At 34.0% G+C, this 144179-nt stretch overlaps 5 protein-coding genes across 12 annotated transcripts; 3 read left to right on the top strand and 2 right to left on the bottom strand.

The window, feature by feature from the left end:
- The first annotated feature begins 39645 nt into the window (after positions 1 to 39645).
- Positions 39646 to 54261, top strand: LOC111064248 (zinc finger protein OZF). Its single transcript, XM_039439921.1, has 9 exons — positions 39646 to 39871; positions 40259 to 40456; positions 40968 to 41070; positions 43275 to 43507; positions 45451 to 45658; positions 46336 to 46536; positions 47795 to 47962; positions 49791 to 49983; positions 52936 to 54261. Exons 4-9 carry the CDS (start codon positions 43423 to 43425, stop codon positions 53737 to 53739), a joined length of 1659 nt encoding a protein of 552 aa, XP_039295855.1. The 5' UTR covers positions 39646 to 39871; positions 40259 to 40456; positions 40968 to 41070; positions 43275 to 43422; the 3' UTR covers positions 53740 to 54261.
- Positions 54262 to 56329: 2068 nt separating this feature from the next.
- Positions 56330 to 66138, bottom strand: LOC111064263 (tRNA-uridine aminocarboxypropyltransferase 1). 3 transcript variants are annotated; one of them, XM_039439918.1, is made up of 6 exons: positions 66056 to 66138; positions 65430 to 65636; positions 60109 to 60249; positions 59585 to 59646; positions 58886 to 59034; positions 56330 to 56720 (listed from the first exon to the last, which is right to left on the bottom strand). In XM_039439918.1, the coding sequence occupies exons 2-6, from the start codon at positions 65634 to 65636 to the stop codon at positions 56332 to 56334; spliced, it is 948 nt and encodes a 315-aa protein (XP_039295852.1). In that variant the 5' UTR covers positions 66056 to 66138; the 3' UTR covers positions 56330 to 56331. The 3 variants fall into 3 exon arrangements, with proteins under 3 accessions (XP_039295852.1, XP_039295854.1, XP_039295853.1); XM_039439920.1 differs by lacking the exon at positions 66056 to 66138 and adding an exon at positions 65931 to 66043; XM_039439919.1 differs by lacking the exon at positions 66056 to 66138 and adding an exon at positions 65761 to 65949.
- A 365-nt stretch (positions 66139 to 66503) lies between these two features.
- On the top strand, positions 66504 to 123578 carry LOC111064256 (protein ECT2). 6 transcript variants are annotated; one of them, XR_005572785.1, is made up of 19 exons: positions 66504 to 66834; positions 72781 to 72857; positions 77593 to 77723; positions 78215 to 78350; positions 81460 to 81669; positions 83529 to 83672; positions 91310 to 92644; positions 99371 to 99505; positions 101066 to 101312; positions 102903 to 103213; positions 104632 to 104839; positions 106454 to 106734; positions 108332 to 108488; positions 108613 to 108767; positions 111241 to 111326; positions 112431 to 112602; positions 114937 to 115023; positions 117872 to 118027; positions 120536 to 123578. XR_005572785.1 is itself a non-coding variant. In XM_039439911.1 (18 exons), the coding sequence occupies exons 1-17, from the start codon at positions 66741 to 66743 to the stop codon at positions 117998 to 118000; spliced, it is 4008 nt and encodes a 1335-aa protein (XP_039295845.1). In that variant the 5' UTR covers positions 66505 to 66740; the 3' UTR covers positions 118001 to 118027; positions 120536 to 123578. The 6 variants fall into 6 exon arrangements, 5 of the variants coding, with proteins under 5 accessions (XP_039295845.1, XP_039295847.1, XP_039295846.1 ...); XM_039439911.1 differs by lacking the exon at positions 114937 to 115023 and having other exon boundaries at positions 66505 to 66834; XM_039439913.1 differs by lacking the exons at positions 111241 to 111326; positions 114937 to 115023 and adding an exon at positions 110504 to 110589 and having other exon boundaries at positions 66505 to 66834.
- On the bottom strand, positions 121686 to 126045 carry LOC120354034 (putative uncharacterized protein DDB_G0277255). Its single transcript, XM_039439916.1, has 2 exons — positions 125824 to 126045; positions 121686 to 125265 (listed from the first exon to the last, which is right to left on the bottom strand). The coding sequence occupies exons 1-2, from the start codon at positions 125882 to 125884 to the stop codon at positions 124037 to 124039; spliced, it is 1290 nt and encodes a 429-aa protein (XP_039295850.1). The 5' UTR covers positions 125885 to 126045; the 3' UTR covers positions 121686 to 124036.
- Positions 126046 to 126387: 342 nt separating this feature from the next.
- LOC111051444 (ADP-ribosylation factor-like protein 8B-A) lies at positions 126388 to 141669 on the top strand. The gene is made up of 4 exons (XM_039439910.1): positions 126388 to 126655; positions 129500 to 129654; positions 132837 to 132998; positions 135983 to 141669. The coding sequence occupies exons 1-4, from the start codon at positions 126533 to 126535 to the stop codon at positions 136101 to 136103; spliced, it is 561 nt and encodes a 186-aa protein (XP_039295844.1). The 5' UTR covers positions 126388 to 126532; the 3' UTR covers positions 136104 to 141669.
- Positions 141670 to 144179: the final 2510 nt, after the last annotated feature.

The following is a 144179-nucleotide window of genomic DNA, read 5'->3' as shown; positions in this document are numbered from 1 at the left end:
ATTCTTGTTTAAAATTATCAATTTTATTCTATTGGTTAAGTGAATATGTTTTCTAATGATTAAATTGATGAATTTCCATAGTTGAGATTAAATATATTCTGTTAATTGATTATATTTCTACATTGTCAAAACACGATCTATCAATATTCCGGAGCTAGAAAAGGATAGCGCTACCTGCTCTGTCTAATGATAGACTCGATAAGGGAAGCGACATATTCCCTTCTACCTGAGCTGAACCCATTATTCCAAAAGACCAACAAAAATCACCAGGTATAAACCGTGTTCTAAATTCATTCACATTCTATGAAACAGGGGTGTAAAAATGAATATACAATTGAACAATTGGGATGGGGAAATCCTCAACAACAATTATATTATTTATTTAATGACGTCATTTACATCCGGTTTAGTTCCGGTGATTGAAAAATTACACAAACGTAGCCTACAAACCAAAACTATTTTCACAGAATATGGTTAGCTTCTAGCTTCCACGTACTGTAGGTTATGACGCATCAAGTTAATGACTTTTGGAGGCACTTGACTTCAGATATTCATTTAACATGAATTTTATATTTGGAGTAGTTTGATGAAATAGGTGGGATTGAATAAAGATGGATAGGATAGGTAATTGTTGCAGTAATACAATTGTCTATGATATACCTATTGAGATAAAAATGTCCTTTATAGAAAATTAATTCTTAACAAAAATTCTATTATTTCCAGTTACAATTTAAGAGAGGTGAAACTTCTAGTGTTCGGGTATTATTTCTTCTTGATAATGTATAGTATTCAGTACTTCAGTATGCGGTCATAAAGCTTGCATATATGTAATTTTACTTATTATAAGAATATAATGAACTAGCCGTCAGGCTCGCTTCGCTCGCCATATCCGTCTAGCCAGGGGCGGAGCCCCCTGGCTAGATTGATTGATTGATTGAGTACTTTATTTATGTAGATTACAGTATATATTGTAATCTACATAAATAAAGTACTCAATCAATCAATCAATCTAGCCAGGGGGTTCCGCCCCCTGGACCCCCGACTGGATCGTCCAAGAATGAGATCAGCAGGCGAGCGAAGCGAGCATTTTTATCATATGTTAGGACGATCCAGTCGGGGGTCCAGACTAAACGTCTGGCTAAACGGATATGGCGAGCGAAGCGAGCCTGACGGCTAGTAATATAATATTCCTCTGATTGAAGTAGCAGTGCCCAATGAATTTTTCTGCGATAAATGCATTTCAATCTTCAACTTGGTGCCAACCTAACAAAGTCAACTCAACTTAATGCCAACCTGACAAAATTATTAATTAAGTTGCCAGTTAACAACTGTTTCGAAGAGGTACTCTATCTAGATTATAGTTCTATATTAACATATGGTATGGACATTTTTCAATTATAATTAAGAGAATAAGAAGAATATACATGCTAAAAGACGAACTTTAAACCCTTAAAAACCACCCTTAAAGTTAAAATATATCCAAAAGATTTCTTAGTGCGCCTCTAAAGGGCCAACTGAACATACCTACCAAATTTGAACGTTTTTGGTCCGGTAGATTTTTAGTGCTGCGAGTGAGTGAGTCAGTCAGTCAGTCAGTCAGTCAGTGAGTGAGTGAGTGCCATTTCGCTTTTATATATATATATATATAGATCAATAAATGACGATGAAGTATCTAGTGATAGAGAGAACTATGGAAGATAATAAATTTAGATAATGAGACAAAACTAGTGATTATTTAGAGACAATATTGTCATGTATGTGACCTTGTAGTCTGAATAAATGAATAATCAGCAATCTAGTAGTAAATAAGGCAAAGAAGAGAGAGAATAAAGTAGGAGAGATAGATGGAAAAGAAGAAGAAGGGTAGAGAATGAGAAACAAAAGAGTTGAGTGGAAAAACATGATATCAATAGGAGAGCTACGAGAATGCAAGATAACTTGAAGACGGTAGGTGGAGGATGACGACGTTAGGGAAGAAGAAGAAGAAGAAGAAGAAGAAGAAGAAGAAGAAGAAGAAGAAGAAGAAGAAGAAGAAGAAGAAGAAGAAGAAGAAGAAAAGTAGGCTAAGAAATAGACGAACTAGAAGAATCATTCATCATAATATTTAGTGGAATTAACTGTATATTCCATTCATTGAACAGCACATCCACCCATTATGTGTTCAATACGTATTATTGAGGATGCGATTTTCTAGATTTCTTGGAAATGAAGTGACATTTACGTAAATGAGGGAGTCTCCCGTGGTAATTAGTCATGTTTCAACCTCAAACAACTTTCAGGTGATGGGAATATTCTCAGGACTAGGATGACACATAAATTTATACATGACGTCAGTTCTATTTTTGTCTACAGGATCACCTGAAAACAATCAAAGGATTGAACAAAATTAGATTGGACTGAATTAAATTTAATCCAAATAAGTAGTAAGTAAATTCGTATGACTTTTGTTTGTGGGGAGGCCCTTGAGAGAAGGTGCCACCTCACCTGAATTTATAAATTAAGCCGTCAAAGGACCTTACGACTGTCATACATCAGCCGGGACCGACATTAAACGTGCTCATCCGTTAACACGGGACACGGAGTGACCTGGTCAAAAAATGTTAACTAAATGATTGATTGGGAATAATTTCATTTTCAAAGAAATATGATGCTATGTAACCATTTCCTTTATAAGGCTACTACAATAATAATATAATTGAAATGAAAAAATCTTCAAGTATTATTCCTAAAAATTAACTTTATGTTTTTTATTCCATTTTTTATAATCTGTGTATGTATTTTTTCGAACAAAATAGTTTGTTTCCGATCTTGAGTAGAATTAAACAAATAGAAAACTCTCAAAAAAGCATAATTTGTACATTTTCCAAAATGTATTTACAAAAGCTTTAACAATAATTCTAACAAACCCAGGTTACAACCAAATTAACCTCATTAATATTGTCAGATTTTTTAGTGTCATCTTTTAGCCTTTATAAGGCTACTGTCTGTCTGTAGTTTTCTGCTCGTAAGCAGGTCCTTCTATAAGGCTACTACAATAATAATATTTTAAAATGAAAAAATCTCCAAGTATTCTTTCTAAAACGTTATTTGATGATTCCAATCACATTTCTGGAATTCTGTGTTTGTATCATTTCGCACCCAATAGTCTGCTTCCGAACTTTAATATAAATAGAAGACTCTCAAAAAAAGCAAAATTTGTACATTTTCCAAGATGTATTTACAAGAGCCTTAACAATAATTCCAACAAACCCAGCTTACAACCGAATTTACCTCATCAATCATGTCAGATTTTTTAGTGCAATCTTTTTGGAAAAACCAGGAAGAAGGTGGAAGAGTACACTGAGTAGATGGAGAAAAAATAAGGATAGTGTGGGAGGACACTTCTAATGAAAAAAAGATGAATTACTACACAATTCTTACAAAGTGGCCTGAGTTTTTTGACTTTTGAACTTTGGAGGTGTGTTTTTTGTCAGGAATGCTGTAGCGAAATTCATTTAAAACTGTCAGCATTGGTTGAATGGGTGGCATTGATATGATTCCTTAACTCATGCTGACAGTTTAAATTCAATCTCACTTTAGCTAACCTTTTGTAATTCCCTTTTTTACGACTTCAGGGTCGATAAAAAACGGGGCTACCGGGTTTTTCTCGAAATTTCGTGCCGGTCCCTTCTGGTATTCTGTTGAAAAGGAATAAGCCATCAGTCCTCGAATGATAGCTAGGGATGTATTTTTTCACTTTCTATCATTTTTTACACATATCTCTTCCAAAGAGTGTCTACTAATTTTTTGCTCAAAACGCACTAGTAAAGGAATCAGTATGGAACTTTGAGAGAATGTAGCTTCAAAGAAAATGACCGACACTATCTTTCAGATAAAAAACATGGAGTAACAAATGAAGTAACATGGATACACAATTTTTTTAGGGCATGAGTTTGTAATAAAATGGAAAACTCAGAAAAGAGTTTTGTAAAGGAGCAGGTCGGGTATAGAAACTCAGTGAACATTTTCAAAAATTACTTCAAGGTGACTTCAGGATCATGTAAGTATTCTTTGATTTATGATTTATTAGCTGCACTTCATTTGAAAAGAAGGGAAAATTTCGCAAAAAACATACTCCAATTCAACACCTTCTAGTTGACGGTGTTGAAGCTAAATTTGAATTCGAATTGAACACTATTACGTGAGATTTTGTAGAATAGTACAATTATTGTTCCATAATCTAATTAAAATACAATATAATACAAAGATATAACAATATATATTTCATTTATTTGAGTTGAAGTTATTCAATCACATAGAATAGAAGACTGCCTCTATTTTTGAACTAGGAGGGCGAAGTTAGGGCGCAGTCGGCCCTATCTTACACTTAACCCTCCAATAGGAACTGAACTATAATTTAACAACGATACTTACTAAAAGAAATACAAAACAGTATTTTAAATGAAAAAGTTACATAGAGATAACGAGCTACAAGAAAATATGAAATAATATTACATTAAAAATTCTACTAAAATAAATATCTCCATTGTTTTCAGCTTTCGCATAACCAGACTTAATATCAATCCTGAAAACAAATTATTTTGTTGACTGTGATGCCCACATTAGCTCCTGGCTTGTGTGTGAGCATTGTTCTACACTTTTGAACGTTGTATTAGAATTAATTTGCTTCTCTTACTTGTAAACAATTTAGTGTAGACTGTTGAAACTCATAGTTGGGAATACATCGTAATTGTTACTTTCTTATTAAATATGAAGCTTTAGGCCCAACCATTGTTGCAAAAATTGCTAGTTTGCAGTTGCCTAGTTGCAAAAAAGCCGGTTAAATTTTAACTGTGACTAATTTCACGAGAACTAATCAGAAAAGGCCTTTTTGATAAGACGGCTTATCTGATTGGTTCTCAAGGAATTAATCACGGTTAAAATTTAACCGGCTTTTGTACAACCGGCAATCAGTGTTCATGGCTTCAATTCTATGTGATGTTGATATGATACAATTATTAAACATATCTGAATACAGTTTGGAATAGCACCAACCGCTCTTAGTATTTACAGAAGCTTGAAAAGCTTTCAACAGCTTCCAAAATGAAGCTGGCTGTGGATCAAAACTAATCTCATAAAAGCCGAACAAATTTATCGTCAGAGTTGAAACTTCCCTACATTTTTAATACTCACAATACTTTTTATATTGACCGGTGTAACACCAATGGTTTTGATTTTTGCCGGACTCCAGATACATTTCTCTCACTCTCTCAGTCATCCCCTCTCTTTCCACCTCTATCCCTCACTCTTTCTCTCTTCCACACACGATTTTCTCCCCTTTTTTCCAACAGAACTGGGAAGAGTTATTACAGAACGGGACAGATGTGCACTACTTATGTCCGAATACGAATGCAGGACACTATAGATATAAAGCATGTATTATTTGCAGAGTGTCTACAGATATAGACCAGACTGATGTACTTCTATCCTTTGTGCTCGGATTTTGAGGGCAGATGCTTTTTCAAGGGCGGAGAGGTCCTGATGATCAATGTCCTGTTCCAATAGTCTGTGCAGAATTGTAAACGGTTTTGTTGTAAAAAATCGAAAATTGTCACTTCCATGCCAACGATCTATATTCACAAACCAGGAGGAATTTGTTGAAGAAGGATATGCTGCTGAACTTGAAGATAGAAGAGTGGAGTTGTAGTGAGTTATTGAAGTAAAGAGTAGAAGTTTTGAGGCTGGTTGATTGTTGAAGTTTCGAGTTGTTCGGTTGATTCTTGTAGTGGTAAGAATGGTTGGTAGAGTCAAATCTGATTATTGCAAATGAGCTACAAATATTCGGTTGTAGAATTGTCACTTTCATGACAACGATTTATTTCCTCAAATAAGAAGAAATTTATTGGAGAAGGAAAAGTTGAATCTGAAGTTTCATTGATAAAGTTATTGGGAAAATAATTATGAGTTGAATTTCAAAAACTGAAGAAGTAATAAGATACAGTAAATACTGTATAAAGCACATAGGCTACAAATCAATGTAGCTCTAAGAACGTCCAAAAAATCACATCAATCTCAATTAAACATAGAATAAACTATTCAATTCAATAGACTTACTGATCAGTTGCGACCTGAAAACTCTGACACCAGAGAGACCTAAGCTAGACCTAAGCTAGAAAAGTCACTCGATATTATTATTAATAGACTTACTAAACTATCCCTAGACAAAGATGAATAGTCTTGTAGAGAGATACAAAAATATAAATTTCATTGTGTATTTTATAATAGAAAGAAAGAAAGAAACTTTATTTCGCCAAAATACAAAATAGCGTAATGATGTTTTTAAAAAATAAAATTAAATTTGAAAACAATAACAGAAATCACAATAGTTATATTATACAGTAACTATATAGTTTTAACATAAGTTTGAAACGCTAAATTCAAGCTTAGTGAATTCATAAAAGTTGCACAATAAGTTGATTCTAGCCCAGAATTTCCAGAGCTGGAACCATTTCTGGTCAGCTGCCTGACCATTTTTTACACAACAAAAATAGCTGTCGATTTTTCAATCTGCTCTCCAGAAAGATGGGAAGAAAAAACGTTTTCGGAATTTTTGCTTCTCGAAAAAAATCACGCTTGACTGAGCTCGGTGTTGAAGCCAAAGAAACCAATCGCCCGCTTCCAAGAAATGGAAGAAAGAAACTGCGAAAGAGGAGAGAAAGAAAGAAGAGGAGGGGGATGTAAATAATGGTCAGAAGCGATTTTTTACTGAAAAGGAAATGACCATCACTGCGGTAGAGAAAGGTAAAAGGGGAGAGAAAAAATAAATAACCTATATATTTGGAGAAAAGAAATCCTGAAGCTATTATATACATAGACTACCGTTTCTAATATATCGGTAGCATAGCTAAGTTTCTTTCGAAAAAGACTGAGTTCTTTCAAAAAATAGATCCCACAATGGGTGTAAAGAAGTTTGATTTTCAGGGATATAAATTGGAGTGACATTAATGAGTATTTCTAGAAGATGATCGTAGGTTTCAATGTATTTTTTATATTTTAGGATCGATAAGGCAAGTGAGGTGATTTTTTTTTTCAGTGAAGCCACCCCTATCTACCTATCTATATTTATATATAAAAGCGAAATGTCTTGCAGAACTAAAAATCTACCGGACCAGAAACGTTCAAATTTTGTAGGTATGTTCAGTTGGCCCTATACAGGTGCACTAAGAACGGATTTGAAAAAATTTCCAAAGATATCAGAAATCGCAGAAAATCTGCGTTATTCCAGCGTTTTTTAGCGTTTTCTCAGCTTTATCGAGAACAAATGAACAGAAAATGTTCAAATTTAGTACAGAAGCTCAGCTAGGGTGTAATAATGTTGTGTTAGAAGGAATTTGCAATAACGCCAAAGATACGACCAAAATTAGCGGTTTTTTGCGTTTTCTCAGTTCTTTCATCAAGTAGACTAATAGACAAAAAATGTTCAAATTTGGTACAGAGGTTAAGCTAGGGTCTAAAAATTTTGTGATGTGGTGACTTTAATATTTTATCAAAGTACTTTGACTTCTGATTGAATGAAGCATGCTCAAATGCAGACGAGCGAAGCGAGCCCTTGATCTCATTTTTGGACGATCCAGTCGGGGGTCCAGGGGGCAGAGCCCCCTTGCTAGACGGATATAGCGAGCGAAGCGAGCCTGACGGCTAGTATTTTATAATTTTGCAATAATATTAATGTATAGAATATTAACTAGCATGCAAAGAGCATAAATAAAAAACCAATAAAAATAATTTAATGTATTCAGGAAATAAGAGTTACCAGGCGCATGAATACCGAATAAAATTTGCATGCACCAATAGTAAAACGGCAGTTAATAGGCGGCAACTGTAGGCCAGTTCAAAAATATTTCTATATATTTATATAAATGTACTAGATTTTGTGTTAAAATTTGTGTAATCTATGTTATCGATATGGCTCGAATGCAAAGAAATTATTAATCATATAATCTAAGCAATATTTTGGTATTTTTTGTAAGATCTATTTGAACCTAAATGGCGGAGGACTAAGATATTTAAATTTTATGCTAATTTGAAAGTCGGAAAGAGGATCTGTAAAACTTGAGAAGGAAGAACCAGCACTCGCCAGCCAATGCCACCATAAGAGGACCCCAAATATTTTAGAGCGAAGTACCTTACTAATGATTTTGTAAAAGTTAAAGTTAAAGTAAATTATTAAATTTCTTAAAAGACTTCGTGATGCTATTGTGAAGCAGAAGTCATTTTCATTTTTTATTAAATTTATAACCCCTTGGAGGAGACGATTCCGGCTACCATATTCCCGGACCACATGGAGTTGGATCGACATCGGCGGCTTACAAGAAGATTTTCGACACGTGAGTGATTAAATTTGAATTAGTGATGGGCGCCCTAGTGCTTCGAATTAATCTGATGATCAAAGCTAGCTCGCCGAAAGGGTTTTATTATAAATTGAGAAATTAATAAGAGTAATACTTGCGCAAGTAAAATTAGTATTAAAGGTATTTATTTGAAAGCAAAATATAGATCAATATTTTAGAAATTCTATTAAATCAAAGAAGTACGAAATCTAGGCTATTAAAACATATGCATATAATATTAATTTTTTGCAATACAATTTGCGATAATTTATTATAGTTCTAATTCACTAGATGAATGGCTCTACCTATTCCGTCAGGTGCCGAATCTTGCACCCTGAGATAAAAATATATATTCGATACAAGAAATCTACTAAATACTAGAGATTTTAATATATATTATATTTGGATTATTAGTGGCTAATTTATCAAGCTGATCTTAGAGCACATATTTTTTGATTGAATTATCCAAGTCGACAAGTATTAGCAAGCGCATATCGCAACTACGTGCAAAAGAATGCATATGATTTTAAGATAAAGGCACATGGTAATGATTCGTGCCATAAATCTAGAATATAAGTTAGCCTGTGATATTTTTACTGATTTCAATTATTGTTCTATTTTTATATTATATTTCTTATCGCTCTATATATATATTTTTTTTGCCTCGATTGATCTTTGCATTATTTGTGTAATATATGTATGAAACTTTCATGGTGTGCAATTTATTTTTTATTCCTCAACACTATAGTATAAGTATCATTTATATATATATTTATTATTTATTGAATTACAAGAGTTATTGGAGAAGCCATATCTAGGCCTATCAAGATTTTTTAAGACTGAATACTATTAGAAAACCACGACCTAATTATATTAAATCTCATGCTTTACCGACTGATGCCAAGCAGGAGGCTAATCGTTATTTAAATATAAAGAATAACGTGACACAAAGACATGGCGCCCAACGTGGGGCCACGGATACGGCATAAAGACATGTCGTACCAACGTGGGACTGATGATGAGAGCCAAGCTCATTGAATAATTATTTGAAATTAAGTCAATAACCATATTGAAAATATAGATAACTTATACGAGTTGTGAGGAAAACTGGCGAAGGGAAATTTGTATTACTTTTTGGGGAAACAAGAGCTTTAAATAGAGAGAAATTATATTTTTAAGAAAATTTTATATTATTAGTACTGTGAAAAATTACATGTTTATAAGAGAGATTATATTTTATAAGCCTAAACTGCTATTACTTTCTAGTCAAAATATATTAGGTGTTTAAGCCGGTTGGAAAATAAGTCGCAGCCTGTAAACTAGCCAAGAATAAACCAACAAAACATTGGGGCGCTAGAGCATTGTAAAAAACTTAAGTATAAATACCTTGTTGTAAGAGTATCCAAACACTTTACACATCACTGTTCACTGTAAGTCCCGGTTTGTGTCTCTTTTTTAAGCATCTTCGCTTATCATTTTTGTCACTGTTTAATTAGCATTTATCATATTTGACATAATGAATCACACTCCCGCAAACTCTGAAGTTTCATATATGTACGGCGGTTGCACAGATCCCACTTTGTCGACTCCAAGCACATCAAACCCCACCACGGTAGATGCCAATACGCCACGAGAAAGGGAACCAGGAAGCGTCGGGTCGATAGTCTTCGATCCACCAGGTCTGCAACCTCTATCATCCACTCGAATCGACGCCGCTGACACACCATTGAATCAACGGATAGTAGAGATCAACTTTGAAGGGGGCGAGGAGCAGCCTGCCGAACCCGCATCTCCAGAGGCCGAGTCACATCTGAGCAAACAAAGTCTATTTTCAGTCACAGAGCTAGATCCTTTTCAAAAGGTAATGATGGAACAAACTAGCAGTATGTTCAATATTATGCTACAAAACACAATGGACAAATGATGCAGGAGATTAAAAAAGAGAATGTGGAAATGAAAGAGGCAAATAAGCAAACAATGGAACAGGGCATGAAAGAGACAGCGGCGCTATAAATCAGTAGAACGACGGTTGGATACTATTGAGGCTAAAGTAGAGAATCATAGGGAAGAATTAAAAGCAATGATAAATCTACAGAAAGAAAGTCAGGATAAAGTTACGGCAGGATTATCGGAAAGGTTGGATACGGTTACATGTGAGCTCAACGAAAGGATAGATAACCTAACCATACAAATCACTACACCCATTCAGGATATAACAATAACATTAAGGCCGATTGCCACCAAGAAATCCACAAACAAATTACCGTTGCCAATCAAACATTAACAACTACAGTTGACAAAAATATTAACAGTATTAAGAAATACAAAATAAACAGATTAATATGTCCACAAAAATGAACCAACTGCAAGGTAGCATCAATCAAAATACTGAAACCTGTAAAGCTTTAAACGGAACTCTACTAATTCAAAAATCCACTCTGACTCAATTAATCAAGAAGTAAACGCAAATAAAATTACACATAATAGTCAATGGCAGATAACACAGGAAAAAATAACAGCATTAGAAAATCATATTCAACAACGACCTCAAGGGATTCAAACAGACAACCTCAACGTACATAGTATATTACAAGGACTAGGAAATTTGATAATACTGATCGCCATTTGCAACCTCAACCATTCATTGATCAGATAAAATTAGTACAAACTCTTGCACCTACCTCTTGGAATTTTTGGCGTCTTCGTTTGACTAATTTATTGATTGGCGAACCCCTGATGTTCTTTCGGAGTAGAGCCCATGAATTTACATCATTGGATGAGTTTGTAGCTGTCTTCCTGGAACAGTATTGGAGCAGAAGTAAACAGTTGGACGTGCTAGCGGACATTATATCATGCGAGTTCAACCCTAACTTAGACGGTGCATGTACCACTTTCGTCACTGCCCTACAGTTTAAAAATTCTCAATTGAGCGAGCCCATTAATGAATCGGCATTAGCAAGTATTATTTTAAAGAAGCTACCGTATCAAGTTAGAATGGCACTCGCCACACAACCCATTACTGATTGCAAGCAGCTGATAAATCATTTATATAGCATACAGTCTGTGATGGCAATATCAAACCACCGCTCCGACCAGAGATACGCACCAAATCAACATAATTCAAAATTTAATCAGCATAACAGCCAAAATTATGAACCGGTATCATATGATCGCTACCGATCTGCTCCTCAATTTGAACGCTATGAGCACAGGCAAAATGGTAAATGGAATAATGAAAAATTTCAAAATCGCACAACCAACCACTATGCCCAGCAGAGCAATCGTAAGAATCACTATGATGGCCGTGATCGATTAAACTCAAATAGTAATCACACACAAAACAGTTACAACAGAAATTATAAACCGCCACCTCAACAAGTAAGTACAAATTATACACTAGCACATGCAATAGGATTGAATCAACAAAAAACCCGGAACCCAGCACCCAACGACCCGCCACCAGATACACAGAAAGCTACAGCTAATAAACCAGGACTATATGATACCCCCGATATAACACCTACAAGCTCCAATGAAACAAACAAAGAAAATCCAGATATTTTAACATCATACACCACCTTTAGAAATGATCCACCGAAAATAGTATTAGAAGAACAAAAGCCAATACCAGATAAACCACCACCAAAAACTGCCGCCCACCATGCAATTAAAACAACCCGCAAACATCAACCCATATTAAGTATTCTGTTCCCCACCGAAGAGCAACCCGCCGCCGAAGAGTCACTAATAAATAATATAAAAAGTTACCAGGAGGAGACCGCCACCATGTACCTGCACGTCATACCCGCGCATCAAGAGACCGCCACCATACTACCTGTTTTGACCGCCACCATGCATCCGCACGCAGAGCCTACACCCGCGCATCATTCCACCACACGGCAAACCAAGGACCCCATGGAAGAACGAGAGGACGGCATCCAGGATAAGAGGAGCGACCACCGTAAGGCCCGGAGACGAAAGCGCCCGAGGACACCCGACCGGCATCAGGACGAGGAGAACGGACTACATGACAAAGGGAACATGCATCACAAGGCCCGGAGGCGAAGGAAACGGAGGAACCGCGCGCGCCGATGGAGGCCGCATGCACGGTTCAAACGCCCGAAGAGGACACCGGACCGGCACCGAGGAGGACAGGAGCGGACCGACGGCGTGCATCCGCGGCACATACGTTTTAAGAGAGCCAATCAGCGATGTGACCGGAAAAATAGGCCAAAGGAATATGACAGAAACGGAACTGATAGGAATACTATGATTGATTCATGCGCGGATAATAATGGAATGAAGTACTCATGGAGATTGACGAAGGATAAACGGTGTCTAGGAAGAGTGAAAGAAATAAGAAATAATGTGAATAAAATTGAAGTACCGGGCTATTATATATGGAAAGATTATATTATTAAAGAGTTAATTAGTGTTTTGATTTATTGTATTGTGTGGATAACCATGGCTGTGATAATATTGAAAAGTGATGCTATAATTAAGACCATGTTATTGTTGAAAGAATTTATTAGTGTTGATTGGAAGTGTTATATTATTGAATTGTTTATTATGATAATGAAGCCTAATAATGAATTTAAGTGGAAAGTATCGGATGAAGATGATTGGAAGCTTTATATTATAAAGTCGTTTATTGGTGTAACTAGAATTATAAACAATGCCACTAAAATGAAAATATCGAGACTCAATGGAATAAATAGACATAATAAGGAAGAAAACAGAACCAGATCAAGGAATTGTTTTAAAAGATACACCAGATACAAGAGCTTTAAATTTGAGAAGGATAAATTAATAATAGGACAGCCTCAACAATCAACAGCAGATAACCGAACGGCCTACAGCAACATCTACAAACAGAATGCAAGAAGATGCAAGTAAATCACAACATTTCTACATGCAATATCGTCAAATTTGAAGTAAATATGATAAGAAATCAAGGAAAACATTATTATCAAACCGATTACTAACCTTCCTTAATAAATTTAATCTTGGTATAGGACCGCGTGGCAACAATCCAGTGTTTTAATTCCTTCCAGCCGTTAGAAGCCTGCAATAAGAAAAAGAATAATTTTTAAATATGTAATTAAATTATATACATCAGATAAAAAAGGACACAAGCGGGGATAGTAAAATTAAAATTTGTTAATTACCTTTTTAAGAGAAAAAATTGAGCAGTTAGGTTAGTTATGAAAGTCGACAGCAAATTCTGATGTAACATGTAGCACTATGAAATGTAGAACAGCGACCAGCTGAGCAAAGCCACCTAAATCAAATATGCGACGTCTGTTGAACATATGTTTATAAAAAGAAGTACTGTACCCAAAAAGTTATTTATTATTGTTATTTATTATATTTATTAATGTCGGTATATTTATTTATATGTTTTATATTTATTACTTTTAATTATGCCACGTTTGTTACCTGAAAAGACTTAAAGTGAATACAAGCTACCAAAAAACCAAAGAGCCATTAGCAAAAGAAAAGTATTGTACCTGATGTATAGAAAATTATTTATATTAAGACCTAAGAAATACTATAAGATATAAGCCCAGAAGTTTTGTGAATCGAAATTATTGTCTAAAAGGAATCATTATGAGAATTATGAAATGTGTGTAGTTAGGTTGGCGGCCCTGCAAGCGGCGAATTTAAAAATTACTATGTTTTAAGTGTTGTCAGGAGGAGTACGTTTAGAAGTTTATATTTATGATATTTTATGTGTGTTGAGGAGGAGAATTTGTTATTGTATTTGATAAAGGTATAAAGGAGATGCAGCAAATATGTCTGCGAACTGTGATAGAAGTATGAGAGTATAATTTATAAATAAAGTATAGTGTATATCGATGTATTGAAGGGTGGGTTTTCATTAAAAACATTGTGATTCTCAAATATTTTGAATTCAAACCCAGGGGCGCGTGTAACATATTAAATCTGGGTAGACAAAAAGCCCTAACAGAAACAGTAATAGGTCTGAAATAAGTAACTGGCTAATATCGCCAAATAGATAATAACTAAGATTAGATAGCATCAGCTTATTCTGGCTAAATGGTACAAGAACCTAAAAAGGATTTGAAGGAAGTTTATTGCTCATAAATAGATTATTATATAAAATATTTGAAGATTGAGGTTATGTACATGTATTCACGGATCGGTGACCTAGAGATCGATCAAACCGAGGAACGTAGAATCTGACCAAAACCCCTTGGCAGAGCTTTATTGCAATCAGATGGTGTGCAATATGAAAAAACACCCGTCCACGTGGCTAATTATTAGGTAGCATGGAATTAATATTAATGTATAGAATATTAACTAGCATGCAAAGAGCATAAATAAAAAACCAAATAAAAATAATTTAATGTACTCAGGAAATAAGAGTTACCAGGCGCATGAATACCGAATAAAATTTGCATGCACCAATAGTAAAACGGCAGTTAATAGGCGGCAACTGTAGGCCAGTTCAAAAATATTTCTATATATTTATATAAATGTACTAGATTTTGTGTTAAAATTTGTGTAATCTATGTTATCGATATGGCTCGAATGCAAAGAAATTATTAATCATATAATCTAAGCAATATTTTGGTATTTTTTGTAAGATCTATTTGAACCTAAATGGCGGAGGACTAAGATATTTAAATTTTATGCTAATTTGAAAGTCGGAAAGAGGATCTGTAAAACTTGAGAAGGAAGAACCAGCACTCGCCAGCCAAATGCCACCATAAGAGGACCCCAAATATTTTAGAGCGAAGTACCTTACTAATGATTTTGTAAAAGTTAAAGTTAAAGTAAATTATTAAATTTCTTAAAAGACTTTGTAATGCTATTGTGAAGCAGAAGTCATTTTTCATTTTTAATTAAATTTATAACCCTTGGAGGAGACGATTCCGGCTACCATATTCCGGACCACATGGAGTTGGATCGACATCGGCGGCTTACAAGAAGATTTTCGACACGTGAGTGATTAAATTTGAATTAGTGATGGGCGCCCTAGTGCTTCGAATTAATCTGATGATCAAAGCTAGCTCGCCGAAAGGGTTTTATTATAAATTGAGAAATTAATAAGAGTAATACTTGCGCAAGTAAAATTAGTATTAAAGGTATTTATTTGAAAGCAAAATATAGATCAATATTTTAGAAATTCTATTAAATCAAAGAAGTACGAAATCTAGGCTATTAAAACATATGCATATAATATTTAATTTTTTGCAATACAATTTGCGATAATTTATTATAGTTCTAATTCACTAGATGAATGGCTCTACCTATTCCGTCAGGTGCCGAATCTTGCACCCTGAGATAAAAATATATATTCGATACAAGAAATCTACTAAGTACTAGAGATTTTAATATATATATATATTTGGATTATTAGTGGCTAATTTATCAAGCTGATCTTAGAGCACATATTTTTTGATTGAATTATTCAAGTCGACAAGTATTAGCAAGCGCATATCGCAGCTACATGCAACAGAATGCATATGATTTTAAGATAAGGCACATGGTAATGATTCGTGCCATAAATCTAGAATATAAAGTTAGCCTGTGATATTTTTATTGATTTCAATTATTGTTCTATTTTTATATTATATTTTTTTATCGCTCTATATATATTTTTTGCCTCGATTGATCTTTGCATTATTTGTGTAATATATGTATGAAACTTTCATGGTGTGCAATTTATTTTTTATTCCTCAACACTATAGTATAAGTATCATTTATATATATATTTATTATTTATTGAATTACAAGAGTTATTGGAGAAGCCCATATCTAGGCCTATCAAGATTTTTTAAGACTGAATACTATTAGAAAACCACGACCTAATTATATCAAATCTCATGCTTTACCGACTGATGCCAAGCAGGAGGCTAATCGTTATTTAAATATAAAGAATAACGTGACACTATATATTTGGAGAAAAGAAATCCTGAAGCTATTATATACATAGACTACCGTTTCTAATATATCGGTAGCATAGCTAAGTTTCTTACGAAAAATACTGAGTTCTTTCAAAAAATAGATCCCACAATGGGTGTAAAGAAGTTTGATTTTCCGGGATATAAATTGGAGTGACATTAATGAGTATTTCTAGAAAATGATCGTAGGTTTCAATGTATTTTTTATATTTTAGGATCGATAAGGCAAGTGAGGTGATTTATTTTTTTCAGTGAAGCCACCCCTATCTACCTATCTATAAAAGCGAAATGTCACTCACTCACTCGCAGAACTAAAAATCTACCGGACCAGAAACGTTCAAATTTTGTAGGTATGTTCAGTTGGCCCTATACAGGTGCACTAAGAACGGATTTGAAAAAATTTCCAAAGATATCAGAAATCGCAGAAAATCTGCGTTATTCCAGCGTTTTTTAGCGTTTTCTCAGCTTTATCGAGAACAAATGAACAGAAAATGTTCAAATTTAGTACAGAAGCTCAGCTAGGGTGTAATAATGTTGTGTTAGAAGGAATTTGAAATAACGCCAAAGATACGACCAAAATTAGCGGTTCTTTGTGTTTTCTCAGTTATTTCATCAAGTAATAGACAGAAAATGTTCAAATTTGGTACAGAGATTTAAAAATTTTGTGATGTGGTGACATTAATATTTCATCAAAGTACTTTGACTTCTGATTGAATGAAGCATGCTCAAATGAAAAATGCAGGCGAGCGAAGCGAGCCCGTTGATCTTATTCTTGGACGATCCAGTCGGGGGTCCAGGGGGCAGAGCCCCCTTGCTAGACGGATATGGCGAGCGAAGCGAGCCTGACGGCTAGTATTTTATAATTTTGCAATAATTTCATTGTCTTTCATCGTTTTTTACAAGTTTAATATTTTTGGGAAGGTAAGAAGGCTCTTCCAATAAACTTTAATTGAGGATATTTGATTTCCTAACGTTAGAGCGTTATTTAAGTGGAAATGATGGCCTAATATTTATTATAGGTGTGGTACTAATCAAGGGAATCGTGTAATTAATACTATAACTGGTCTACTACTCACTACTAATATTACTATTAATAATTCTAATTAATATTGCTCATTCTAGTCTTGAGTGAATTTTATTTTAAATTAAAATTTAGGAGTAAAACCGTGAGCCATCTACAGTATATTATATTTGTACTATACTTGATAATATAAGTTATATTCTATACAGTATTTCATGAAGTAGAATTCTGTATACTTCGGTATACTTATTAAACTTGAATGTCACCCAGGATATAAGTCAATAAATTAGTCAGTGAGTCACATTGAAGTCTTTCAAATAGATTGTACTATGGCACATGTTTATACTAAAATTCATTAGATCATTATAAAAATAAAACCATATCATCGCAAACAGAATTTTCCATAATACCTCTAGTTTAGTCATATTTACTTGTTACTATTGTTAATGATGAAATAATTATTTTCTCTGAAGATAACTACACACATCAAAACACATTGAGTAGATTGCGAGTAAACAGGCAAATAGACCCACGAGAGACAAAGTCCAATGTAGGACCTTTATCTTTTCAATAGGGGTGGTCTGAGGGTAGAAATAATAAGAAATATGAAGAATGACAAACATCCGTCGAAAATAATAGTTATATCTATGACTCATCCATCTTTGTACTAATATGATGGGTGAAAGAGGTTCTAGAAATATTACGAATTCTCTATAAATAACCCTTGCTTTAAGTATGTATGAGTTCATGGTTCTAAAACAGATTTTTGCAGATTTATAGTTACTAGTAGTTCTGTGAATAGTAGACCTCACGCAGTTTTCTCACCCACAAGTATCTGGTGTCACCTGTTCACCGTCTTCTCCAGACATTTGTGTAATGCATGCAATGAATAATCCACTTGTCAGCTGATTGATTATGAATAATTCTATGGTCTGATTAATCCTATCTTAAGAGTAGATGATATGTGATATCGGAGTATGGAGGAAATTCCTTTTCCTTTTATATCATTCTTAAAATGCAAAATTTAAAAAAACCTTGTGTGTATACGTCGACGCGCAGTTAAAAAAGAAATATTCCTGCCAAATCTCATAGAATTCTATCAACGCGTTTGGCCGTAAATACATTACATTAATACAGCCAGAAGAAAGGGAATCCTAGTTAAAAGACCTCACTACGTTTGGTCAATGATTCTTTTGATAAGTAGGTCTAAATAATAACTCATATTATTGTTTTATAATTGTTGTGTGATTGCGTGTTTTATTTAAAGAGTTAGACACAGTTGCACAAAATTCTGTTAACTTTTAATCCCGGTTACCAAGAGAACCAATCAGAAAAACCTTCTTCTCAGAAAAAACCTTGGTTTTCGTGAAATATAATCATGATTGGAATTTAACAGGTTTTTGTACAACTGGGCCTTGGTATATTAATTGAGAGTTACATATTAGTATATTCATTAGGGTTAGTATACAAGAGGTGTTCCAGATTCAGATCAGAATATGCAGATCATGCGTATAAAACATAAAATCAGTCATTAAAATTGATATAAAAGAGTTCTTGTACATATATAGGCATTTCTTCATCAATAAAACTTAAAATACTTCTCAAAACAGTGAAACAATGAAAAATGATTTAATTGAACTGAGTTATCTTGGATTGTTTGATCACAAGTCTAAAATTAACCACCGTAACATGACGTCATTGGCATTGTGATCCGATTCAATCATTGGATTTAGAAATAAATTTGCAGATTTTACAAACTGAGAGATGAATCTGTTTTAAATGAATGAAAGGACTTAATTTTATGCTGTTGAAATCACATTCAATAGGAGTGAAACTATAGTCTAGAAGTGAACAATTATTTCATAACCGAGCGAGAAGTCCAGGTTGTTACAAGATTATTATCAAATTAATAGCAGATATCCTGTTGCTCTTAACATAGATTAATTAAACAGTCTACTAAAATAATAATAATCCACTTGAATATTCACTTACTGTATGCTCTAATCCGATCTGAACTGTCATCATATTAACCATGGAATAAATAGATAGAATCCATTAAATATGACTACAAGGAGATGTACAGCCTGTTGTTCTAACCCATTAATATTTATATGATATGTAATTTAATCAACCAGTAAATAAATAAAAAGACTCCATTAAATGATTACAAGAAGATGAACGGATCAAGCTGGGATCACTTTAATAGAAATTAATACAAAACGTATATGGAAATAATAGAAACTATAAAAACTACAGTTTCACTCCGACTGAAATCCATGAAGAAAAAGAAGAAGAGAAGAAGAAGAAGAAGAAGAAGAAAAGAAGAAGAAGAAGAAAGAAGAAGAAGAAGAAGAAGAAGAAGAAGAAGAGAAGAAGAGAAGAAGAAGAAGAGAAGAAGAAGAAGAAGAAGAGAAGAAGAGAAGAAGAAGAAGAAGAAGAAGAAGAAGAAGAAGAAGAAGAAGGAAGAAGAAGAAGAATAAGAAGAAGAAGAAGAGAAAAAAAAGAAGAAGAAGAAGGAGAAGAAGAAGAAGAAGGAAGAAGAAGAAGAAGAAGAAGAAGAAGAAGAAGAAGAAGAAGAGTAAGAAGAAGAAGAAGAAGAAGAAGAAGAAGAAGAAGAAGAAGAAGAAGAGGGAAAAAGAAGAGGGAAAAAGGAGCGGAAAGAAGACGCTAAGCTATTTCAATCAGCGTTTCATTGAAACTTCACATCAACATTTAAATGATTTAATATTTACAATTATTGTATTACATCAGCTCATACTAGTAGTTCTGTGAACAGTAGACCTCACGCAGTATTCTCATCCACAAGTACCTGATTGAAACAGAACTATAGACCTTATGGAAACACAGCAATAGACTGCTTCTCTACACACCTGTGTAATCAGTTGTCAGCTGATTTATGATGAATAATTCTATAGTCTGATTTTTACTCTAATATTGGCATATGAAGGAGGCTCCTTTTCCTTTTATATTATCCTTGAAATGCAAAATTTCCAAAAACCTTGTATATACGTCGACGCACAATTAAAAAAGGAACATACCAGTCAAATTTAATGAAAATCTATTACCGCGTTTCGCCATAAATGCGCAACATATAAACATTTAAACATTAAGAGAAATGCCAAACTGTCGACTTGAATCTTAGACCTCACTTCGCTCGGTCAACTAGCTTACATCTGTGAGGTAAAACCAAGAGCCACAGGAAGGATTTGGAGGAAATCTTGAAAGATTGAAGAGTTACCCAATCTTGAAACCTTCCCAACACTTTTGAATGCAAACAATGGAACATCCTGGACGAATTATTTTGTTGGTCAGACGAATGTTCCCATGAGAAGAGTTGCCCGCTACTCTTTGGAAACATTCTCAAAAATCCTATTCTCCCTCTACTTCTTTCTCCTTTTTCCGTCTCTCCATCTCTACTCTTCATCCCTTTTCCTCACGTTATTCTTCATCTTGTTCTTCAACTTCATCCATCTCGTTTCCAAAAATGTACCAGAAAAAAATCGAAAGGATAAAGCGGTTCGTCTTTCCCCTTTTTTGGGACAAAATCCGCAAATCCATTGTTGCTTGTCAGGCTCTCTCTCTCACACACTCTCACTCCATCTTTCTCACTCACACTCACTCAGTCTCTTTCTCTCTCTCAAACACACACACACACACACACACACACACACACACACACACACCACACACACACACACACACACACACACACACACACACACACCACACACACACACATGAATAAAGAACTCTTTCACTCTCTTTCCCTCTATCAATCTATCTCTTTTTCTCTCTTTCCATCCATCATTCTCTCTCTTTTATTCCCCACATATTCATCTCACTCCTTTCCATCCTTCACTCTTTCTTCTACCTGTGCCGATAATCTCAAGTTACCAAGAGTGAACAACATATTGGTCCATCTGCTTTTGCTATTGTAAGGTGGTATGATAAGACGAAAAAAACCAGAATGGGTTGCAGTGTGGGTGCGAATCATTTTGGCAAAAATTTTGATTTGTACAGTTTTGGGCATGAACCTGTTGTGCCTTTCCTCATGTTAAGTATTTGTACACAATGTGATAAATGAATAAGTAAATATATAAATCAGTTTAAAAAAAACGTTGGACTTACATTTCGTAAACAACAAATCACATCGAGAAGTTGCTACAGTTTTCGGGTTTGATACAATTTGATGTCATAAATTATTCTTATACCTTATAAAGTAAAACATATTTGGAAAATCTGGTGTGGCGCACTCACACAACTTTCCTTGCTCATTGAACTGTAAGCCCCATTCTTAGAGGAGAATAATTTAGGGGAATAACACAATAGCGATTGGCAGCAACATATTTGAAACTACGATCAGACTACTGTTTATGTGTATAAATAATTGTTTTCAGAGTACTTTTTCTTTTGTGTAAATTATTGTGAAATTCGATGATTTTTTTCAAAAGTCGTCAAAACAGCTGTTCTACAGATGAAATATCTCGACTATGTGCTCTTTTTATGAACTGCTTGAATTTGAAAAAAAATCGGTCAAGTCATTTTTGAGAAAAACGTGAAAAACATGGTTCTTTAGTAATTATCCGCCATTTTTCTCAAGAATATTACGGAGCTCCTGCAATTCCTCCAGAAATGAGACTCATGTCAGTCGATAGGGCTTATGAATAGCTATTCATAAATTATATTCATAAGCCCTATCGACTGACATGAGTCTCATTTCTGGAGGAATTGCAGGAGCTCCGTAATATTCTTGAGAAAAATGGCGGATAATTACTAAAGATGGTATAAATTTGAAGAAAATCGTTAGAGCCGTTTTCGAGAAAACCGTGAAAAACATGGTTTTTTAGTAATTATCCGCCATTTTTCCCACCATCTTGAATTGAATCTTATTGAATTTCTTATTGTCGGATCCTCATGGTATAAGGACCTTAAGTTTAAAATTTCAAGTCAATCGGTTAATTAGGAATGGAGATATCGTGTTCAAAGACATACACACACACAGACCAACACCCAAAAATCATGTTTTTGGGACCTTGAAACGTATAGAAAACTTGAAATTAGGGTACCTTAATTTTTTTTGGAAAGCAATACTTTCCTTACTTACCTTAGGGTAATAGGGCAAGGAAAGTAAAAAAACGTTGGACTTACATTTCGTAAACAACAAGGATCATCGAGAAGTTGCTACAGTTTTAGGGTTTGATAAAATTTGATGTCATAAATTATTCTTATACCATATAAAGTGAAAAATATTTGGAAAAAACTAATAACAGCCACTTTATCCTTAATATAAGGTCAATTCTGACGAAATTCGCACCAAAACAATGGCTAGCGTACAAGCCTAATTTGGTTAAAACAGCATTTCAATTGAGTTGAAAATTAGTCTCATTACTCACGCACAAGCCTGGACCTAATGCATTACCCTTAAGAGAAAAGCAGTAAATCAACATTGGCTGAAGGAGTGTACACACATATGCGCCACGAACACCTACATTTCGCTTTCCGTCAGCTTATTATAATTGTAAGTATTATGTTGTTTCTGTACAAATACAGTTATAAAAAGCATAACATCAGCGAATGAGAAGCGAAATGCGCGTGTTCCTGCCGTAGAAGTCTGTACGTACCTTTAACAGACAAGACAGTGAAAACTTTCATGGTGTTTCTTTAATTGAATTACGTTTTTATTGTTTGAAACTATGAAATCATTGGAGAATCATTATGATATGGTGAAAGTTGGGTAGTTTTTGATTTTCAGAGATAGTGTTACTTTGCAATACACTGTGCTAGTTTCGTGAAAATGGCATAAGTTTTAAGAATAACATGAGTGATGCTCTGTAAAATTTTGTGAAAAGGAATTTTAATTTTTCATGGATGATTACTACCTTTAAAACAACATGAGACAACGCTTCTTTTACCATTTATAGGACTATTCAATAACAACTACTACTTCAATAACAACGCAAGTGTTCCTATGTTTTACTCATTTAATTAATTGTGAAATTTTGAGTCTCGTCGTTTCTCAAATGACCGATTCTATGTCAGTTATCAGGATTAAGCCCAAAACTTGTGGAAGGACTAGTTCAAAACAAATCAAAATGGTGTGTACTAAGTTCACCCTTTATCGACGACTAAATGAATGAGATTAAAGCCGGGAAATATCTCGTCTCTCATTGGTCGAGAGAAGATGAACGAGGGGTGAAAGGAGTGCACAAAGAGAGTTAAAGGGGAGAACTATTTTTTTTTCTGAAGTGGGCATACTATTTTTGAACTAGTCCGTTGCTGAAAGATAGAGAGAGAGAAGTTGGAAGAAGAAAGAACGAGTGATATAGATTGATTGTGAGAGAGGTGCATGTTAACAGAGGGAGAAAGTGAAAGAGAGAACTTGATAGATTGATTGAGTGCTTTATTTATGAGGTTTACAGAGAGAGAGAGAGAGAGAGAGAGAGAGAGAGAGTGAGAGAGAGAAAGGAGTTGGAAGTGAAAAGAACGAGAGAGATTAATTATTGTGAGAGGGAGTGAGTTAGATGCATGTTAAGAGATTGATTGATAGAGAGAGAGAGAGAGAGAGAGAGAGAGAGAGAGAGAGAGAGAGAGAGAGAGAGAGAGAGAGAGAGAGAGAGAAGAGAGAGAGAGATGGATAGAGAACAAGAAAAAGATAGTATGTAACATTGAGAGAATAACTTTTCACATTACATTTTACATTACATTTCATTATTGAATGTGGTATTAGGACTTCAAATACAGTAATTATCATTATTATTATATTCAATCATCCGTAAATGGTTATTTAAATCAATTTAATTGAATATTTAAGAGTGCATTGACATTAGATGTATTGCAAATATAGATAAAATTAACATTCTACATAGAAATCTATTTCGAGAATTCCTAGAAAATTTATCACAACTTTCATCAAGATAGTAATTTACAGTTATTTGTGAGTTTGTAGTCGTCAAGTGTTGTTTGAGTTATCTGTACATTCTCACAGTCTTAAATAATACATAGTTCTTATTAACAATGTAAATTCTCATATCAAGCTTACAAACAATATTCCAAAATAACCCAAATTATAACTCATGAAACGCAACTACTGTTCACACTTTATTGTTGATAAGCTGAAAACTTGACGTACTGAAATCTTGAAGAATTTAAAATAGGCCTATAACCATCCTCGGTAAATTAAAAATCTCTATGCAAAATTACAAGTTAATCAGTCCAGTACTTCAGACGTGATGATGTGTCATTCGTGAAATTCCTATCCCGTACGTGTATAAGCCAATTCTTTCCTTTATTATTATTATAGATTAACAGGTAACCCGTGCTCCGCAAGAGTCTATTTTAAAACTAGAAAAACTGAAAACTTGACGTTACGAAATCGAGAAGAATTGATAATAGGCCTATAACCATCCTCGGTAAATCGTAAATGAAGAAACTATAAATGCAAAATGTCAAGTTAATCAGTCCAGTAGTTCAGACGTGATGATGAATCATCAGTGAAATTCCTATCCCGTACGTGTATAAGCCAGTTCTTTCCTTTATTATGATATAGATAATAATCGAACAGAGCATACATTTATTGAGAATATGAACTGTTTCTTCTCAAGCTTCAAGTTTAAACTCTTTATGAATTAAACTTTAATGAGAATAAAAGGGTTGCTTTCTTCAAAGTTGGTAAAACTATTACACTGGTTTAATCAATGTATGGTCGCATTTATTATAAACTGTTTCAATTTAGTCAGCTGATGGTTTAAACAAGAATTTTATTTTTGGAGGAATCGGCCCTTAGTGTATTCATTCATATTCCATATCCCTAGTATGTCAATTAGCAAATATGTCAATTAGTGGCCAAAATGTATTATATTAAAGATTTAATACCTAATAAAGTGAAGAGAATGATGTATATAGCCTTGGGAGAGTCTGTTATGAGATATGGATTGCAAGGGTGGGGATTTGCTAGCAATGTTTATCTTAGGAGAATATCTTCGGTACAGAGGAAGATTTTACGTTTGGTCAGTAATTCTAAGGGAGATATTTCATATGAGAACCTTTTGAATAGATGCAAGGTTTTGAATATAAAAGGTATATTTCTGTTTACTTTGATTTTAGAAAATTACTTCAGCAAAAAATATTTAGTTATGAAAGTTAATCGATATGATTTAAGGAATGAGAGGTATGTTGTACCATTTACTTCGAATAATTTAGCCAGAAACACCTTAATCTACATTGTACCAAGAACTTTCAATGATTTACCCGATAATTGTGCTGAGTTTGTTAATATGCGCCTGTTGAAAAGGAATTTAAAGATTTGGTTGAATAATTACACTTTAGATGTAACATAATGTAACTCATTATTAATGTATTGTATTGTTTTAATTCATTCTGTTCTATTTTTTGTATGTAAGTTCAGGTTGACTATATATTATAACACTCTTTAGATTTTTGATAGCTGAGCCAACAATTAATTAATTAATATCATGATAATTTTAACTGATAAGTAAATTCTGTGAGTAAATTTGACAGTGTAATAAACTAATAAGTGAATTTAACTGTTAAGTAAAAATAAAGTTCACTGATATATGTATAATTATATTTGAATTTACATGTTTTGTATAATAGTACCTTGTCAAGCAGCCACTTTGAGGTTCGCTTAAGGTAGCTTATTTATTCAGTAAACGTTTTTTCTATTCTATTCTATTATATTCTATGAATGAATAATAAATGAATTCAAGTTACATGATAATAAATCTTTATCTCTTTCTGAAAATGTGACCTCTCATTCAAGAATCTTATTTCCCATCTCATACGACTATCATAGAGTAAAGTCTTCAGAAATGAGTGCATAAATCAAATGTTCATTGTTGAAAATTGCTTTAAAAATCTTCAAAAATAAAGAATATATTATATTTACTCGGATTATTTGTTGAAATTACGAAGAAAAGATGTAAGCTTATAACTGGACTTGTCTCTGTCTCTCTATTCTGCTAATTCATAGATGAATGAATCGAGATAAGTATTCAGAATGAGTGAATGGAAGAATTGTCAAAATTGTTTTAAAAATTTGGGAACATAATGATCTTCATTTGAACTATTTGTCAAAATTCGGAAGAAAAAAGTGTAAGTGTGGACTTGACTGGACTTGTCTCTGCCTGTTAGCTATTCTGCTAATTAATAGATAAATGCAGTAAAATATGAGACCTGTATCAAATCATCATCTTCATATAAAATACCGTATATCAATGATCTAATAATAGTGCTATTCCGATCAAATACCTAAATATGTCGATGATATAGATCACAAAAAACAATGATGTCAAAAATTAGTTTTAAAATGTTCACATAATAATTATCTGAATGGATCTCAGGTTGCACCTAGTTCCTTTGATTCCAATAGCTCCTCAGAGTCAAAATTGGCTTTTCACAGCCAAGACTTATTTTTATCTGCATTTGAATTTAAACTCATACATTTAGCAAAACGATGGTATAAAATACAATAACTAAATAACCATATAGTTATATAGTTACTGTAGTATGAAATAAGTCAGTAAATCATGTATTTTGCTAACTACTTGCATGATATAACTATGATAAAATGATATATACTATAAAACAATAAAAACAACAAATAGTTGCGTCAATCCAAATACAGACCCTTGTGACAATATGGGCGATTAGCAAATAATGTTTTTATACTATAACTATGCGTGTCTTGTTGAATAAATAATTTGGATTTGAAAAAATAATAGTTGTAACAATAATAGCATCTGCATCATCAGTCGGAAATATGATATCGATCAATCAGTCAATATTCTCTTATTTCTCTCTCTCTCTCTTCTTCCTCTCTCTTTTAGCTCGTGGCAACACCCTTGTCTCAACCACCGACAAAAACAGGAAATAAAAATAGTTGGGACCCCAACAAAAGAGCACCTCAAAACCCAGAGTTGATTTTGTAATAAAAAATTGAACCATGCAAGGTAAACGACCTCACCACCCCGGAAATAAAAGCCGTGTCTTTTCAATAGGGTTTTTGATTTTTTCTACATGTTTTTTCTAATTTTTTGTACCCCGAAAACATGTACCTGTTTGAAAACCGAATAATGGGGCAAAAAGTGACGAAATACAAAAGTATGACGCAAAAACTGGGGTTGATTCGAATCCGAAAACGCCCCTCTATAAAACTCTGTTTTTTCTATCATCAACCTTTTAAAATCTTCCTAATTCCTCAATACACTCGGAACCCTTCCAACTAAAAAATCTTCTATTAGTCACGTTACGATCCGTATAACTGTGTTTTTATCATTGTTTTTATCATCGCTCTCTTTCCACTCCCAATTTTTTCTATCAACTCTTTTCTTTGAACACTAGGAATTATTTCCTGGTTCCTCCGTTTTTTCACTTGTTAATGTTTTCGAATTGTTGTAGACTTGATTTTAACACTCAATTTTTTGTATTAACCCTTCTAGTTGTTTTCTGAACATTAAATTATTCCCTGATTCTCTGATCTTCATCACACGTTATTTTTTGTAGATTGTTAAAGGAATGATGTTAAGTTTGAAGTTTTACACCCTTTCTCCCGCCACTTATTGTGTTTGTAACACTGCTATCAATACGAGCTGCTTGGAATGAAAGTGGTCTAAGTCACTATAACAAGCTTTATCAGCTGGCGTTTTATCAGAACAAGAAGCTATTAGAAAATCCAGGTGATAATCTTGACACAGTTTCATTGTATTGAATTACCAATAGTTTCATTGTATTAATTGTCTTAGATCACTGTCACACTGGATAGAGGAGCCAAAAAAGAACCCATTTCAGTAAAGAAGCTAGAATTGTACATTTTTGACTTGAATAACTTTCATTCTAAGCAACTTGCTATTAAAGACTAGCCGAAAACGTAGAGATTGATAATGGTGTAACAAATAGAACTAGTTTTTTGATTTCTCAATACTAGATTGGTAATGAGATATATTGTCAAATTCTACAGTTTTATTTTTTGGGACAGGACATGGTTTCGTGACCACAAGGTCACATTTTCAAGCTGACTTTATTATTTATCATGGAACGGTTCTACAACACTGACAGTGAGTGACTCAGTAGAATGGTTATAAGTACTAGAAGACAGTACATCTAGCACAATATAACCTTCATATTAGAATGAAAGAATAGTTATTTGTGCAACTAGTGCGCAAAGTGACAGTTTGCTGCACCGAAAGAAACGTTTACGCCCGAGCCGTAGGCGAGGGCGGAATGGTTTCTTGAGTGCAGCAGAGGAACTTTGCGCACGTATTTCACATTAAGTTTTTCCTAGTTACCATTGAATATGAAAAGTGGGTAATTATGGGTAAAATTGCCTGAAATCCATCAAATGTTTTTCTGTGTAATTTTATTATTGATAAAAACCTCAATCCTAAAATCCTAAAGTCCTCGTTGTCCTTGGTTATAATATATAATGGATAATAATTAGCGCGTTGTGCTTGGTTGCACCTCTGCTCACTATAGCAGCCACAGCAGTCACTGTTACCAACTTCATTTTGATTTTGCTGCACTGTTGCTCCATATAACCTACTAAGTATTTTGCGTTGCCATGTTGCAAATCTGGAGTGCAGAAAAATTTTTGCCGCACTAGAGCGGAAAAGTGATTCTTTGCGTTCTGTAATCAGTGCAGCAATGGCCACTTTTCAACGTAACTGTAGGAAAAAAGAATTTCTGCTATCCTGCGTTTGATTCTGAGATTCTCTTCAATCTATAAGCATTGACATAGGATAAAACAATCTTGTATAAAATTTGTTAAATGAGAATTGATATTGTGGGATTTTTCCATAGTTATTAAAAAAACACAGCTTTATTTTTGTCAAATCCACATTTATTAGACTTTTAGACCGGACTGCAGTATCGTGTTGAAACCAACACATCTCTAGAAACTGTGTTTTTTTAATCTTGTTTTCTGTGGCATTGGTTGAATCTTGATTGACAAGTATTGATTTTACACAGTATTGCTGACAATTTAGAGTTAATCTTACTATGAATATCTGTTCTGTTGGGTAGAAAGAGAATACCGTTCATTTGTGTGTGAGTTTTCACACATTTGCAGTCTGCTAACGTGTGTGGGAAAAAGAGAATACCGTTGTTTCTTATGGGAGAATTCATACATTAGTAGTCCGCTGGAGTGTGAACTGTCCCATAAGAACTGATGGTATTCTCTTTCTTTCTAGCCACTCATTCGTTGGGGGTCAAGGATCTATTATAGTGAGGTTCACGTTCGATTAGCAATGGTATTGCTATCCTTGTCTTTCATTCAACAAAGCGGATAGCGATATCTCTTTCTCGCTTTCCTCTGTTGCAAAATCGTCTTTTAACAATGTAGAATTAATAATTGATTGACAACATATTTCATCTTCATTATTAAAATTCATTAGGAAATTATTGAAAAATATCATTCTTGCTTAATAAAATATAATTGATTATTTTGAACGAGAATGAACTGTTAATATTATATCAATAAACCTGTATCAGCTACCGTCTATAAAAGGCATTGTCAAGACAGAGGATCGGCAACGTTTTTCTCCTATCTTTCTCCACTGCCATTATAACGTGGATTTCACTATAGCTGATTTGATGAAGAGAGATTCTTTTTATAGGTGCGTACAGATTTACGCGCCGCGAACATGAGCAAATCAAATCAAATCAAATCAAATCAAATTGGCTTTTATTTTGCATATAACAAAAATACAAGAAAAAACTTATAACTCAATAACATAACATAATTTTACAAACAGTGTATACTTTAGGCAGAACAAATTCTAAAAATATTATGCATCACAACCACTTAGGCCAGAGCCTGTGTGTGGTACGTGGAGTCCGTTAAAATAGCCAATACTATTTAAATATAGGCCTAATAGCCTATATTGTTACTTTAAATAAGCATTTTATACTTATAGAGAGAATATACTTATACTAGAGAATATACTAGAGAATATACTTTAAGAGAGAATATACTTTAGAGAATATACTATAAGAGAGAATACTATACTTTAAGAGAGAAGAATATTACAAAAGTATTAGAAACTAGAACAATATAAAACTACAGTACAACACATATCAGTGGAACAAAGAAACCATATATTGTTGCACTACAATAAACAACACAGCATATACTAGGGTAAGCGTAAAATCTATTTATATAAATTATAAAAACTGATCACGACTGACTGATTGACTCTCGCATTCATCAGCAAAAACCATAAAATTACCGTAATACTGTATTACTATAAACATCGTTTGCAATACAGCTTCCTTACAGATCGCAGATGCTCGCTTTTCATTTTTATTTATTTTTTCATTGTTATTAACAAATTTAATATTTTGTTTTATTTTTATTATTATTATTTTTATTATTATCATTACTATATGAGTAATTTTTCTTTTTTATGAAACGGAGCTGTGGGGCATCAGTTAATTAGTTATTGATAAATAGAATGAATTAGTTCTTCAATACCCTCCCTGCCAATCTCCTTCAACCAACCAGTAATAAGTTTTTTATAAATAAAAAGGGAATAATCCTCTACCCTTCTTAAGAAAGCCGGAATGTTTCGGAAAATGATGTGCGAAATGTAATGAGTGTTTGTAGTGGGCAATTCACTTTTAATCAGCTGATGCCAGGCTTTTTATATCTTATCGTTTCTGTAAAAATACAGATATAGTCAGCTGATTAAAAGTGAATTGCTCATGTTCGCGGTGCGTATATCTGTACGCACCTTAAACTGTGAGCAATGTTTATATCATACATGGGAGAAAGCGGTGCTAATCGTCACTCTGTGCTTATAAATAGCTAGTAGAATACTCGTGCTCCGCAAGGGTCTATTTTTAAACTTGACAAACTGAAAACTTGACTTCATTAAATCTTGAAGAATTGATAATAGGCCTATAACCATCCTCGGTAAATGAAGAAACTATAAATGCAAAATTTCAAGTTAATCAGTCCAGTAGTTCAGACGTGATGATGAGTCAAAAATAATTCTCCAACCCCATACGTGAATAAGCCAGTTCTTTACTTTATTATAGTATAGATAACAACAGCAATGCTTGCCATTGAACAAATGCTGACAATCTGAAGTAATAGTAGTTCTGTGAACAATAGACCTCGCGCAGTTAAAAACTACAGCCTCCATCAGAGTGAATTATGTCCTGTCCTGACGTTTCGGCGAGATATCGGTGTGTAAACAACTAATGGCCCCTGTATGAAATGTTGTATCGACAATAATTACTAATATTAATATTATAATTTATTATTATCATTAGAATGCTAATAATTTGTTGTAAACAACTATGCTACTGTCAAAAGCCTACCGAGTTGAAAGCAGAGAAAAGTCAGGAGAAAATAATAAGCTACTTTGACAGCTGATTTTTTACCAAATAATTACTTTGGGATATTAATTGCATGCGTAATTGCATGCAATTAATAATTCACTCGACCGCTGATTTATGATGAATAATTCTATAGTCTGATTTTTAAGGTAATATTGGCGTTCGAAAGAGACTCCTTTTCCTTTTGTATTATCCTTAAAATGCATAATTTCAAAAAAACTTGTATATACGTCGACGCGCAATTTAAAGAGGAACATACCTATTAAATTTCATAAAAATCTATTGTCGTGTTTCACCGTGAATGCAGAACATAAAAACATATGAACATAAAGAGAAATGCAAAAACGTCGACTTGAATCTTAGACCTCACTTCGCTCGGTCAAATATCTCCATAGATGGCTCAATCCGATCATTTTTAAATCGCAGTTTTAATAGGCTTAACAGGCTCAACATTTGAAATAAACACAAACATGTTTCAGAAGTTGTTGAACTGGTTATTTTGTTTACGAAAATCGCGTTTTTCGCAGAACCGCATCGCGCCTAAAATCTTTAAAACTTTCCTGTAACGATTGGAAAAATATATTTCGTAAGGTTTGATAGAAAAATAGCAGGTAAAACGGAAATGTTTGTTAGACAGTCGAAACGCCGCAGGCAATTATTTGATTGTTCTTGAAGAAACAAATTTAGAATTGACGCGGCTTCCCGACTAACCTTGTGATGTTTTGATGCATGTTGCAAGCATATAATACAAAACTGTCATATTACTATGGTTGTAATCCGTTGCTTAGTTGTGAGAAAGGAGGTGGAGGGAAAAGGATATTAGAGAACAAAGAACAGAGAAGAAGTAGAAGAAGAAGGCAATAAGGGGGAAATAATTTCCCCCTTCATCAATTATTGATGAAGAAAAGTTGGGAGAGGAGAGAATAGAATTACTTTACATCTTATTTTTTTTCTCTCTTGTTAGATTTTAATGCACGTTGTAGGAACAATACTAACTTATAGTATTTCTATGGTCATCTCATATAGTCGTTAGGTCATGTCAGAGGCCCTGAAATTGATCAGTTGCGACCTGAAAACTCTGACACCAGACCTGAGCCAGCCAGGTCACACGATATTATTATTATTATTATTATTATTATGTTGTTACAGGTCGTTGCTCAAATGAGTGAGAAGAAAGGAGGTGGAAGAAGAAGGATATTAGATGACAAAGAAGAAGAGAAGAAGGAGGCAATGAGAGGCAAGTTGGAGAAGGGACGTTAGAAGAGGAGAGAATGAGATGGAACGTTGAGGAGGAAAGTTGGGTGTCTGTAGAAATTATGTAAGAGGGAGAAGGAAGAGTGGAAAATGTGAGATGAAAGAAAAGATGGATAGAGGAGGAAATATGGAGTAGAAGAGCAATGAGACAGGAAAATTAGAAAATGGAGGAAGTATAAGAGGAGAAGTCGAAGTGGAGGGATAGGAAGAGGAAGAGGGAACAAAAAAAAGAATGAGGAAGATTAGAAAACCTCTGTAGGATAAGTAGGGAAGCAAAAAGAAAACGAACAAGACAGAGAGACAATAATTATTACATTGCAAAAATAGCATGAAGAAGAAGGTAATGATAAGAAAGACGGTAAAGAAGAATAGAGGTGCAAGGTTAATTACAGAATTTTTGAAGGTAGAAGATGGAAAATAGAAGCAATAATCATGATAACGGAGGATGAAGAAGAGAAAGAAGAAGAAGAAGAAGAAGAAGAAGAAGAAGAAGAAGTGACCAAAATCAAGTAAAAGATTGTGAACAGAAACGAGAGTCAGTTGAATAAGGATATAAATAGAAATTATAAAAAGGAGGAATAGTTTTGCCTGGATGAAAAAACTCGAGAGAATGAGGATCAATAGGCAAAAGAGAAAAGCGAGAAGGAGTAGTGAGAGAAGAAGGATATAAAGAAGAAGGGTAGAGGTAGGAGGATTGAAGATGAGGAATCTAAGATGGAAAAAAATTTAACTTGGAGAAGGACTCTCGATAAATATACGAGAAATAAGAACAGGTAGGTGGGTAGGATGATAGAAGTAGAATGAAGATGAAGGAATATAAATAAGAAGGAGGAGGTAAAGAAGAAGAAAAGGAGACGAAGAAGAAGATGAAGAAAGAAAGAAAAAGTGAGAGAGATTAATGATTGATGGGTGTAGAGAAATCCAATGCCAATTCGACATTGAACTATAAACTATTAGTGGAGTTATGGAGCAATGTCCTACAAAAATATGCGTTTTAATAATAACTCGAATTCTTCAAAAGGTGTTGACATCTTTTCTAGTTATTTTCCTGTTATAAAGCAAGGTGGTGAAAGGTTATTCAGAAATACTGTATTGACAAATAAAATTGAAGCAATCTTCCTTTCTTTAATTTTGTTGTAATAAGTTGATTGCTAATAAGCTGTTCCTGTTATAATAGCTTTATTAACAGATTTTTAATTAATTTCTTACAGTATTACATTAGAATTATATATTTTTTCATATTTATTACATATCTAATATCAGTAATTTATACTCATATTTCACATGCACTTACGCTCTATTTCTCACAAAAATATATAATCTCTCTTTTTTCACAAACTAATTATTTCCCTATTTCTCTCTTATTCGTTTGGTAGACAGTTAGTGGGAGGGATACTTTTAATATTCTTTCCGAAGGATGGACATTGATATGTCCAAAGCTCCGCCACTCATGTAGGTGCATAACAATATAAAATCTATAGTTATTATATTACAAATTGCTTTTTCATATCATATACAGTTCAATAATTATTTTCTCAGTCTATATTATGTAAATTCATCTATAATTTTTCTGTATTGTAAGCTATTGTATATGAGTGTATAAGCCAGTATAATATATTGTAATCTACATAAATAAAGTACTCAATCAATCAATCTTTCTCTCTTTCTCCCACTCTCTCCCTCTCCTTCTCTTTTGTATCTTCAATCAATTGTCTGTACTTCTTCTTCAATCAATTCCTTCATATCCATGTATTGTACTATTTCTCACAAAAACATGGCAAATCTTTATTAATTTTTTTTGTATCACTTATTGTGTTCTCTCTCTCACACACACACACACACATCCACACACTCTCTCTCTTTCTCCGTGAAAAAAACAGAAAGCAGTGGACAAAACAGGGATCAGCCCCTCACTTTTCCTCGAGCTACGGGGGTGTAGGCGTAAGGGTAGCAGCGATAGCTTGTTACATTAAAACCCTACCATTCGATCGATCCTGTCGAAGAAGTAGTAATAAAGGAACGAATGAGGGTGGCAAGAGAAGGAGGGGGAAGGAATGAAGAAGAGTGAGAGGGAGTGAAAGTAAAAATAATTGAAGCCGTCGCCATTTTGAATGACATCATCGTAGAATGGACACTGGTCATTTATTTGGATCAGGAACGCAGGGGAGAGAAAAAGAAAAATAAGTAAGTATTAGGATGAAAAGAGAGGGTAATAGTGAGAATAGTATGGTGAATCATAATTGTGATTTAGAATACTTTCGATGATGATGATGACGATAATGATGATGTAGCAAAGGTGTTGTTGATTTTCAAAATCAAATCTTTTCGATTCGTTAGTGGAACAGTGCGAACTGATTATTTGGTAATAATGATAACAGAACAGAACAAACTAGATTCCTTTATTGCTATTATTCTGAACAATTATTAGTATCTTCAAAATAGGAATGATGTATCAAATTAAACTCCAAGAAGAAGCCCATAAGTCCAGTTTTGTAACTACTATTGAATATTACTTGTTTATGACTGAATAATTCAATTTATTTTACAAAAAAACATAATACACGAATATGAAATAAAATCAGGACCTCCTAAATACTATTTGGGTATTTAGGAGGTCCTCATACAATATACAACATATTTTGGAAAAATATCTTGCCCGGGCTGGGATTCGAACCCGGGCCTTTGGATTACAAAGCCAGCATCTAATCCACTCGACTACGGCCACTCCTCCTGTGTGTAGGGGGTAATTGAATGTAATAACAGCACAAACCAGATTGTTATTACTGTATTTTCAAAAAAGGAATAGATTTAAATAAAACTTTAAGAAGCCAAGAAGCCCAGTTTTGTATCTACCATACCATAATATTGGGGCACTGAGCTTTGCTCGTTATTTTTATTCATTGATAAACAGAACACAATTCTCTAAAATGATCGTGTTTATATTTTACAGCTGGCTATACGTCAGCTTATGAATTTCGGGGATGCGATATTTTGATTTTCCACAGACTCACTTGCTCACTCACTTTTTACTATCCACAGACGACGAAAGTCTCAGCTGTTTTAGCCAAGGATGAATTATCCTTTTAATGTCGTTCAGCGAGTTTTCCCAAGGATGAGTGAGACCTAGTGCAATCGTATTTTTATATCATAGACCTACTATGTTCCAAATTTCGTGAAAATCGTTAGAACCGTTTTCGAGATCCGTTGGACATAAATAACAAAATATAAAAATATAACCAGATATACTGGAATTGTTCGCTTAATATAATAGGATTACTTGTTCATGATTGAATGACTTAATGCAATAACTATAACTGATCATGAATTAGAATAAGTCATCATGTAATAACTACAATTTATTGGTCATAAGAATCAGCTACCATGAAAGAATTCAGTACTTTGAAACTTTAGATGTGTATTTTCATATTCACTGAGATGACCGTTCAGTACAAGCATAGAGAAACTGAATACTATTTTTAGACTATAAAAATAATTATTTATATTATTTACTAGTAGTTCTGTGAACAGTAGACGTCGCGCAGTTATAACGACGTCCCAAACCATAAGCACATCCACACTGATACACTAACTATTTATTTGATCAGATCATGCTTACACAAGATTTAATTATCATATAACGCTTTCCGGAATTTAGCACGAGAAAACCAGAAGACATCTAGGCGCCCAGACGAACTGTTATAAGTTATTTGCATTCTATTCAATAGTGCATAAAAATTGCATTCAATGAGGCATGCAATTTATAGTCTACACAGCTGCTAATTTTTTACCAAGTTACATTGAGATATTGAATTGCATGCGTCATGGCATGCAGTTTATAGTCAACTCGACAGCTGATTTATGATGAATAATTATATAGACTGATATTGACGTATGAAGGAGGCTCCTTTTTCCTTTTATATTATCCTTGAAATGCAAAATTTCCAAAAACCTTCTATATACGTCGACGCGCAATTTAAAAAGAACATACCGGTCAAATTTCATGAAAATCTATTACCGCGTTTCGCCGTAAATGCGCAACATATAAACATTTAAACATTAAGAGAAATGTCAAACCTTCGACTTGAATCTTAGACCTCACTTCGCTCGGTCAATAAACGGGATATTAGTAAAGTTTTTCCCAGTTTGTATCGGTACAAGCCACCGATGCAGTCCAAAAATTCTCAATTTGTTTTTCTCTCCATTCTATATTTTCGGGAACACACACCCGTCCATCTCAATGCCATAAACCCTTTTCAAACTCTTGAAAAAATATCGTATTCACATCCTTTCGAGAAAAATATTCAGCTTTTTTGTTAGCAAGTTTGTGAGTGTGTGAACCCTTCTTCTATGGTGTCCACCTACTTTTTATGCAGCTGCCCTTCTATTGAAAAAGAGTTCACAACAAAAACAAGAATTTACCTGATTCTACCCTCAAAAATCCACCAAGTTACAGCCGGCCACTCTTTTATTCTTCTTCTTTTCTTCTTCTTCTTCTTCTTCTTCTTCTTCTTCACCTCACAAATTCTCTTTCAACTCTTTTTTTTGAATTGTTCAAATTTTCTACACCGCTCAAAAACACACCAATCATCATTTATCATGGAACAGGATCGTATAGAAATAACTATAGAAAGCTAAACAGCTATAGAAAACTTTTAGAACTCACTCGCGTTTTTCATTAATTTTTTACAAACAATGGAAATGAATGCACCTTTTCTTCCCTATTGTAAAGTTTCTGACTTGACTATTTATTGCCTTTGCATGCTGTTTTGTTCATTCCCTACATCGTACAGAAAACTTTGTCAAGATACTTTTGGTGTTTTGGAAGGATTCTTTGAAAGTAGGAGTAGGTTATTCACGGGTACTGCTGCTTCTTTGAACAAATCATGTGTTGGAATTATGATTACGGTAGTTGTAATTCTGATAATATTCAGTTATGAATGATTTTAATAGATGGACTAAATGGACATAATAAGAATGAAGAGAGAGGAAGAAAAATCATAACACAAAACGTGTGAAGTTACCTGACAGATATGAGGTAGGTAGCTTAGAAGAAGTATTTCGGACTATGTGTAACCTTATCTAAATTTGGGAGAGGAATAGCAGAAGGTTACCTTATTTTTTCTCTCCCTGTCATTTTTGATGATGTACTTATTGTATGAATCAATAAAGAATAATTAAGAATGGAATCCCTTATCAAGGCAATATATTATTAAAGTTAGAGTCATTATCAGTGACTTATTAATAAGATGAAATGGTAATTTGTATTACAGCACAAATTACAAATTGATAATCTAGTCTACGGGACATGAATAATCCAGAGAAGTGTGTTTAGTGCCATTTTGATTAAGATGATCCCTACATTTATTTATATTTGATCAATCAAAATCGTTCATATATGTATCATTTCACCATTTCATGTTTCCTATCTAATCATTCAATATTGTTATAGCTCATTTAATTTGGAATGATAAACCTTCAATTTTGCAACAAGTGTCAACTTAGCGGTTAAGCACCTCAGTTTCTATGATTGGAGAAAGGACGTTTGATATGTTTACCTCCTAACTTGTTCTATGAAAGCTGTAAAGTAAAAAAGGGTTTCAGGCACTCTCTTCAAATTCCTTTGTTTAATGAACTGTTGTTGCATAACTGAAGATTTTACATTCAACACTAAAACTGTTACAACAGTCGTGGGGAAATGCGTGAAATAGTGGAGTTACACATAGAATTGAACGAATTTATTGCTCTATAAGCTCATTATCAGCATGAGTATTTTTCATCAAACTTGAAACAGTTATGAGTTCAAAATATCTAAAAATCGGAAGCAAACGTTTTTTTTTTTCAATAATGTCAGACAGCAAAAACGATTGAAGATGAGGTAGAAGTTATCAAATGAATGTTATAGGGAGTTCTGCAAGGTTCAATAATAATGTGTGCAATAGTTATGTCCTTAATTAAGAAGCATGGTTTTCGAGATTTATAATATGTTTGAAACAAAAAAGCGCCAAGGGTAGCCAAGAAGGAAATTAAGGCCTTTCGCTTTCATTGGAAAGCGACCACCAGGTTTTTATAGACCTTGGTCACAGAATATACAGAATGGAAACTTGTAATCAATCGCCTATCTAACCAATGCTTTTTACATCACCCCAATACTAAACACGTCACGTGACCTTGGGAAGTTCCAATCTTGGTCTTCTGATTGGCTCGTGGCAGTGAACAAGATCAATTGATCCGGATCATTGAAGTGATCCGAACCTACCATCAATACTATTACAATGCGGCGCTTTCTAACAAGATGGCGGATTTTGGCGTCAGGGTAAAGCCAAGTTTCCGTACTGTATGTATACTGTGCCTTGGTCACTGCCTTGGTAGTGCTTGGACGACCGCCGAGCCAAGTAGTGATATGTGGTGATATCTTGCGACTGAAAATGTAACTAATATTTCCACTTTTGGACTACTCACGACACCTAGCTGGGAAATAGTGTACCATCTACTGGGAATAATGTGTAATATTCAAAGTGTGTTATATTCTGTATAATATTATTATTCTGGTTGAATTTGATCAATTGATCCCAGAATAGAATTATATGACTGATTTGGCAGGTGAATTTGTTCTATTGTAATTATTTTATTCATGTAATTTTTAATTTCAAAATTTGTTGAGTTGCAATGTTGCCGGCACTGAGCTACAAATAACATAACCAACAAATTTAGATTCTGTTTTGTTTTGTTTTGCAAGCGTCTGATGTCAAAAACTAGAATAAACTCTAGCTAATATTATTAACAATGAAACTAGTTTGAATGGAAATTGAAATGTAAAAATGTCGGAAACAGCTATTTGTCGACTATGTGCACGGCAAAGTATCAATTTTATAAGAGCTTTCGAAAAAGAAGGAAGAAACCTGGATTTAGTCAAAAGAATCTCACAATGTCTACAAATTTTGGTAAATAGCTTATTATTGTTTCTCAATTCATACTTCGGATTATCTTTTTATATATAACCTAGTATTCAATTGAAGTACATCTCTTTTTGGTTTTATTTCTTTGTTATGATATGACACTGCAAGCTCTACAGGTTACCTTAGCTCTACCTATGGTATCTAGTTATTCAGATTTTATTTATTCTTGATGATAGTATCTTTAAATTGCTCCATTATTCTATTAAAAATTAGACGTTCTCTTTCCATGACTTACATATTACAGAGAAAAATTGTTTATTTTTTAGATGTTCAAATTTGTCACAAGAATGCAATACCATTGCATTCAAAAGGTATCGTAACTTTATAATTTCACAGATGATTATTGATTTTCTCTGCATTTTTCTTTTGCAGTTGTCTCCTGATGACGCCCTACCAAAAGAAGTCTGCAATCAGTGTTGTGATAAGTTAGACGAAACGTCTAAATTTCACGAATGTTGTTCCAAAGCTCAACAGTATTTGATATCCTTGTTCAGTTCAAAAGAATCAAACGAGGTTGTTATTTCAAAGCTATCAACAGAAGACTACAGAAATGATTCAAACTCTGCATCGGTATGTCATCTAAAATTATTTATTATTGCATATGAATTACTTCTAAAGTTAGGCTACTACTTCTTCTTTTATAATTTCAATCAGGTGAATTATATGTTGTCTTAAGAGATATACCTCAAACTTTATAGAGTCACAGAAACAAATAGTTCTATATTCTTCTTGATTATGAAACACTTTGATAATAACTCTGTTGCAGTCATACAATTTGTTTCTAATAATATATTTAAAATACCTAACTAATTTTTGCTTGAGAAATGTAGTCTCACTTCTCATGAAGGGTTTCTTCAGCCCATTTGATGCCTTAATCTAATCAAATTGTCCAATGTTATTTAGTTTTACTTGTCTTCACCATTTGTCTATCTATTATAAATTTCCTTAGATTCCTTAAAATACAAGACATGTGTAGGATGTAATTTAATTTCATTTCAGTTTGCTAGTCGATTGAACTTAAATTGTATGTTTGAGAAAAAAAATATTGAATGTACAACATAGTTAATTTGTATTTTTGCAGGATTACATTGATGCTAATCGACTGATATCTCAAACTACAGAACTTGCAAATTTAGAAAATATTAATACATGTCAGCAAATTGTGAATTGTGTAAGAAATAACGGTAAGTTGAAAGAATTAATTCAAATTGAATTCAAAATTTATAAGGTAGTTATTTGGATTATCAAGATTAAATATTTTTAAAAATCTATCAACGGTATGCTATCAAGTATTGTCACCTGGTCATATGGGACATATATATGAATCATATATTTATCTCATATTGATCAGGATTTTAGAGTTTTAATTTAGAAAAGTTTAATGAACAATGTTTTTGTCTTTGAACAGTTTTTGTCATCGACAGAAAGATTGTTTATTTCATTTGTTATCAAAATTATTGTAGCTTCTCTTTTGTTTTTGATAACAAACGTGCTCGCTTGTGCGACTGATATAAATATGTATTTGAAATGGCTTCATGTTTGGCATTGACTGAGTTATATATTAATACCCAGAATTTTACTTGTGTGGTGTGTGAGCTCGTTCGTTAGGACTGTGAGTAAAAGTCCGGCTGTTCTGGTGAAGGGGATAGATTTTGTTCTTGTTTTATAATACAGTTTTCCTGTCACAGTTCGGGCAGTTTAAAGAGAATTGTATTATTGAATAGGAGGGGATCTGAACCCACTTCATTGGATCAGTTTTTTATTTTTCATTAATAATTAACGTCGCGTTCAACCAGTGGATGCCAAATTAGGGGCCATTATCATAAAGGTAGGTGACTACTGAGTCATTGTTTTAAATTTTCCATAACCACAACAAATTTAATCTTCACTAGCAGCCAAGCGAGTAGCCCTTGAAATATTCATCTATTTATTGTTATTTCATAATTTCTAATTATAATTCTAATTTTTGTACTAATAATTTATTGTTTTGTTTTAATTATCAAACCAGTACGATCATTTCTTGTTTTTCATTTTCCCACCCTTACATACTCGGTGAAGGCAGATCTTGCTTACATATTTGGTGGAGGCTCAAGGGTTTTTAATCCAGCTTTTAAAATTTGGACTTTTCCGGTTACCTCATTGAAGATTCAATTTTTGTGGTTGCATATATGTAAGGGTGGGAAAATGAAAAACAAGAAATGATCGTACTGGTTTGATAATTAAAACAAAACAATAAATTATTAGTACAAAAATTAGAATTATAATTAGAAATTATGAAATAACAATAAATAGATGAATATTTCAAGGGCTACTCGCTTGGCTGCTAGTGAAGATTAAATTTGTTGTGGTTATGGAAAATTTAAAACAATGACTCAGTAGTCACCTACCTTTATGATAATGGCCCCTAATTTGGCATCCACTGGTTGAACGCGACGTTAATTATTAATGAAAAATAAAAAACTGATCCAATGAAGTGGGTTCAGATCCCCTCCTATTCAATAATACAATTCTCTTTAAACTGCCCGAACTGTGACAGGAAAACTGTATTATAAAACAAGAACAAAATCTATCCCCTTCACCAGAACAGCCGGACTTTTACTCACAGTCCTAACGAACGAGCTCACACACCACACAAGTAAAATTCTGGGTATTAATATATAACTCAGTCAATGCCAAACATGAAGCCATTTCAAATACATATTTATATCAGTCGCACAAGCGAGCACGTTTGTTATCAAAAACAAAAGAGAAGCTACAATAATTTTGATAACAAATGAAATAAACAATCTTTCTGTCGATGACAAAAACTGTTCAAAGACAAAAACATTGTTCATTAAACTTTTCTAAATTAAAACTCTAAAATCCTGATCAATATGAGATAAATATATGATTCATATATATGTCCCATATGACCAGGTGACAGTATGCATCATATTCAATTTACAACTTTTAGATAATTAAGTTATTTAAAGCAAATAAGTATAATTATGCTATCTCTATGTTAATACTTGCCTTCTATATTTCAATCTTATGGGATTGTTCACCTTACACCTCTTCATTACTATTATTTATTTTTCCCATAAGTAAAGATGCTAATATTCATTTTTTGTTGATTATAAAGCTTTTCCATCAGCATTCAAACTTCAATAATTGGAGTCTATTTCAATTATTAATAATAATATTAATTATTAATAAACAATTCCTTGACATTCTATAATTTTTATTGTATTTTCTTATAATAATTGTTTTATTTTTAGTGCTAATACTGTTAATTTTAATATTAAGTAAATTATTCAATTAGTATTCAGAATATTTGTATTATCGATTAACTTTCTTCCTCTTTTTAATACCTCCGCTCATTTTTCATTCTCATTATCTCTTTTTCTAGATGAAAATAAGCTTTCAAAACCGACTCTAACTGACCTGGACAAGGTAACAAGCAACGCTTCAGAGTTGAATAGCCTATCATCTCAAAAAGTGGTAAAAATACTGCTTGCAATGAAATTGCCACAAACGTTGTTGAAGAATGCATAGATATGATTGAAGTGGATGAAATAGATGATGATGATACTTTGGATCGATTCAGTGATGGTGATTACTCTGATTTTGGAGCAGAAGACAGTGAGTAATGTTTTGTTTCAACATTATGTAAGATAAATATTATTGATCCTTCTTAATGATCATTTCTTGATAGGTCCTTATTGACCATTTCCTGGCGATCTGCCAATTATCTAGATTTCAATGAAAATCATTTTCAAGCATGTTCATTTGTTTTTTGGTAAATTATATTTTCAAACTTTTTCTCCTAACTCAGCCATCTATTCTAGTGACACTGGTACCGTAATGAAGTATTTTTTCTGGTAAACTTCTACATAATCCAAAAACAATTTGGCAACGGTACAGAGTTAAAAAAGGATAGAACTATCTGCTTTGTCTAATTATAGACAAGGATAGCAAACCAATTTCAATCAGATGATGAATCTCACTATAGGATATTTTTTTTGCGGATGATGCCCATATAAGCTATCTGGCTATGTGTGAACGTCTCTATGAATGGATGTTATTCATATTGTCTGGTGTTTCAAATAAGCAAGCATTTCAACTTTTCGTTATTAGTGTTTATATAGAATTATCAAAATCATTTCGAATAATATTAACAAATTGCCATTTAAAAGTCAAAACATAACCTCTGTAACCTTTCCGTTTACTTTAAAAACATAAATAAAAAGAACCCTTCAGGTTATGTTCATCTAATTGTATACACTAGAAAATTTAAGAACTGGATGATCCGAGGAACTCCCCTATGGTTGAGTCACGAAAGAAAGCTCGGTCCCAATAAGCCACTGCAATTTCAAACTTTTTCTCCTGACTCAACCATCTATTCTAGAGATAACTGTGACACTGGTAATGAAGTATTTTTTCTGGCAGATGAAAGTTGAGAATCTAGTAAATTTTTATGCAGGGCCCGGCATAAAAACCTGACGATTTTTGAGGGATAGTAACTAAAGTGTGTTTTGTACAATTAAATCATATAATATATCAAATTTTGCAATTTATAGTGAATTACATAGATATCTCACAAAGTTTTTTATTGGTAGACTATGTCATCCAAATGATTTCCGTTACTTTTCACACACTCACTTAACCTAATTCTTGAATTTGCCATTGCTCGCTCAATCATCAATTTATTGTGGAATTGCTTCAATTTCTCGTTGAATGACTTCCTCTAGTTCTGTGGATTATTGGCTGCGGTAATTCTGTTTATTCACAAATCCCGAAGAATGAAAATGTTTCTCGTCACTTGAAAGAATAACGGCATCCTGGTAGAAATTTTCGAGAATGATCTTGCAAGCGGCTTTGCAATGCGTCCAATAATTTGCATTAAGTTGCTGCACTAACATTGTCTTATACGGATGGAATTTTAGGTCGGAATGAAGAATTCGTCGTACACTTCGATCAAAAATGGCTAGCGCAACAGCATGTTTCACTGCTGAACGTCGTGGAGACCGTGTAACAGCTACTCAGGCGTTTTTCAGGCGCTCACTGTCTGTTTTCGTCCTGTTGATTTCGTTTTTAAAGCGGACAACGTGTTCCTGAAATTCTTTACCCAAAACAAGATCGTATTCCTACTAGGAACAGGCGCGTGTCGATTTAAATTATTGAAATGTCTGCTACATAAACGCTGTGTTAGAATAACTGAGTGATTATTTTTAAAATAAGCTCCAATTACAATCGCTTGATGTTCACTTGACCACGACATACTGGCTACTGAAATGGCAAGAATAGACCTGTCGATGTACAATATTCCCGCCTTTCCAGTGACAGTGGTTCAAACATAACAATTACTACAAAATTGCCAGATTAATATGCCGGTCCCTTACAATCGCTTGATGTTCACTTGACCACGACATACTGGCTACTGAAATGGCAAGAATAGACCTGTCGATGTACAATATTCCCGCCTTTTCAATGACAGTGGTTCAAACATAACAATTACTACAAAATTGTCAGATTAATATGCCGGTCCCTGTATAATCTATATTTTCGGTGTGTGTTTGTTTTAGGATTACAAGTGGCAAAAGGTGAACGGAAGGGATGGAGTTGCTACGAATGCACTTCAATCTTGCCAACTCTGCCGGCTCTCAAGGACCACTATACAAGAGAACACAACCAGCAGCCTGTATTCAAATGCACGTGTTGCACCAAGGTCTACAATAGGTACCGAAGCTATGCCAGGCATATCAAAACGCACGATGCTATTAAGAAATACAGGTAATTAGCCCCTATTATTTAATATACTTTGATTTTTCAAGTATTTATGGATCATCAAGTTCAATCAAAAATGTTGTATTTTTTGAACGTATCTATGCTATATCTTGAGTTGTATTTTACTCTCTGGAATTTGGAACTGTTTTACTAATTATGATTTTTTGTTTCACTAATTCTAATTCTCATTCTATAAGAAAGTCTACAATCTTGGTACAGTTCTAGTACAGAAAGGTGGTACAGTTGACCCCTGGGATAGCATCAAATGATATTCAACCTAAACATGTTATACCAATCCAATCTATAATCCGTGTTTCGGATGGACACGTTATACGTCGGTCCCGGCTGCCTAAAAAGCAGTCGTTAGGTCATGACAGAGGCCCTGAAATTGATCAATTGCGACCTCAAAACTCTGACACCAGACCTGAGTCAGCCAGGTCACTCGATATTATTATTATTATACCAATAATGTAATAACCATGGTTATTCAGTTATTCATCAACATGTTATTCGAGTGCAGCCAGAGCATTCTTGGCAACCCTCCAGGGAGCCTATACAATGGACACGCAGAAACAATGTGGTCCATAAATAGACAAATTAATAACATTTTAGTTTTAAGGATTTTAGATATTTAATAGTTCTAAATTTAATAATTTAATTGAAAAAATTGCCCTGTTTTGCAGCTGTGACGTATGCGGCAAACGATTCACGCAGAGGACAATCCTGAAAGCACACAGCACAGTTCACAGCGGAGAGAAGCCGTTCTCTTGCAAGCAGTGCGGCAAAACGTTCAAACAGTACAGCTCGCTTTTTGTTCACCTCAAGACTCACGCCAGCCCAGCCAATCCACAGAAAAAGTTGCACTGTACCGTTTGTCCTAAACTGTGAGTTACTCTACGATTTTCAAAGATCAATCTATAATTTTAGCTTGATAGCTTCTAATAGACTGGTAATGAAACCTTACTTGATAATAAGATAAGATAAGATAAGATATATACATTTATTCAACACAGTATATCACACATGTAATACAATAAACAGTTGAACATCGTCATAGAGATCAATTGTTAAAAGTATTGAAAAGATTGTTACAAAAATAAATTATAGAACGGCAGGGTCTCAGTTCTTCGACATCTCAGTTCATCAAGTTGACCATTTCTTGAGATACTGAGACAAGTGGGAAGTTGAGCCGTTTAGTTCGTCAAGTCTCGCGGAATCAACTTTTGTTGCAGGCTTATACTCAGAGAACTACACCGTTGTACACTATAGTGAGGTCCACGTTATAATGGCAGTGTTTGATTAACAATGGTATTGCTATCCTTGTCTATCATTCAACAAAGCGGATAGCACTATCTCTTTCTCGCTTTGCTCTGTTGCCAGATCGTCTTTTAACAATGTAGAATTAATAATCAATAATCAAAATATTTCATCTTAATTATGAAAATTCATTATGGAATTATTGAATAATATAATTTTTTGCTTAATAAAAGATAATTTTTTTTTAACGAGAATGAACAGTTAATATTACATCAATAAACCCGTATCAGTTACTCTCCATAGAAGGAATTGACAAGACAGAGGATCGGCAACGTTGTTCTCGTATCTTTCTCCACTGCCATTATAGCGTGGACCTTACTATAGCAAGTTCCACAGTTTATGCAGTTCACAACCCTTGGAATGTCCCAAGCTCATACATGCGATAATATCACGTGGCTGAAACTGGGAGAACTATGAATGCAGATAAACATAGCATTTATGTAGATACCTAACAATATTATCTTGAAGGAATTTCTAAATTGCATTCTTTTTTATCATGTACAGTTCAATAATTATTATTTCAGTATATATGAATAAAGCACTCTCAATCACTCTCTCTCTCCAACATAATGTATAGTCTAACATCTTCGTAGACAGGCTACCGTACGTCATGTTTATGAATGTATTCTGGTGAATAAACAAATCAGTTTTCACATTCTTGTTTAGGAATAAAGAACTTGTATGTACATAACAATTAAAAATCAAAACATCCTTTCAAAATTCAGTTTTAATTTTTACACAAAATGTTACAAGCTTTAATGTTCAATTTGTGTTTGGTAAACAAGAATTCGACACTTTCTGAAATTTTTGCAATTCCTGTTACAGATTCACAACAAAACAGGCGCTCTCACTTCACCTGAAAAGTCACTCTGGTGAGAGGGACTTTGTGTGTGATATCTGTGGCAGAACCTTCTTAGTCAAGAGCAGTTTTGACTATCACTTGACAACGCACGAAGATGTCAGGCCACATGTGTGTCATGTGTGCGGCAAAACGTAAGTTCACAAAACCCTTACATGCAAACTTCATTTAAATTTCAATTTTCTTCAGCATTTCATGTCAAACAGTCAAACTGTATACTTTATGGAAGGAACCGAAAGCATTTCATGTAAAATATATTGTATGGTAGGTACTGAATGCGTATATTGATATAATATAACATTATGACTTAGAATTTATTAATTCAGGGCTACTTTCTTGTATTTATAGAATAGAATAATAGTACCCTTAAAATTCTGTAAAAGATGATGATTTTTTACATAAACTATTTTTTGGTACTCTTTCTATCATAATTTGGGAAAGGGACAGCTTTGACTGAGCTGTTGACCCTTTGCCTTTCTCAATAAATTATCATATGATTTTGTATTTGTTTTCAATGTAAATGAATAAATAGTGTACTGTGTCTTCAAATAATCCAATCGATGGTTAAGTGTGTATTTGAATATCATTACTTTGAACAAGATCAGTCAAGTCTATATCTATTACTTTATATTCAATTTTTCAACAATTTCAAAATGTAAAATGGAGTGATAGACTTAACGATCTTGATCAAAGTGATAGCAGTCAAATATACACTAAACCATCAATAGGATTATTTGAAGACACAAGTAGTGCGAAAATTTGTGAAATACTGCTGTACTAGTGAGCCCCCCGGCTGGAAACTCGCTCAAAATGCCGCTGATACTCTGTCAGCTGTTCTGTTGAAAGCAGTCGACAGTCGAGAGAAATATTTTAAGCTGGATCGAGTCATTGATTATTGCATGCAACACCGCATGCCATAATTGACCGAGCAAAGTAAGACCTAACGGTGCGTACAGATATACGCGCCGCGAACATGAACAATTCAATTTTAATCAGCTGACTATATTATCTGTATTTTTACAGAAACGGTAAGATACAGATATAAAAAGCTTGGCATCAGCTGATTAAAAGTGAATCGCACATGTTCGCGGCGCGTAAATCTATACGCACCTTAAGGCTCAACTCGCACTTACGTGACTCAAGTACAGAAGAGACTCGACTCAAATCGTGAGCATGTGTTTCCAAATGGTGACACTCAGACCAGTCGATTCTAGTCTTCGCGACTGTCACCATTTGAAAACACATGCTCTCGACTAGAGTCGAGTCTCTTCTCGACCTGAGTCGCGTAAGTGTGAGTAGAGCCTTAGATTCAAGTCGAATGCATTTATTCAAGTTAGTCTTAGTTGCATTTCTCTTTATGTATCTATGTTTATATTTATGTTCCGTATTCAGTTGACAAATGATTTGTGATTTATAGTGATTTTCATATCCTCGAAGTAGTGGGCCAGATTCGTTAGCCAACAATCTCGACCTGTATATGATGCGTTGAAAATTGAAAGTTTGATTGATGAAAGCATTCGTAAATATCGTTGAACATATAGACTCATCCACAAACGGGAAATGAATCAAGCCTGAAGTCAGAGGTAGAACTTAGATTGAACTAAGTTCAATCATAGAGAAACAATAGCATAAGTAGATATCCCATGGTATAGGGCGTTTATGTCGCAACTTTTACTGTTATCTCAAGCCGATAGTTCATGTAATTCTTTCCCGTGAAGCTGTGTGACACTGGTGGTCTCTCATTTTGTGCCGTTCATACACTCTCACCCCAACAAAAATACGACAATAAACAACAGTAATCGGCTTGATATAACAGTAAAAGTTGCGACAAAAACACCCCATACCATGGGATATCTACTTACACTATTGTTTCTCTATGGTTCAATCTAATTTCACCTCCCGTTCCCTAAAAAAAACAATTCAATTATAAATGTTTAACAAATAATTTTGTATGTTGCTTAGTTTTCGTTCGATGAAACTGCTGACGAAGCACGGGAGCGTTCACACAGGCGTGAAGCCACACCAATGCGACGTGTGTGGCAAGCAGTTTCGCGAGCGAAGTGCGCTGACTGAGCACAGCCGGGTGCACACTGGAGCAATGCCCTATTCGTGCACGCACTGCACTAAGCGGTTCCGCTTCAAGAGCACTCTCACGGTGAGTACGCCTACTAATTCATTCATCAATGAATTAAAACCGATTTGTGTTTCATCCATTGATATGTGTATCAATCAAATCATCATTGTATGTACAATACGCGTCCCGTAGTTATGCCTCCGTGACTTTGAAACGGCATATAGACAAGGTATGATTCGCGGTGTATCTTTTCGTAAGCAACACGTTGCTTTTGAGAAGATACAAAAGAGCATCTGTTGCTTATGGAAAGATAAATTTTCAAAAATGTTCTATTTTTTTGAAGAACGGGTAGTATTGACGTCTAGTGGCCCTCCGCCGATAAGCATTCTCTACAAAATTGATGACAATACAATTTGCAATAAATTGAATGGTCGTGCAGGATTCTACGAATTCTGGTTTTGGAGCTACAGATTTTCTAAAAATGATAGGCTTTTTGAAAATTCTGAAAACTCATCAATTTTATTCTATACAACCATAGATAAAGGATAAGCATAAGCTATACTATTCTTGTCTCTGATACAACTTATACAACATGGAGTATTATAAAGTAATGTTGGAGGCATATCATGAAGAGTGTTTCAAGTTTATTATCCTAATAATCATATAATAATATCGAGTGAGGTGGCTGGCTAAGATCTGGAGTTTTTAGATCGCACCTGATCAATTCCAGGGCCTCTTACATGAGCATATGCAATGCAAGATTATTTATAGATTATACATGAGGGCCCTTCAAGGATCATTTAATCTAGAGTGGCCCTAGTCGAGTGGATTAGACGCTGGATTAATAATTCAGAGGCACGATTTCAATTCCCGGCTTAGTCAAGATATTTTTTCCGGCCACTCCTGTTTTTCGGGTGGACATGCTAAGCCGTTGTTCCCGACTGCCTGAAAATAGTCGTTTAGACATGTCGCTAAGTCAAGTCAGAGGCCCTGAAATTATCAGATGCAACCTGAAAACTCTGACACTAGACCTAAGCCAGTCAAGCACTTGGTATTATTAGGATAATAAACTGAAAACACTCCTGTAAGTTTTTGAAAAAATAATAGGATATTCTCAACCTTTAGTTTGATCCTAGCTCTAGCAATAAACCCAGTTGACTAAAATAACTCCCAACTTATTATAAATATTGTGAAAAACAGTTGAATTTTATTATACGTCTTAAAGGTTGCTAGGATACACCAAAAAACATTTGACATGAACATAAAAACATTTTTTGTATAAAAGTTTTAATTTCAAAATTAGAAGTTTTTTGCCTGGATGCCATTGATTGTTTGAAACAAATATTTCATAATCAATGAGTGCAGAAGAATTATTATTATGAGGACTGAATCAGGACGGTCAAAGTGGATTTTATGTATTGCAATTCAACCAACCAAATCAATCTGAAATATTCAAGAAAATAATGGAACAAACAATTATATACTTTTTAAAAGATTCAAACTCTTGAATAATGAGACTCCTATCAAGTTAGTGATTACTCAACTAGTCAACTACAAAATTAATTATGTCAAAATTGTTCCGGAAAATTTCTAGAAACATGGTCAATTTTGAAAAGCGAAACTTTTGGGTTCAGCCAATCAAATCATTGAATATATCACCTTCAACAAACTGGGGTTACATACCATGTATCTACAAGTGGTGCGAATTCTGGCATATGACAAACAACAGTCAGGCTAAATACTCAATTTAAAATGAAGATGATACACAAATAGACAAGCAAAAAGCATTCAAACGGAGAATGTTGACTTATAAAACTGAAATTTGTAAAACCTTATCAAATGTATTAAATTTCAAATTGTGTCACTTGAAAATGCTACAATACTGATGCTCCAATTAGTTAGCAAGTAGAAAATTATTATTAAGAAACAAATATGTCTACATTCTTCAATATTCTTCTTTACTTTGTTATGTGGAATAAGTTGGAATTAATAAACACACTTCAACAATACGATCTTCTGTATTTACAACATAACAAAATTCTACAAAGTTCTACAGGCTAATTTGTTATGTTTGTAAATAAAGAAGATCGTATTGTTGAAGTGTGTTTATAATTCCAACTTATTCCACATAACAAAGTAAAGAAGAATATTAAAAAGAAAGAATGAACAGTAGTTGTGTTTGGCTTCATAACTTGGAATGCAAATAAAGTGAAATGTCTTGAAACTGTGTTTAATTGTTTGAGTACTGTTATTTTGGTTCTAAACTTTTCTACACATTTAAAAATACATGAAGATTATTTGTTTCATTTTATGATAGTTTCGATTCAATTATTTAAGATAAGAAATTGTAGATACGATTGTGGAATTTATTCAAAAAATTTCATTTAAATCTATGATTAACGTATTTTTTATGAATCTCTAGACTCAAAAAATTGTTAGTAAGCTTTATTCAATCAATTTGTCTTGGTGTTCAAGTTGTTTTCTATTTTTTAATCAAATTAAATTTCTTTGTACAGATGGAAATAAATTGGAAGTTGCATTTGTTCAAATGCTAATTAATGAATAATTATTATTAAACGAAATTCCAATTAAATGCTGTATATCACCCCGATGACTTCTGCTACTGCGAATATTGACAACAGGGTAAACAGCTAGATGGAAATTCAATGAGCGCTACTATACAAAAATTATTTGTCAGCCCGGGAATCGAACACAGTACCTCCTAATTTCCGGTCAGGAATAATGACAAATAATAATTTTTGTATAGTAGCGCTCATTGAATTTCCATCTAGCTGTTTACCCTGTTGTCAATATTCGCAGTAGCATTTAATTGGAATTTCGTTTAATAATAATTATATATTTCTTTGTATTACTGTTTTCACAAAATTCTTTAATTGGTTTTGTTCAGTAGATTTCTATTTGTTCTTTTAATTTCACGGTATTAGTTGCACTGTTTATCAACTATTTCAATGCCCTGCTAATTGTTCAATTGTCCAAATATTTGTTTTATTAAATATCCAATCATATTTTAAGGTTCATTTGAGACAACACACTGGTGAGCGGCCCTACCACTGCTCAGGATGTACCCGGGTTTTCACCAACTGGGCCAACCTTAATAAACACACAAAACGCAAGCATAAAAACGATTTAAAAACAGAGGAAACTTCTGAAACAACAGGAAACGACATCATAAATGAATCAAACCTTGGAGATAATATGGCTGTAACAACCCAATCACTGATACGAGTTGTCAACGATAAAACATTATTTGGAAAACCTGTTCAAAGTGGCTGTGAAATTACAACTTCGGTTCAAAAAGGATGTGGGATTTCTTCTACAGTTCCAAATGGATGTGGAGGTTTGTCATCAGCCGTTCATAATGGATGTGAAATACCATCTACAGTTCATGAAGGATGTGAAATACCTTCTACAAATCAAAATGGGTTTGGATTTTCGTCATCTACAGTTCAAAAAGGATGTGAAATGTCATCTATAGACCATAAGGGATGTGAAATACAATCTATAGTTCATAAAAGATGTGAAATACCATCTGCAATTCATAAAGGCTATGAAATGCCATCTACAGTTCATAAACGATGTGAAATACCAACTCCGGTCAACAAAGTATGTGAAATTCCTTCTGCATGCGTTAATCTATCAGGTTTTATTGAAAATACTCATAAAATGAGTGAAAGTCGTGCCTTAGTAAATGGTGATTCTGTATATACGACACAAAACAATCAGTATATGCCAGTAACAGGATTGGTAGGTTTTTATACAAACACAAGTCATGAGTTACAATATCCGCCCAATCAAGGTGGTAGTTTGAATAGATAATATTTTTATTCATGTAAAATGCGCTGTACTATTACTTAGGGTTGTGTGGAGAGAGGATGTAGAGTCCTAACTCCGCCCTCAATGAAGGCAATCATTCAATTCAATTACCCGGTGGTTTGGAACCCACCTTGAATAGTGAGTTTATATGCCCCATAACAAGGCGATATGGCAAGGTGGAATACCTGTTCAAGTTTAGCACATTATGCTATAGTGAGGTCCACGTTATAATGACAGTATTTGATCAACATTGGTTTTTCTATCCTTGTCTATCATTCGACAATGGTGGTACTATCCTTTTCTAGGTCTGCAGCGATGCCAATTATGTTTTTGACAGTGTAGAAATATAATTAATTAATGAAGAGAATCGGCATCGCTATTCTTCTATCTTTATCCACTGCCATTATAACATGGACCTCACTATAGTTGCTAGTAATGGATTTGAAATTGCTAGTGGATAATATGACCAGTCTATTTGACTGTATATCTAAACGTGGCATTGCCATCTTCTTCAAGTACAAGACTAAACAAAAATAAGAGTATCATTGAACAATTGGGAGTATCATGTACAATTTAAAATTTTCAACACCCCCAATAAATTGAAATTTAAACAGAAATTGAACTTTAACTTTCCACAGTAAGAACATAACCTATTAAACTTGAATTTTAAAAAACTTTTGAAGTGAAAATGCACTTACTTTTGTAGTGACGATCAGATCTGAGTAAATTCCCACAGTCTGATGATGACCAACAACAGGTCGAAACGATCGTCACTACAAAAGTAAGTGTATTTTCACTTCAAAAGTTTTTTAAAATTCAAGTTTAATTTTAACAGTGAAAAAGTATGGATATACAACAGAGTACATAACCTATTTTTCGGACATGTTATTATTTATCAAAATTCGGGAACAGAATAGTTTTGGGCTATGCCTGTTGTTCTACCCCGATCATATTCATATGATTTGTAATCGTATCAACATATAAATAAATAAAATGCAGTTTTTACTAGTAGGTATAACCATAGAGAAACAATAGTGTAAGCAGATATCTCATGGTATAGGGCGTTTATGTCGCAACTTTTACTGTCATCTCAAGCCGATTACAGTCGATTTTTACTGTATTGACCGGGTAAGAGTGTATGAGCGGCACAATATGAGAGACTACCAGCGTCATAAAGCTTCACAGGAAAGAACTACGTGGACTATCAGCTTGAGATAAAGTAAAAGTAGCGACATAAACGCCCTATACCATGGGATATCTACTTATGCTATTGTTTATCTATGGTATAACTGTAGTGATCCGTGGTCTAGTGGATAGAGTGCTTGCGTAGCAGCATAGAGATCCCGGGCTCAAACCATCTCATTACCAAAAGTTTTTTAACCAGATCACTCCCGTGTTATCGGATGGGCACGTTAAATTGTCGGTCCCGGCTGAATTATGCCAGTCGTAAGGCCCATTGACGGCTTAAATTATATATTCAGGCGGGGGACCTTCCTGCAAGGGACTCCCCATCAACAAAAAAGCCATACGAATTTACTTTTTACTATGGTATAACTATGCTATAAATTGTATTGGTGCAAAATCATTGGTGGTAGTAACTCCATCTGTTGTTTGAGCTCTTTTTATGAAGAATCACAGTCAGTCATGGGAGGCCTTAATTTTACACTAAATTTATTATTTTAAACAACATTTCCTGTATAATAAACATTCAGAACTGTTATAGAATATTTATGTGGAATGCTATTGCATTTTCGAGAAACAGTGCTTTACTAGTAGATTAATTTATTGTAAGTTAGTTTTATTGTAGTTTAGGAAGTCTGATATTATGTGCTACATATGTTAAAATAGTGTCATATTTACTTCTAGTTGCATTAGTAAAATATGTTCAACATTAGCCTCTATAATTTGTTAATCTATTCTCAATAAACAATTTTTATAAACCGTATATTATAAATCACGAATCAGTCGTAAAGTCTATTCAGAAGTCTTAAAATTGATGAGAGCGACCTGAAAGCTCTGATACTATAGTGAGGTCCACGTTATAATGGCAGTGTTTGATTAGCAATGGTATTGCTATCCTTGTCTATCATTCAACAAAGCGGATACCTCTTTCTCGCTTTGCTCTGATGCCAACTCGTCTTTTAACAATGTAGAATTAATGATTAATTAACAAAATATTTCATCTTAATTATGTAAATTCATTATGAAATTATTGAAAAATATAATTCATTGATTAATAAAATATAATTGATTATTTTAAATGAGAATGAACAGTTAATATTACATTAATAAACCTGTATCAGCTACCGTCTATAGAAGGCATTGACAAGACACAGGTTCGGCGACGTTGTTCTCCTATCTTTCTCCACTGTCATTATAACGTGGATCTCACTATAGATCTGAGCCAGCCAGGTTTCTCAATCTATTCTCAAAGATTAGATCTTTTAACTGCAGATTTTTCTAATACAAAAATTATTTACCTCCTAGTTGATTGCATTATTTATATGGAAGCTTCGTAATATACTATGAAAATTACATTCTAATTAGAATTCTTCTGCAATGGTTGAATAAGATATAAAAAACCAACACAAACTTCTAACTTAACGGTCGTTTATATGATAATAGATCATCATGTTCATAAAGAGTGTGAATTTTATGATGCATAAACCTAAAGAAGAACAACAAATTATCGTATTCGCCATTGTATTCAATTATTTCATCTGCGATTTCATTTTCAGTGTCATTTTCATCAATTAGCTCTTCGCTACCTGCTCCCATCTCGTTGCTAGACACTTGTAGACGGTTGTTGTCAGTTGATTTTTCCGTGACAATTGATGTGGTTTTGTCAACTGTCAATCCGGCTTTGTGTAGTTCGATTAGGAATTGATGTACGGCTTCAATAGTTGACAAGAACCATCTTGGGGTGTTTTTGTCACTTCTCCAGAACTGGGTGATCCTAGACTCGAGTACTACGCAGGGTAAATCTGAAAACAATTCATAACAAATAACATAAATTAATGAAAAGATTGTTTCAAATAGTTATAAATTACTGTACGAAACTAATGATAAGTTATTGAAATTAGAATTCAAAGAGTTAAATTGTTATAAAAACAATTGAAATGAAACACTTTCTAAGTGTAAACACTTTCAATGTAAACACTTTCTAAGTTATTGAAATAATTTTTTGAAATTGAAATTTATTCATTTGCAAATAGAAATACCGGGTGTTTCAAGAAGAATGACCCAATTTTTAACAGTTTTATTCATTTTAAAAAATGGTGCACACAAACCAATTTTACATCAAATTACTCCCAGAAGTATCAAGTTTATGATGATGTATTATAAGTGTTCTATGTGCCCTCCTTTTGAGGCTCGGACGACATCTAGACGGTAGCCTCATTCATCCCAGACTGTTCGCAAGATGTCAATACGGCAATTTTTACAGGCAATGATACAACATTTATTGGCTATTTTCTAAACTAATTTTTGACTCGGACAACTTTATCTTTCAACAAGATGGAGCACCACCACACCGGCACAAGGAAGTACGCCATTTCCTTAACACCATCTTGCCTCAACGTTGGATTGGCCGCACAGGACCGCAAGACTTGGTTATGCATTCCTGGCCTCCACGGTCCTCTGACATAACACCGTGTAATTTTTCCTGTAGGGATACGTTAAAGATCGTGTTTATGTTCCTTCCTTAGCACTTGATATTGAGGAGTTAAAAACCAGGATAACAGATGCAGTAGCTACAGTCCGAGAAGACATGTTGCGAACAGTCTGGGATGAATTTGGCTGCCGTCTAGATGTCGCCCGAGCCTCAAAGGTAGGGCTCATAGAACACTTATAATAAATCATCATAAACTTGATACTTTTGTGAGTAATTTGATGTAAAATTGGTTTGTGTGCACCATTTTTAAAAATAAATATCACTGTTTAAAATTGGGTCATTCTTTTTGAAACACCCGGTACGTACAAACAGCATGAATATAACACAAATTGTATAAACAATACATCACACAAACTGTACTGAAAATAAAACCGTCTGCACTGCCAACAAAAGAATACCTTGAGTGTTGGCAGTGAGGCACACTAAAAATATGAATTGAAACAATTCAATGGTTGAAAAATAGAAGATATTACTTCAGTCAACACAGCATACAATACAATGATTGAGTTTTTTTTATACATTTTCCGGTCAGCTCCGAGTTTCAGTGCTCTTAGAAGGATATATGGATATCTATATCTAAACCCTTATACGACCGCTAAAACTCTGAACGCCTGAGCTTTCTCTGTGTGCATACCCCAAGGGTGTAACAGATTGGTCAGGTCGATATGTAGATTTTAGCTCGCTAGCTTTCTTCTATATTTAATATCTGTGCACCGAGCTTCGCTCTTTATTTTTATTTATTGATAAACAGAACACAATTCTCTAAAATGATCGTGTTAATATTTCACAGCTGGTTATACGTCATCTTATGAATTTCGGGGATGCGATATTTTGATTTTTCACATTCTCACTTTTTTACTATCCACAGCTGTTTCAGCCAAGGATGAATTATCCTTTTAATGTCGTTCAGCGAGTTTTCTCAAGGATAAGACCTAGTGCGATCGAATCTTTATAATTATCATAAACCTACTATGTTCCAAATTCCATGAAAATAGTTAGAGCCGTTTTCGAGATCCGTTAAACATAAATAGCCAGATATAAAAATAACCAGATATATAAATACAGAAATTGCTCGCTTAATATAATAGGATAATATTATTCTATCAATGACACCAAATGCTTTTATCATTGCACAGCTGTTTAGTGGCATCGATCTTCACCGCGAGTTACTTGTTCTGTGCGCACCTTTATTCTATTTCTTACTTCCAATTGTAGTAATTTTATAATGAAAAAAACTCTCGAAGCTCTAATAAATACAGAGCTGTTTTTTTCAAGAAATAATAATTATTTGAAGGATTCCATCCAATATTATTGTAACCAATATTCAATTCTTTATTACCAAAATTTAACAACGTGACAAAACAAGGTTAATAAATCAAACACTTATCACAGAAAATAAAATAAACTACCCAGAACTAAAAAATTAAAAATACTATCCAGTATTTCAATTTACAATGATCAATAGCAAATACATACTTTTGAAGCGTGGATCCTTGTAAATCCTTTTGCTTTGCGTCCATGTAGCATCAATAAATACAGCTTTCTTGAAAGAGCCTCTTGAGTTGTCGAATTTTCGCTTACTAGCTGGTTCTGTATCTGTATGGTCTGTGGGTTTTTGATTTTTACTGTGAACAAAATTGAAATACATATGGATGATAATTGACCATGATTTGAGAATGAGTTATAAAACGAAAATACAGGGAAACATACTACGAACCCACTAATGAAGAATCCAAGAGAAACTTGACTACCAATTCTGAAATTATAATGCTTCAATGGTTTATCAATCTATTGCTAGAAATAGGATGTTTGAGTGAATAAATTATAAACGTTATAGTATTTCAATAGATAATTAGAACTTTAAAAAATCTATTCTCATCACATCTTGAATAAATTAAATGTATAACAGCAGCACCGGTTGAATTTTTGCTAGTTGAAGGTGATCTTGAAATCAAAACAATCCATCTTCCTGGCTTCTCAAATAGTTCAATAATTATATAAAATTTATATTTGAATAATTAAATTAATATCACTGTAATTATTTGAATTAGGCCCATATCAATAGAGTAGAATTGAGTCCACTGAATTAACTTAAAAATTGAGTTAATTCACATTGGAAAAAGGCAGATTTTGAAATTGAAATTATAAATAGACAAAAAAGAAAATATTGCCTACCTTAAATTTCGGATAAATTCGCCCACAGAAACAGACGTCTTAGCTGGATATATCAGAATAACCTGAAAAACAAACAATAATATTATAATAACTACTAAATGAGAATTCAATTTTTAAAACAAATTAATTGTTAGGCTACCTATAAGTTTGTTTAGTAATTATGTTGTGGGAATATTGAGGAATATAATCAAGTTATGGTCATTTTCGTCATTAGCTAATTGATATCAATATTTTGTTAATTTTTAAATTATTAAATTGCAATTCAATGAAAGCAGGCATTCTTTCATATCTTTCAAAGCAGGCATAGTTTACATATCCCGAAAAAAAATATAATAAGGTTTTTTATTTTGAATCTATTATTTCCATTTAATGGCAAATATTGTGAAATAACGGCAAGTTGAACTAGAGGGAATATAATTATCCTACAAAATCGCAGTGAGAATTATACCAATGTAAAAATAATACTTTAGTATGAATCTGACAATATCAATAACTACTAAAGTATTTGTTCATTATCAACCTACCTCACCATTTTTTGGATAATCAGGCATACAAGGATATGTGTAGATGGTGATGTGATCGGGAGCCAGAACTGCCCCATGAACAGCTGTACTTTTGCCATCTATTTCTTTCGGGTGTTTGATGATGTCTATGTCTATTGGCAACTGAAAAAATAAATGCAATTTTAGTGTAAAGGACAGTTAATGTTACAGACTGATACAGTAGTGTCTACACGATTTTAATAGATCGTTCATAATAGCCAGAATAGCTTCAGGCCAACCTCCATAATTCCTGTCTTTGGCAAGGTAATTGAGGTAGTGTTCAAGCCTCAGCTGGAGGCTTTCTTTGCGAAGAATGGCATATTCTTCAACATGCAGTTTGGCTTCCGTGTTGGGAGATCAAGAATGTGTGTAATGGATCATGAGCTGAATGATACTGCCTTCGAGGATGTTGAGTCTCTTGCTCTGGCTCTGTGAGATCTGAACAGAGTCTTCGACTGTATGGATGATGGCATTCAATTCAGAAAGCTGAGTTTCTATGGTCTAAGGGACTCAGTCCTTCCCATCTTGGGCTTTTACCTTTCTGGAAAGACTCAGCTTGTCTCCCTCGGTGGTGCAAGCTCCCAGGCTCTTCCGGTGACTTTTGGAGTGCCTCAAGGATCAGTGCTGGGGCCTACACTGTTCCTAGACATAAGTGCCCTTAACCTTGACGATCTCGGTTTTTCTCTGATGTTTACGGATGATAAATCTCTACTGTCGTCCGGTGCTGAGCTTGAGCGGGTTTTGGAGTCGTCTGCGGAGCATCTTCGATCTGCTAATTTATGATTCCTTGCTAATCGATTCCAAGCTGAATGAGGACAAGACTGAAAGGATTATCTGCAGTCTATCACGTGAACTGCGTGACCCTTAGGATCCAGTGAAGCTGCTGGATTTTGTCTTGGACTGTAAACTTAGCTGGAGCAGTCATATAAAGAAGATAACTAGCCGACTCTCCCGCATTTGCTTCCTGCTGCTCAAGATGAGGGGCCTGGTAACTGAGAGGTATCACGTCTCTTTCTTTGCCACGTTACCTATAGATTTATCTAGTAGGGTCCTCGGCAGGGGCTATTGATGTCCTGAGGACTAATTTCTCGCAAAAGAGGTCTGTGAGAATTATAACAGGCAGCAAACATCTTGCCCAATGTAAGCCCATCTTTGTTCGCCTTCATGTAGTGACGGTCAACAGCCATCAAATCATCCTTTGTTTGGTGTATGTCAAGAGGACACAGCATACTCTAGCTGCCTGTGGTGAGATTCACTACAACAAAACCAGAAACCGCGAGCTGTTGGATGACCCCAGGAGACGCCTCCACCGATCGCAGGTCAGTGATAAGATGTCTGCTCTGAAACTCTTCAACAAATTCAGTAATTCAGTATATTCAGTCCATGACCGGCAGTCGCCAGACAGACTTCGTCAAAATATAAAACAATCAAAACACAAATAACGAGAGATGGCCGCAGATAGGTTGTTTCGTGTGGCTCTGTAGATGGACTGCCATAGTAACTCATGAAACAATCTCAAACTGGTCCACAAGTCCACTGGTCTCATCATCTCTCAATGAGTAGAGAGGGTAGTTGATGAGTTTATCTCGAACCAGCCTACAAAACTTCCCATACTCCAGCTCACGAACACAAATTGGCAGTCTGTTAAAAATTTTTAGCATCCGTAAGGGGTAGCATTCGTGTGCTTTCGATAGTCTGGAGTAGGGCAGGTCAATGTTGCCCCGTCTCCTGGTATTGTGGTGGTGCAGCTGGCCCCTCTCCTGGTAGGCATGAACCTCACTCCTTAGAAGCCGTAGGGAGCTATACATGTACTGACTGTACACTGTCAGTATTTTCAGGCGTTTGAAGATTGACCGGCAGTGCTCCAGGTAATGCGATGACGTGATGACACAAAGAACTTTCTTCTGTAGAAGGAGAATCCTTTCACAGCTACCTGCATGGCCCCACAGTACTATTCCATAGCTTATATGACTATGGAACAGCCCATGGTAGGCTGTAATTAAGTAGTTGGCAGGCACATGTTGCTTCAGCTTCCGCATCAAAAACGTCACCCTGGCCAGTCGATTGCACAGCATGCCAATATGTCGATCCCACGATAGAGTGGGGTCCATCACAAAACCCAAGAGTTTGACCTCCGCCTCACCATGAGCCTGACCACGCCTTAAGGTGCACAACAGGTTCTGTGTTTTCCCCTCATTTAGACACAGTTTGTTTGATTTAAACCACTGGCAAGCCTCTTCTACTAGAAGATTAGACTGGGCAACAGCATTTTGGGGGTCCTCATCCTGGGCCAGCAGGGTGGTATCATCGGCAAACAATAAGGCTCTTCCATGCACACTGAAGTCGTTGATGAATACAAGGAACAACAGAGGACCAAGAATCGATCCCTGCGGCACCCCATAGATCACCTCCTTCGACCGTGATTCCGCACCATTCACCGATGTGACCTGCATTCTATTGGAGAGGTAATCCTCCATGGTTTTCAGGGGAACTCCACTTATCCCATACCTCTTCATTTTACCCAATAGTATGTCATGCGAGACACAGTCAAATGCCTTGGTCAAATCACACAAAGCAACGGAGACCGACTGCCTGCCCTCCATTGCCCCAAGAACCGACTTCACTAAATACCGCACAGCTCCCGTGGTTGATCTCCCCTGACGGAATCTATACTGGTGAGGTTGGAAGATGGAATTACTCTCAAAATACTGTGAAAGCTGAACATACATCACCGATTCCATGAGTTTGCCAAATACAGGAATTATCGAGACTGGCCTGAAATTCGACAATTCATCAGGTTCACCCTTCTTGAAGATTGGAATTGTCCTTGATGTCTTCAGCTCCTTGGGAAAAACTCCAGAATCCAAGCAGTCATTGATCAAATCACACAGTGGTACAGCTAAAACATCAACTATTGACTTCAACACCACTGTTGAGATTCCATAGATGTCAGGACTTGTTGAGCTCTTGTATCCCTTGACTATTTTTATCAGGTCTGCAGGGGAAATTCTCTCCCATTTCACAAAACTGCAAGTACTGACAGGAACACGATTCACTGCGTCATCAGGTGAACCGGTGAGAGCCTCCACTATCCCAGCCACCGAGTGAATAAAGAAATTGTTGAAGTCATCAGGACTTGCACCTCCTGACAGTACAACCTTCCTGCTTTTGGAGCTGTTGATAACATTCCAGGCTGCCTTGCATGGGTTTGGAGCATTCCTAATACGACCCTCATTCCAGATGCTCTTTGAGTTGACAATATCCTGTTGATATATCTTCTTCAGTCTGAGGTAAGCTGAATAGAACTTGTTTCTATCCTCTGCAGTTACGGCATTCTTGTACATATTGTTGGCAACAATAACAAGTGTTCTAATACTAGCCAAGTCTGCTGTATACCATGACTTATCAACATGACTGAAGGGTTCATTTCTTATCCCAGTAAACCGTCTCACTCTTTTTGGGAAGAAGTCGTCAAACATACTCATGAACCTCTGGAAGAAATTACTGAAAGAAATTCTCGGATCACAATTAATGCAGAGACTCCAGTTGACTCTCCCAAGCATTCCAACAAAAACAGGTAAGTTGTTTACATCAATTCTCCTATGTGTGAACCTGTATTTACAGAACCATTCAGGATTGACTCTTACTGCTTTGGACAGGCCAACATCTATAAGCAGGGCCTGATGATCTGCCACAACTGGTTCAATCACTTCAACAACATAGTCCCATGAATCCAGCGTTGTTGCAACTGTATCCAAGCAAGCGGTTCCTCTAGTTGGGGCCCTGTTGCCGATGATAAGACTATAGCTCCTGAGAAGAACTGTGAATCGATTTTCTGATTTTGACATTTGCATGACAGATGCATCAACACCGACCTCATTAGTAGGCTTATTTCTACCATTAGTACTGTTATTACTGCACCCACTAGGTTTTGTCAAGCCACTGCTTTCATTTGAAAGCAATACTGCATGCTTATTTTTATCTGATATATTAGTCTCAATGTTGTGCATCTTGAATTTATTTCGCTTTGTGACCACATTCCATTTTTTTACCTTCTGTCACAGAAGGATTCATTGAGTTTCCTTCATGTGCTTGTATTGACTTATCAGAATTTTTAGATTTATTATTACTCCGATTTACAACCAGCGGATTAGAATTAGTAGCATTCTTACTAATGAAACTAGATGACAAAGCACTACACTCTTCAAAAGAATTCACTCTCTTATTCAAGTCAATAATTCCAGTGTTTAGTCGACTTAATTCTTCGAGAATTGTACTAAGAGTTTCAGACTGAATTGTCTTAATGTCTTTAATTTTGTCTTTGAACACTATGAACAAGAGACTGTCTTGAATCAGTTAAAATTCTACGTTGGGAGTTGTCTTCTAAATTCATGCTTAGTAATAATTCAGAGTTGTCGTCACTTACTTGTTTTGAAGATGTGTTAGTTTCTCTAACCTTTTGAACAGTATTGAATGGTACATCAATTACATTCACGTCACTTATAAAACTAATAATTTTATTTGAGCTATTTAGTTCGTCGTCAGAAATCGTGTTAACTTGAGCATCAAACTTATCTTGCATGGATTTGTTACGACATGTATTACTTGAACACGCTTGAGAATTTTTGAACTGTTCTTCCAAAACAATGTCCAATTGATCACGAATTTTTTTATTTTCAAAATCCATTACATTTAGTTTGTTTAGTATTTTGTTAACAATAATAGCAATGTTGAAAACATCTTCTGATTTCAAGTTAGAATCACGACACTGTCCTAACCTAAAGTCACAAGTCGAGCAATACCACCTCGAATGTTCACCCAATTCTTCAATTTTCTTCATGTCTGATGATGATATTTTTACACATGTGGTATGAAACCACTTATCAGCACAAAATGCTTCACACATGATTGCTGGACCGTTTTTACCAATAGATAATTTACAGAGACCACACACTGAAACATCACAACTGGCAGCCATCTTGCTTCCCTCCCTAAGATAATAACTGAATAACAAGTTGCCTCCTGGTGTGGAGGAGTAGTTGGATAAGGCCGCCTTCAAGTGAACCACCAGAAAGCTGCTGTGTGACAAGGCATATAACAGTGTACATGAATTTACGTGTGATGATTCGAATTTTTGCTAAAAGCGGTCACTGAATCGCTTGTTGATCCCACAAGTGAGGGTAATGGATGAAGCTGATAGGATTACATGTATAGAGCAATGATATAAAATATTAGGATAGAGAAATGATCAATATTTATACGATTAATGTACTAATTTTATTTTGGTGAAAACGCCGAATTACCTCTACTTTTGGAACATACTCCTTTATTTCTTCAACTGGAATGTTGCATGTATAGCAGAAGTACTTCCGTGACTTATTGCATTGAACACAGGTAGTTCGATTGTCCAAATTCTCTAACAGTTTCCATTTGTCAGAGATCTTGAGACCCTCAAACGGTTGTGTGTCATCGTGATTGATCACAGGTTTGTCTTCATTTGGACTAATCATCTAGAAAAAACAGAATATCTAAAGATTAATAAGCTGATATTACTGCAAGAGTAAATGAGATACGCTACAGAATAATAGAATGATAAGTATTGTGATATACAAAATATACTGATAGAAACCATACCAATATTATACTTAGTCTTTCAAGCAGAATTCAAATAAATTTAACTTCAACTTTATATCTTTGTCCAAAGAATTTATTTTACGCAGTTCTTAATTTTTTCTCAAAGTAAAGTTTTTTCAGTTATTATTAAACAAAATTCAGCAGAGGATATTATTGAAATGAATCCTAACCTATAAAAAGGCATGTTATGAGTTGTTCAATGAGAGTGATTATTATGGTGGATGTCATAAGTAGATATAACAAAAAATAAAATTGTTATTATAGAAATAAAAATAAAATTGAAAGTTATACATACTTTTCTTCAACAAAAATCACTTAATTTGTTGTAACAAAAATGAGGTTAGGTTCACTGTACAAATTGCAAAACAGCTGTGCTGTGTTGTTCTAAATTTTACAGTGCAGCCAAAACATATAACTTAAAATTAAACTACATTTTTATATAAGATTGGATTAAAATGTGATAAATTCAAGTCAATAATAAACTCTATATTGAAAAATAATAACTTTATGCCAAAAATTCCACAAAAAATAACATTACTTTTGAAGAATTATTTCACAAACTACTTCTGTTAGTTTATAGGTGATATGAAATGAATTAATCAAATTTTTATCTACTAGATTTTCTATTTAAATAGATCATTTTTAGTTTTTTCAACAAAATTTTCTCGTTGATTCAATTGAAAAGAGCAACATTTTCAAATTTTAGGCTGTGACTTGATCAACCAATCACAGCTCGAGTATATTTTTGAAGCTTCATCGTAGTTGTTACTGTACGGTGGTGTTCATCCTGTATTTTTATTCACGTCCTTCATATATTTTTAACCGTTTATGAATAATTTATTGTGCAAAGAATGTGGTTGAACAATTTACTGGTACTGAAATTTTGTGAAACGTCTGTCTTTTGCTGTGGTTATTGTTAATTGAACTTTTGTGGACTGAGTTTACGTCGAAGAGTTGACCTAGGCTAGGTTTGTTCCAAGATGGAGGAGTCTGATAGTATTTCCAGGAATAAATTTTTACCTAACGGAAAATCGGTAGAAGCAAGCGATGTCGATGAAGATATTAACAAAGAATGTAAGTCAACAGTTCCATTATCCAAAGTATGATGCATATTATGTACCACTTTCAAGAATTTCACTTCTAACCTAAGGTTAAAATGTGCACACATTTCTGTTGGGGATTGGTCGTTACTCAAGTGTAGACAAATTTTCATGGTCAGCAATGTGATTGTCCATTTATTAATACACCTATAAACTATATAAGTTTACTCCATATATTTGTCAATAAATGTCATTATTGTCAGGTAAGTAAAGTATTTACGAAGATTTATTACTAATTATCAAATGCTACCGTACTGTTTACCTGAAGCTACTGGCCTTCATTCAAGTTTTATAGTAGCTACTTGATACAACAATAATCACATTCATTTGAAGATATCCTTTGTTCACTCATGTTGAATCAACATCATTATTTGAATTACCTAGGTATTATCTGTCTTCTATTTACTGAGTTAATTTTAACAGAAGTAAAGACTACCCAACCCACCTGTACATTTACAAGGAATGATTAGTGTTAGTGCCGTTTAACGGCGCCCCTACCTGGCGTCAATTTTTTAGTTGCCATCGATTCAGTATGTCATTTTGATCACAGTGACAATTTGTCATTAAATACTAAATGGATTGCAAACAAAATTTAAAACAGGTAAGATAGTCAACAAACTGCACTTCTTCATGATTTAATGTGAATGATTCTATTTACAATAAAATTATGAGTAGCCTCTGGTTCTAAAGTTTCTATTAATCTATTCAGTTTGTTTACCTGTAATTGTGTCTTATTTGATTCAAGTTCAATCTTCATTCTTATATCTAGAAATTTCCATTGACATTCTCTTTAAAGTTTTCTTCTAAGCTTCTAAAGAGACCTATGCAAAGTTACAATATTTTATCTATTGTAACTGTTTGGCCAAGTATGATGCTCTCATACGTCCTGAGCTTATACGTTGGTAAAGATGGCTAGTAAGATTTTATACGTGCATCTGTGAAGGAATTTCCTGCTTATACTTTGCTCTCAGAACCAACCTTGTCAGATTCCAAGAGTAGAAATTCTATTCATAAATACTATCTTGTCTGTTTTTTAATCTTCCTATCTTTATTATCAACTTATTAGGCTAAATTTAGGATTTGATGATATTTTTTAGCACGTGATCCTAAATAATATCCTTATTTATGACGATTTAGAATGTAGGGCTACATATTAAACAAGCATTCATATTCAACCTAACAAGCACACACATTTCCAATGGCCGTTTTCACACTCACATATAATAATATTATATATATTTCTGACTATTGTAGTGTTTGTTCAAATAAATTGTCGACCGACCCTCAAAATTCTCCTCCGACAGGCTGTTTCTACATTTACCGATGTCTGGCCAACATGACAGGACAAGAAGCTCTTTGATTGGCTAATTGATGATACGCCAACCCAATCAGGCAATCAGAGAACATTCTGTTATATCAAGTCATGAAATGGTGAGAAATCGGTAAGTGTGAAAAATTCCATTGGCTAATACTCAATTACAGCCAATGGCCGTTTTCACACTTACCGATTGTCGGCCGACATTCTTATTTTTACGATACCCGGGATGTCCTCCGATTGGCCGAGAATCATCTGTTGGTGAGAATTAGTCAATCGGAAAACATTCTGGGTGCCGTGAAGATAATAATGTTGGCCGACAAGCGGTAAATGTGAAAAGAAAAACCAATAAGAAGAGAATTTTGAGTGTGGACCTACAATTTTTAAGTGTGAAAACGTTAAATTGAAGAAACTATAGCACTTATCTCACTCTGTACCCTACGCCCTAGACAGACTGAACTGATTTTAATGTACTAAATAGCAGACAAATTTTCAGTAAATGTTATTTCTGAATCGATAATCTGATGATAAACTGTAATTTGAATGGTGCCGTAGATTCATTAATTTGACCCTTGTTAATTTGAGCATCATTGAATTTGAATTTTTCAGTGGTCCCTCAAAACTATCTGAGTATTATAAATCAATGTGGTTAATTCTCGATAATTCCTAGTTTTTTATTATGCATATATTTATTATCATCTATCAGCTATATCTATTATCAACTTTATAAATTTACCGTACTCTGTACTACGGCAACTCTGAACTGTACCATTTTCTCCATAATGAGGTCCGCGTTATAGTGTCAATGGAAAAGATAGGTTAACAGAGTTGCCGGTTCTCTGCTTTGCCACTGTCTTCTATAAAAAAGCTTATGACGGTATATCTAATGTAATATCAGGTATCGAATATTCATTTTGTGAAAAATAATCAATTATATTATTCGTCAAGAAAAATAATCAATATAGGCCTATTATTTTATTCGTCAATGATTTTATAAGACATTTTCTGAACTGCAATTAAATATTAATTGTTAATTATATTTCTTCTTCGTTGAAAAACGATCTGGCATGTAACGTTGTGGAGCTATAAAAGGATGGCGCTATCTGCTTTGTCAAATGATAGACAAGGATACAACACCAATGTAAATCAAATGCTGCCATTATAACGAGGATCTCACTGTATAACTGTTTCATAGACCAGTCGCGACTGTCCAGCTTTCAATTGAATTCATAGTAACTTGGTGGTTATCAGATTCATAACGTTTCCAATCATTTCTCTTTTTCCTGTTGGAGTCAATAAGAAGAACGCTGGTCTCAGGATAAAACCTGGGCCACACCTGTCATGCAGCGTTCCGATCCTACTCATGCCCGATATTATGACGGACATGTGTGGCATGCACCATTCTATACCGTTGTCACTCGTAATCGGATCGGAGTGGGATAGGAACATTGCATGCCAAGTATGGCCCCGGCTTAAGGTGCATTTCCGTTTGTGCGTAAATTTCCGCAGTCGACGACGACAAGCATTGTTGACATTCATATTGTCCAAATTTCAAGTGTGCTAAAACTGCTGATCAAATAACTTTTCATATTTGTCTTTATTATTAAATAATTATCTAAATAATTACTAATCTAATATAACTAAATAATTATATAATAATCTAATTATCTAATATTATTTAAAAGTATAAAAAAGTATAAGCTCAACCTGCTCCATTGAAACATAATTGAACATAATCTTTTAGGTTATGTAGACAAATTGAAATCTACCCAATCAGAGATTCTCTCCCTGTCGTGGTCGACGACGGCATTTACGCACAAACGAAAACCCAGCTTAAAGTAATGACTATGGTGTGGAGGTGTGCTTTATAAACTTTTGCGGTATCCGCACATTACGAACCGTATTGGTTTGTTTACTTTTCTACCATTGTGGAGTGGAAGGTTGGAAGGGGTAATCAATATACTCCTCCCCCACGAATTCAACGAAGCGTGGAAGGTTCACCTTGACGACTGGCTGACTGGACGTAGTATTTTTATGGTCTAATCGATAGTTGTATAGTAAATGTTCGAGACAGACCCTAGGGGATGAGCGGAAACTGCTTAATGTACTTCCAGCGGATGAATAGGGTTTAGGGAAGACGCCTCAGTCTTTTAAACGTTGTCTTGAAGTGATCTCGCTTAAGTTTGGTTTGTGATTTGGAAAAGCTGTTGAGGATTCGTAGATGTTTTTTGGGAACTCCAAGAAAAGTTTATGATCGAATTGTTTCTTTCGTCAATTGTTGCATTGTTTTATAATTCGTTATAGAGATGCGTGAAAATTTATAAAATTCTGTTTTCATAAATTGGTTGGTGATGTAAGGTTTTCTTGTGAATTTGTGGTTTACTTCTGCATCACTTTTTCTTTGTTCAACTAAGTACCTAACTTGAAAAAGTCAATTAAGTAGAACTTAATCAATTAAGTAGAATTTTGACATAAGTTAATGATATTTGTTTTTCATCTTATGTGAACAATCTTCGATTCAATAGGAAACTTGTTATTTGAACAGTTTTGTGCAATATATGAAGTGCATTAGTGCAGATGAATAGTTGAATAATCATATAATATGCTTGATTTAAATCTAGTTGGATACCGGCTCTCTTCTTGGCTAGGTCTGCTATTTTCTCTATTTTATACTTGATTTTTTTCAGTTCAGAAACTTTATTTTCCTGTCCTTGTTAGACAGGACTCTCCTTTCAATTCATATGCTAACCTTGAATGAAAGTGATGGCCTTTATATATCTATTCCCGTTCTGACTTGATTGTCGTTTTATTCATTACTTACACATATTGTATGCAGAAATAAGGAGAAATCTTTATTTCGATTTCAAAAAGTAGTATTTTCAAATCAACAAGTAAGAATTCAATTATTTTCAATTAGTAGCCCATTCCAATTGATGAACAAATGAATTAAAATAACTTATTTGTGTGAAATGTAATATTGTGATTAATTACTTATTTGTGTGAATGATAACACTAAAATTATCTTGAAGGGCATTATGCTGCTGTACTGATTTATTTCTTGAAGATTATTCATTATTTGATCCTACAGAAACTTTGAATTGATTTATTACTTTTTAATCGAATTGATAGTAATTTTGCAAGTTTCTAAAACAATTGCCAAATTTAAAGCCTGCACAATACCAATATACATATATTTATTGTATATTTACATACATTTTATTGTGTTTTATTTGTTTCGTAAATCTTTGTAATTTTGTTTTGTCTTGTTTTGTGTGTTTTTAATAAATTGAAATATTGAAATATATATTGAAATTTCATGGTATGTACTTGAGAACTCAATATAATTAGAGTTAGATGAGTTAATGTGATTTCTTTGTACAACGTGTAATTTTATTATCTTTATTTTTATAATTTGCAATATTGTTGTGATGTACTCTACTTTTCATAATTTCTGATTATGTGTAATGTATCAATTGGAAGAAAAATGAATTTATTATATGGTTTGGAACTACATATTCTCGTGCAATGTTGGATTGGAAAATATATTTTAAACGAAAATAGTCGATCTTCTGGAATGGTACGGAAAATTATCTTGAAGTTTTGGAAGAAATTATACAAATATTGAGCAATTAGCTCTAGTTTCCTAATGCAATTTGAAGTGTTTCAAAGTTTATTCAATGTGTGTCAGAAGCGTTAGACAAATGACAGCTTCTCAAAAAATTAAAAGTAAATGTGGTCTCAGTGTCCCACAGAACACTACAAATTTGTATTATCAAATTGTTTTGTAATCAGAAATTCTTCAAGTGGCGCTTTTGTTATCAAACTTTATCTTTATTACTCACGTTAATTAAATTTATGACAACACCCACTCGGCTGTACAAGTAACTGTGTCATTTGTTGAATTCCAATATTGTTTTACTGTATTTGTTTTCCTCTGTTAAAATGGTTTTGTCTCGTTTTTCATTCATGTTTTATTAATCAGCCTTCTGATTCTCATTTCAACTACAGTGTATTTTTAAAGATAAATTTATTCACGTTTCTTGAGCTGTAGTAGAGGTGATATTGTGAAACAGTTGCTATCTGTATCTAATGAAAAACGTCAATTTTTCAATCCCTATCTGATTAACTGGAGTAGTTTTGATTTTTAACCACAATTTGATTGATGGATTGTGGAAAATTCAAAACTTCATTCAATCGAAATTCAAATTCATTTCTACAAAACATAAATAAACAAATAACATTATAAAAAGCACTAATATCAAAAATGATTTAAACTTGAAAATTATAATACGGTAATACGGCGACGCAGAACATTCAAAAGGATCTCTCTGCCAATAAAAGCCATAATTATGAATAAATCAATCATTATTGTATTTGTAAATGGTACTGATGAGAAATCCGATGTTTAGTCTGATAAAATATATCTGAGTTTCAGCTTATCTGTTTTGGTTTGGAGTTTTCCGTGTACTTTGAACTTGATAAATTCACAGTATTCATGGTTTAAACGCCTAGTTTAGAAGCACTAAGTTATTTGTTTGCACTAAAATTGTTAAGTAATTACCAAATTTACCAATGTAATTAAATTGTATTTTTTCTTGTTTTTAGGTCCATCGACGCTGGATGTTAGAATATGCCTTGTCGGAACTTTGGCTAGTGATGAACTAGTATTAAAGGCTGCTCAAGTGAGTAATTATTTATTACGATTTCAACTGCTTTTGCTTGTAAATTACAAGTAATTCGAGCTTTTTCTATTTGTAATTGTCTTCTAAATATGCATCCAAAACCTAGACTACATCAATGCAGTATACTGTACCGTAATTCACAGACAAAATTATGATAAAATATCGGTTGTAAGGTATCAGCTATTGAAAAATGTCCAGTTCTTTCTATTAGATTATATCAGTCTTGGATATTCCTAGATTTTCCTAATCCATAGTAGGATGTTAACTTGTGTACATTTTGAATACTCCCAACCAAAATATATAAAGCTTTCAAATTTGAATATTTCTACTAAAAACTCGCTTCAAATTATTCAGAATATCTAGAAGGAGCACTATAAAATTTCAGCTATACAATTAACCCATTAGTACCCAAATTACTTTTCTTCCAAAATCGTTTATTTCTCATCAATACCTTAATAAGCATCTTTCCTTCAATTTTAATCATTTACGCTGTTCGGTACCCTTTTTTATTATTTAAATAGGATAATCTTTATCAATATGATTGTTAAGATCATTATAAGAGTGAGAAAAAGTGGCAACTGATATTTTCAAGTGCTCTAATAAGCGATTTATGGGTTGTTGAAGAGCTAACTCCGTTGTCTTTCCAGATCATAAACGGTTTCGACTATATTATTAAAACTTCTGTTGGAAATTCAAAAAAATGTATCTTTCCAAACTAAAACATTTTATTTCCCATATCGTTCATAAATAAAAAAGTAACATTTTTTGTTAATTCGATAACTTGTTTATTTTGGCATGAATCGCGAAAAAACGCATATTAGAACAAAGACAATGAATGTCTGAATGTATTAAAAAAACTCCAATGGAAAATTCGAAACCGTTTATGATCTGGAAAGAAAACGGAGTTTAGCACTTCAACAACCCATAACTCGCTTATTAGACCACTTAAAAATTTCAGTTGCCACTTTTTCTCACTCTTATAATGATCTTAACAATTATATTCAAAAAGATTATCCAATTTGAAAATAAAAATGTGTATCTAACAGCCTTAAAAATTTCAGTTGTCACTTTTTCTCACTCTTATAATGATCTTAACAATTATATTCAAAAAGATTATCCGATTTGAAAATAAAATTGTGTATCTAACAGCCTTAAAGCATAAGTCTCAGGCACCTGAAAAATCAATGTTGCCATTTGAGATCAGTTGGCTTGAAAGTGTTAATAAGATAAGATTAAATCTACGATGACACATCAATGAATACTTGTGTTCCCCAGCATTTCTCGGTTCCTGTTTTATTACATCTCTATTATGACAATCCTACGTTTGCATTGACAGTGTAGTCGTTATTAGGTCACAATTATTAACAGGTAACTGTGAAATAGGTATAGAGTAAAGGTAAGGATGCAATTTTTTATTCGAATTTCTGCTTATTCTAGTATCTAGGTAGAAATTAAAATCAATTTGTTGCTGACTATGCATCACCTCATCATGACCCAATTTAGGCAGATTGTATTTGACTAACTACATCACTACCAGTCTTGGTCAGCTCAGTTGTGTTCTTCAGTTTCATAAATCTTCAATAAATTTCATAAGTTGGGTTGTATTTGTTTTGTGTAGTTGTGATTAGTGTTGTGTAATTAATTGGTTGCATTATGATTGTACTGCTATTCAAACTGAGGCTCAAGTGGGAAAGTATTTTACAATTTTAGCAATTATTTTGATTTATTTGTGTGCTCTATATTAAAATAATTGTGTATCATTGAATCAATAAAAGAATAAAATAATGTACAGGCCTCCGCTGATACTGTTCCTCTTTTACAAAAAAGAACCATGGTTAACTATTTTAAATTATAACAATCGATCGATCTTTGTAACTGATATTTCATTAATTATTTTTCTATCAATTATTCAAGTATTATCGGATGGGCACGTTAAACTGTCGGTCCCGGCTGAAGTATGACAGTCGTAAGGCCCATTGACGGCTTAAATTATATATTCAGGCGGTGGGACCTTCCCGCAAGAGACTCCCCACCAACAAAAGTCATACGAATTTACTTTTATTAATTATTTTAATTAAAAGAATTTGTTGTGTCTTGGGATTTGATTTCATACTCAACTCATTTTTACTTACCGTGTACATTCTTTGACAACACATCAAATAATTCACGTGATCAGAAAAGGAGTAACAAGTCATACTTGAAACTATTCGTAGAAAAAATCAGTTTTTCATTATCAATATTTTGATTAATTAATTTGTATTGATGCATTGTGTAAACCATTTATTTATTTATATAGCCTTGCTTGGGTGTAGGCATATCAATATGCAACTATTATATTATCAATATCTTATCTTAGATCAGGAAAAGAAGACAGGCATATTGAATCTTGATAGATGTACAATTTTACTGAAGACGATGTTCTTCATCTGTCTTGTAGATTGTTATTGTAGAGCATTTGAGAAATTTGTGATTATTAATTTAGTTTATATATGTTATTGTACCTGTTGTGAATTGCGTTGCGGCTATTTTGAAACTCATGTTAGATATATTGATCGTAAAAAAAGCATTTCACAATATTCTCACACTGAATTTGCTTGTATGAGATTATCAGATTGGAGTATCAATGCAATATATAGTAACAATGGTTTGTTTAACTATCCTAAACAATTGAAAATATTGAGCAATTTTTGCTGTTTACTTATTAGTTGTATCAATAATTTTTATTATATTTCATCTGTATTGAATCTTTATTTGGAGTGGGGATACTAGAACTCTTTACCTACCAATTTATTTCATTACTTGTTCATGATGGCAAATATGTAAAAAAAATGCAAAGATGCATTATGATAACAAAATAATTCTATTCTACAAGTGATGCTGGACTCCATTTTTGTTGCTATAAATTGCTGTTGGAAAGAATAAAATTTGAAGTAAATATCCGTGTTTGCTTTGTGATTTAATTCATTGAATTGTATCATTTTTTAAAAGCTTCAAAAATTTGTTTTTTATAATCACAAAAAATTCAGTATCATTTTTGAAAAGCTTCAAAAATTTGTTTTTATAATTACAAAAAATTCAGATATCTTTGAATCAAGAATTAAATTCTCTAGCAATTCGAATTTCAACTCCTGGCAATGTTTGGTTGTACAAAAATCGTTGAATAGTACAATGTTTGTACAATGTTTTCATTCAAATCCTTTGATGGTAATCCTCCTTGATTTATTTCGCTACACATTTATTTAATCTATACTTTTTTCACTTCACTAGAACTACACCAACTCGAAGGGCTTTGTTCTCTTCAACCTCCTTGTGAGTTCAGTGCTGTTTCCAAATTCGTCAAATACTATGATGAAAAATTGAATAAGAATACAATTTTAAATAGAATTATATCTGTATGAAAGTTCATATTTCAGCTTATCCCACTTCGACTTACTCCCAGTGAAATATCAGTTTAACTTTTATTTTTTCAAATCTCTGAAGTATTATGTTATCATGAATAATAATAATAATTTCTCTGATTTCCAATGAATTGCAACCAGAGGAGTTTATTGACAAAACATATTCATAATTATTATATTAGGCTATACATACAAAAGTTGCTAATACTAAACTTAGTTCTAATAATGATACCCCACTATAATAATATGTGTCGGGGTGATCATAATATTCTTTTTTTAAATGAATAATGACGAGGAATGAATCCTCGTCCAAAATCATTATTTGAAGCAGTATTACTAGTTCCCAATGAATCCCTTATTAATTAATCATTCACGCGTGGTTGATTAATTTTTCTAATTAATCTATTTTTCTTCCCTATGAACCTCAACCATAGAATCCTTTGATGAACCAGTAATACTAAACTTCATCGTGATGAATTTCACCTATCTATAAGTTATATCATAGAGAAACGATAGCATAAGTAGATATCCCATGGTATAGGGCGTTTATGTCGCAACTTTTACTGTTATCCCAAGCCGATATTTCACGTAGTTCTTTCCTATGCAGCTGTGTGACGTTTGTAGTCTCAAATTGTGCCGTTCATACACTCTCACCTCTACAAAACAGTAAAAATTGACAATAATCGACAGTAATCGGCTTGAGATAACAGTAAAAGTTGCGACATAAATTCCCTATACCATGGGATATCTACTTACGCTATTGTTTCTCTATGGTTATATCTTTCTGAATTAGGCTCTTGATGAAACATAATCCGTAACTTCAACCTAACCTGAATTGTTTTCACTTAGGGCCGGTTTCCGAGCACGGTATTTTGGTAAGTTCTAGACTTTAAACAGCTGGAGTCAGAAAATTGGCTTTCTAAACCCGGGCGTACCGGTAGTCACAGTAAATAGTTGCAGCAAAATAAATCTCCATTTCTATAATTGGAAACCTTTTTCCTTGACGAAATGAAACATTCCTCAATAATTCAAAATAGCTGAAACTTTACACTATTTTCTCGTCATTTTATTTTGTGTTCAATTTTCTAGTTTTTCGTAATTTAATTTAAACGTGACTATGACTACGACTACGCCCCGTATCGGAAAACCAATTTTCTGACTCCAGCTGTTTAAAGTCTAGAACTTTCCTAAATCCCGAGCTCGGAAACCGGCCCTTAGTATGCTATTAGTAGACTTGGTTGAATTCTTCAACTCCAACCTAACCTGAATAGTATTTGCCGGTTTGTGTATTTGTTGTAGATTTAGTTGTTTGAAAGTGTTGTGTTGGCTTGTTGCAGAAGTTCGAAGTGCCTGTGGTGACATCGGTGGATGCCTCGGAATGGGAACTCAGCACGCCGCTCACCACCATTTTTGTGCTCGAGGAATTTTCCGGACCCATTTTCGAAAAACTGCACTCGATGGGACACAGGTAAGATAATACCTCAACAATATCCAATGCTATTGTCATTTGAATGAATGTATGTTTACGCAACCCTGTACAAATGTACTGGATTGAATTGCTGCCTTTATTTTAAACCTAGGAGGGAGAAGTTAACTGTCGTATTCAAAGGAATAAGCGATGCAAAGTCGAGGTACTTCACGTCAATGAAACTTATTTTCCATTTTCCTTATTTATATAAATGTATAGTCAATTCATATGCTACTTGATAGTAATTCGCTACCTCTTATGTCCTGATTTCCAATGAATATCTGCTCTGCTGTCATAAACAAACGATACTTTGCCGGTCAGGATAGCCGGGACGACCAAGGCGTTGCACCCGTCAGTCTGCTAGCGCTACCCGGTCGCGGGTTCGAATCCCGCTGGTAGGCATGGACGTTTGAACATCCCATCAAATCATTCAATAATCCTGAACATCTCTGAAGGACGTTTTGTAATTTGTCGTGTTTTCTGTTTTCCAGGATCCTCGGGCCAACCGCCTTAAGGGAGCTGGCTGAGAAGGGCCAGCCTCTGCCCAACAACATGCGGCCCTTGTACACCCTCTCCATGAAGGGCACTGTCCTATGCTTTACCGGCTTCAGAAAAAAGGAGGAAGTGGTGAGCGATTCTTGTATAATTCTTTGTGTAGTAGTAGTAATAAGAAAAATAATAATAATTTATAACTTTTATAAAACCAATACGATCTCCTGGCTGAATTCTTATGTTTATTTATCCATTATGTACTGTTGTAAACAGTATACATTATTTATTTACAGTTGTAAACAGTGTACATTATTTACAGTTGTAAAACATTCAGAAATGCTCAACAGACTTGAGCTCCTAACATAGCATACTGTCCAAATACATAGCTGGTAGTACTGGAAACGAAGCAGACATATTATCATAATTTATTGTTATTATTATCTCACTTATCTCAGCATATATCATGTTCTAGATTTTGGACAAATGACCTATTAAATCAATGAGAGTGATCGATGCTATGTATAGAATGTTTTATAAATCATAAGAATTCTATTGGCCCATAAAACAACATTACAAAATGTAAGCAATGATAGGCTTCCTCAATAATAGGTAAAATATCACAATAAATATAAAAAATATCGAATAATAGATTTACGTGGCCATCTATCAAGTGAATGTAGGTGTCTGAATGTAGACTATGAAAGTGTTGATAGAGATTGAGAGAAGAGTTTGATCTATTGAACACGGCATTGGACGTACATCTTTAGGATTACTAGTCTAATAAAAATTGGTAGGTTTGAAAAATGTACATTGTAGATCTAGCTCTAGACCATTCATGGAGGACGTGTTTCTGTTTCTCAACTACAGTTTTTCAAAGATATTGTTTGATGTAAGCCTGATGTCCGTCCTGTTGCTCAATTTTGTTTATTTTTTGTGAATAAATTCAATTATCAATTCAATTCTGTATTGATCAAATTTATCAACATAACAAATCAAAGGTTAATAAATCAAACACTTATCATGAGAAAATTAAATAAAATTAACTACTCATGAATATTATAAATTATAATGAATATAAATATTATTTTATTAGCCCAACTTACATGTATTTCTATTTATTTATATTGGGCTATATGATAATTTTTATAGATTACGGGTACCCTTTGTTCTTTTTTCTAAGACAGTTTGAAAAACCACTGTTTGTATGAGAACAAAGAATAAAGAATCCTCGTATAAAAATACACTAAATTTATTTTTGTCATAGTCATTCAATCTCAGCTGTTTTCCATGCATGAAATCACGCCGGTAAACAGCTGTTTGCAGAACAAATAAACATATTATTCAGCATACTCTACTGTAATGAAACCATATGTTTTCCTTACAGTCGAGTATGCTTTCTAGTTCTGAAATAGAAACAGCAAAACTGCTACAAAAAAACACCTGGCGCTCCAGGTGGAAGTTTTGTCAGCTTTCGCAAAATTCCTGATTCGGAATTTGTAAACTAGGTTATGTTTATAGAATGCATCTTAGACCAGTTATAGAATAGACACGCCCCATTTTATTACTCATACTGAAAGTCGATGAAGCCAACATCTACTGCCATATCGCCCCATCGGTGACGTCAGCATCGGATAGAAAACTTTTCTGTAGAGTTTGTTTGCATTGTTTTCCATAGCAGATGGTGTCTATTTCAGCGGGAGCTTACCATTTTCATAAATAATAATTTACTTCCATCTGAAATAGACACAATCTGAAAGTTTTCTATCCGATGCTGACGTCACGATGGGGTGATATGGCAGTAGAGGTTGGCTTCAGGAGCTAGACTTCCCAGCGTGTCTATTCTATAACTGGTCTAAGGAATGCATGTAGTAACTTCAGCACAAGCAGGTAATGTTTTTTATTTCTCAATTATTCATCTTTAGATGATTATGACAATAAATAGTGTACGTTACTTGGACGTGAATGTCTTTTGCAGTGCTCGAATGATATTCTAGTCTCGGCTAACACCTCGACTAGAAACATCATTCTCGCCTGCTAAAGGCCTCTTCCTGTCCATGTGACGTAAGACACTTTTAAATTGACACATTATTTATTTGTGTTTTGTCAGGCGCGACTAGTGACGCTGACCCACCACATGGGCGGTTCGGTGCGGAAGGAGATGTCGGCAACAACGCACCTTGTGGCGAACAAGTGCGGTGGCGAGCGCTACCAGTACGCCATGACGTTTCGAGTGCCCGTCATGGCCGCTTCCTGGATCCACAACGCGTGGGCCATGCGGCCGCAGGTTGGCTTCTCTGCTGTTGAGCCAAAAGTTATTGTGAGTTTCAAAAATTGCTGTAAAACGTAATAGTATGACCTCTGTTGAAATAGAGTTGTTAATAAGTTTTTGTCATAGTCGTTCAATTTTAGCTGTTTTACATCCATGAAATCAAGCCGGTAAACAGCTGATTGTAGAACAAATAAACTTATGATTCTCATTACAGCATACTCTACTGTAATGAAACCATATGTTTTCTTTACAGTCGAGTATGCTTTCTAGTTCTGAAATAGGAACAGCAAAACTGCTACAAAAAAACACCTGGCGCTCCAGGTGGAAGTTTTGTCAGCTTTCGCAAAATTCCTGATTCGGAATTTGTAAACTAGGTTATGTTTATAGAATGCATCTTAGACCAGTTATAGAATAGACACGCCCCATTTTATTACTCATACTGAAAGTCGATGAAGCCAACATCTACTGCCATATCGCCCCATCGTGACGTCAGCATCGGATAGAAAACTTTTCTGTAGAGTTTGTTTGCATTGTTTTCCATAGCAGATTGTGTCTATTTCAGCGGGAGCTTACCATTTTCATAAATAATAATTTACTTCCATCTGAAATAGACACAATCTGAAAGTTTTCTATCCGATGCTGACGTCACGATGGGGCGATATGGCAGTAGAGGTTGGCTTCAGGAGCTAGACTTCCCAGCGTGTCTATTCTATAACTGGTCTAAGGATTGCATGTAGTAACTTCAGCACAAGCAGGTAATGTTTTTTATTTCTCAATTATTCATCTTTAGATTATTATGACAATAAATAGTGTGCGTTACTTGGACGTGAATGTCTTTTGCAGTGCTCGAATGAAATTCTAGTCTCGGCTAACACCTCGACTAGAAACATCATTCTCGCCTGCTAAAGGCCTCTTCCTGTCCATGTGACGTAAGACACTTTTAAATTGACACATTATTTATTTGTGTTTTGTCAGGCGCGACTAGTGACGCTGACCCACCACATGGGCGGCTCGGTGCGGAAGGAGATGTCGGCAACAACGCACCTTGTGGCGAACAAGTGCGGTGGCGAGCGCTACCAGTACGCCATGACGTTTCGAGTGCCCGTCATGGCCGCCTCCTGGATCCACAACGCGTGGGCCATGCGGCCGCAGGTTGGCTTCTCCGCTGTCGAGCCTAAAGTTATTGTGAGTTTCGAAAATTGCTCTAAAACGTTGTAATAGTATGTCCTCTGTTGAAATAGATTTGTTAATAAGTTTGTTCAATCCATTGATTTATGTTATAAATTGCTGTAGAAATATTGTAATAATATTTCCCCTGTTGAAAGGTCAATACGTTTGTTCAAATAGTTGATTGATGTTAGACCCATGTTAAACGAGCGCTAATGCCGCGGCGTCTTATAACGTCGTGTTAACTGGGCAATGGTACTTCCATAGTGCGCGTCAACAACAATGTGTATAACTTGGTTCAGCGTTGCCAACCCCGCGTTCGTATAACATGGGCCTTATACATTGCTACGTCCATATAGCATGTATATTGAAAAGTAAATAATACTCTGAACTATCTATAATAATAATTTCTCTGGATGTTGAACGACACATCCAGAGGAGTTTATTTATAAATTCAGGAACATTACATATTATTTTTTCATACATTTTCAATAATATAATAATATTCAAGGTTTACAAATGATACCTCACTATATAATATATATGTCGAGGTTATCATCAAATTAATACAAATCTATGCTACAACAGATAATACAAAAATTCCAAAAAATCTAAACCGAGGTACTATTTTCTACCTATTAAGGTAGGTAGAAAATGGTACCTCGGTTAGTATCATTGTGCTAGGTGATGCTTAGGGTAAAATATATAGTTTTATCCTGTTAATGTTAAAACTGTGATTTGCTGTTGTTCATTTTTTTTAAATGGATGGAAACAAGGTGGAAGTTGCATTTGTTCAAATACTAATTAGTAAATAATTATTATTGAACGAAAATCTCAATTAAATGCTGTAAATCACCCCGAAGACTTCTACTACTGCTCATCGAATTTCCATCTACCTGTTTACCCTGTTGTCAATATTTGCAGTAGCAGAAGTCTTCGGGGTGATTTACAACATTTAAATTGAGATTTTCATTTAATAATAATTAATTTTTAAAATGTTGTAATCATACACTGTATGAAAAGCAATAATTAAATTCATACATACTGAAAAGTAAATAGAGTATTATTGATGTACTATCAATCGGCATTATCGATATTAACTATTGTACATCGGATTGTAAATGCCAATATTCGATCGATATTATCATAGATACCCCATGGTATAGGACGCTTATGTTCCAAATTTCACTGATATGTTGAGCCGTTTATTGTCGACTTCATTCATTCATTTATTGATTCACATTGGAATGAGTGACGTTTACTACTGTGTTGGCCGGATGAGAGTGTATCAACGGCACACTAAATGAGACTACCAGCTCCATATAGCAACTCAAAAAAGAACTACGTGGACTATCGTCATAAAAGGGAAATTTGGAACGCCCTATACCATGAGACATCGTTTCATGCTACCTTTTCTCTATGATATTATCCAATGCTGATATCATAGCTTTCGAAAGCCCTGTAGTGAGATTCACCTAAGTCAGTGGAAATGATGGGACGGCATAATTGTGATTTCGATCGCATTCTGTAGTAGATAGTTGTGATTCAAGTTATCTTGGTTTATCTGATATAATATTAATCGTTGATTCTTGTTAATAATGACCAATTCTATCTCAAATATATTATTATATTCATTAAGAAAATAGTATGACTTTTTGTGATTTAATTTTTTTTGTAATTGAGATTGAATATTTCAGTATTTCATTACATTTCTTCATAGCTCACAAACGATTTTTCAACGGTGCGGAGCAAGAAAATAATGGTTATACTTTGATAGAAAAAAATGTTAATCAGGTTCAAACATTCTAACATGAATCTCACTATAGTTGAATATCTTTAAAACCCGTTATAATTTCGTCAACTTATTCCAATTTCAGAGCGAAAACAAGTTGAAAATCTTCCAAGGTGCGCGGGTCTGTTTCCTGGGATTTTCTGAGGATGAGCACAGGCATGTGGTCAATGTCCTGTTGGAGAACGGAGGTGTACTCACCGACCAAGAAGACCCGCAGTGTACTCATTTGGTGAGTCAAAATTACATTTTTCAACTCCTTTCGATCGGAGTTCATCTACTAAAACACGTTTTTTTTTGCAAGCCAACTGCATAAAAACTAGACAACGTTTAGGTGAGTAAAGTTCTCGTTAGGGTTCGGATGAAACGTTGCTATTTCTGCAACTATACTTCAATTTAAACTGCTTTAATATTGAGCATCGCTTGACTCAGGTGGTTGCCCACTGTAGGCCTGTCCTAAAGCAGTTTAAATCAATGGATTGTGTGTAAAGATAAACTCTAATCAACTAGAGTTTTGTACGAAGCGTTTCTGAGTAGGTACCTACTATATTTATCGAGATTGAAAAAATATTAAATGTTTCTGGTTACGTTAAACTCGAGTATTACCACTACTCCACTTGAATATTTTTATGAAACAATTTGTAAATGCTACGGGTTATGTCATAGCCACCCCTTATAAGATCTTATTAGGCTGTAGCCTGTAGCTATATAATGAAACCTTCCAATTGAAATTAATTACAGATGAAAACATTTTTCAAAACTGTATAAATAACACAGTATAACAATAAATTGAAATAAAGATTCAAACTGCTTCTTATGTGAGAAGCTAAAACTCGATTTGAGGCTATCGATTGAAGACTATTATATGAAGCTCGATTTGGATTATTGGGAGGATTAAAGTTACAAGCTACAATGTTGGATAGTTGATCGAATTGCTATATTCTATATTAATACCGATATTAGACCCCCGCGCAAGTAAATAAAAGATGAAACAGCTTTCTCTGCAAGCTACTTTCAATTTAGAAATAAGCAGCTTTGCGATTGGGTGGTGGGAACTGTTTATAGCAACAATCAGTCTACAAATGCAAAAATATCCAAATATTTGGTAAGTAAACTCAACATTTCAGGCTTCATGACGAATGAATCTTATTTTTGAGAGCATCATGATACTAAATTAAATTTTGTTAGTGACCTCAAAATTATTGACTATTGATTTTATCATGAATTAATTGAAAATTAGCAGTCTAATGAGTAGTCTTGTTATGCAGTCTTGTAATGCATAAATTAATTAAACGCAATTTGTTAACACCAGTGTTTAATGAAAAATTCATCCAAATACTTGCATTTTGCTGTATAATAATAAATTTAACCAGGATAAAGGCGCATGTATCTACTTGAAAACATAGAGGAATCTAATATTGACATTACAGCGGTCCAGTTAAACATATAATTTTCATTTACCTACTTGCAAAAATGATTATATTGTTTACTTTCATGGAATTCATCATACACACATTGACAAGTTCATTAAATTTATACACATTTTTTGATCATTGGATAATTGTTTTGAATCATAGGATAAATTGTTTCATCATTGGATAATTGTCTAGAAAAAAATATGCATTTTTAATAATGTGTCAATAAAGATTAAAAAAGCAATAAAGTCACAAACTACTCTCATGCTCAGTTTAAATCATGTGTGCAAGATATTTAATAATTGCATTATGTTATTGACATGAAACAAGATACTTGAGAACAGCATTACAAATAGTAGGTAGTTTTTGAAGTTTTATAATTTGCCCTGCGTTTTTTAGTATTTGTGAATTTGATAATTTCTTCACATTTATTTCTAATCCGATCACGTTTGCTGTGTGTTTTTGTTTGAAGTTTCTTTGACCAAACATTTGATTTTCTATGATTTTGAGTTTTTAAAACACTGCAGATTCCCAATTTTGATTTTGTATAATTTTTTAGAATGAGCCTCTTGTTGAACGTGTGGTAAATTGTATGAATAAATAATTCCCAAGATCCCGAAAACTGTGATTGAAATTAAAAAATTGAAGATCTTGACTTGAGTGGTCCAAACTAAAAATCCTCTCACTTGAATAAACAAAGGCATAATTGAGCTTGAATTTAATAGATATTCTTCTTGGGTCACTCCCGTGTTTCGGATGGACAAGTTGAACAGTCGGTCCCAGCTGCCTGAAAAACAGTCGTTAGATCATGTCAGAGGTCCTGAAATTGATCAGTTGCGACCTGAAAACTCTTGACACCAGACCTGCGCCAGCCAAAACACTAGATATTATTATAATATGAACGTGGATTGCAATTTCTCCTTCATTAGTTCCAAAGTAGAAATATGATGATTAGAAAAATGAACAAAGGTACCTATATTGAGAAGAATCTTTTCTTCAAACTATTAAACTGAATCGTGTTTCTATTCTGAAACGTGAGTTAGAGAGCTCTGTTATAGGAATTATACACATTCATTGGATAAAGCAAACAAATACAATAATTATTCAGGAAAAAACAGGCTTCTGCCTGGGATTGGTTAGAATATGTGTAAAAAAGCTCCAGTGTAGCATCATTTTATATTCTGAATTATAAGCTAGTGAGCTCTGTTAAAGGAATTTAATTTTTTTCACTTTTTGTGTAGTTGAGAAGTTGATATTGTGGTAATTATTCATATTAAATAAAAGGACCAATAAATTGTCAAAAACAACAGATTTTTTGATAATTAGAAAGAGATACTAAGGTGAAGTTTTTAATTATCAATAAAATCTGTGGTTTTTGACAATTTCTTAGTCCTTTTATTTAATAGGAATTCAATTGTTGGTTAGAATGTGTAAAAAAGTTTAGTATAAGTGTAGCAGCATTCTAACTACAACGTAATCAAACTTGAAAAAAATCAGTTCGTAAATTACCCCAATGTTATGTCAGCTCTGAGCTCCTACAAGCTATCCTATTACGACCCTACCTCGCTTTCAGTGTTAGTCTGCATACTGTCTGCTTCTTTTGCGCTTCTCAATATCGATATTCTTCTATTTTAAACATGATACAGAAACAGTTTGATGTTACTACAGAGATGCTCCTTATAAACTGCAAACATAATATGAGTAGGTTATTACTCTAGAATTTGTTATACATTATTATAATATGTACTAGCCGTCAGGCTCGCTTCGCTCGCCATATCCGTCTAGCCAGGGGGCTCCGCCCCCTGGTCCCCCGACTGGATCGTCCAAAAATGAGATCAGCGGGCTCGCTTCGCTCGCCTGCATGTAGACCTCAGCGGAACCTCTGTACCGAATTTGAACGTATTGTGTCAATTGATCTCGAAATACTCCTGTTACTATATCGGCGTATCTTTGGCGAACAAAATTCTTCCACTTCAGCTAAACCAGTGTACTGTATCTTTTTTAATATATTTCCATCAATTATTGAAAAAGGTGAGGAAACGCAGAAAAGCTGAGAAAACGCTAATTTTGGCTAACTGGATGAATTGGTATTTAGGAGGTCCTGGATAAATGCATTTCAATCTTCAACTTGGTGCCAACCTAACAAAGTCAATTCAACTTAATGCCAACCTGACAAAATTTTTAATTTAGTTACCAGAAGAACTGTTTCGAAGAGGTACTCTCTCTAGATTATAGTTCTATATTAACATTTGGTATGGACATTTCAATTATAATTTTAAGATATTGGAATAAGAAGAATATACATGCTAAAAGAACTTTGAACCCTTAAAAACCACCCTTAGAGTTGAAATATTGTCAAAAGATTTCTTAGTGCGCCTCTAAAGGGCCAACTTACCCCAATGTTATGTCAGCTCTGAGCTCCTACAAGCTATCCTATTACGACCCTACCTCGCTTTCAGTGTTAGTCTGCATACTGTCTGCTTCTTTTGCGCTTCTCAATATCGATATTCTTCTATTTTAAACATGATACAGAAACAGTTTGATGTTACTACAGAGATGCTCCTTATAAACTGCAAACATAATATGAGTAGGTTATTACTCTAGAATTTGTTATACATTATTATAATATGTACTAGCCGTCAGGCTCGCTTCGCTCGCCATATCCGTCTAGCCAGGGGGCTCCGCCCCCTGGTCCCCCGACTGGATCGTCCAAAAATGAGATCAGCGGGCTCGCTTCGCTCGCCTGCATGTAGACCTCAGCGGAACCTCTGTACCGAATTTGAACGTATTGTGTCAATTTGATCTCGAAATACTCCTGTTACTATATCGGCGTATCTTTGGCGAACAAAATTCTTCCACTTCAGCTAAACCAGTGTACTGTATCTTTTTTAATATATTTCCATCAATTATTGAAAAAGGTGAGGAAACGCAGAAAAGCTGAGAAAACGCTAATTTTGGCTAACTGGATGAATTGGTATTTAGGAGGTCCTGGATAAATGCATTTCAATCTTCAACTTGGTGCCAACCTAACAAAGTCAATTCAACTTAATGCCAACCTGACAAAATTTTTAATTTAGTTACCAGAAGAACTGTTTCGAAGAGGTACTCTCTCTAGATTATAGTTCTATATTAACATTTGGTATGGACATTTCAATTATAATTTTAAGATATTGGAATAAGAAGAATATACATGCTAAAAGAACTTTGAACCCTTAAAAACCACCCTTAGAGTTGAAATATTGTCAAAAGATTTCTTAGTGCGCCTCTAAAGGGCCAACTTACCCCAATGTTATGTCAGCTCTGAGCTCCTACAAGCTATCCTATTACGACCCTACCTCGCTTTCAGTGTTAGTCTGCATACTGTCTGCTTCTTTTGCGCTTCTCAATATCGATATTCTTCTATTTTAAACATGATACAGAAACAGTTTGATGTTACTACAGAGATGCTCCTTATAAACTGCAAACATAATTTGACTAGGTTACTACTCTAGAATATGTTATACATTATTATAATATATACTAGCCGTCAGGTGCACACCTGTCAGGAACATACCTACCAAATTTGAACGTTTTTGGTCCGGTAGATTTTTAGTTCTGCGAGTGAGTGAGTCAGTCAGTGAGTGAGTGCCATTTCGCTTTTGTATATATAGAAGATTAGAACGTCGTGTGTTATAAAGCTTATCTGCTGTAGTGAGATTCATTCCGAACTGACAGTATTGTCTGTAAATAACATCAATACATTACATTCAAACAATGCTGACATTAGAGTAAATTTTACTATAGCTTATTATCTATGTTTGATTTATGATAAGCTGGTAATTATCTAAATATCTATAGTTTGGCAAGGGTTAAGCTGAGGCAAATATTGAAATAATCATCTAATAACTCGGTTATTCCAAATATGATAGCTATTTCTATAACTGTTAGTATAATTCAGTTGTTAATATTGCTGATTAACTGAGTATAATGCTGTGTAATAGGGATGTGAACTTGGGTGATGTAGGACCATATTTGTGTTAGAAAGATGGTTGAAACAATTTTTGCTGTGATTGACGAGTGTGTTGGGGTAGTATAATGCTGTGAAATTTGGATGTAAACTTGGGTGATGTAATACCATATATTTGTGTTAAAAAATGATTGTAACAATGTTTTCGGTGATTGAAGAGTGTGTTGGGGTAGGAGTTATATATGAAGTAGGTAAAATATTGACCTAATAATTATAATCACAGTTACATTTACAGAAAAATCGACGTTCGAAAATTATTTCAATAATGATTCAAATCAAATTTAGGTATCTCTTTTCAAAAATCTATTCTGCTCTACTTCAAAATCATGCACAAATACGGATCATTTATTCTGTCTGCTAGGTGTTTGCTTTCTTTCAAGACGAAGCCTTGATTATTTATTCAATGGTACACAAATCACTAAAATGGGAAGGACCAACAGGCACAGCCCAAAACTGTTCCTTTCCTATTATCCGCCTATTTCTAGAATTCAACCGCTGGAGTAAGATGGAGAATCCCTAACGTGAAACGATTCAAATTCAAATTGAGTATTATTCACAAAATCATTACAAATGCAGTACATGTATAAATAATATAAAACACTTGTGAATTTTCCCCACATAGACAAGTCTGTGTGTGGGGAAAGAGTTCTAATGAAAATAACTTGGAACTAAAACAGAATAATACATATTTACAATGTAACTTGAAAAAATTAAAAGTAAATTAAATTTAGTGAAGAAAGTATAGATGTTTGAATTGAATAAGTACAATATAACTATTAAGGTATACGCAGCTTTAACATGGTTCAAGATAAAATTTAAAACCTGAACAATGATAAATTATGAGCAATATATTGATGATGTTGATATATGTATATAAGATGATGAATATAAGAAAAATATATACATAGAATTAAAATCGGTAAGAGGATTGCTTTTGTGATTAGCATATTATGAATGTAAGGCTCATAAAGATATATTTGTCTATTAAAATATATAAATTACGATTCAATTGTTCATAAGGAACTCTGACTAGAACTAGACTATTGAATAATAGACTGTAATTTAGTAGCTGCATGCTGCTGGGATTGAGGAAGCAGGCTTATAGTGTGACACCTATCTCTTTTTTAAAGCTACTAGTCTTTTTTTAAGTTTATAGTCCTGTTGGTATTTTGAATAAATATCAAATTCAATTGAGTAGGAATTCTATTGACATTATCTAGCTTCAATCCCTCAGGTTTTAATATTTTAGGGACAATTTTGAAACGACAATTTAAGAAGTTATGACTTAGTCCTTCTGTATGGGATTTTTGTCAAACATTCTTGAAAATTCTGTTATCCACTACCTATTGCACATTTGGCTTTGTTTTAGTCACATTCACTGTAGCACTTGAGTACTTGCTTTTTACTGTAATATACAGTACAGCATTTTGCACTGCGTTTGTTGAGCCACTTAAGAAACTACTAAATGGTTTCCTTTATAGATTAAATAAATGAATATATTTTTATTGTCATTAAGCAACATTGGCAATAGACAAAGTCAAAACTAATACTAGACGGAAACAGATTCCGTCGAAACTGCAAGTTTGCAAGTATGTAGCTCTTATAGCAAATCCAACTAGAGTTCACTCCAGTCCATAAAATCTATCCAGTGGCACATCTTTCCAGTATTTCTTGTTAGACTAATTCGATAGCCTTGTTCAGTCAAGTGTTGGAGGAGTTAAATTATAAAATAATAAGCCAAAGTTTTGACAAAGACTCTTTTTTTCAAACGTGAATTTAATTCATCAGCATCAATCTCTTTTTCATTGCAAAAGTTTGAAGGGAATAGTTTATTTTTCTATTTATTTATTTTAGTTACCTTGAATGATTTACAAATCATATGAATGATTGGGAAAGGTTCAAAAGGCTTAGCCCAAAACAGTTTCTTTTCCAAATTTGATATAATAGTGTCAGTATATAGTTAATTAATGAAGCTATTTGGATACCTATCGTGAAATAGTCAATTCTAACTTCCAACTATACAATTGTCAACTAAAATGTATTTTTTTCTCTTTTCATGGCTATTCTTAAATATACATAAAAATTAGAAATCCAAGTATCTAACCTTTTAAAATTGTTCATGTTTCGGCTATATAATAATGATAATAGCATTATAATGGCATTAAAGCCGAAACCTGTCGTGATTGAACAATTTTAAAAGGGTAATCAGATTTATAATTTTTATTCATTATAGTAAACTACATTAAATTATAACTAAACAATCCAACCATATTGGGAGAATTTACCACACATCCAACAAGACGGCTCAAAATTAACACTATATTTTAGCAAACAATTTTTACAAAATTAATCAGTTTCCCATGCTTATTTTGTTTTAAATCCACATTTTGCTTAGCTTGTTTTGTTTGTGTTCTGTTTCTTTTTCCCTGATGACAACAACGAAAATAGGTGTGCGATGATCGAGCAGTATTGTCACGTGACCAAGTTCTCTCCCCCAAAAGTCCTTCCAACTCCAATCCAGCTGGCAACCACCAATCGGCGTCTGTAGCGGGGGGTATGAGGAGGCGAAGTATGGCGGTTGATGAGACGGGGGTGGGGGTTAGGAATTTGGAGAAGACCTATTTGAAACCAGTCGAGGAAGGGGTGAGCTACTCAACGTATTTGAAACCTAAGGATGAAGGTGCGGGTAACTCCAAGACGTACTTGAAGCCCAAACTTGAAGAGTATGGCTGTGGAAGCAGCAATTCTAAGACATACTTGAAACCAAAGGATGATAGAAATGGGTATGGAACGTATTTGAAGTACAAAGAGGGGGATTGTGAGGCTGGGGGTAATTTGAAGACTTATTTGAAGCCTAAAGATGAGGAGAATCTGTATGGGGGTAATTCAAAGATATATTTGAAACCAAAAGATGAGGAAAACTGTTATGGTGGTAGTTCAAAGAGTGAAGATTGTGGCTCGGTTTTGAATTCTTCAAAGACATATCTGAAGCCCAAGGATGAGGATATTGATGACAGTGATTGGCCTGCCTCACCTTTGATCAGGAGAAGCAGCAATGTCAAGTTCTCAACTCCCCTCAATCATGTTAATTCTGTTGCTTCACCGTCTGTGTTACAAAACAAAAGTGGCTTGGAGGATAGTGTTGTGTCTCAGGCTGACAAAACCCTGTGCCAAGACGATGACGATGATGACTCAATGTTGTACAGTATTAGACGCACAACAACTGTTGTCGAGGAGAAGATGTTGTGCAAGAAGGGCAAAGGGAGGCCGAATGTTGTTGACAGAGAGCGTAACGATAGTTTCTTGAGGGAAGAGTTTGATTACTTGACGTCAATTTGTCCCTACCCCAAAGAGTTGTTAGAAAAGAGGTCGCGTCTGAGTATCTGCCTACCAGGCGAACTAAGTTTGCCTCTGGACTCGCGCGATCTCCGCTCGCGTGAGATGACGATCCAGGAAGAATCCGCGTCCCCGTTGCCGAGGAAACGGCGTAAAACGCTGTCGCCGAAAAAGACGCCCAAAAAGAATGCCGCGGCCGCGGAACCGTCGGGTGGTTTTAAAACGCCGGTTCTGTCGTCGATTAGGAGGTCGCTGCGGTTGAAATCTGTGAACCAGCTGGCTAGATGGTTTTCCAACGCTGATATTCCGACGACTGGTGGTTGCAATCCTGTGGCTAGTACCCTACCTCCTATGGCTCCTGGTGGCTCATCGACCCCCAACGCACGTGCTCTGAAGATGGACGATGGTGCTATGCCTATGATGTACACTGAACGGCGCATGCTTTCGGTACTATTTACTTTATTTTGCTTTTACCTTCTTACCACTTATCCTTGTCCATAGCTTTCTAATCACCTTTTTTGTGGCTTTTGTTTTTGTGAGATAACATTCTGCTTTATGTGTAATTTTGATCTAAAATGTGAAAGTCGCCTGGAAATACATGTAACGTGTGTGTAAAGAATAAACTGATTAAGGCTAGGGCCACACGAGCGCAGATAGTGCTTCCGTTGCAACTAACTTTTTTCGACCGTCGTCAATGACACCACACGAGCGTTGAGTGTGGTGCGTCAACGTCAGTTGGCTTTACGCAATTGAATCAGACGAAGCAATTGTCTCGACGTGCGTTGTAGCATTTCTGCGCAGTTCAAAAATCACCGTCCGTTACGACCTCCGTTACTTTGTACGCACTTACCTCGTGTGTTGTCACCAATTCACTTCTATGTATTTCTACAACGGACGTCAAAAAGTACGTTGCAACGGACGCACTTTGTGCGCTCGTGTGGCCCTAGCCTTAGGCTATCTCAAAAAATACTTGTGGAATTTTGAGTCATGTTGAAAATGTGTGTGATATAACGTTTTTGTTTATTGTCATACATCTTCTATCAACCTTAATGATAATTAAGAGTTGATGTAGTCGTTTGTCACCTTACAAGAACGTTATGACTTGTGACACTACAACACTCCAAATTCCACAAATATTTCAGAGGTCATCAGTTTATATCAACTGATAACATCTCAATTTTTGGAGTGAATTCAAAGTTTATATGATTACTTCTAATGTGAATACTTTGAGGGCCGGTTTCCGAGATCGGGATTTAGCTAAGTTCTAGACTTTAAACAGCTGGAGTCAGAAAATTAGCTTTCCAAAAGGGGGCGTAGTCGCAGTTTTCATAACAGTGGTCGCAGTTTTTATTTTCTCATTTCTATAATTGGAAACGTTTTTCCTTGACGAAATTAAACATTTCTAAATAATTCAAAATAGCTTAAACTTTACACTATTTTTTATTTGTTTAATTTTTTAGTTTTTTGAAATTTAATTCAACGTGACTTTGCCAATGACTAAGACTACGCACAGTTTCGGAAAGCCAATTTTCTTACTCCAGCTGTTCAAAGTCTAGAACTTAAGGGCACGCCACACCAAGCTCGCTACCGCGGCGGTAGCGAAGTTTTAAAAATCGCTAGCCATGTATTCAGGTTGATCGCGCCACACCGAGCTCGCTACCGCGGCGGTAGTACGGCGCACTACCACCTACGACCGCCTGCTAGGCGATTCAACAAAAGTTCGCTGAGAAGTAGTACGGCGGACAAAGCGAGCTCAGTGTGGCGCGCTCAACCTGAATACATGGCAGGCGATTCGAAGAGGTAGCGCATGCGCACCTCTCCTCCTTGCAACACAACGCAACTAGTACGTCTCACCCCCCACTACTAGACTCACTACTCGGAGACTACCGCTAGCGGACGTTTTTCGGTGTGGCGTGCTCAGCCGAGAAAACTACCACCAGCGGTAGTACCTCGGCGGTACTGGCGAGCTTGGTGTGGCGAGTCCTTTAGCCAAATCCCGAGCTCGGAAACCGGCCCTTAGAGTTATTTAGTTATATGTTGTATTTTCATAATGAAATTAAGTATAAAATCTTCTATTCCATGAAATCGTATTGACTCAGAGTTCAAAATAAAATGTGGAATCATACAATTTTATGGTTTTTTCATTCGGCAAAGTTCGTGAAAGCTATATTTCAAATTTTGAATCTTTGCTCCGTTGAAATCAATCTTGATTCTTTATACTGTAGTTGACTAATTCATTCAGTTTCTAAATACTTTCAGAATGTTATCTCTCAAGAACATGTCATGGATTTTATTGTTGCTTAATTCAATGGAATATAACTTGGTTCCCTGTTCATAAATTACAACGCAATTAACTGAATATGGGACCTTTGAATGGGAATAAATAATCCCAACTTTTTTAATGCAATGGGCTCTGCAATACAAACTTTTGCAATTGGACTCAGTGATTTGGAGACTAAATAAACGTCGATTATTGTAACAAACTGGGAAGAAACTTCAACTGGTGTTTGGAGACTAAATAAACTTTGATTATTGCAACAAACTGGGAATAAACTTCAACTGCCGTTACCAATATCAGTATAAAATTGACCAATTATTGAATGTCAGTTTATTTCTTTATTTAATATTTAAAAGATATCTCAGTATGCATTCATTACATATTTTCATCCACCAACTGGGATTAAAACAACACATTTTAACCAAGGTTAAAATAAAATGATTATTTTCAAATAGTATATAAAAACTTATTCTGTTAGATAAAAATAAACCCACTTTCGAATTCATCAACATCATCGTCATCATAATATCATGGGTTTTCATGGCTTTTATTCATTTTCACAAATTTCATTTCAGCATCAACTGCATGAATGCACTTGAAACTTGCATGATGGACTCAAATCATTGTCCTTTTATTGCCCATTATTTTTCTGTAACTTTGTAAATATGTCCTGGGTGAATATGGGGTGGATACTACTGAACTGTAGTCAAATAACATCAACATTGTATTGTAGTCGAACAACGTCTTGTATGGTAGTCTCAAAGACCTTAAAGATGCATAGACTCACATGCAGCGCTAGTGTCGTACTTGAAATTGAAATCTAATTTATAATTGATTACATAACCTTAACTTTTGGACAACATTGAAATGTTATCAAAATTTTTGGAGAGAAATAGTACAGGCTTAGCCTAGTTTTTCCTCCAATGTCATGATTGTATTATGATTATACTGTTTCATACAATAAATGAATAAATAAAAAATGAATCGGCCATTGAGGGGGCAACCTATAAGATTATTACATACCTTTGTAATCTATAATATTACAAATATATAGATATAATATCTCGTGCTAAAATACCCCAATGACGGATTTCAATTTCAAGTAAGAGCTATCATTGGGAAGGCATAGGAATTGTGGCTCTATATCTCTAAGATCTTTGGGTAGTCTTAAATGCAAGTTAATGTAGATACTTGGAGCCGGTTTTTTGGGACACTCATCAACTCTAATGGGCCATTGAACCTATATATTTAATGGTTCATTAGATGTAATTACTGTCTTAGAAACCGGACCTTGGCCTGATAAATGCATCTCTTGCATGGCTCATTCACTATTAATGCATGAGTGTTAGAAACTTACTGGACAAAATAGCTGTCATGTTATAATATGGTTTGTTATTTACTCTTTTTTTGGATCTAGAGCTTTGCATAGCTTATTAATAACTGAAAACACCTACTTACTTCTAATGCCTGGAGTGATCCATGGTCTAGTGGATAGAGTGCTTGCGTGGCAGCATAGAGATCCTGTGCTCAAACCCTCGAATTACCAAAAGTTTTTTAACCAGATCACTCCCGTGTTAACGGATGGGCACGTTAAACTGTCGGTCCCGGCTGAAATATGTCAGTCGTAAGGCCCATTGACGGCTTAAATTATATATTCAGGCGGTGGGACCTTCCCGCAAGGGACTCCCCACCAACAAAAGCCATACGGATTTATTTTTACTTCCAATGCCATTACAATAACATTGTAAATTATGTACCTGCCTCGAAGTAAGTCCTTAAAACTCCTTGTAAATACATCCTTTTCTAATCAACTGTAAATATCAGGATAGACTGTAATAGTATGATGCTTGTAACCCCAATATTTTCGATTTCCATTGACTCAGTAATAACCTGTAATAGCCTTTTTTAAAACGGATTTTCTGAGAAACTCTTGGCGTAAGAGGAAGTATAATGTATCCGCAATAATTTCTATTTGCTTTGTTAAGGCCCGGCTTCTAGGACGTTTATTAAATCTATTGAACCTATAGATTTAATGGTTCATTAGATTTAATAAGTCTCCTAGAAACCGGGCTAATTGATTGATTATTCGGTATTTATTGTAGTTGGTACTTAAATGTTGAAATATTTCTCTCTGATTTGTCTTCATTAATTGTGATGTTCCTTCCTCACGTTTGTATTTTTGTGTTGATTTCCAGTGTGTGTTGCTTTTATATGTTGTTTTATAATATTTTGTTTTGTCCTTGCACCCGTTGTGTTGTTTGTATTTTTTGAGTGCAGTTTTTTTTTCATTCATCGCTATTACTCATTCATCCATTTCACTAGAATCATTCATTTTGTTTTCTTCATCATTATCATGAACTTCCCAAATTAGTTATAGGTGAAATTAATGAAAAAGTTATGTTGTTTAGAATTATGTGTTGTGCTTCAAGAACTATTTTCTCAGATACCCAATAATACAATTGATAATATTAGAATTGATATTATTACTCTGATTATTATTGTAAGTAAACAGGTATTTCGATTGAAGTCTCCAAATCACTGAGTTACTCACTGCATTAATTCAATTATTCTTTAGTTATCTATCATTCATTTAGTATGCATTGGGATGAAAATTGTTATTTCTTTCAAAAACTCCGTTGCTTCCAGAAAAAAATCAATGACAATTGAATTATAAAAATTCAGTATAAGGCTCAACTCACACTTATGTGACTCAGGTCGAGAAGAGACTCGACTCTAGTCGAGAGCATATGTGTTTTCAAATGGTGACGTCGCGGAGACTAGAATCGACTGGTCTGAGTGTCATCATTTGGAAACACATGCTTTCGACTAGAGTCGAGTCTCTTCTCGACCTGAGTCGCGTAAGTGTGAGTTGAGCCTTAATAAATTTATTGGCAATATATTACAAGTTGATTTCAAATTACCTGAAAGAAGCAATAATCCATATGTTTTATTTATCTCTTTGGTTCCAAATTGTTGTCAAATATTTTCAAATCCATCAAGTTATTTTATTAATAAATGGTTACTTATGTACGTTTTTCTCTCCCATTTATTCAATTATATTTAGTACTCACAAGTTATTCTTGAAGAGAAATGTTTATACTTCATTTCTTGCTATATTTCTAGAGAATTCAAGATTCCGTCTAGTAGTTTTATTAAAAAGATGTATGAAGTTTTCAATTATAACTTTGTTTCAAATAAATTCGTGTAACTGGTCAAGTATCTTGATGAAAAATCTTGATCTAAAAATGAGATTTTTTCATAGTATAAGGCCCGCCGCAAAGTAGACCCACGCTAATCCACGAAAAGCAACCCACGCCGTGGGATGTTTTGTAAACCATTGCTATAGAATTATTCTAAATCTATCAGCTGGCAATTGGAATATTCATTCATGTTTTATTTACACAGATGTCTAGAGAAGCCTAGCAATGGTTTACAAAACATCCCACGGCGTGGGTTGCTTTTCGTGGATTAGCGTGGGTCTACTTTGTGGCGGGCCTTGAAGTCCGTTTTCAGAAAAACGAAAATTTCGTTTAAGCGACAGTTTTTTCTAAACCAACATTAATATTCATTTTGTAGAACTAATTTCAAATCATCTGATTACACCCAAGTGCCGTTTAACTCTAGTTTTCGTTTTCTATTTTGGACCGAATTCATCAAAACGAAAACTTGGTTTAAGCGTCAGTTGATTCTAAATGAACAAAAAATCATATTATAAAACCAATTCAAAATCATCTGACTTGGAACCAACTGCCGCTTAAACCTAGTTTTCGTTTTTGTGAATTTGGGACTAAATCAGACTATAAACTCTTTGTTTTATTGTAACAGTCTTTGAACACCAGAAACGATTTGTTTTACTTCTTACTACCCCCATTCATTTCCATCAATATTTTGCTCCATATTCTCTATATTTAAGGCTGTGCAAAGGCTAAAAATAAACTTTTTACTGGTGATATTTTTCAAAGTTTTCCGATTTGTATATCATCAAGCTATCAAAATTGAAAAGTTTTCTCAGGAAAACATTTTTTTCCGATCATTACTTTTTGAGATATGAGGGCCTAAAGTTTAAATTTTTGGGACAGAACATTTCAAATTCGGTAAGAGATGAGTCCATGAGATTTAGAGGATAGACTCTTTATGGTATTGTTGATCTAGTAAAACAAAAATTTTCCAAAAATATGAATTTTTGAGAAAGTTATTCAATTTACCAAAAATAACATTTAGTTGAGTTATTTTTGGTAGATAGTCCATGAGATAGACTCTTTTTGGTATTTTTGATCTAGTAAAACAAAAATTTTCAAAAATATGAATTTTCGAGAAAGTTATTCGATTTACCAAAAATAACTCAATTAAATGTTATTTTTGTTAAATTTAATAACTTTCTCAAAAATTGATATTTTTAGAAAATTTTTGTTTTACCAGATCAACAATACCTTGAAGAATCTATCCTCTAAATCTCATGGACTTATCTCTTACCGAATTTGAAATATTTGTCCCAAAAATTTAAACTTTAGGCGCTCATATCTCAAAAAGTAATGATCGGAAAAAAATGTTTTCCTGAGAAAACTTTTCTATTTTGATAGCTTGATGATATACAAATCGAAAAACTTTGAAAAATATCACCAGTGAAAAGTTTATTTTTAGCCTTTGCACAGCCTTAATTATATTCTAGTAAGCATTCTAATGTGATCTGTATGGTCAGATATTAAAATCATCTAACTAGAGTCAACTGCTGCTCAAACCTAGTTTACGCTTTTGGTAAAATCGATCCATAAACTCCATAAACACTTTGTTTGATTTTACAACAACTCGTTCGTTTCCATCAGTATTTTGCTTCGTATTTTCTGTGTTCAATTAATTTCTAGTTTGCATTCTAATGTGATTTGTATGGTGTTCAGGTAGTGGACGAATCGTCTGTGTCCTCTACGCCTAGCCAGGTGCCAGCCTCGGCTTTTGTGGTGAAAGCCGAGTGGTTTTGGGCCTCGGTGCAGAATGAGGGCTGTGTTGACGAGAAGGATCACCTTTTCGAAGATGTAAGTACAACTAAATAGTTTATAACTAGTGCATAGTACTACTTACTAGTATCATAGAGAAACAATAGCGTAAATAGATATCCCATGGTATAGGGCGTTTATGTCGCAACTTTTACTGTTATCTCAAGCCGATAGTCCATGTAGTTCTTTCCCGTGAAGCTGTGTGACGCGGTAGTCTCTCATATTGTGCCGTTCTTACTCTCTCACTCCACCAAAACATTATCGACAATCGACTATAATCGGCTTGAGATAACAGTAAAAGTTGCGACATAAACGCCCTATACCATGGGATATCTACTTACGCTACTGTTTCTCTATGGTAGTATAGTATACAAATTAGTAGTATACTTTATAAGTTCTAGTGAGGAATAAATAATAATTTATTCAGATTCCTTTATTCATGTGTTAAAGGAAACAAAATTCAACTTACGTTCTAGTATTAAAAATAATTTAGAGTAAGAGTAAAATACTATTATGAATCATAATAACCTACAGATTGAAGATTTTTACGTTAATATGAAACAATGATAGGTGAGGAATTATGCGAAAATTGAGGTATAACTGTAATGTTTTCACATTAAACTGTCAAGTTTGGACCTTTAGACCAATAAGACATAATTGATAAGAAATTAGAGAAGAAGTTATTAAACTTGTAAATTGATAATATTAATGAGAAGAAGATATACTGAGTAAACCACAATCTTATAAAATGCGCATACTGTGCGCATCTAGCTCACAGACATTTTGTTTTCTGTGAAATCTGGCCCACAATTTTGCAATATAAAAGTGCATTTTCGTTTGTGCGTGAATTCTCGCAGTCGACGACGACAAGCATTGTTGACATTCATATTGTCCAAATTTCAAGTGTGCTAAAAGCTGGTCAAATAACTTTTCATTATTTGTTTTTATTATTAAAGAATTAAACTTTTTTAATATTATCAAAATATTGCCATTTAAAAGTATAGAAAAATAAGCTCAACCTGCCCCATTAAAACATAATTGAACATAATCTTTTAGGTTATGTAGACAAATTGAAATCCACCCAATCTGAGATTCTCTCCCTGTCGTGGTCGACGACGGCAAATTCAAATTCAATTTATTGAGCCAAAAAAGAACATACAGGCCAAGTCAAAACATGAAAATAGACTGAATAACAATTTATAATTAAAAATTTAAGCATATAATAATGGTAAGAATACATTCATGATACAACAGCAGAATTCAAGTGTCATCATTCAGAAATTCATCTACACTATAGTAAGCTCTATTCACTAAGTATGCATAGAGTTCTCTTAAAATTTATTGATGGGGCATATAAACATTTTGGTAACTTTTTAAACAGTCTCAAACCAATTACACTAAGACTTTTGTCAGAGAATCTTAATCTGCATTTACGCACAAACGAAAACCCTGCTTTAGGTTTTCTCAATCTGTAGTACAGTACTTATTTTGTTACAACTACCTTTTACTGTAACTAAATTGTGGTTTTTGTGTGTGTACTTGAAAATCTATTCCCATTCTGTTTTTAATCATTGTTGTGTTTTCTGTGTCTGTTTCTAGTACCTGGAAAGCCTAGTGAGCCCGAGCCGCCGCACCCCTACCAGCCTGGGCGCACCCCCTTCAGCGGCCACCCCGGTGTCGGTGGGTGGTGGTGGTGCACGCACGCGCAAGCGCAAACGTCACCTGCAGGAGGTGATGTCGCGTATGGTGCACCACCCCTCCCCCGCCACCCAGGGCAAGCGACGCTCGTCCATCAGCGACGCCGGGCTCAGTTGTACGCCCAGTCCCACGCAGCCGCTCTCTGATGGTCAGTCAACTGATGGTTTATTTCTCATCAAATTTAATTTGTTTATTTTGGACTAGAATTGTATAAAAATTGTACACGTGAAAGACTAACCTTATCTTTGACTGTGTCGCCTAAATTTGGAAGAAAAATAGCACAAGGACTACCTTATTATTCCATTTACCATTGGTATTATATCAGTGTCATTTGTATCATTTCCATTTGCAGAAGAAAGCTGTGAGGGCAATGAACATTTTAAAGCCTTTCGAGTCCTGTAGAGGATATTGTAAAGAAATGGAACTTCTAACTGTGTCTGCTTTTTTTTAAAAGAATTAATAATGTTTACCAGTGGCGAAGCTACCTATAACTAAAAGGGGAGTCTAGGAAAACTGAAGCTTACGGCTTACTTCTTTCAGAGCTGTATAATTCACTAGATCATTACACTCATCCATTGTATAATTATTAAGAAGCAAGAAATTATGCTAAGAGTTCAACAAATTAAAGATAAAATTCCGAAATTGAAAAAGGATTTGGTTTCATAAACCAAATTTCAAAACGTTGGTTAAGTAAACCAAAGCAAACCGCCAAAACGAGTTGTAGGTTGAGAAAAAGACAAGAGTGTTACACCAGCCACAAACCAACTGACTTATTTGAAATATTGAAATCATCAAATTTTGAAAAGCATCGATGTTTGAAGACGATTGCTTCGATGTCGACCGTTGGATACATCGAGATCTAGACATCGATACGGACGGAACTCTAACTATGAACACAGCTGTAGAGAGATGCTGAGAGCCTAGACTCCAAGTCCTAGAGTAAATCAGAATCCGAGATCAGTAAAGGATATGAAAAAAATGTATCATGTTGAGAGCATCGTTAAGCGATCAATAATTGAGGTATTCTTCAAGAGAATAAAATGAATTATTTTTGAGGTGAAGAAAAAATATTACTTTTTTAAAGGCACTTCTCCAGCATATTTTGACAATCTATTATAAAATGTATAATGCTGTTGGCAGTGCGGCTTCACATAGTTGTAGTAAGTCTGACATGAGTTGTCAATTATTAGTGCGCATTTTTGCACAACGCAGATTCATATTGCCTTTAGTTTCACTATAGGCTATATTGTATTCAGAGTGCAGGTGTGATACCCGCAAAGTCCATAGAAACCAACACCGTTGAGAAAAGATAGCATAAGAAGATATCCCATGGTATAGGTCGTTCATGTTCCAAATTTCAAGCCGATTTTTATTATCTCAAGCCGACTATTGTCTATTATTCCTGTGTTGTTGGGGTGAGAGTGTATGAACGGCACAGTATGAGATACTACCAGCGTCACATAGCTTAACGAAAAATAACTATTAGGACTATCAGCTTGAGTTGACAGTGAAATTTGGAACATAAACGCTGGGATAAATATCTTCTTATGATGTTTTTTCTCTATGGTATAGATTAACCTTATTTCAAACTAGGAGTAAATTTGGGAGAAGAGTATTGAAGAGTTCGTGTCATATCCTCGTTCGTATGACTCTTTATAATGTGAATCTCACCATAGTTTAATATACATGTACTAGTATTCTACGTGAAACTTATTGAATCTACAAATGCGTTTTTCAGAAACGGAATCGCTGAGCAGTGACCTGCAGCGCCTGAAACACCTGAGTCCCCGTCACCAGGTGTTCCTAGAGCTGGTGCAAACAGAGTCCAACTACGTGGGTATCCTGTCCACAATCGAGACCCTGTTCAAGGAGCAGTTGGAGAAGATGGTTGGCACTAGTGACGAGCTGCTCAACCCAACCGAGTTGAAGATCATCTTCGGCCACCTGACACCTATCTACCTCACGCATCGACGCATGTTGGACCAACTGAGGCATGCGGCCGCCCATTGGCAGGAGGATGTCTCCATCGGAAATATATTCCTCAAGTTTGTGAGTAGCGCATTTTTGTCAGTCCTTCATACAGCCAATTGTTCCTTATCCAGTGTTCTATCGTTTAAGAGTATGTTTATTCACAATATTTCCTCAAGTTTGTGAATTGAATAAGTTTAAATTGAACTTCGAAGACACTATGTGTTTGTTCATTGTCAATAATTATATGTTGAGTTGGATTTGGACGGTTTCTCCAGTCAATATTGTCAATACAAATGAAGTAAATTGTGGAATCCATCTATTGAATTCAATTAAATTATTTTACGTTTATTCATGGTACAGGACCTTGGTTTCAGGTCATATCATTAAGCTTGATGGTGTGAGAAAACCATAATTCTGTACCATAAATGAATGTAGGATTTACAAAATCTTTGTGCTTTTATTCCAAGCTTGATGATGTGACGAAATCATGCTCCTGTACCATGAATAAATTTAGAATTGACAATATCTATGGTACTTATTTCATAATTGACTTGAAGTCTATGCATTTTCTAAAGTGTGTTTTGTTTACTTCTGTTACAATAATTGTGAGGAAAGGTCAGGACAATTTCTTATCTGGTCATATCTCCTGAACGGTAATAGTTATTTGTGCAACTAGTGCGCAAAGTGACAGTTTGCTGCATCGAAAGAAACGTTTACGCCCGAGCCGTAGGCGAGGGCGGAATGGTTTCTTGAGTGCAGCAAACGAACTTTGCGCACGTATTTCACATTAAATTTTTCCTACAGTTACCATTGAATATGAAAAGTGGGTAATTATGGGTAAAATTGCCTGAATAATGTAGTAGTGTTTGAATGGCGGGGGGCAGCTGTGTGGTGTGTGGTGTGGTGGCACTGTGCTGTCGTTGTCCTTGGTTATAATATCTACTTAATAATTAGCGCGTTGTGCTTCGTTGCACCTCTGCTCACTATAGCAGCCCACTCACTGTTACCAACTTAATTTTGATTTTGCTGCACTGGTGCTCCATATAACCTACTAACTATTTTGCGTTGTCATGCTGCAAATCTGGAGTACGCAAAGTACTCACTTTGCGCACTAGTGCGGAAAAGTGATTCTTTGCAGCCTGCAATCAGTGCACAAATGGTCACTTTTCAGGGTATCTGTAGGAAAAGAATTTTTCATATCCGTTTCCAGATTCGTGTTTCTCGCATCAAAGATCATAAGGTCACGAAGTTTGATGTTCAACAACAATTATTGTTTGTTGAATGTATGCTTTCAGGCACCCAATTTGTTGAAAACCTATCCACCGTTCGTGAACTTCTTTGAAAATACTCGTGAGATGCTATTGAAGTGTGACGTACAGTGACAGAGGTTTTTGAATTTTTGAAAATGTGTTGTGTTCAGGTTACATCAGTTAGAATAATTGTTTGATATAACCTATGTGTGTTTTCATTTCATTTTGTTGAATGTGTGCTTTCAGGCACCCGATCTGTTGAAAACCTATCCACCGTTCGTGAACTTCTTTGAGAACACGCGAGAGATGCTGCTAAAGTGTGACGCACAGCGACAGAGGTTCCACGCGTTCCTCAAGGTGTGTCAGATGAAGCCAGAGTGTGGACGCCAGAGTCTGCAGGAGTTGCTTATCAGGCCCATACAGCGGCTCGCCAGTGTTATGCTCTTGCTCAACGGTCAGTAGACTATCAAGCATTTATTTATTAGATCAAGATCATTTCAATATTATAAATATTAAATAATAACAATATCATTAAATATTGAGAAGAAAAAAAATCTGGTGTGGCGCACTCACACAACTTTCCTTGCCGTTATGCAAATTGACCACCTGACGGTTGTGTTCACGCGCATCTCAAGTCTAGCCCACTATACAAAGATCTGAGCCAGCTGGTGACAAGAATAACGCTGGAGACACACGAGATCTGCTATCTCTTCATAGTGAATGATTCAATAGAATCAACATTTTGCAATTGAATAATCACATTTTCTGGGATTTTAAGCTTATTTTCAATTTTAGGTGGAAATGTTACTGAACATTAATTGCAGAGATTTTCAAGCTCAATCTTTTCCACTTGAATTTGTTTGTTTAAATTGTATATGAAGGCTGATAATCGAGAATCTAAAATCAAACTTTCCATAGATAGGGCAAAGCTCCTGAAATTCTTACAGATATAGGACTTGTGGCAGTTGATAGAGCTTATCAATGACTATTCTAGGCATGAATTTGATCAAAATCGTTGGAGCCGTTTTCGAGAAAATCGCGAAAAACCCTGTTTTTGACAACATTTTCGCCATTTTAGCCGCCATCTTGAATTACATTTGATCGAAATTGTTCGTGTCGGATCCTTATAGTGTAAGGACCTTAAGTTCAAAATTTCAAGTCATTCCGTTAATTGGGAGATGAGATATCGTGTACACACACGCACATACACTCATACACGCACATACATTCATATATATATACACACACACACACACACACACACACACACACACACACACACACACACACACACACAGACCAATACCCAAAAACCACTTTTTTGGACTCAGGAGACCTTGAAACGTATAGAAATTTAGAAATTGGGGTACCTTAATTTTTTCGGAAAGCAATACTTTCCTTACCTATGGTAAAAGGGCAAGGAAAGTAAAAACAGGTGCTAGTCCCAAACTTCTTTTCTTCTTGAATTTAGTTCATTGAATTTTCCTAAGTTTATTATATTTGTTTGTTTGTTCATTTCATTATCAATTTTCACGAGACTAAATAACTGATACAAATTTCTATGCCTATTACTGTATCAGTATTTTCGAATTCCATACAATGCAGTTTCCAGTTGTTTAGAATTGTAATTTTTCCATGATCTATTACTGTGAGTCTACTCAAACCAAACATTGTAGCATTGGTTGAAGTCAACATTGATGTCAAGTTCATTATTAGAAAACTTTTTAATAATAATTAAAAACTAAAATACAAATTTAATGCAAAGAGAATCCTCTCCTCCTATTCCTTATCTTCTTTTCTTTCCTCTCTTTTCCTTTTCCTTCTCCTCATCCCTCTTCCTCTCCTCCCTCTTCATCTCCTTCTTCCTCACCTCTCCTCCTTCCTCCTCCTCCCTCTTCCTCACCTCATCACTCTTCTTCTACTCCTCCTCACCTCCTTCTTCATCTTTCTCTCCTTCTCCACTCTTCCTTCTTCTACTCTTCCTTCTTCCTCTCCCTTTCCCTCGTCTTGCTCCTCCTCTGATCACTTACTGATTTTACTCACTGGTATGTTGTGTGGTTTGTTGTAGATATCCTGAAGCACACACCGAAGGGTAACCTGGACCACGTGGCGCTGGAGTCGGCGCTGAACATGATCAGGGAGGTGATGACGCACATCAACGAGGACAAGCGACGCACCGAGTGCCAGCTGGCCATGTTCGACATATTCAACGACATCGACAACTGTCCGCCGCACCTGGTCAGCTCGCATCGCAGCTTCATTGCGCGCTGCGACGTCAACGAGTTGAGTGACAGCCTGAGTGGCCGCGGCGACTCACTCGCCTTCTTCCTGTTCAGCGATATTTTAGAGGTTGGTTGTATGGAGAATATATTTGTAATCATTATGTACGTTCTAGGAACGCGGTAAATTGTACCAAGTGGTCAATTGTGACTAGCGTTAAAAAGTTCCGCGTCCCATTCTGACAGTAAATGTTCCAAAATCCAGTTAATGTACATTTTCGTTTGTGCGTAAATTTCCGCAGTCGACGACGACAAGCATTGTTGACATTCATATTGTCCAAATTTCAAGTGTGCTAAAGCAGCTGATCAAATAACTTTTCATAATTTGTTTTTATTAAAGAATTGAACATTTCTATTAATATCAACATACTGCCATTTTTAAGTATAAAAAAGTTTATGCTTAACCTGTCCTATTAAAACATAGTTGAACACAATATTTCAGGCTATGTAGACAAATTGAAATTCAACCAATCTGATATTCTCTCCCTGTCGTGGTCGACGACGGCATTTACGCACAAACGAAAACCCAGCTATACCGGTAAATAAATCCTGCACTCGGACCGCGGTGCATTCAGAATGTGCAACAATCGAAGAACTGCCTTGGTTGATAGCATGAACCGTCTGCGCATACGCAGATAGCTCTACCATAGCAAAGGCACAGAATACATAACCAACAAAATGTTGTTTGATAACCATCCGTCAAGATTCCTTCTTTATAGAATATTTGAGAGAGATGAAGTGGAAGAAATGCACACTTCTGTTGAAGGTAAGTTTGTAAAGCAGCCTTTGTTGATTTACGCAGCTAGTTAACGACACACGTTGGTGGAAATTAACTTCAATAGTGCGTGCTAAAAGCTTGAACACTAGATTTTGATGTGACTTTCCATGGGAACAAGTAGTTTGCACCAATCACTACTTGATAGGTACTCACGTGGCATGGAACAATTTACTACTGGAATTAAACAATTTAGCACTCACCGTGTTCCCAGAACGAGCCCATTCAAAAGTATGCAGTGTAAACCTATAGCGATGTCAACGAGTTGAGTGACAGTCTCAGTGGCCGCGGTGACAGTGCTGATATTATAAAACTATAAACGTCGAAGCAGCTCACAAAAACACGTCCACCATTTGCCAATTTGTGGCTCTGCAGGTGATCTCAAATAAATAAAATGGCTTCTACCCTGTCACGTGACCTAGATACTTAAAATGGAGTCTAAGCTGCCTGAAGAGACAAACATTTAGCGGCTACTAAACTAGCTGCTGAATCCCTTCTCACAGGAGAGAGGAGTATCCCTTGTCCTTGTTCCGTCTATTGATGAGATTCCTTGCAGCTTCCAATGTCCAATATTCTAGTTGACGCTAATATTGTCCATTTGTACAATTTTCTGTATTATGACTTCCTTGTCGGGCAGAAAAAGAATACCATTGGCTCTTATAGATCAAAAGTAGGAAGTTGCTAAGCTCTTTCAAATTATCATCAGCTGATGAAAAGCGTACGATGGTCCAGATCATGAGTATATTCGGCCATGCAATCTATTTTTGACAAATTATATTCCAGAAGAAATATTATTTTCTTGGTATGCCTTCGATTTATCCATTCATTTCCTGTGAAATTTTGAAGGTTTCTTGCTGTCTAACTATTAATGATCAATTATATTTTTTTGCAGATTTGTAAAAAGCGTTCGAAAGCTTTCTCGAATTCACTGAAAAGTCCTAACACAGCCGGTGGTACTGCCAAACTGGCAGGCTGTAAATCCTACAAACACATCAGACTCATGCCTCTCTCCACAATCAAACGAGTTTTCGACGTCAAAGAAACTGAAGGTAAGATATAGTTGTTATTCATCAAATAGTAAGCGTAAAATAAGAGATAATCCTTGGTATTATACTTCTTCTTCAAGCAACTATAATTTTTACTTCAAATCATTAATCATTATTTGCATTGCAGAGTGTCACAAGATGTTTGCGCTGATGTGCAAAGCGAACCAGGACCTGAAGGAGAAGATCTACTCGTTTGTGATCACCAGTGAGGAAACTGACAAGATGGTCTTCCTCAAGCAGCTCTGTCGACAGATGGCCAACACCGTGTGTCGCGCTGATGCCGTGAGTTATCTTTTCAACTATTCAAATTGGTCTCAATTTCAACAAATATTAATACCAATATCAATACAAATATATCAACAACAATAAATAACGGTTATTCATCAATTCATCGATTCAGTGACTTATTAATTCTTACTCATTTGTAGATCGGAAAACCGTCTTCTTTAATTTCAACATTATGAATATTCGATATTGAATACTTATTTTCAGATCACACAACCTATAGTGAGGTACACGTTAAATGATATTATTATAACAGGTATAACAGTATATATTTATGGATAGGAAACCATTATAATATGGACCTCACCATAGAAAATTAATGGAAAGTAATCCTAGGCCCGGTTGACCTAAAGTCGGTTGAATTTCAACGGTGACTGTGGAAATTCAACAGTCGTTTGTGCATCCCGGTCTTATTTTTTGTATTTCAATGTTTTTTATTACTACTAGTAGTTCTGTGAACAGTAGACCTCACTCAGTATTCTCATCCACAAGTACCTGATTGAAACTATAGACCTTATGGAAATACAGCAATAGACGAGGTTCTCCACACACAGATTAATCACTTGTCAGCTGATTTATGCTGAATAATTCTATAGTCTGATTTTTACTCTAATATTGGCGTATGAAGGAGGCTCCTTTTTCCTTGTATTATCCTTGAATGCAAAATTTCCAAAAACCTTGTATATACGTCGACGCGCAATTAAAGAAGGAACATACCTGTCAAATTTCATGAAAATCTATTACCGCGTTTCACCGTAAATGCCCAACATATAAACATTTAAACATTGAGAGGATTGTCAAACCGTCGACTTGAATCTTACACCTCACTTCGCTCGGTCAACTATGAGTGGTCGACTGGTTTAGGTACAAGGCACACGAGGCGTTTTTTCAGTCGGGACAGAAAGCTCTCTGATTGGTTTTGATAAAACGCTCACTTGATACGCCAACTCTATCAGCCAATCAGATAGCTTCCTGTCCTATCGTGCTGACTGAAAAACGCCTTGTTTTGCTTGATTTTCTAATATTGATTTTTTTTCTCAATGGCTTGGAGCCATTGTATAGCGCAGGTAACACATTTAACTTGGGATTTGTTTTCCTAAAACCGGCAAGCAGTCAGATTCATCTTAGGAGGCTTTTAAGACCGCTAAAACTCGGAAAGACCAACCGATCCCTGTGTGCCATTCCTCATTTGATAATCTTTTACCTAACAATATTTTTAAATAATTATTGACTGAGCGAAGTGAGGTCTAAGATTCAAGTCGACGGTTTGGCATTTCTCTTAATGTTTATTTGTTGCGCATTTACGGCGAAACGCGGTAATGAATTTTCATGAAATTTGACAGGTATGTTCCTTTTTTAATTGCGCGTCGACGTATATACAAGGTTTTTGGAAATTTTGCATTTCAAGGATAATATAAAAGGAAAAAGGAGCCTCCTTCATACGCCAATATTAGAGTAAAAATCAGACTATAGAATAATTATTCATCATAAATCAGCTGACAAGTGATTACACAGATGTGTGGAGAAGCTCGTCTATTGCTGTATTTCCATAAGGTCTATAGTTTCAATCAGGTACTTGTGGATGAGAATACTGCGTGAAGTCTACTGTTCACAGAACTACTAGTTATATTATGATTATAATATTCTCCATTGGTTGTCTATTTAGAGTTGATAGTATTCTCAAACATATTATTTTAAAATCATTCTTATATTATTGTTGGTTGTGTTTTTAGGAAAACTTTCTGGCATCGTTAGATCCAGAACAGTTGGACATTGACACGAGTGAAGTTGGCCTCGGAACGTTAGGAAAAGCTTTCAAGTAAGTAAATCGTTTCACGGTGTTTAGGAACTTATTGTTCCTAAGCTGTTGAATAATAAATTATATTTCGGAATTTCTCAATTATCAATTGAGTGTTTTTTTCAAATATCTATAGCTCTCTATATTTCTATCTGTAGCCTACCGTAGTTTATTTATTTCGAAAAAAACAGTACAACTTTGAAAACAAAAGGCACGATAGCCCAAAAATGTTATACTGTAAAATATATTAGGCCCATAGTCCAATAAACTATTAAGACTAGTCCATTCATATATCATCTTCATATTTCCTAATACTCACGCACACGCCTAGAACTTATGTGGACTTCACTTACAGAAAAAAGGATATTTTTCAATTGTTGCCTGTTATTACTAAGTATTACTCCCGTTACTATTATTGTAAATGAAATTAGATTAAGATTTACAGATTATCCGTGAAGTAAAATAAGAATCTCAATAAATTATGAAATTTCTATTTCTATTACTATTTCTATTTACTATTCACTTTCTATAAAAAAAAAACGTTGGAACAAACACTTTTGTTAGATTTTCATGTGGAACTGATAATTGATTTGAAATTTTTAGGGCGTGCTTTCAGTGAATTTACTATAGGCTTTTTAGAGTGATTTTGGAAGATGGTTTTGTCTTTTTTAGGAAAACTTTCTGGCTTCGTTAGATCCAGAACAGTTGGACATTGACACGAGTGAAGTTGGCCTCGGAACGTTAGGAAAAGCTTTCAAGTAAGTTACTTCTAAAATTGACATCCTTGGGTGTATCGTAATTTCATAAAAAATTACAAATTCCATAAAATTTCAAAAATATCTTTTACCTGGATTTAATTTGCATTTGAATAAATTAATAAAGTTATTTGTTTTGTGAAGATGGTGATACATTTTAGTTGTATTTTTTTATTTAACATTCCAATTACATATTTAAATAAAAGTGTTTAGTGTTTTATAATATTTCTAATTGAATCTTCAAATACATACATAAATTTCTGTTATTCATTTATTGGCAATCACAAATCGTCATATCACACAATAATATGATTGATTGATTGAGTACTTTATTTATGTAGATTACAATATATACTGGCTTATAAACTTATATACAATAGCTTACAATACAGCAAAATATAGATGAATTTACATAATGTAGATTAAGAAAATAATTATTGAACTGTATATGATATGAAAAAGCAATTTGTAATATAATAACTATAGATAATAATTAAATTGTTATGCATCTACATAAATTGGCGGAGATTTGGACATATCAATGTCCATTCTTCGGAAAGAATATTAAAAATATCCTCCCCACTAACTCTCTACCAAAATGATGTTGAGGACAACAGGTAACTGTCTTTCTCCCAAATTTTGATAAATAAAAATAAGGTTATGTTTTCACTTTCTAAACTAAAGACTAAACTAGAAATTCAAGTTTTGGTGTTATGAATGGTATAACTGAAAATAATTTAGATTAGTAATCTGTTAACCTTCCTTCTCTTACTAATGTTATTGATTGAAATTTCAATTACATACTGAAATAGAAGTTTTCAATCATGAATTTAAAATACTCTTGTTAACTGTTGAATTTGAATTTTGGATTCGTACCACAAGTACAAGAATAAATAAATTCAAAACATACACTGTACCATACATTTTTGAACTATCTTTTTCAAGCGTTTTCATCTGAAACTAATAACTGATTTTAAATTCCTAGATTCGCAACAAGAACTAGAATAAATTGTACTCGTAAATTTGTTGTAAGATGAATGTTTGGAAGACGATTTTGTGAACTTTTCCATGTGGAACTAATAATAACTGATTTGTAATTATTTGCAGATTTGCTTCGCGGACGAGAATGCGGGTGGGGCGTGCGTTCAGCTTCAACAAGACGCCGAGCAAACTGAAGCGAGCAGTGTCGTCAGTGATGTCACCGTTCGGCAGCTCTAGCAACCTCACGCCCGCCTCGCAGCTCGCTCAAATGCGGTTGGCCTCCTGCAATAACCTCAATGTCAGTACATCAATCATTCAAAATTATACATACAAACTCCTGCAAATATAATTTATTATACTGAGTGTCCCACGAAAGGTGTAACAGCCGGAGATCATAGATTCTACATCTGCAACAAAAAATAGCCAGTAATAATTTTCATATCGACCTTAGACTAGGCGCACACAATTAGTCAAGACATGATCAGACACGTTCAATCACAATACGTCACATAGTTGACGTATGAAGACATGTCTAATTGCAATGACTAATCGGTGTGAATTTCTTCATTAGCAACAATGTGACTAAACGTGTCTGATCATGTCTTGACTAATTGTGTGCGCCTAGCCTAAGTTTTTGAGATATATCTATTTTTGAAAAACGTTAATAACATAAAACCTGTCAAAATCTAGTTCTAAGGATATAGTTGGAAAAAGAAAGAAATTTACAATATGATTCATGTAATTTGTTTAACGTTTTTGAACTTCTTATGAGCGCTCTACGTTGAAAAATTATAATTTGTCGATTTCAAATCCAATTTCAAACACAAATACATGTTGTGTTAAGGTGAGTAGGTCGAGGTAAACCTTTACCTCGAATCTCCCACTATGCGGGCGCCCATAACACAACATGTATTTGTGTTGCATTGTATCAAGTTGTGTTACATTATGTATCATGTTTGTTACAACATGTATCTGTTTTACATACGGACCTCTAACTCTTTACTTTACTTGTTCGTCATATGAAACTGTATTAAGGCATCAAAGCTCCCGCAGTATATGACACGTCAAAGTGCAATCTAATATATTACTACTATCCCTTATCTTTCAACACAACAGTCAAGAGAGCACAACAGATTTCACATCTTCTTCTTACAGCTCAATCGTTTGATTGGTTGGCAGCCTTCCATCTAAATCTGTCCATTGCTACTCTCTTCCATTGTTCATAGCTCATAGCACCCACATCCTTCGTCATTTGTCTTAAGTACTGTAGCCGGGGTCTCCCACGACCCCTTTGTCCATCAACTGTACCTTCCAGAATACTTGACGTGAATGCGTCGTGTCTTATTATGTGTCCAATCCAAGAATGTCGTCTGGCCTTGAGAAAATTCAGAAGATATCTTTTTTCTTCCGCCCTCTGGAATCCTCTAGATTTCACATAACATACATTAATCAAACATGAACCAACAAGGAAGTCTGCTAATCTATCTAGGACACAATACAATAAGGAATTCCCTGAGTGTTTATTTTTAACTCCTTCAAGCCCTCAATCTCTCTTATGTGAGATGGAATTGAATTCCTCCTCACTATGTGGTTACTCTAAATGTGGTGCAATTATGCACAGTAAGCGATTTATCGTCACACTTATAACCGTCACTCCACTATTTGCAATCGTAAACATATTCCATGATCATCAAAATAATTCTATAGAATAATGTGAGTGTTCTCCGTGTTACATTATTGGCCAAAATTGGGCTTTGGTATCATTGAAAATGTCCAACAATTTTTGTTCTCTTATGTAGTTTTGTGTATCAATCTTTCCATCTTGTCACTTCACATTTTAGACCTTTTTTATTTAATAAAATATTTAAATTGGCCCAATTGGTCCTCCATTTAGGTTTTGCTCTCCTGTAAAATTTAGTTTTGTTTGAGACTATTTGTTTTGAGATTGAAGTATTTTGTTAACATCGGTAGCTAATATATGTTTTTGGAGTAATCGAGTATAATTTAAGTGTGCAGATATTATCAAAATTTTAGATTTCTAAATCAATCGAATACTTTTCTCAATTGAAACAATCTTAAATCAATAGTTGTAGAATGAGTGCCACTAAACCTAATATAACAGTTTTCTTGGTTTCATTCTATGTATTCTAGTTTTCTGGTTGTATCATTTCATACTCAGTAGTTTTTAATACTGTAATGCTTAATTCTTCATTTTAACAAATATCACTTATCATTAAATAGAATGATCGTTAGAGAAGAAATTAGGTTAACCTTGAGCTAATTTTCTTTTAATGCTAACTCAGTATAACTTGTAGTTTCAATACTTTTACCATATAGATTTAATTATTCACTTCGTTACATGAATAAACAAAAGTCTCAACTTAATTCTGTTCTCAGAGATTCTTTATGACTGACAACTCAAGAAGAACTCCTCTGAATTATGTATTTCTCTACTTGTATTTTCCACATTTTGTCCTCTTCAAAATAGAAGACAAAATTATATTTATGAAGGTTTTTTTTAATTTTATATTTTGAATTTGTTTGAAGAGTTTTTTCTAATATATCGAGTAATTTTCAACGAGTAATATATGGAAAAATATAACTGAGTTTTTCTGTAACAATGTGGGGCCAGGCCCAGAACAAAGCAACTGGGCCGTTGGCAGAAGTCGATGTCGAAATGGACACGTGACTAGAACAGGAAGCGGCTGATCGGCCTCAGGTGAGACATTGAAACCAAATAACTAAAGTCAACTTCCATTGGACCTGGATGCTAAATTTCAGCAAAAGACTATCTAGCATTTTCAAGCAGATATGTTTAGTATTTTTTATTTGATTCGAGCAGAACTTCATTTATAATATTTTTACAGAGCATTTTTATAGAAATAAGATAGATCTTTGTAGCATTTTTTTTGTAGAATAAGGCACTTATAAGACCACTTGGTTCTTGGATGCTAATTTCCAGCAAAAGACTATCTAGCATTTTCAAGCAGATATTTTTAGTATTATTTATTTGATTTGAGCAGAACTCCATTTATAATATTTTTACAGAGCATTTTTATAGAAATAAGATAGAACTTTGTAGCATTTTTTTGTGGAATAAATCAGAAGTTTTTAGGATTCTTCTATACTCTGGTAGAAACATATTTATCATCTTGCTAAAGTTTGTCTCTGTGTAAGTTATGTTTGCTTGCTTGTTCTTCAAAGTAGATATTGTTTTCTATGTAGTTTGTATTATCATAGAGAAACAATAGCATAAGTAGATATACCATGGTATAGGGCGTTTATGTCGCAACTTTTACTGTTATCTCAAGCCTATAGTCCACGTAGTTCTTTTCCGTGAAGCTTTATGACGCTGGTAGTCTCTCATATTGTGCCGTCCATACACTCTTACCCGGTCAAAACAGTAAAAATCGACAGTAATCGGCTTGAGATACAAGTAAAAGTTGCGACATTAACGCCCTTAACCATGGGATATCTACTTACGCTATAGTTTCTCTATGGTATTATTCTCTGTAAGAGCTTGCTGAAAAACGAAATACTGAAAAATAGCCTTGCTGTAGATAGCTGACTATAATTAGGTCCACGTTATAATGGCAGTATTTGATTTAAATTAGTGCTGCTATCCTTAACTATCATTCGACAAAGCAGATAGCGCTATTCTTTTCTAGCTTCGCAATGTTGACAGATCGTTTTAACAATGTATAAATATCAATTAACAAAATATTAAATCTCAGTTATGAAAATTCATGATTGAATCATTGAATTATATATTTTTATCGGCTGATGTTACGCATATTATTTCTGTATCTAACTGTTTCTGTATACATCAAGTGCAGTTTTGAATACTTGTTTATTCTTACTACATCTTTTTCAATCATACAAGATGCGTCAGAGAAACTTACTTATTTGAGAAAATTCCCGTGCGTTGAATTGGTCGTGTAGAGGGGCAGGAGGGGGCGCATCTGGAGAGAGAAGTCTTCAAATTTATCCTCCCTTAAGTAAATAGCCATCAGGCTCCGGTCTAGAGAGCAGCGGGCCTTCGCTGTTGAGAGCTTCTTTTCTAATAACTAACAAACCTTTATAACTAAAATTACTAATTACATTTTTTATACATGTTTAGAAAAGAATATTATGATCACCCCGACACATAAATTATTATAGTGGGGTATCATAATTAGAACTAAGTTGAGTATTAGCAACGTTTGTATGTTTAATATAATAATTATGTTTATGTTTTGTCAATAAACTCCTCTGGTTGCAATTCATTGGCAATCAGAGAAATTATTATTATTATTATTAATGGTCGATCACCTTCCGCGCTCGATTTGAAATTCCTCCCCACAGACTCGTTCCTGGCCATATTTCGATTCTGTCGTGGGTTAACTCATTTCAGGAGGTGGATGTGTCCCTAAACCCAGAAATGGGCTTCAACGAACCATCAGAACTCCAGAAAATATCGAAAGAGTGAGGCAGTCAGTTGTGCGTTCTCCCCGGCGTTCGGCTCGCAAACACGCAGCTGCTATTGCAGTTTCTGACTCCATTGTTCGACGACTTTCAACTTCATCCCTATAAATTGGCTGTTGTTCAAGAATTGACTGAACGCGATTTTGTTGCCCGAAAAAATGCATGTGATATGCTGATTGAAAACCTGCCTGAAGACGCGGTCATTTGATAAGGCTCATTTCCACATGCGTTTCCTCAATGCGATTTTTGTATGGGGTATTTGAAATCCCTGGTTCATGTCGATCGACCACAGACCATAGCACACCTCAAGAACAACATTGATATACTGATATACTGCAACGAAACTTTAAAATCGACTTTATCAGTGTATGCGCAATGGGGCTCGCCATTGGTCTGATGTAATTTTCAAGACTGCATGGAAAAAAATGAGATATTGTATTCTCATATACAAAAATTGAAACAATATCTAAAGTACTTTTGTTTTTATTGACCTTTCAAATAAGTAAGTTTCTCTGACGCACTTTGCATTATTGAGAAAGTATCAATGTAAATATTTGAGAATATATCAGTTATTTGAGAATACTAATATGCAATTGAGAGAGCATGAGATGTAACAGAGAAGAGTCAATTTTATCTGTGAAGTAATCACATGTGATTGAGAATTGTCATTATTTGTATTTGAGAAAATGTCATTTATGAATTTAAAACTGACATCTTCTCAATTAAGCCCCACACACACATCGATTCTAGTTCGTACGGTATTTTGCCGTCCTTATAAATTCTATTAGATTAAACAGATGATTTCAAACAGTGGATGTTTGTCAAGTTCCTTTTAATCTGATAGAATTCATAAGGACGGCAAAATATCGTACGATCAAAAATCGATATTTGTGTGCGGGGCTTTACAAATTACATTATCTAAAATTGAAATAATACTTTCTCCGATTGAATAGTCTATTCTTAACTACATGTGATAACTCCTCAAATACAACTGACGAGTCTCATTTATATATGGCATTTTCTCAAATACAAATGATTAAAAAGGTGTAGATTCCTAATTTCAAAATGCAATAATGATGATTGTTTAAATTTGTTTGTTTCAGGAGCTGGGAAGCCAACAGCAGGGATCAGGCCTTCCCCCTCCCCAGTACCCGGTGCCCATGTCAGTGCAGCCGCAGCGTCGAGCCAAGCAGTCGGCCACTCTCAGTGTCGCATCACTGCGTCGCTTATGACGTCAGCTCACCACGCCTGCCATCCTTGTAAGTCACTACACCTAAAGCTCAATCAGCTCCAAACTCGTATTCCATCATCAGTTTCATTAAAAAAACATAACCCACTCTCCGGACTAAAGTCCGTGCAAACCTTAGTTTTATCTTTAAAAAGGACGAAGATGGGAGTCTACAGGGTCTGTGTAATAAGTAACCGGACTGACCTCAGGAAATTTTCTATTGGCAAAATATGTACAATTTCTCTTTAGAAATCTTGAAAGTAGTTCCCATTGGAGTCTATAACACGCTGATACCGGATTTTTCAATCCCTGGAAGTCTGCAACCTCTATGCTGCCTAGAGCGCTCGTCGTAGCACTGGCTAGTGACAGCTGTCTAGAGCATTGTCGTGATGGAGGATCCTCGAATCGGCAATCCCCGGACGGGCTCGATGAACCCAAGTGGTTAGTCGACGGAGCACCTCTCTGTAGTTTGGCCGGGTAGCACAAACTCGTTATCCTTTATTATCGTGGATCCTCCATCACGACAATGCTCCGTCGCACACCTGCCTGCTCGTCACCGCGCAGTTGGCCAAACAGTCGAGGACTGTTATTATACAGACTCTGTATTTCGTTGTCCAACTACTTTTATTTGTAAAGATCTTGTCAAAGAATATGTTTTGTTGTAAATCTGAAGTTCATTTATGAATGCGATCGAAAGTTACTGTCGAACATACCTCAAAATGTAAGACTCGAGCCTCAATTTGAAAGTAGGAACTCGCTACTCTTGTTTAATAAATGCTCCAACTGATGCTGACCTGATTTTGTTGAGCTGTAACTTACGTTATACGGCATCCATATGTTGGCCCAATGAAGGCCAATGTCGACCAGCGCCAGTGTGTGGATGGGTGGTTTGCCAGCGCTGGCCTTCATTGGGCACTGGTCACATTTCCAGCGACTGGGCCAACATGTAGATGCGGCATTACAGTTACGCTGTTGTAAACATAGGCGCCACACGTTCGGTTCTCAAACAAGGATTCGCCAAGTCTGTCCGGTGATCGCAAACAGAACGTTTCATTCGTCAAGTTTGGACGGAAGCTTGGCATGTTCGTTGTGCACGCATAAAGCTGGGTACCCACATATCAGTCAGTGACAGTGAACGTTATCGGCACTGTGAAAATATAATTGCCATGAGGTCAAATTCACCTATCTCCACTCAGTACCACCGAGCAAGTATAAATAGTCCCATTAGAGCTCATGGGAAGAAGGCCCAATTTACACAGTTCATGGGAAGAAGGCCCAATTTACACAGTTCATGGAAGAAGGCCCAATTTACACAGTTCATGGGAAGAAGGCCCAATTTACACAGAGTTCATGGGAAGAAGGCCCAATTTACACAGTTCATGGGAAGAAGCCCAATTTACACAGAGTTCATGGGAAGAAGGCCCAATTTACACAGAGTTCATGGGAAGAAGGCCCAATTTACACAGAGTTCAGTCGGGCAGAGACTTTTATCCCTTCCACGTCTCTCATATAAATATATTGTATTTGAAGGGACGGATTTAAGGATCCAAAGGTTCAAAGAACCCCACACGTCAACCGAAGCTTATTGTGTTCCCAAGTAGTATGTTAGTTAGGCAAACTAATACCTGTGTTTTTTTACAAAACCAGGAGTTTTTCCCTATACTAACATCACAATCATTCATCGCCTGGTTGCAATCCTTGTCGCAATCCAGTGTGATATGCTTGGCAGTCTCTTCAGACTGATTAGTCCTCGTGACCTACGTGAGTTCTACACCTGGCCTTCTTTGAAGGTTCTTTTGCTGAGGAAGGGGTCGCCAAGTTGCCTCAAGGGCGCCCGGCCACCCTTGACCCACATTTGTGTCTGGAGTTTCACCCATCTCTGGTCTCTTGGGTTTTTCTTTTTGCCCCTCCGAAACTCTGCAGGGTCAAAAGCCTCACCTCTCCCAAGAAGTTTTGCCTGAATGGCCGCCCTTCCCTGAACAGTGGTGAGTTTTGCCTCTCCACCCAAAACTCGTGACCTACGTGAGTTCCACTCCTGGCTTTTTGTAGGTCCTTCCGCTGAAGGAGGGTTCGCCAAATTGCCTCTAGGGCACCCGGTTACTCTCGTTTTAGCCTCTCAACCTACATTTGTGCCTGGAGTTTCACCCATCTCTGGTCTCTTGGGTTTTTCTTTTTGCTCCTCCGAAACTGCCCTGATGGGGCAGATCTCGTGGGTTTGAAGGCAAGGCATCATCTGGAGTTGCCTTGGGGTCCCTTTTAGTCGCCTCCTACGACAAGCAGGGATACTGTGGGTGAATTCTGGTTTTCAACACATTCTTGAGCAAGATGTTCGCCTCGAAGCTCCCCCATCCCACAGGGGGCATATAAATAAATGGTCCATTCCTCTCAGAAGAGACGTGACGTGGGCGAGCAGTTATAGAATAATAATTTAAACAAATTTCATTCATGCTATTTTAAAGAGTATTGTGTTATTAATCTGTCTAGATTGTCTCGTTATTAATTCTTGAAACGTTTAATATAATTTTAATTATTTTTTCAGGGGTTCTAAGATCGCCGTTCCATCCAAATATCAATCATGTAACAACTGGGTGTGTGTGTGAGTGAGTGTTGTCAGGTCGTATATGTGTACATTGGACGATATATGCTCACAAGAATTATTTCTACCGGTTGTTTATTTGTAAATAATGCGTGAAACTTGTTTATTTTCACTTGTATGAAATGTATATTATAAAATTATTCTAGTATTTATCGGACAGATACTATTCATTACTTTAGGTGTAAATACATTGTGAAATACATTACTGGAATGAATCACTAAATGTGAACATGACTTAATTGAAGAAAAATTGAACCAAGTTCTTTCAGTTTTAATGAGAGTTTAATAAAATATTAGTCATTTCAGTCTCAAGATATGGCTCGAATGATGGAAATTGAATCGATCTTAGTTATCGACAAGGTAACCTTAGCTGGAACTAAGTTGTAGTTATCTGCTAGATTAACTAAATCCAAGACGTGAACTAATTTATCTTAGTTATCTTCAAGGTAAACGAAACCCAATGGTTTGGCTTGAATAATTTATTACATTGAATAAAAATGAAACTGAATTGTTCTAGTTATCTGCAAGGTTAACTAAACTCAAGACTTGCCTTGTATGATGAAAATTGAGCTTTAGATAGACTGAGCTATCCTGGACCTAGTTCAATACAGTCAATAGTTTTCAATCAGTTCAAAATTTTGTTGAAAAATAAACTAATTTGATCAGTTGAGAATTGAATAATAATAAATTAAAAATACAGTAATACAAGAAAAATGTCTTTTTATTTTCTCGTTCAGATACAATTATTACCTTTGTGTTGGATTATATATAAATGTATGTTATTGAAAAATACGGGCGAATTCAAGATGAAAAACATCTTGAAAAATATGAGTAACCATGAAAATTATTATTATAATTAAGTACTATAGAATTATTCAATGGATATGATAACTATGTCCTGGAATTATTTGTACTACAGAATTTATCCACAATCCTGTATTTGATAAAAAATTGTTCAAACCACAGTTATTGCTATTTTTCTATTTCGATAGAAATTGTTGAGTAAATTCCCAATAAAATTTGTCATAACAGTAAAATCATGGTTATCAATAGTTTTACAGTAATGTAACATTTTCAAAAATCAGGCGTATTGATTTTTTTTTTCATTTTAAAGTAGTTTTGGTTTTTAATGTATTACGGTGTGGTTGAATGTTTTGGGATAATTCATTAAATTTATAATTTTGAGTCTGAAAAAATATTGGGAGTATGATAATTTATCAAAAATATATTTCATGCTATAATTTAGTTCTTCGGTCAATATATGCAGTAGCAGAGGTCCTTAGTTCTATTTATAAAGCTTTCATTGGATGTTTGAAATAATTATTAAATACAGTAAAAATATATTTATTTTCTATTCTACTTGTCTTGAACAGTGTTCACATTTTACAGTATTATATTAGAGATTGTTCTAGTTCTATGGGGTATATTTTTGTTTTGCTGAATTTAAAATATGTATTTTATTTATATCAATTTATAGTAACTGTAATAGAAATCTACAACAATCCAATATATTTTATTTATAATTGTTTCCGTATTGTCAAAGTATTTCAATTTTAATTTGTATTATTTATTCTCAGGTCTGTTACATATAGTGAATCATTTATTTGTATTTCCTCAGTTAACTAACCAGCGTTTCTCTCACCCTTGTAAATAAGTTATTAATTTATCTAAAGCAAAATTATATAAATATATTATATTCACTCATTACTATGTAATAGAATTATAAATATATAGTGTTTTGAGGAACTTTTCCATCCTATATAAACTGCAGGATGGTATTATTAGATTATTGAAATCGTTTTAAATTTGTATGATACAATTATTGTAGAATTTTGGGTCGATTTTGAAGACCAGATATTTAAATTTACGGCCTAATTATTCGCAAATTAGCACAAAAGCACTGGTGCTGTAATATTAATTAATATAAGCATGTTTTATATGCTTTTTGCTTGATTTTATAATAAATATTGTTCGAAATTGCTTCTTCTATTTATGACGTATTTTTGTCGTTAGCTTAATATTGTGTAAATTGCTCTTACACATTAGTAATACTATTTCATGCCTTATATTTGAGAAATATAAAATAATTGAACTGACAATTATTGTTAGCTATGTAATATCTTAGAATAGCCTTACGTAGAATATCATAAAATATCATTGAAATCGTATTACATGAAAGACTGCGCTCAAATTTTGGTTCGATTTTTTTGTTTCAAATCTTATCATTTTTAAGTAATGCTCAAATACAGTAATTATTATTGTTAGGTAATGAATACATCTTGAAAATAAAAGTCCTAAAAGTATCATTTTCATGAGAATTGATTTTAATTTTCAAATATGTAAACATTTTTCTACTAAACGCTCAAGAATGCTTTTAATTCATCAATAAGTAACAAAAGTAACGCCAATCTAAACAGTTGAAAATATATAAATTATTGGAATAGGAAAAATTGAACCAAAATACAATAACTAGACCTTAATGTACTATTCAAATCTTAAACTTTTTCTTCTTAAAAATTATGTAACTTTTTAATTTGTAAACGTCTCTTCCATCTTCGTTTAACCTATCCTTCCCTGTTGTGTCTGAGGATCTTGACTTCTATTTATTCTCGCACTTTCATTATTTCTTGTTACAATTCCCGGTTGCAAAAAAACCTGTTAAATTTTAATCAAGATCAATTTCACAAGAACCAATCGAAGAAGCTTTTTAGAAAAAAGTATTTTCTAATCACTATTAAAATTTAACCGGCTTTTCTGCAACCGACAAGTTAAGTATTGAAAAGCTACCTCTATTCTCTTCCCATCACAATTTTTATCACTTTGTCAACTAACATTTATTTTGTTGTAATCTCTTTTTTATTCATTTATATGATTACCCAGTGAAATTTATTTGAAAAATATTTACCTACATTTCGATCAATTTTCTAATCAACTCTTCCTTCAATCTGCTAATATTATGTAATTGTATAATAAATAGTGAACATGCTATGAGTTTATTTAATTTATTACCTGTCTATTAATGTAAATACTTCTTGTTAGTTTGAGAATTTTTTTTTATTTCGGATGGGGTATTCACATAAGCATTTTTACTTGTGCGTGGGTGATTTGATGAGATGATCAAACATCCATGCCATCGGCGGGATTCGAACCCATGACCAGGCGGTGCAAGCAGACTGAAGTTTATAACGCTCCCGACCACTAGACCAACCCGGCCGAGTTGAATATTCATTCAAATAAGTTATTGAATGACATTTTTCAGAAAGGTTTTGACAAATTAAATCAAAACTAAAATCGTATTATAATTTCTTCATTTTTTAATGTCAGATTCTTAGAAATGGAAAGTTTTTGAATCCTCTACATTGAAAAGTTTTGGACATTTTCCCAAACTTATTTTGTCTCATTTATGCTATGGAACAGCAATATTATAAAAAAACATCACAATATTCACTTAACATTGTACCTTATACCTTTCAATTTCCTCCCAAACTTATCCAAAAACTGAGAATCTCCTCTAAACCCTGGAAAAGGACCGTTCATGAGTTGAGAATTAGTCGATTTCAAGAACCCTTGTATCCGTTTCAAACCAGGATGCTCCTGCAATCTCAACTGTGGATTAGATTTTGACCGATAGATATTATTTGGGGCTTCCGTTTTTGAAAGCATTGTCAAATATTGCTTTAATAGAGGCATTGCATTAATGTAGGCATCTTGTAGCTCTTCAGAATCAACTTTAAAACTCCCAGTAGGCACAATTTTCTCTTGTTTGTGATAATTCCGTTCCTCGACATTTTTGTTCCCCCGTCTTATTTCAGAATCATTTATAATTTTCTTGTTATCTGATTTCACTTCTATTCTTCCATCAGGAGTAGCAAGTTTTTTAGAAAGTTCTGATAGATTTTGTTTAGAAACTTCTGTAAAATTCTTTCCTTTATAGTCTCGGTTATCCTCATTTATCATTTCCTTATTCAAATGTTTCCCATTCTCTAAACTTGTATTGGATGTGGCTTCAGTAAATGAGTTGTAAGACTCCTCGTAATTATTATCCCCAATGAAGAAAGATGTTATCCTATTACCTAGATCTTTCAGCTTCTTTGTGATGTCTATGGGGCGCTTTTCTTCAAATTGATCATCATTCAATGAGCTGCTTATTAATGAATTCAAATGATTATAGTCCTCATCAATTGAAGCTGCATTGATTTCACGAGATTCGCCTAATGAGTTTTCATCTTCATTGATACTAGGATAATCCCGATCTAAAGAAACTTCATCACTGTAAGTCCCATCTATTTCTGACATTGATCTCTCATGAGATCCATCCATTGAAACTTCATTCATATTATAATTTCCATCTATAGAAACTGCATTGATGTTATCATAATGTCTATCTATTGATGCGGCGTTGATTTCGTGAGTCTCATCTATTGAAGCTCTGTTAATGCTACGATAATCCTCACCTCTGGAATCTTCATTGAATCTGATAGGCCTATAATTTTTATTGATTGATGCTTCATTGATATTATCATTATTTCTATCTGAATTGGGGTTTTTCAAATTCTCTTCCATTAAAGCTGTATTGTAGTCTTGATAAATTTCATCTTTTGAAGGTTCATTGAAGTTATTTGAATTTTCGTCAATTGCAGCATTATTTAGTGATTGTATAGAAGAAATTTTTCCTGTAAACAGATGCAAATTATTGTCATGATGAAGTAAGTTAGAAATCATTATTGATATTTATATTACTAAGGTACCGGTACTGATTTATTAGGCCTATACTAATAAATCTCGATTAATTATCGAATTATCAAATGCCTAAACTAGTTCCTGTTTTAGTTCTATATGGATACTTTACCTATAATAAAGAGTTTTCCTACCTAGTTGAACTGCATTTGAAATTTAATATTGTTAAAAAATTTTAATAAAATAAAATTCAATAATAATTAATGAAATCTGTAAGTTTAGAACTTTTTGTGTGGTTGTGTGCATGATAAAGTTTTATGAAATTTCATAAATAAATTGGATAAATCCATTGATTCTTAAAATGGATTCAAATATAAATTTGTGGAATAAGTAATATTTAACTATGATTTTTTGGAAGGGTTTAGTTAATATACATATTCATCTTTAGAATTGAGATTACTAGATTCCAGTAAATAATCTAATAAAGTTACCTACCTCATATTAATATGAACTATTATAATAGGAATGAAATAAATGATACCTATAGAACTTACCATCCGCAACTTGACAAATCAAAACCAATGCAACTACTGAGAATATATTCTTCAAAATCATGTTATATGCATGAAATTTGAAAATTTTTATAGGATATTTATATTAATAATTTTTTCCATTTTTCAACATAATCTCTGTGAAGACCTTTTCATAACCTTGCCATTTCTTTACATAAAAACATCTACACACTAGGAGTCATGATCATGAAATCGGCAAATTGCATGCAGATGATTAACAAATTTTAGCAATATAAACATCAGGAGCTCATAAAATATTTATATTATATATTTTTGATATGGTAGCCTAATTTGTTTCATACGGTAGTTTGTATTAGATTTATTAATTATTGTATCAAAAAATTCCCATATTATGCAAGATCAAGCTGTATAGTTTTTGCGTATTTATAAATGTTTAATAAGCTTATTTTATTAATAATTCAGCAAGTTTTTAAAGCGATGTGCTTTCAAAAATCGCGCCAACTAAACGAGCACGTCACCAACTAAACAAAGAAATCATACGTAAGTTTATAATTCGTCATTTTGGCACTACTGTCTGTCTTTCATGAAATCAGCTGAACAAAAAGCTGGCTGCTGTGCTGAAGCTGAAATCGAAATTCTGTAATCGCTGTCATTCTGATAAAATTGTAAAGATAATTTACATATTTTGAATAAAATAGTTTGTCTTGGCTAAAATTCAACATTCAGCAAGATGTTAGCGTTAATAAATCGTATTCTGGACTGGTTCAAAAGTTTATTTTGGAAAGAAGAAATGGAATTGACGTTGGTCGGTTTACAGTGTTCTGGAAAAACAACTTTTGTAAATGTCATAGCGGTGAGTTATTTGCTTATATTGATGTGTAATTCCTATAATTATTTATATATCAACTATTTGAGTGATATTTCAAAGATTAGAAATTTATAAAGTAATGCTTTATTGATCATCTTGGGGCTGGACAATACGCCCACGTCGTAAGATTAATCTAGCCTAAAAATTGCCAATTTTAGATGAAGATTTGATTTCATTATCATGTCTCAATATCAATACTCAGATAAAAATGCAAAACACCCTTTAATTTTTCAAGCAACAAATCGTATGTTTACCTTGAATAATCTTGACTTAGCTAGCTATTCGGCTGCTTGATTTTTTTATTTGGTTTTTGCTAAGCATATCAAGATTTTATATATTGAAAAATCTTTGTTAAATAAGTTATCCTCTTTCATTTGTAATGAACTGAAAACAATGTTGTTTAATAGCTTTAAGCAGTGTGATATACATTACATAATATTGCAAAAGCTATTATTACCCCAACCATATTGGATTGATTATAATTACCTTTTGAATCTAGTTTGAGCCAAAGTTTTCTTTCTTGGCTTGATTTAATCAAGTTATGCTTGATACGTTCATCACTAACAATAATACAGTGTGACTTCTGTTATCCGTTGCTTGCTTAACTAATATTCTGGTTAATTTTCGACAGTTCTGAGATAAAATTTAGTAAAAGTAGCCTACAGTGTGATATGCAAAATTTGGAAAAATACTGCAGTTTTGATGGCGCGGACTGTACTCAACACGGAAATGCACTATGCTTTTGTCTGCTGTCTAGTAAGTCACTCAGTGGCTAAATACTATGAATATAAACGCTTTTATTGAAAAAATGATAATCGCATTGCGGTTACAGTATTAAAAAAAACGGATATTGAATATCTGCGCTGCACAAGTGGAACATACTTATTAAATAAATAGGATAAATAGGTTCGAACTCACTCACAACCAAAAGTTTTTTAACCAGATCACTCCCGTGTTATCGGATGGGCACGTTAAATTGTCGGTCCCGGCTGAAGTATGACAGTCGTAAGGCCCATTGACGGCTCAAATTATATATTCAGGCGGTGGGACCTTCCCGCAAGGGACTCCCCACCAACAAAAGCCATACGAATTTACTTTTTTAATAAATAGGATATGCCATCTTCACCATGTAATTAACATCATTAGTTGCATTTAAAAAATCGGTAAAAACGGTTTAGCTGGTTATTTTCTTATACGCAATGACCCTTGTCCCCTTATCACCTTATAAGCAATGATCTACTGAACGTAATATATATTAATATATATATTTTCAACATTAAAAAAAAATCAACTCAGCTATTCAATAGAATAAAAAAACACTTCATTAGCTTACAATTTTAAATTGGTAGATTTATCAAAATGTATTCACAAGTGTATCCAAAACCTATAATGTACAAAATAATGTTTGTTATAGATTTAAAATTTTAGATTGTTTGTTTATATTATCAAATCCTGTCCTATCTTCTGTATTGGAAGAGCATTATTCATTCAATTAGCCTGCTCATTATATGTGCTGTAGCTTGTTTCTGTTTACAGTCATTGATCACTTTCTAATTTGCTTTGAACAAATAGAATTATCTGTTGATATCATCGATTCTATATAAATAATCTATTTGCATACTGAATTTACAAACAATAGTTTTCATTGGAACAGGATACCGTATTGCTATTACGTTCTTTATTTTTATAAATTAGCTGTATTCTTCATTCACCAAATTAGGTATTTTTGGAATTTGGAAAGATTTGCTGTTATTCTTTTTACAATAGTTCATTATTTAGTTATTCAAATGAAATCTCTTAATGCACAAGAAACATTAAAAAATATCAATATTTATAGGTACATATAAGTTTGACAACTTGAGTAGGTCCATTCAATATAATTATCATCTAATATTGATTCAAAAAGATTCTTGCTCAAAATAAAACGTTCAGGTTGTATCTTGAATTTTCTACTTTTATTATCTTTCCATTTTTAAAAATAGTTTTCTTCTAATGGGGTTTTCATTCTTTTCCTTAATAAAATATATTTTAGTTTACTGTCTTGAATGAATAGTTATTCCCTAATCTGAGTAGTTGTTCACAATATTATATACTGATATATTTTTTTGATTTTCCAGTCTAGCCAGATAGTAAAGATTCTTCGAAAATGAAACATTATTTGCTTTGTTATCTTACCTCAATAAATAGTAATTCCTTGAGGCTGTTCGATACACCTTTTCATTTTTATTGAAATTGGATAATCTTTTTCAATACAATTGTTAAGATCATTCATTACAAGAGTGAGAAAAAGTGGCAACTGAAATTTTTAAGTGGTCTAATAAGCGAGTTATGGTTTGTTGAAGTGCTGAACTCTGTTTTCTTTTGAGATCATAAACGGTTTCGAATTTTCCATTGGGTTTTTTTTTAATATATTCAGAATATCATTGGCTTTGTTCTAATATGCGTTTTTTCACGATTATTGGACAAAATAAACAAGTTATCGAATTTACAAAAATGTTACTTTTTTATTCATGAACGATATGGGGAATAAAATGTTTTAGTTTGGAAAGATACTTTTTTTGAATTTCTAAGAGAAGTTCTAATAATATAGTCGAAACCGTTTATGATCTGGAAAGAAAACGGTATCTGGAAAGTTAGCACTTCAACAACCCATAACTCGCTTATTAGACCACTTGAAAATTTCAGTTGTCACTTTTTCTCACTCTTATAATGATCTTAACAATTATATTGAAAAAGATTATCCAATTTAAATAATAAAAAAGTGTACTGAACAGCCTTTATCTTAGTAGCTATTTATGCATTTTGCTGATTTTTTTTTGGATTTTGCAGTCGGGCCAGTTTAGTCAAGATATGATTCCGACAGTAGGATTCAACATGCGCAAAATCACCAAAGGGAATGTCACCATAAAGGTGTGGGACATTGGAGGTCAGCCAAGGTTCAGGTCTATGTGGGAACGATATTGCAGAGGAGTCAATGCCATAGTGTGAGTACAACATATTTCTAATAAACCAAATATTTATTTAAATGTATTATTTCAGTTCTCAAATATTATATTTTCAAGTACGGTAACGTAGAATGGGGTGAATAGGGACAGTTTTTCACACTTTTTTCTCATAACTTACACAAAAATTATTTTATTCTGTGTGTGATCCACTTATGGCTTTCACTTTTGGTTTAGGTATCTCTTGGATTAAACAATTTTTTTTCATCCACCCTCTTTTTCATTATTATTTTTTATTGCTGTCCCTATTCACCCCAATGGTGGGGTCAATGGGGCGCAAGTGTGTACAGCATGCACGTTTTTTCAGACCTATTATGGGGTGGATAGGGACACAAAGGACCTTATTAAAAATAGAATAAAATATTTTTAAATATATTTAATAAAAATAAACTATGAAAATACATTTGAAGTTAAAAAAAAATCGATAAAAAATGAAATCCATAATTAAGTCATTAGAAGCTACAGAGTTCAATATTGTATCAGCTCTTCATCATAAAAAATAACTTCCTCTCTTACTAGAGGGGTCTTTCAGAATTTTTAAAACTTGCTCCTTATTGAATTCGCAGATATCTGGAACAATATAAACATTTTGCATTTTCACGGATTTTTTTTGTCGAAGGAATGATCCCATCGACTTATCACCTCAAACTTTTTTTTCAACCTTCCCAATAAATACTTTCACCCCTGTGTCATATTGGAATTTAACTCGCACCCAATTTCCTTTTTCAATTTCCTCCTCCTCCCCAACAACGTTGACTACTTCAAGATAAGTCTTTAAACTTCTATAAAACCAGCAAACACCAGTTTTAGGCAGTGTCCCTATTCACCCCACCTCAACATCCAAATGGTCAAGATTAAAAAAAATCTAGAATAAATTAAATTCCAGTTAAAGCTTACATATTTAATGTGTTATTACTTATTAGAATCAGTAGAATTCATAGAAAAATACTTCAAGCTTGTGACTACAAACAGTTCAAATGTCCAGACAAAACTTTTCAGGTTACGTTTCTATCGGTTCAAAGAAGCAACAAGAAGCACAGCTGCCGACAGCATAGAAATCAAGTTGAATAGATTATTTTTATATTAATGTGTACAGAAAAATCCCCTCTATCAGAATAAATTAGGTAAAGCTATAAAAATTTAATACGAAAGAAGTTATTTAAAAAATTTAAATTTTCCCAGTTTTTGCCCCTATTCACCCCGTTTACGATATTGTAATTGTATAACCTACTTAAATTAAAATTCGGTTTAGGCTGTTGATCCCTTTCTCATCATACCTATGATAGGGGATCTTGAAAATAATAATTTTATACTGAATAAATGACTAGACAGACTAAATTATTCAGTATGGACAAATAACTACCACACAATACCACTTTCACAACTACCTACTTAGAAAGTGAGTTATTTTTTAATTGTCTCATGTCCGTCTGCAATAGAATTTATAAACTACTATTCCACACATAAAAATATTTCTATCTTGTCATATCCACAAAGAAAACAATTTGTTTTGCGATATTGTAACTATATTTTATATATAATGCATAAAATACTACATTTATATTCTAGTTGTATTTTAGTAACGGTTGACTTATTTAGACTCTGTATGACTCTATTAATATTTATTTCCAATTTCGATTTATTGAATGCTGCATACTAAGCAGTTTTGACTCCTGTTTGAAAGGAGTGGCTGTCATGAATCATCCATGTTTGTTGTTTCTGATAGCCAATTATGTTTAGTGATAACTATATAGACTATAATAATCCGTTAACTCATTTCCTATTTGAAGAGTTTCACATTTATCCACTTAAATTACATAATATATATCTTATTTGGAATTTCTTATGAATTACTGGTAGGCCTATAATATATTCCGATGGTGAGTTTGTTAGAAAAAGTTGATCCAAGATCATTTGAGTATTACTTGATGTTTTTAATGATAACTTGTAAGACCTAGTTCTTTGGAACAATTATTGAATAATTATAAATCTACAGGTCCAATGATCCAATAGATTTATAAGTGTCCTAGAAACCAAACCGTTGAGTGTTTGTTCTAAATAAAAGTTCCATGATTTTTCAAGACCAACTTTTTCCAAGAAAACTTGAGATTGAAAAACAATATTCACAGTTTGTCAACCACTTTTATTGTTATATATATCTTCTTCTCTATATATGAAAATGAATTTTCGTGTGTTTGTTAGTTTGTTTGTTCCCTATAGACTCGAAAACTACTTGAAAGAACGGCATGAAACTTTAGGAATATGTTGTGTGAATATTGGGGATGGTTTCTGACAAGAAATTTTAATAGGGGGACTAATAATAATTATTTATAATCCATTTTACAGACCTATGTTTTTGAAATTTTAGGCCGAGTGGCTACTTATAATTTAGCATCTAAAGTTACCAGCTGTATAATAAACAGGTCACCCTGTGATCAATTGGTATTAAACTGGTATTAAAACGGTGGTTTGGAGTTGAAGTTAGTGTACCGTAGTTGTTTGGTACCAGCTGTAGATAATCTTTCCTTAGAAGACCTATACAAATAATTATCACTCCCCTATCATTGAAAAACTGGAAAATAATTATTCATCTCATGAAAGAGAGTTGTTCATATTGCAATCATTAATTACTGAAGAATGACAGACTAAATTGATTTTTTTTTAAATTTAGCTCAGCTTATATTAATCCTAAAATTGAAGATGTGAAGAACATGGAATTCTGTGTGATTCATCGTACATCGCATATTTCCTGGACCATCTATTGACAATCAACAACTATGAAAACATTAAATTCATCTTTGAAACACTGATTTAACCTACCGGTATCTAATTTTTTAATTCAACACTTTACTGATAGATATTACTACCAATTGGTCGAGAATATGTTGCTATGTCGGAATAATAAATGCTGCATGACTAAGCACATAGGAAGTCCGCATTGAGATGTAAATGAAAATATTGATTGTCAGATAAATTTCATGATTCTCCAAATAAAGTCAAGTGTGACATGAGATACATTGACTTTTTGGCGGTACGAAGTTCGCCGGGTAAGCTAGTAGTCTATAATATTATAAAGAAGTATTAAGTAAACAGAACCTGGTTTCGTGGCTTCGCCAGCTACATCTTTAAATTTTTGTAATTTAAGTTTTTGTTTCGTATTTCAGTTACATGGTGGATGCAGCTGATCTGGAAAAATTAGAAGCTTCACGCAACGAGCTCCATTCCCTGCTAGATAAACCTCAGCTGGCCGGAATTCCTGTACTAGTCCTTGGAAACAAACGAGATCTACCCAAAGCCCTTGATGAGAAGGAGCTCATCGAACTCATGTGAGTTAATCACATCTTCATAACATTCAATTCCGTATTAAAACACAAATATATAGTCAAATATCACGAATTTATTTTGAAAAAAAACACAAATATGTTTCAATACTTATGGTGTTATCTTCAGTGTGGTTATGGTGTCAAAGAAACTTTATTGATTGATTGATTCTTTATTGATTCATACAATAAGTACTCGATAGGGAAAGAAAAAATAAGGAGAGTTGATATTTTACCTCTAGAAAATATAAAAATAAAACTTCTAGGTTACATTTCATTTTGAGGAGAAATTCTATCTCTCTAATTCAGTCGATATCTTATTTTCACTTCAAATACGTCACCATGTTATTGAAATGAGAATGAAAATAATATGTAATGTACCTTGATGAGAGAGAACTGATCAAATTGATGTGAGTTGATTTTATTGATTAACGATGTCATAAAAAATAATTATTGGTCATAAAATTTTGTCATAAAAAATGTGTGATTATATTTCACTTCTAATTTTTTATTTTCATTTCGATATGTTACCATATGCTCTTCAACTCTCCTACTAATTCAAAATTAGAAGTAAGTTAGAACTGTCATTAACCATTATTGGTGTGCTTCAAACAATTTGTGTCTTAACCTCCTGAAAACCAGTGACCTACAGTTTAGCTTCAACCCTAGGTTCACTGGCACATATTCCCTCAAATTCCAGGGTATCATGCTTGACTCGAATTTAAATTGGAAAAAGCACATTGATTATACAGCTGGTAAACTTAGTAAGGGTTTATAACCTACGTAGATTAACTCACATAGTTAATCATGAAGTTTTAATGAGTGTCTTTTATGCTCACGTCCATAGCCATTTAGCCTATGGGATTCAGCTCTGGGGAAATTGTTCGGCATCTGTTAAACTTTTCAGACTACAGAAGAAGGCCATTCGAATAATTTGTCAGGCAACATGTAGGCCACTTTTTCGCAAACTAGGCGTCTTGACTCTCCCATCTTTATATGTTTTTACTTGTTTGATGTACATGAAACAAACCTGAATGAATATAGTCGAAATGGTGACATACATAATAATTATCAAACCAGAAGGAGTTTAAATCTCAGAATTGATTCTCACCAATATGCGAGTACCCATAAGAATTGGAGAAACATGTCCATCAAGCTTTTCAATGAGCTTGCCCCTGAAGTAAGACTCTTGAGTATCTCACTATTCAAATCACACATAAAAGGCTCACTTACAGAAAGATGTCTTTATTCTGTTGGAGAATTTTTTGAATAGCTTCAGTGTTCATCTGTTTAACAGTAACAGCTTTGTTGTGACTTGTGTTGGACCCCGTTATAATAACTGCTATTAATCAATTACTGCTGTTTATTACTATTTGCCAATTTTGTTGTAATTTTTTTTGACTGTTTTTAATTTTATTGTATTTTGACGTTTGTTACAACACTTTGTGTTTCATGACAATAAAGGATTATTGATTGATTAACCAAAGTATTGTTGCAGTATGATTGCTGCCAGATTATATTGAAGGAAATTCCACCATTATTACCTACTAACAGAGGAATCCATCTTAAGAAAATTCAAACTCATATGATTTAATGTCTTTTTAAAATTATTTATCAAAATATTTGAATAAAATCCTCATTTATTTTTTAATTAAAGATTTTTAATTGAGTGTAGCCGTGTTTCTAGTCCCCCCTCTCCCCGTCGTCTGTTTTGACCAAGTCTGCATTTTTTATTTAGGGCTTTCGCAAGGAGCCGCCCTTATATTTGTTTCTTGATTTTTGTAATTACATAGCAATTCTGAGTTGAATAATAATAATATTCGTATGGCTTTTATTGGTGGGGAGTCCCTGACGGAAGTTCCACCTCGCCTGAATATATCATTTAAGCCGTCAATGGGACTTACGACTGTCATACTTCAGCCCTAGACCGACAGTTTCACGTGCCCGAGTTTATAGAATACATTGTATAAGAGATAATGTCAGTTGTTTCTACATATGTAGGAAAATGAGATATTTATCTTTTAAATTTTACCAAGTGAACAGAATTCTTAATAAGAACCACCTGAAAATGATGTATCATGCTCTAGTCAAGTCAATTCTGCAGTATGGCATAGTTGTTTGGGAGGGCTGTTTCAACTGTCATATTGCTGAATTACTTTGTAGCACAAAAACTGATAATTAAAAGTATATTAAGCAAACCCAGGTTCTATCCAACGGATATGGTTTTTAGTGATTTTGTGGTCATGACTATACGTCAATTATACATAAAAACCGTAATTAAATACTTAATAAAATATAGATCCGATTTTCCTCTCACATTAAACACTAAATTTAATTATTATAATCTAAGGGCCACTGCTAACAAATATGTAATCTATAACATTAATATTGAATAATATATAAGGAGGCAGCTAATTTACATAGGTACTAAAATAATAAACCTTATTTCAAATCACTTTCTCATGGACGACAATAAGATCAGCGGAAAAATTAAACTAGACATACAGTAATTTCTTCTTCCATTTAGATATATAAGACTCAAGATTTCTGCTCCAGCATTGTTTTTTCTTTCATTATTCAGTGGACTCGCTTACCTTTATTTTGCGTACCTATTCCTCTGTTTTTCTTCCTTCCCTTTTTTCCTCATCACTTCTCTCTTCTCTTCTTTGCCTGCCTATTATATGGGAAACCATAGTTGGCTAGGTATCTTCCTCTCTTTTTTTCTCTTCTCCAACACACCCAACCACAAAGCCCATGTTTTTTTATATTTGTAACATTTTATTTGTTTTGTAATTCTTTGTCATTTTGTTTTGTCTTGTTTTGTGTGTCTTTAATGAGATTCCAGGGAATCAGTTTGGTAACAACAGACATTTCGTTCAATACTTGAAAGGTTACCATTTTTTTAAAAACATCCGTTTTCCAGTAAATACTCCGTATATTAGTTTTTGTTGAAATTATTATTATTATTAATTAGTATGTTTCATTTTCAGGAACCTGTCGGTTGTTCAAGATCGTGAAATATGCTGTTATTCAATTTCTTGCAAGGAGAAAGACAACATCGACATCACCCTTCAGTGGCTGATAGCACATTCTAAATCAGGGGCCCGTTGAACATTTTCAAAAATTCTGCGGATTTTCAAAAACTGCAGAGCGCTTCTGGGTCGCCGGTCTTGCTGACCAATCGCCAAAATTGAAAAAAATGGGCAACATTTTATTTTTATTAATTTTGTGCCCCTTTCATGAACAGTAAGAATTAGATCTCCACTCAATATTAGGCGAAGAAAATTTAAAATCACTTGACATGTATTATGATTTATATTACATGTTTTTTGATGAAGAAAAAATACATTATCGCCCAATATTCTATTCCATTTAATCGTACAATTTGTATAGTTTGCATGCATTCATTATGAAATTTAGTTTGTAATTTTTGTTTCAAGTAACTACTGTATAAATTCTATATGGTCTACATTTTAACAGAAAAATCTTGAACTGAATTCATTAAAATATAAGCTTCTTAATATATTTTGCAGGTTGTTTTGAAATCTATCGTTCATAAGTCTGTGTAAAGTCAACTACTATTATCTATAAAAAATACTTAGCTTAGATTTATTTTAAATACTATTATAAATATTTTAAAAATACACTGTCAGTTTTTATTTTCATCAATGCATGCAACAGTGATTAGGTTACTCTATAATTTAGTAATATTTAATTTAAAAAACTATATTTTTGTTATGTTTCTAAAATAATATAAACTTGTTACTCAAAAAATGTATATAAATGTAATTCATTCTGATGTAATAGGAAGAGGAATGTCCTTCAGGTGTTTGGAAAGGATTTAAATTCAAATGTTTATTTGAATTTGGTTAGAAATTTAAAATTTCCTATGTGCTTGATAGAAAATTTGTGCTTGCAATGCTATCCTACTCAATATACCGTATTTTTTTATTTTATATTCTCCTCTTTTCCAAGGCATGCAGGTTTTATCGACGATTGGCGGAAGAATTCCTTTCTATTTTTTATTCTTCAAGGGTAATATATCTTTAATATATTCCAGACTAAATCCAGATTTATATCCAAAATTTCAATTTGTTGTTCTGAAATTTTAAACACTATATTTTTGATATTCGTTTTCCTCCCTCTCTTGTTTATCTTTTATATAAGTTGTTTTTTCATCAAACTTATATCCAAGTTCCCTTCATCTTCTAGACTCCCTCAAATGTAAATACGATACATTTTAACTGTTAATTAACTATTAATTATCAACTCTTTTCACTTCCCACGTTTAGTAATCTCCATTTTTTTATCTTAACGAAATCTGCGCGTATCTTGTGTAGGTTGCTACTGTTGCATTATCATTAAGTATCTTGAGTTGGATACTGTTGCAAACATCGACATATTTTACATCGTGGTTATGTGTAAATACAGAAAACGACCATGTAGAATTATTAATTGATAGAAAAATATTTATCCATAACATTAGTTGTATTTAAGAAGTTAGCAGAGAATGGAATAAAGAAGGTAGATAGGATACATGCTGTATTGCACAAGGTACAATATACATGTCTGAAATATATTATATTTTACATGTATTGTATCTTACCTTGGAATGAAGCTTCTCAAGTGCTTACAACCAACAGATCTGGCATACTCTGATACGGTTTTTGATTGGAAAATGATTACAGATCTTTCTAATGGCGGTTTATCAAATTTGTACATCACACCAGCTCTGATGTGTCTAGTATCGAAAACTCTTCGATTTTCATATACTTTTTTCCAGAGGCGTTGTAGAGGTACAGACCTTTACAATGTCTTTGTTTTTTCCAGTATACCTTTCTAATGACTTTATAGGTATCGATTGATGAAATTGATACTCAAATATTTTTTTACATTTTACTTCAATTTACATTTCTCATTGTTCTCTTGCTTTTTAGATTTGTTCTGCTGGTGGAAAAAAACGAAAAAAAAACATTTGAAGAGAGATATGTAAATTGCATGAAAAATTTCAAATATTTCACTCCGTTTGGGTTTTTATGAGCTAGATCAGGTATGTAATTTGTATTCTAATATTGTAGGTGTACAAATACACAGTGGTATTGTAGAAAGGTACATATTCTTCAATCTAGTCAGAATAAATTACTTTTTCCAATTTCTTCCTGTTTTTAATAATTTATTATGAATAAATGGGTTATTTTTCAAACTAAAATAATGACAACTAGCACATACTGTAGTTTATATTATCTGGAAAACTTATGCGTGAAATACTCATTAAAGACTTTTATACTAGCTTATAATGTTTAGTTATATTATTTATAGTATCCATGTTTATGTATCATAGATTGATTAAACATTTGAAATGAATTGTATTTCAAAATTATTAATCTGTTGAATGAGATTGAATTGATTGGATCAATTTATATAGAAAGATTCGTTCATCGAATTTTTTATTAGAAATTATTTCTGTTTAGAAAGACTCAAGAATTAGTTAATTAAATATGGAGTCTTCTCAATATATATTGGATATATGTTATTATATTGTTGTTTTAGGTGATATTGATGTTTTCTATTGGAATTAGACACAAAAATATTCTGTGAGAAAGTTTCAAGATAATTAGGAATTCTATTATCTAATCAGGAGTCCATCAAACTATTGTTTAAAAAAATATTCATTTGGCAGCTAAGTAAATTGTGAACCAAGTTTCGTAGCTTACTTCATCGTAAATAACAAAAAACTATCTTATTTTCACACTGTATAAATTTTACATTCCCTGATACTTAAAATTAGGGAATAGAAATCTTAGAAATACTCTCCAATATTTTAAAGTTTGGGATCAAGTAAACTTCTAATGCCACCGTAGATAATTTCTCAACCTTGATGAAATTAAATGAAAATATCCTTTATTAGGCGGAGTTAGGACTTTCAAGTCCTCTCTACTATTCAACCTCAACCCTTGAGAAAAATTCGAATATTGAGCAAAAAATGACCTACGATTAATGCAGACTATTCTCTTGAACCTTACTTTGTAAGGGTCTGGTTAAATTATTTTCAATTGAGTGCGCAGTGGGATCTCTACTAAGCGTCAACCAGTGGGACTGGGACGGATGATAGAAATTTATGTATTTATTTATTCGTAGATACAATCACAAATCATATAAATATGATTATGAAGGAACAACAGGCTTGGCCCAAAACTATTCTATTCCCAAATATGAAGATGATATATGTTATTAAGATTACAATCAAGTAAAAACTCACAATCAATTAATAACGGATAACCAAAAGTGACGGTTAATCGAGGTTTCGCCTGGAGCCAGTTTTTGTTACATTAAGAAATTAAGGTGCTTTTTATGGACTCATGCTTTCTATAATTTACATTAAACCTAAATCTACGGGTTTTAGAATGTAAATATAATTTTTCTTTGTATAGTTGAGAATAATAAGAAGTCAAGGATATTGTCAAATTTCACTAAAAAATTGTTTAGTGAAATTTGACAATATCCTTGTTTTATTATTATGGAGAGATTTCACAACATCACCATCAATTCTACTAATTTTATGTATAGTTGAGAAGTTGAATTGTGGTAATTATTCATATTAAATAAAAATACCAAGAAATTGTTAAAAACCACAGATTTCTTTGATAGTTAGAAAGACCGGTTTCGGTTGTTACACCACTGTCAATCTCTGATAAACTCAATTTTAATTATAATTTCAATAGTGGAGCGTTAACTTTATAAAATTATCAAATTTATATATGATTTGCAAATTGAGTTGGGGATTCAGATACAAGTGTATCAAACTAGTATATTGTATCAATTATTATTAAAACAATATTAACTCGAATATTGGGGTTGCTTCATCAATGTTATGCATTTAATTAGAGAAGCATTAACTTTGAAAATTGGCATCTTCAAACATATAGGTATCCGATTTGAAAATTGAATAGGATATTTTTATACATTGTTTCAAGAACGATTCAAACAATATTCAACCAAAATTAATATTGGTGTTGCTTTATTAATGTTGAGTACTTATTTTATTAATGAAGCATTATCTTCTTGATCATCAAATTTGTATCTCATCAACAGATATAAAGATACAATAATGTATAAAATTTGTAGATTGTTTCAAGTACAATCCAAACAATTTGAACTCAAATATTGACGATGAAGATAAGAGTTGATTTGATACTTCATGAAATATGTTGTGAGCATTTAATCAAGCTGAAGATTCTAGGATACTGGTAGTAGGTTATAAGAATGTGTCTTGTTAGAAGAAATGTATGATTGTATATGTGGCCTACATTTTTTGTAGGATTGGTTAGATTGTATAACTGATTGTTGAAGCCTGATTTGCCATAGTGCTTTTATTGGTAGGCCAATGTTTTTTTGAATACAGGTACCTGTTATCAGGATTGAGAAATTTCGTGTTCAATCTTTTGACTGAAGCAACAAAACGAGTCAAATTTAGTGTTGATTGAATGAAGGAAGAAAATGTGAAATTTGTGTTGACTGTCAAAATTTTATTCTCAATTTCTTATTTATTTATTCTTTCAAACATTGATACATAGGTTACAATATCATTCTCAACTATGAATGATTGGGAGGGGAACAACAGGCTTAAAGCCCAAAACTGTTCCTTTCCCAAATTTAGATAGAAATTGACCAAAAATAGGTTATATTTACACTTAACGATTTTATTGTGTGATCATAAAAAAGTCAATTTTTTGTTGAATTAATTGAGCTAATATAAATGATTTTATCGAGAAAACAGGCTTTAGGCCCGCCACAACGTAGACCCACGCTAATCCACGAAAAGCAACCCACGCCGTGGGATGTTTTGTAAACCATTGCTAGGCTTCTCCAGACATCTGTATAATTTTAATAATACATGCAATGAATAATCCACTTGTCAGCTGATTGATTATGAATAATTCTATAGCAATGGTTTACAAAACATCCTACGGCGTGGGTTGTTTTCGTGGATTAGCGTGGGTCTACATTGCGGCGGGCCTTAAAGATGGACTTTTGTCTGTCTATAGGCTTTGATAGGGTTTGTATAGACTGTGTATCTTTTTAAAGATAGATCGCTCTTTTGTGGATTTTATTCAAAACAGTAGAATATGAGAAAAGGATTATAATGGAGGATTTCAGCTGTAATAGATAGGTAAAATATTTAGAAGATTAGTATGAAATAATTCATAAACTGGTCAATAATTGTCAAATCAATGAGACATTTTATTAACTTTACCCACCTCAAGTTGATTGAAAATATTTTTTCTCTGGATCAAAAATCAAGTGACGAAGCAGTGTGTGATATCATAACCTCAAACTGTGGACAACATTAACTTTTTATCTGAATTTTTGGAGAGAAATAGTAAAGGCTCAGCCTATTTTTTCCTTCAATGTTATAATTATATTATGATTTTAGTATCATTTACAATAAATAAATAAATTTCCTAAAAGTTACCACAAGGTGAACCTCTAATTCCAAGTGGGTTTCGAACCATTACCAGGAACTCTAAAAAACATTGGCCGACCAATATAAAATTAATATTTAAGTGTTGGATGCCAGTGTATGTGTGATATTGGAATATTATACTACATTCTATTCATAAATCTGTCATAACTATTACCTATCGAATTTGTTTTTAAAATGAATTTGTCATGATTATATGTGGGCGTTTTATTGATACTAGACCTCCAGGTATTCCAGTTCTGTTTTAACATAGGAGGTACGAATGACGATGATATTCTTGATTATATTGAATGAATTTTTCACAAAAGTTTTCTACAAGGTGCGCCAGAGTTGTAATTTACTTATTTGAAAAAAAATCCCGTGCGTTGAATTGGTCGTGAAGAGGGGCAGGAGTGGGCGCATCTGTAGGGGAAGTTCTCAAATTTATCCTCCCTCAAGCAAATTAGCCATCATGCTCCGGTCAAGAGAGCAGCGGGCCTTCGCAGTTGAGAGCTTCTTTTCTAATGGTCGATCACCTTCCGCGCTCGATTTGGAATTCCTCCCAACAGACTCGTTCCTGGCCATAATTAGATTCTGCCGTGGGTCAACTCATTTCAGGAGTGTAGAAGTGTCCCTAAACCCAAAAATGGACTTTAACGAACCATCAGAACTCCAGAAAATATCGAAAGAGTGAGGCAGTCAGTTGTGATTTCTCCCCGGCGTTCTGACTTGCAAACACTTAGCAGCTATGGCAATTTCTGACTCCATTGTTCGTCGACTTTCAACTTCATCCCTATAAATTGGCTGTTGTTCAAGAATTGACTGAACGCGATTTTGTTGCCCGACAAAGTGCATGTGATATGCTGATTGACAACCTGCCTGAAGACGCGGTCATTCTTTTATGGGCCATAGCACACCTCTAGAACAACATTTGCGACGCCGTTGCCAACATACCGATTGATATACTGCAACGAAATTTGAAAAATCGACTTTATCAGTGTATGCGCAATGGGGGTCGCCATTGGTCTGATGTAATTTTCAAGACTGCATGGAAAAAAATTGAGATATTGTATTCTCATATAAAAAAAAATATTGAAATAATATCTAAAAGTACTTTTGTTTTTATTGACCTTTCAAATAAGTAAGTTTCTCTGGCTCACCTTGTATTATAACTTCTTTGAAGGAAGAGTTCAATTGTAACAAAATCTTATTAAGTTAAACAGAGAGAAACTAGTTCTGGTTGTTACTCTATTTACAATTAATATCGGTTATTCATACACCCCCCTTCCTAACAAAGAAATAGAAAGTAGCCTATTCTGAATATATGCCTACTATTAGTACTATGAGATGATACTAATGATATCATTAATATACTATTATCATTAATGATAAAGATACTAATGAGTACTATTAGTACTATTAGACTATGGCTACATTAGTACTCTATTTTAGTATTATAGTCTACAAGATCAAAATTGAAATTTTGTTAGTTCTTACATTTATAATGCTGTAACAACCTATTCTAGTTTCTCATTACTTCAATAAATAAGTGGTTGTGACATTCTGTAAACCACAGTAAAATCGCAGTTTGTAATAAGAGAATAAAATAAAGAATAACTAGAAATTTTGAAAAAGTAGGTAGGTTTTTCCTACTTGAGGAAAAATATGAATACTCTCTCAAGTAGATAATAATGGTACATTCAATTACTGATTTTGGAATAAAATGCCAATTTATTCTGCGTCTATAGATTTACATTTTATATAGCATCTTCAGTTGATTCTAGAAAACGTTAAGCAATTTTTGTAATTGGTAAAAGAAGACTCAAATCGAAGTGTGGGTACTCCTGGGTTTAAATTTTGAAAATTAATTTCAATTTTTAGAAAAAATCCTATGGCACAGCGTTGAGAAGATTGCAGAAAGAGTAGGATGCTTTCAAAATCTGAAATATAAATAATTAAAATTGAAATCATTGCGAGAAATAAATTAATTACAAACAGTATTGAATAGGTAGGTAGTAGATATTTACTTTAAGGCTAGGCGCACAACGGTTAGTCAAGACAAGACTAGTCACGTTTAGTCACAATACTTCACATAGCTGCTTATGACGCAACACACACTGATTAGTCATTGCAATTGGACATGACTCCATAAGCAACAATGTGAAGTATTTTGACTAAACGTGACTAGTCTTGTCTTGAATAATTTGTGTGTGATCAGCCTAATCAGTGTGAGTTGCGTTACAAGCAGCTTTGTGAAGTATTGTGACTAAACGTGTCTGATCATGTCTTGTCTTGACTAACTGGTGTGCGCCTAGCCTAACTTCTTTGAAGGAAAGAGTTCAATTGTAACGAAATCTTATTCATTTAAACAAAGAGAAACTAGTTCTGGTTGTTACTCTATTTACAATCAATATCGGTTATTCATACACATCCCCCTAACAAAGAAATAGAAAGTAGCCTATTCCTGAATAACATACCACTCTGCTAATAGGCTACTTAAAGCTGCGTTTACACCAAAGTTATTAACAAAATGTTAATAGGTAACTTAATCCTTACAGATTCTATTAGATTGAACTGAACTTGACAAACACATATGCTCATCATGTGTATGATAAGTTAAGTTCAATCTAATAGAATCTATCAGGATTAAGCTATTAACATTTTGTTAATAGCTTTGGTGTAAACGCAGCTTCAGTATTCGATTTTAGTATATAATAATTTACGTA

The sequence above is a fragment of the Nilaparvata lugens genome, chromosome 13 (assembly GCF_014356525.2).
Source record: "Nilaparvata lugens isolate BPH chromosome 13, ASM1435652v1, whole genome shotgun sequence".
Taxonomy (NCBI): Eukaryota; Metazoa; Arthropoda; class Insecta; order Hemiptera; family Delphacidae; genus Nilaparvata; species Nilaparvata lugens.
This window is presented reverse-complemented; position numbering and strand designations above follow the sequence as displayed.

Excerpts from the sequence above, each read along its gene's own strand:
- LOC111064248 (XM_039439921.1), top strand. The coding sequence starts at position 43,423 with ATGATTGAAGTGGATGAAATAGATGATGATGATACTTTGGATCGATTC. Across the intron at positions 45,659-46,335 it reads GATGCTATTAAGAAATACAG|CTGTGACGTATGCGGCAAAC; the intron begins GTAATTAGCCCC and ends CCTGTTTTGCAG. Across the intron at positions 49,984-52,935 it reads GCTTCAAGAGCACTCTCACG|GTTCATTTGAGACAACACAC; the intron begins GTGAGTACGCCT and ends TCATATTTTAAG.
- LOC111064263 (XM_039439918.1), bottom strand. The coding sequence starts at position 65,636 with ATGATTAGTCCAAATGAAGACAAACCTGTGATCAATCACGATGACACA. Across the intron at positions 60,250-65,429 it reads AGTATGTTCCAAAAGTAGAG|TTGCCAATAGACATAGACAT; the intron begins GTAATTCGGCGT and ends TTATTTTTTCAG. Across the intron at positions 59,035-59,584 it reads GAATTTATCCGAAATTTAAG|TAAAAATCAAAAACCCACAG; the intron begins GTAGGCAATATT and ends TTTTGTTCACAG.
- LOC111064256 (XM_039439911.1), top strand. The coding sequence starts at position 66,741 with ATGGAGGAGTCTGATAGTATTTCCAGGAATAAATTTTTACCTAACGGA. Across the intron at positions 81,670-83,528 it reads CTGTCGAGCCTAAAGTTATT|AGCGAAAACAAGTTGAAAAT; the intron begins GTGAGTTTCGAA and ends TTCCAATTTCAG. Across the intron at positions 99,506-101,065 it reads AGGATCACCTTTTCGAAGAT|TACCTGGAAAGCCTAGTGAG; the intron begins GTAAGTACAACT and ends GTCTGTTTCTAG.
- LOC120354034 (XM_039439916.1), bottom strand. The coding sequence starts at position 125,884 with ATGATTTTGAAGAATATATTCTCAGTAGTTGCATTGGTTTTGATTTGT. Across the intron at positions 125,266-125,823 it reads GATTTGTCAAGTTGCGGATG|GAAAAATTTCTTCTATACAA; the intron begins GTAAGTTCTATA and ends ATCTGTTTACAG.
- LOC111051444 (XM_039439910.1), top strand. The coding sequence starts at position 126,533 with ATGTTAGCGTTAATAAATCGTATTCTGGACTGGTTCAAAAGTTTATTT. Across the intron at positions 129,655-132,836 it reads AGAGGAGTCAATGCCATAGT|TTACATGGTGGATGCAGCTG; the intron begins GTGAGTACAACA and ends TTCGTATTTCAG. Across the intron at positions 132,999-135,982 it reads AAGGAGCTCATCGAACTCAT|GAACCTGTCGGTTGTTCAAG; the intron begins GTGAGTTAATCA and ends TTTCATTTTCAG.